The following is a 142,699-nucleotide window of genomic DNA, read 5'->3' as shown; positions in this document are numbered from 1 at the left end:
GGTGGTGCACGCCTTTAATCCCAGCACTCGGGAGGCAGAGGCAGGCGGATCCCTGTGAGTCTGAGGCCAGCCTGGTCTACAGAGTGAGTTCCAGGATAGCCCTTGCACCCCCCCCCCCCGTTTCTCCTAGCGCACTCCTGTTTCTCACAAATTCCATTCCTCATGTCTTCTGCTGCCCGCTCCGGATCCCAGGGTGGGACGCTGCAAAGACTCCTGGCCACCGCCTGCCGCGAGTACCGCCCTCCTTGCAGCCTCCATGTGAGGTTTTGACTTCTGTTTCTCAGAGGAGAAGGTGGCTCAGAGAATCAGGCCGTTTGTTCAGGTGAAGTCAGAATTCAAACCTAAGTATGGCCGACTGCAAAGTCAGGTGTTTTACAATGCTCTAGCCTGGTGCAGAAGAACGGATGGACACACACACACACACACACACACACACACTTAAGAAACCAAACCAACCTATACTTTGGCAGAAGGAAGCACTTGTTGCTCTGGGAGGGTCACTCTCATCACAGAAGCGGGCTTAGACAGGGGGTATGTGATCACAGCCTAGGTCACACAGCCTAGCATCCATTTTCACATGTCCATTGGTGTCTCTGAAGCCTTAGAGGAGACTGAGCAGAAAGAAACTGATAGGAAATGGGTTGGGCAGGAAGGAACGTCAAAGACCTATATCAGGCCCCATGCTTTCGGGAAGAAAACACCAACTCCCCACTCAAGTGGACAAGGGACTCTTCCGGGATCCTTGGGGCCAGCATCCTGCCTTGGGAGCCTTAGCAGGAGAGAAGGACTTGGTTGCCATGGTTTCCTGGTGACTGTCACTGGCTCACAGCGACGTTTGCTTGTTTCAGCTGTATATTCTGAGTCATGCCGGATCTAAGCTTTGGGCTTAGAGCTCTGCATTACTAAGGAAACTGTGAGGAGAATGGAGCCATGACCTGTCCTGTGAGGTGGTGGATTTCTAGCTTGTATGCCTGTATGCTTCTGCCTCCAGGGTTTGCCTGCGACACTGACTTATTCATCTATGCAATCCCTCCACTCGATCACTCACACACTCAACTCACGTGACCACAAAATATCCCTCATTCATTTGTTCACTCATTTGTTTATTGTGCTTTGAGTGCCTGCCAGAGACCGAGCGCCCCTGTTCTACGGAGCATAGCTGACCACAACCAGCTGAATGCCCATGAGTAGCGGGCAGGGCTAACAAACATTTACTTCCTGAGTGTTAACATGGCGGACATGAGAGGTGGCCCGGGAGTCTGGAGCAAGAGGGCCTTCTTGTGGCCTGAGGACCTGTAAGGGCTCCATCATTCTGAGTGGGAGAGCCGCCCTGCAGTGGAGGACAGCAGCTAAGAGTCGAGCATTGTTAAGGTGTTGAGAGGCCAAGGAGTGAGTGGTTAGCAATGTGGAGGCTGGAGGTGAGACTGTTAGTATTCAGGCATCTGTCCTGGCCTGTCCTTGGGGTTCTGACAGGGCTGTGTGGGTTCAAGGTTGGAACTGGAATAGCTCCCTTAGTTAGGATTTCTATCGCTGCAGAGACACACCATGGCCACGGCAACTCCGTATAACAGAAAGCATTGAATTGGGGCTGGCTTACAACTCAGAGGCTTAATCCATTGTCATCATAGTGGAAACCACCACTAGATCTTTTCAGTCAGGATGTGGGAGACACCTTTTGACCCAGAGGGTGACAGATATCCTTGAGAAGCACAGTTGCAACAACAGGGTATTAAAGGCGGGGTTCCCCCACACGGCTGTATGGTTCGTACAGGGATGGAAGACCCACACGCTAAGATCTGCGTCAGCCTGAACACAGATGAAGGGCCCTGGTTCTCTCCGTTTCCCAGAGGCAGCAGATGGAACATGGCAGGGAGAGGGCTTACTGTTAACTGGTGTGAGCTAGTGTGAGAATACAAGATCTTCTCGGAGAACTGTCTCTGAGAAAGTCCCCGAGGACTGTGAGACCCCCAGGCAGGTTCCTTTGACATGTGGACAGGTCGGCACATGGGTTGCATCCATGAGATGGAGTAAAAATGGGGCAAGCCAGAAAAGCATGATGCTAAGTGAAATCCAGACACCAAAGAGCACATACTGCAGAACTCCATTCATGTGCAGCTTCTGGAATGATTATGTCCATAGACTGGCTTACATTGGGTCTAGACTATCTCCAAGAGGCCCTGTGTTAAAGTGTCATCCCAGCTTGGAACCATGAGAATGTGGTGGAATCTCTAAGAAGTAGGGCCCCGTGGACCATCTTAGGTCACTGGGGATGATGGGACTCCAGCCGCTTCTTCCTCTCCTAGCAGGGAGATGAGTGTTTCTTCTGTCGTCATATGCCACCACAAATCTAAAAGCAACAGGGGCAATCCATCACAAGCTGATGATCTCAGAGGGTTGCCCTGGCAACCGAAAGCTGACCAACACACAGACAGAAAGCAGACTGGCAGTTGCGGGAGCATGGGTAGGTAGAACGGACAGTGCCTGCTCCATGGGAAGGCATTTCTTTGAGGATAACAAAAATGTCTTAGACACAGAGCCATGTGACACTGAGCAACACTCGGATGTGCTAAATGTCACTGCATTTACTTAAATGTGGCCACGGCTTGTTTTACACATTATGTGAATTGTATTACAATATTTGTAAAAAAAAAAAAAAAAAAAAAAAAGGTTCAGGATCTTTGCCCTGTCCTAGGGCAAAGAATATCCACTGGTGAGTGGCGGCTCACATACAAGTTGGTTTAGCAGAAAAACATTGGAGCATTGTTCATGTGTTTGTAAAGCAAGGCTCACCGTTCACAGAGGAAAACCTGGGTGAAGAGAGGTGGCAGGTTTATGGGGGGATAAGGGCACCCCATCGTGGACAGGGAATATGGGAGAGGCCCCAGAGGAGTCTTAGGAAACTGTAGTGAGTTCTGGTCATTTCCATATAAATGCTGAGGGGCCTAAACTGAGAAGAGAAGAATGGCCCCCATTCCTCCTCTCTACCTCTCCACATGGGCAGAGATGGACACACAGTGACTTGCTGTCAACCCTGGGCTTGGGAGTGACAAGAGTCTCACACTAGTAATAAGCCTTCCAGCCAGTGCCTGTTTCCTGGAGAGAGGACAGCAGGAACCTTGGCTAGTGCCTCCAGCACAGCATGGCAGCAAAACACAACATGTGCTGGCTAAAATCGTCAACTTGATCAGGTCTGGAAGCAACTAGAAGTCATACTCTGGGCAGCTCTGTTAGCTCACCTATCCTAGTGGTGCTGATGCTGCTGCATCCAAAGCATCTTCATCCTTGCAATACAAACTGAAGACCAATGGCTCTCCAGTGGTCCTCTAGGTATTCAGTACCAGATCAGGACAGAGGCATCCAACCTCGTGAACCAAACAGCTGTCACTTCTCAGTTGCTCCAGCGTGCAGAGGCTGTTGCTGGACCACCCAGCCCTATAGTGAAGTCAGTCTAATAAATCTCCTTGTAGTGTATAGTTATGTGGGGAGCAGGTGCGGTCCTGGGTGAATATGCATTGTTGGCATGAGCAAAGCCTCGTACTCACGGGAATGGCAAGACTACAGAGGCCCACCGCCAGGATCCAGGATTAGCTGACTTGCCTCCTAGGTCAGCTACATGATAAACCTACCTCTTCATTTCATTGTGCAAAATAAACACATTGAGTTTCCAGGTTGTTGACTTATCTCCATCAGAACACATGGCCCACATGGCCCAACATGGCCCAGTCTACACATGTCTGTCTTTCCTCCTGCCCCCACCCTTAGGTCATTCCCAAAGCTATCCAGGTCAAAGTAATTCATACTCTCTCTCTGTCTCTCTGATCTTCCAGGTCCAGATTTCACAAACCCACCATTGCAGAGCTGGAGAGAGTCTCAGTCAGCAGTGGTAGAGTGCTCAGGGTCTTTGAGGATGTCTTAAAGGAAGGGGAACAACCTCCCCTGCATGCAAGGCACTAGTCTGGCTTGGACAGAGGTGCAGCACAGCAGTCATGTCTCTGAGGTGAGAAGCAGCCTCTGCAGAGCCAGCTCCACAACATCTGAGAGAGACACAGACTGCTCTCCAGAGCCTTCCTGGGGCTCTGCCATCTCGAGGTGTTAGACAGCAGCAGATGTTCCCCCACTCAGAGCCTGACTCTTCATCTGCTGAAATGAGATGGCAGGCCTTGCTCCCAGGGCAGCTGCCCACTAGAGGCTTCCTGGATGTCATCAGGACAAGTAGCAGAATCCCTACACCCAGTACAGGGCAAGGCCTGGAATAGAGCAGCTGCCTAGTCAAGAATGAAACAAAGCCATAGCCTGAATGCTTGTGCCCAGAACTCACGTGGTATATAGAACCAGTCCCTAACCTATACATGAATTATATTGGGGAATGATTAGGATTAATTAAGATCCTACTGAGGCTCCCATGATGGCATAAGTGGTTTTAGAAGAAGAGGAAGAAAGGCCAAGCCAGTACACTCATCTGTGTCCCCTGCATGATGTCATCCACCACATGATGGAACAGGAAGCCCCTCGATTGAGGTGGAGTATATTCCACTGCCTCCCAGACTATGCCCTCTTGACCCTGGTTCTCTACAAAAAGGAATATGTAAAGAGAAAAGCAAAAGCCAGAAAAATGACAACCCTAACAGCCAGGCCTCCGTTAGGTCAGGACTGGAAGTTTGTTGGGTTTGGTTGCTTACCCTTTATTGGTCCAAACAGGCTGTGGGGGCATCCAGGAGATGTGCATCCTTTGTGACACAGCTATATTAAGATCAATCCATTGTGCAGCAAACATTTGAATCATTCACAGAGCCCTAAGTGCTTAGATTTGAATATTCATGAGAAGCTGCCCAGAAATGACTAAAATACATGCATACATGTGTATATATAGTCAGAAAGCAAGACAGCCCTGGGGTTGAAGGATAACAAAAGGCAATTTGCCACTCTGATGAGAGGGTGCAGCAAGTGTGGGGCTTTGTGCTGGATTCATTGAAGAAGACTCATTCATTCGCCACTCATGTACAAAGCCAGGGCTACCAGCATCTCCGCCCACACCATCCCCTAGTATACTAAAGCCAGAGTCACCAGGAGCTCCTCCCACGCTATCCTCTTAGTCATGCCAAAGCCAAAGCTGGATTTCTGTCCACACCATTCCCCTAGTCTACCAAAGTCAGTGTCACCTGGATCTCTGTCTACACCATCCCCTAGTCTACCAAAGCCGGCATCACCAGGAGCTCTGTCTACACCATCCCCTAGTCTACCAAAGCTGGCATCACCAGGAGCTCTGTCTATGTCATTCTCCATAGTCTACCAAAGTCACAGTTACCAGGATCTCTGTCCTCACAATTTACCAAAGTTAAAATCACCAGGAGCTCTGTCCACATTATTACCACAGTTTACCAAAGCCAGAGTCACCAGGATCTCTGTCTACACCAACCCTACAATTTACCAATGCCAGCATCACTAGGATCTCTGTCTACACCATCTCTATTAACTGCACCACAAACCCAAAAGGGTTTTTCCTCTTTTTTTCATATCACAGATAGAAAATCTGATGCTATTCAGTCAGTTCCATAGAGGAACTGGAGCTGTGAGGCCTCTGGGCCCCAAGTCCTGCCTTCTCCTCTCGGAACACATCTCAGATACTAGAAGGACTCACTCCATGCACTGATATTCCAGGTCCAGATTTCACAAACCCACCATTGCAGAGCTGGGGAGAGTCTCAGTCAGCAGTGGTAGAGTGCTCAGGGTCTTTGAGTCCCTGGCATCCATGTAAAAAGCTGGGCATGGAGAGGCATGTTTGTAATCCCAGCACCAGGGAGGCAGAGACAAAGGGAACTCTGGGGCTTGCTGGCTTGCCAGCCTAGCCAAATTGACAAACTCAAGGTACCAGCGAGAGACCCTGTGTCAAAACAAAACAGCAACAACAAAAAGCTGGATGGTGCCTGAAACAGGATGCTCAAAGTTACTTTGTGAGCTTCACACACACACACACGTGTATCTGGACACACACACACACACACACACACACACACACACACACACACACCGTTGCTTCTGCTCCCTGGAATTCTGCAGAAGGAAATGAGCCAGTGTGAATAGGAAACCATAAAAAAAACAAAGACTTCTTGGAAATTAAATACCATCATTCCAAAACAAATCAGACAATCAAAGAAAGGATAAAAATGGACAGAGTTGAACTCCAATAATAAAGATGAAAAGGGCAATGGCAATTTCAAACACAGAGCAGAAGGGAAAACCAAACACACACTAAAAAAAAAAGCCCAAAAAACTCAAAAGCATACAAGAAGTTAATTTACACGTACAATTGATCTTTGGTTTTTTTAGTAAGAATTCTTGAATTTAAAAAAGAACAGAAGGAAAAGAAAAATGAAGCAGTGATAGGAGCCCACTTCTCTGTGCTAAAGAAAGACTTACATGTTCAAAGTTCCTTCCAGAGAAAGGCAAAGGCTTACTCTCTAAATAAAATTTCATGTTTAGAAAGAATTGCCAAGTTCTAAAGATACAGAGAATCCTGAAAAGCCTCTGGAGGGAAACATCAAATGGTTTTGTGAAAGGTCCCCGTAAGCTCCTGTGTTTGAACCCTTGGTCTCCACCTGGTAGTGGTATTTTGGAAGCCTATGACCTAAATAGCGGAAGTGGGCCACTGAGGACTGGCCTTGAGGATGATATGAGCTTTGGGTCCAGGCTCTCTGCTTCCAGATCTGCCAAGATGTGGATGAGTTGTGTCACAAGCTCCTGCTGCTGTAGGACAAGCCACTTCTGCCACCATGACCACCCCTCAAACCACAGCCAAAATAAGTGTATCTTCTCTCAAGTTGCCTCTGAGTTGGCTACAGTATTGAGAAAAGTAACGAATATAGACTTGCAGAGAGACAAGACACAGATCAGTTAACCTCGTTGACTGTGGGTCCTATGTGAGAGCAAACCAAAGTCATAAACACGGGGACTGAATGTCTGCTGTGCGTAGACCTGTTCTGAGAGACACACTCAAAGATAGGTCCTCAGCAAAATGAATGATAATCCCAAAAGGAATCTAACAGACCAGCTGAGGAACTAAAAAGTCACCCATCACATCCCAGTGAAGGGTAAAAATGCTCTAGACCATGAGAACACGAGGTGCTAATCCAGTCAGGAGACTAGAAGATTCTGAAAAACATCTTCCTAGGGGAATGCTCAACATGTTTAATAATCACTATAATAAATGGTCAGCCCTGGTGGCAAGGAAAAGTCTTGCTTGCCAAAGCCCTAAATTTATAGCATATATACTGTCCCCTTTCCTATGTCTGAGATGAGGGATGGTTCTATAATCAAAATATTTCAAATGCTGATTACTCACTTAAATTTGTTTGGTCATGGTACAAATGCAACTATAGGCCCAGAGTTTTCTAACTTGGCATGGCTAGGAGGGGGCAGAGGGGCCTCTAATTTCACTTCCCAGCAGTGAAAGACAAGAGATAGTGATGAGAAGTAAGTGTGGGAAAACAGAAATTTAAGCATGCTATGTAAAGCAACCGAGGAATTGGAGAAGGAAAATGTTAAATGTGCTTGGCAGAGCCTGGGGCTGCAGGGAATCTTTATTAGCACACTGTGCTGTAGTGCCTCACTCTCCATATTCTTACAGAGCACCTACTATGTGACAGACATCGGGCAGTGTGCTGGGGGGATCCCACGGTAAACAAACCCTGATCCCTGTCGTCAAAGAGCTGGCAGTCTGCTCTGTGAGACAGATGCTCATGGCATTAATTAGAAACCATATCAATGAAAACCAAGCTGCAGGTTTGGTACATGTAAGTGGAGAGACCTGGGTTCAACAGAGGGCAGCTTCCAGAAGCCAACTTAGAGACCAGGAAAAGATTAAACTAGCTGGAATCAGATCAACAAGCAGAAAGAGGTGATTAAAACCTATCCACCAAGGAGGCAGCAGAAGCAAAACCTCTGTGGTAGAAAGAGACCAAGCAGAAGAAATTCCCAAGAGGATGTAGAAAGCCAAGGTCCTAGAAGATACAGCACAGGGGACCAAGCAGAAGAGATGGCTGAGAGGAAGAAGAAAGCCAAGGTCCTGGAAGATAGAGCAACAGGGAGCGAGCAGTGGAGATGGCAGCCTGGAAAGCAGACACTCACACTCACGAGGCCTTTTGTAATTAAGCCCCATTTTTGTCTCGTTATTGTGTGGGTAGGCACCTTGGATCTTCTGTGGTCCTCTGTAGCCTTTCCCTGGTGAAGGTGCTGATCTGTTGGTATAGAGCCATCATCAAATTAAGATCCTTCATTCTCTTTCTGGCTCCCTGGTAGTTACAAAAGCAAAATAAATTAGATAGATAGATAGATAGATAGATAGATAGATAGATAGATAGATAGATAGATAGATAGATAGATAGAGTGGCTGTTCTTTCTGAAATCACCAAGTCAAAGAAAATCAACTGCAAAACCGTCAGAGCTAAGATGAGTCCGGCACGGCACTAGTTCTCATGTGGGCCAACCACGGCAACTCAACACCACCAGAGCTTGTTACAAATGCAGAGTCTCAAGCTGTCCCTGCCCCCTTGTCTGGTGGTGAAACAGAATGGAGCACCGACTTGGAGTAATACTGTCAGCCTGACAAGGTCTACAATTGCTCAAGAGATGAACCTCTGGGCATGTCTGTGTTTCCAGGTTAGTTAACTGAGGTGAGAAGACCCACTCTGCAGGCAAGCAGTAACACCTTCATGGCCGAGCATCAGGCCTGCTTCCTGACTGTGGATGCAGTGTAGCCAGCTGCCTCATGCTCCTGCCACCACGCCTCCCTTAACAAGCTGTGAACCCACATAGACCCTTTCTCCATTAAGTCGCTTTCGTCCAGTGTTCTGTCACAACTGGGAAAGGGAGTCTTATTTCAGGGTTCCCAATGTAGCCATGGCCTGGCCAAGAGCAGAGGACAGTGCAGGGATGTCCTAAGGAAGGTGACACTGATGACTGAAGAAAGAGGCAGGGGAGAGAAGAAGGCAGAGGGCAAAAGTTCCAGGCAGAGACAGACGCCTATAGTGAAGCAGACAAAGAGTGTGTTGGTCAGTTCTTGATTTCTGTGACAGATATGACAAAGACCTGAGAGAAACAATTTAAAAGGAGGCAAGAGTTTTGCAGGTGAAGTAACAGTATTTACTTTGGGTAACAGTATTTTACTGTGACAGCAAAAGGACTTGAGTTCAAACCCCCAGCACCCATGTAGAAGCCAGTCATGGTCGAGCGTGCCTATAACCCCAGAGTCAGGGAGAGGAGACATGCCAGAAGGAGCATTGAATCTGAGTAGTTTTGCTTCTAAGGGATGTTTGTAGTGTCTAAGGACTCCCTAGAGAGGGAATGAGGAAGAATGTCAATGGCAGAGAGCAGTCAAAGACCAAGATGTTGCTAAACACCCAGCCGTTCATAGAGTGGCCCCATAATAAAGAACTATCGGGCCCAATGTGTCCACAGTGCTGATGCTAAAGACTCGAATTCCAAGAACCACTTGCTTGTAATCATGTAGCAGGGTAGTTCAGGCTGTGTAGACATATTCTAAAGAGCTGAGATGTTCCCTCAGAGCAATCAAGAGCCTAGGGAAGCTTTGAATTGTAGATAGAACTGCTAACCTCAGGTTTTGGGGTACCAGAGATCTCCACAAGAAGATCTATACCAAGTCCCCAAAAGACAGACAGGGCAAAGACAAAGCCTGAGACATACTCCTAGGAGCTTCTCAAGTCCCCTGATTGCACTGGTCATGCTGGAGGCAGCCTGGTATGTGGACCACACATCAACTGTCAGAGTTAATGGAATCCTATTTCCCCTCCTCCTCACCCTCAGAGCTGTTGGGCTAGGATGATTCAGAGATGGCTGCCTCCATGAAGCTCCTTCTGCTGGGCATCAGCTCTGGCAAAACACTGTCCCACTTACCAAACCTCAGCTCACCACAGGCTTGGTGTTTCATTCACTCAACAAGCATTCATCACCAGGCAAGGCTGGGTTTAGGGTTTCTTCCAGTCCATCCCATGGCAGAGGGTGTTAGATACTCTCCCTGCTCTATAGGTGGCTACTTGGTGTGGTGGTTTGAATGAGAATGACCCATATAGGCTCATAGATCTGAATGCTTAGTCATCAGTGAGTGGCACTATTTGAGAAGGATTAGGAGGTGTGGCCTTATGGATTAGGCGTGGCCTCGTTGGAGGAAGTGTGTCACTGGGGTGGGCTTTAAGGTTTTAAAAGCCCAGTGTCATTCTCTCTCCCTGGTGCCTGCAGATCCAGATGTAGGACTCTCAGCTAACTCTCCAACACCATGTCTGCCTGCCTGCCGCCGCGCTCCCCACAGTGATGATAATGGGCTAAAACTCTGAAACTGTGATCCAGCCCTGATGAAATGTTTTATTTTGTAACAGTTGCTGTGGTCATGGTGTTTCCTTACGGCGCTAGAACCCTGACTAAGACACTTGGTAAGGGGTAGAGGCAGGCATCAATAAATGAACGTAAAGGGTGTTAGGAGAACACACCTAGAATGAGAGCTCAGGATGAGGTGACCCAGCATCTGTTCATGCAAGCATAGCCAGGTGAGGGTAGAGCATGTGCCTGCTACCTACAGGTGGAGGACAACACCGAGCGGAAGGCAGCTGCCTCCTCCACAGCTCTCTGTGACACCAGTGTCCTCCTTGCTGTAACCCCTACTCCTGCAATGACTGCCCCAGAAGCCTGGGCCTGCTGCACATAGCACACAGCTCTCCCACACACAGGAATGAAGTGGCCATAGCCTGTAGAGGAAACGGGTATCTTCTTGACTGAAGTTGATGCTAGCAGTAGAAACCCAATAATATTTATTCGTATTTCCCCTCCCCCCATCCTCTTCTCCCACTCCCCCATCCTTCCTCCCCTTTCCTCTGGGCCACAAGGTAAGTGGGTTTGCTCTTCCTTGTATTTGTTATGTTCACAGATCAAAGCAATGAGTCCAATCAACCATGGACGTCTCTGAAACTGAGAGCCAAAAATAAACCCTTTTTCATTGTGAGTTGACTGGGGTCTGAGCCATGATGACACACAGCTGATGACAGTATCTGACAAAGGCTATGAAACCACTGGAAGCCTGCTGAGTAGTGAGGGAGAAGTGTCAGTCTCAGAAGCCGGTGACCCAGCCCCGCTGATGTGGATCTGACAACCTTGGGGGCACTACTCTCAAATGCAGATGTGGGAGGGACCCTTGCAACCATGTGGGAGGATAGCCACCAGGGAGGAGTCCCAGAGGACGGAGCAGGGTCAGCAGAGACATCAGGCTGGGAGTTTCCCTAACCGCCAGCAGTGAAGGCTACCTGGCCATTTTTTCAAATAGCCCTTCCTAATCAGAGAAGATAGGAAGTGCCCAGGCCAGGGACAACTTGATTGACTATTTTCCAAACATGAGCTCTTTACTGCTCTTTCTCTAAAGGGGCACATGGGGAGTGTGGGTTCGTGGCCCACCAATCTATGAGCTCCATGTTCAGACATGACAGCTCAGAGACCCTTCGTGGGGTCTGCCACTAAATTCAGTGTCTGACACACAGAAAAATAAAATAGATGCTGTGATGAACACACAAATTCCTACAGAATGAATGTGACAGTTCCTAGCGTTTACTGTTTCTTGCTAGACCTTTGAAATGTAAGTGTCAGACATGCACAGTCCCCTTGAGATTTTAACACTGCTCTCCAACAATAAAGTGAGAGGTTCTTTACAGTCATGATGGGATCTTGGCACCTGACAGTGTCCTCAGATAACCAGGCATGTCCTGAGACCTTCCCTACTCCTTCAGTGATCTAGGATGAGGGACAGCAGACACCCAATGGTCACGTCTGGCCATGATCTTGGTGGGTCCCAGGAGCTCCATGCCTTCTGGTCCCTCCATCTGCCATCATCTGGCCCTGTTGCTCCTTGAAGTTTGTGGGGAGGGATGCCGGCTGCCACCCCAGCACCGGCAGGTAGACTATGAGAATGTTCTCATGGCTTTTCTTGTAGAGTGGTCCACACCAGGCAGAGGAGGGGACCATGCCCCATAGTTACTGATTCTGTTTCTGCTTCTCCAGGGGCCTCACTTCAAAGTCAGGAGATTCACGCAGAGGAGGGAGCACAATGAGTGTGGTTACATCTGGGAGGTAGGAGGGGACATGACCTTTCCGAGTAGCCCCTTTCTCCCTTCCCTGTGAGTCCAATTCCAGTGCACAGTGGGGTGTGTGACAAACCACAGGCCTGCTGTAGTGGAGAGAGAGAGAGTAGGAGATGGGGTGAGCGATTCTTTGGGGCCATGCCAGGGAGAAATATGATGGGCTCAGCAGCCTCCTTTTCACCTTGCAGTTGGGGAGACACCAAAGAGCAGGAGAGGTGTCTGGCTTGCACCCCCATTCTCACACAAGAGCAGAGTTGGCAGCAGCAGGCACTCTCAAGGGTCCAGTTTATGTGAACCCTAACAGTCAGAGTCTCGGACTGGGCCTCCCCTGGGACCTAGACTCAAGGCCAGGGTTCACTCACATAAGCCAAGCCCAGGAAAGAGGAAGAAAGCTGGGGAGCAGGACTTGGAGAGTACTGCTCCTGATGGCTGAGCACCCAGCAGAAGCTGGGTGTGTGTGTGCAAACGTTTGTGCCTCCCTCAGTCTGGGCTGTCACTGTGGCAAGCCAGACTGCCTTTCCAGCCATGTTTCTGACAATGACAGTGATCCCGGCATGGTAGTGTGTGTGTGTGTGTGTGTGTGTGTGTGTGTGTGTGTGTGTGTGTGTGTGTGTGTGTAGAAATCCTGCCAGGGCATTGTCATCTACTATAGTCAAGCCCACACGGGGAAGGGACTGGAGGAGGTTCTGTGTGAGGTGTCACTGGTGGTGGCTGTAGGCTGTGGTTCCTGGGGAGGGATGGCTTCCAAGTCTATTCAGTTGTTTAGTCCACATGGTTGACTTCCCTGTGTGACCATAGACAATTTCTGGTCATTTCTGCCAGGAAGGGGTCACACCTCGCAGCTCTAGGCACAATACCTACTTTTGCCGTCAGTACCAGCCTGTGGCTTCTGCCCTTTGGAGTCCAGCTAAAGCTAAGTCACTCCTTGGAGGAGTTGCAGACAGTCCTGCCCCCAAGAGCCTGGGTGGCTGAGAGCCTCACAAAGATAAGCGGTCTCTCTGGTTCTTGGTGGGCTCTCCTTCCAGAAGTCCACATCAACCCTGCAGCTATACCTTGGACTGCTACAGGCACAGGAAAGAATCTGTATATGTTTGTGTTGGGGTGGAGAGTTCCATCTTGGATGTATGGGTGTCAGTGAAATCCTCACTCATGATAAAACGCGCCGCCCGGCACACCATGCACAGAGCTGTCTGCCTACAGGCGACAGGTGGGAGGCCTCTGGAAGCAGTTGTTTCTCATTTCCCCAGAGGAAACCTGTGACATCAAATCATGAGGAGGGGCAGCTTTTCTCACAGAGGGGAGCAAGAGCTGGGTCTTGCAAGCATCACCTCTCTAGCTAAAGCCTGAAGAGGTCTGGGAACGAGTGGTTGTCGCTGTAAGGCCATTGATCCTGTCATACCTGCCTCATCAGCTTTCCTCAGGGAACAAATCTTGTCATTATCTCAGATCACCCTATTTATCTTATGAGATACATCAGGACTGAGGCTCTAGCTCCTTGCTATGTGGCCAGGATGGAACCTGAGTGGCTTACCAGAGGAAATATATTGACCTCTTTTCTTACCTTACAAAACACCACCAGCAAAGCCAACAGAGGGATGCCTTCCAGAAACTAGATGTCAGCACCCTTCACCTTATTAGGAGCTGGGTCACCTCTGAGGTGGGGCCTTGGAATATGGTCACAGCTGCTGGGTTGGGGGTGGGGTGGCATTTGGGTTGCCCATCTTCAGACGAGCAAGTCAGCTAAGGTTCCATCTGGTTCCTGCCACCGCCACCATCATGAGCCTATGGCTTTAGTTGTCTGAGCCTCAGTTTCCCCATCTGTAAGATGGACTGACCAGTTTACTTCATGTAGTTCTTTAGAGACCAAAGGAAATAGCATGTGAATATGTCACCATGTGTCCTTTCCTTTTGGAGGTTAGGAATCAATTTACACACATGCACAACTTTACACTAAATGGCACAATGGTGGCCTCTCAGTGCTAACAGAATCAGAAAAAGGTATCCCTGGGACCCAAAGGTCTGTAATGAGTGGTTCAGGACCACACTTTCCCACCTATGTGAAGAGGGTGTTAAATTCAACAATACCTCATTTTTCCGTCAGCACAGGCCTCCCGCAATTCCAAAACACTGTCTCACTCTTAACAGATGTGAGCAGGCTATGGTATGTTGAGAGATGCCCACACAGGAGGAGAAGCAGGTGAGACAACATCCCTAAAAGAGAGATGCCAGGAAACAGGGTCTAGGAGACAGCAAATGCAAAGATCAGGCAAGCCTGCACCGCAGGGAGCAGGCAGAAAGGGAAGCCAGGCTGAGAACTTCCAGGAGTAAAGGAAGTGGGGAGCTGAGAGCCTGTGAAACAGTAAGGACAGAGAGGCCTCTGTCCTGGAGCTCCTACTCTACCCTGTGGTGTGAAGGCAGTTAGCTACATCCGTCTCCGGAGCCATCAGCACCCATGTGTCCCTCCCAAAATTCCTGACTCCTGGGAAATGCTTGGTTGTTCTTCTGGAAGGGTTCTTGGGCATCCCTGAGGCTATCTTGGTTGTCTTTTCCAGCCCAGAGTGAGCAAACTTCCTCTGTAAGGGCCATAGAATTAGTCATTCATGTTCTGGGAGCCATCTGGTCTACCTCAGCTCTGTCTTGTTCCATCTTAGCCATCACTAGCAATCCCAAAACACACAAACAGGCAGGCTAGTTCCAATAACACTTTATTTATGGACAACAAAATTTGAATTTAAAGTACTAATCACCGGTCACAAAAATTGTATTCCTTTGGGGATTTTTTTAAACATTTAAAAATATAAAACCTATTCTAAAGTCATGGGTTGTGCAAAAACAGGTGATCCACCAGATCTGGCCACAGGCTGCAGTTTACAGGCTTATTCTGATCATTCAGAACCAGTTTGTGGAGCAGCAGCCCCAGCCTCCAGCCTCCAGCTTGCATCTGGGAGCTTGCTGAAAAAGAATAGTTTTTTTTTCCCGAGCTCTACAAATCCAAATCCTGGCTTTAACACAATCACTGCAACTCATGTGCACTTTAAGTTATAAAAATACTGATGCTGGAGGGTCATTCAGACATCTTCATTTCATAGGAGTAGAGTGTAGCCTGGACACTGAGCTTTCAAAGCTATCCCTGGTTGGTATAGCTAAGTTCAAGTACTTGAAACCCAGAGATCTCCTCTATGACAAAGTGTATCACTGTGTAAGGATGCTGCCAGTCACTGAATTCCCCCTGGACTCAGTGTCCTCATGGATCCTAGGCTGGGGAGACCTCACAGATGGTCTCCCATGCCCAGTGAGCCAAAGATGCTCTGGAACTGGGCGTACTCTTCCCCTGTAATTCATTCTCTCCATCCTCATCTCCAGCATCACTGCCCCAGAAGTCAGAGAACACAGGAAGATGGCCTTCTGCCCACTCTCTCCTTAAATCCTGAGCACTTCCCTTGTCCTGGAGCTCTGAGTTCTCAGGATGGTGCCCAGGTGCTAAATCTTAAGAACTCTGGGGTAAAGGGTATAAACAAAGGCAAGCCAACTCTCAGCAAATCTGCTGAGCCCCAAGAACCCACTTACCCCAGTAGGCCCTGCCCTCCCCTGCTTTTTTCCTCAGACCCCAACTTCTTCCTCTGCCTCTGATGCTCATAGGACCTGATGCATCCTGGAGAAGCGTGAAGAGGGGCACACAACACAGTTCAGAGCAAACAGTGTCTTAGCCAGCCTGACCAGAGGTGTTAACGACCTTCAAAGTCCTAAGTGAGAGGGCTGGGGGGGCGGCAGGCATGGGGCAGTCTCTGTGTCCCCTTGGACAGCCATTAACATCCTGGCTACACGGGCATTTACTCCAGGTCTGATCTATCTCTACCTGAGCACCTTCTGCATTGAGAATGTACCCTGCAGATACAATCAAGACTTCCCCCTCCAAGTGACAACCTCCCACCTCCTGGAAACCCTACCACAGGAATCAGCAGCCCAAACCTTGGAAATTCTGGAAAGGCAGACCTAGGAGGCACCCTGAGAAATTAGCCCTCCTCTTACTTCTGGGAAAATCTGAGCCCAGGGAAGGGAAAGGAGCCGCCCAGGGTGGAGGCAGATGGAAGACAAGCCCTATCCCTCCACTTATAGCCTCTACCTCCTGCTCTAACACAGTGCTCCGTCCTTGGTGTCCTCTCAGCTGGGGTGGGGTGAAGGGCAGGGCTCTCTGACTCCTAGAATTGGAAACCAAGAAAAAGTCAGCTCTTAGGCTTTGGCCAAGAACAGTATTACAGTCCCCTGCTTTTGAGTGCCCTAATGCCCAGTCCAGACCAGTGGAGACCACGGTGGGCAGCTATGTAACTCACTCCCTTCCCAGCATAGAACAATAGAAACAGCTATGGTTGGCTGAGCACGCACTGACACCAGGATCTGAACTGACAACTGGGATTCTCTGAAGTCCCCACTCCCCCGACACAAACCGCAGAGAAACTCAGCCCCACCCTTATAAACCCTGCAAAAGGCCTCTGGCCCAATACTGCCTGGTGTTGGAGACACGACGTGAACTCAGGGACAATCAGAACCAGACCTGAATTCCTCTTCTGTGTGACCCTGAGCCTCGGTTTCTTTATCTGTAAAATGGGGATAACTGTCTATCAGGGTAGCTGGAAAGGAAAAAGGGGGGATGAAAAGGAGTAGTCCTACAGATGACAACTATGAGCCAGTTGCCCCACGAGCAGGGCCTGCAACCTCTCCTCCCTCTCCAAGCCTCAGGGAGCCAGCTTTTCCACAGAAGGAAGCAGGAGAGTGTCTCGTGGAATGTGGCAAGGCGCCTTGGAGCTGAACCCTGCCTTGCTGCTCTTCTTTAATTAGATCTCAGCTAAAAATAGCTACCCCCCCACTCCCTCTGGGGCTGCACACCTCCTTTCTGGCCTGGCACTAGGGTGTGTGGGAGCCACTCTTGGGGTAACAACCAGCCTGAGACAACCCATAACGTGGAGGGTATGCTGGATAGGAGGTTTTGTGGATGGAGACACAGCAGGTGTGGGCTCCTGCCAGGCCATTCCAGTAGCCCCAAGCTGTCCAGTGGCTCCTGCACTCCCCAAACCCCTTCTGCCTGGACAGCTGGCACCTAAAGATTCTTACCCAGCCTTGGCAGTGTCTGCTCAGGGGAGGGCTGGAAGACACAGGCAGCTCCCTTGAAGCCGCAGACATGACTACTGACATGCCTACCCAATGGTCCATCCATCTACAGCTCAGTCTGCCCCTGCCTGGGAGCCCAGCCATCACTTGCAGCTCTGGAGTCGGGTCCTATGGTGTTTCTCCGTCAGCAGGGGGATGAAGGTATCACTGTGTGAGAGCTTTAGCCGGCTGCCCCAGCTTGGCCCCTCCCTGGCGGCAGGCTCTGGGGGCAGGGTGTCCAGGTCGCTGCGGGAGCCCCCGGGTTTGCCTTCTGCGCTGCCGGAGTTGAGCTCCATCAGCTCCAGCTCATGTTTGGCTGCAGTCTCCAGAACACGCTGTTTGTTGTAGTACCTGACAAAGTTGTTGATGATGGGGTGAATGGGCAAGGCGATGGCAATTACCCCACACAAGAAACTGATGGCTGCGTTGAGCTTGCCCAGCGTGGTCTTGGGGTAGATGTCACCATAGCCCACTGTGGTCATGGTGATGATGGCCCACCAGAAGGACTGAGGAATGCTCTTGAACAGTGTTTCAGGGTGACTCTGCTCCATGGTGTAGCCTAGTGCGGAAAAGACGAAGATGCCCACAGCCAGGTACATAAGCAACAGCCCCAGTTCCTTGAAACTGCGTTTGAGGGCGTAGGTGAGGGTCTGCAGGCCCGAGGAGTGGCGGGCCAGCTTGAAGATGCGTGCGATGCGCATGATCCGCAGGGCCTGCACAGCCTGCTGCACGTTGGTCAGCTCCATCATTCGCGCGCCCAGGTGCGTGAGTGTGAGGCTCACATAGAAGGGGAGGATGGCCAGTACATCCACGATGTTCATAAAGGACAGGGCGAAGTGCAGCTTGTTGGGCGACGAGAAGAGGCGTAGCAGGTACTCCAGTGTAAACCAACCGATGCAAGCAGTCTCCACGTTCTCCAGCGTCGGGTGCTCCACGCGGTTGCCCTCAGCGTCCACCACCTGCAGCTCGGGTATAGTGCCCATGCACATGACCACGGAGGAGACAAGAATGAGCAGAAAGGATAGAACCGCCACCACCCGCGCCGGGCACGACGACTCCGGCTTCTCCAAGAACTTCCAGACGCACTTCTGGCAGCGGCGCCAGCGGCCCTCAGCGGCGTCCACACCCAGGTCGTCCAGGATGAGCTGCACCCTGCGTGCGATCTCCTCCAGCTCCTCGCGCTTCTCGCTCAGGTGGCTCTTGCAACAGTCATCCAGGAATTTGAGGTCCACCTTCCAGAAGTCCATCTCGTTCTTGAAGCAGATGGGGCAGATGCCCTTCTTCATGTGGACCTCTCCAAAATAGTACACCTCGATAACACACTTGAACGCATCCGGGTCCCGGTCAAAGTAGAATTCGCGCTTGCCTGGGTCGTAATCGTCGCACAGGGAGAAGATGGTGTCGTAGCCACCTGCTAAGCAGTCGATGAGCTCCGCCAGCCGGGTCTCGGGGTACTGGCTGAGCAGGTCTCCGTAGAGCACCTGCCGCACGCCCCCCACATTCACCACGATCTCAATATCGTCGCCTGCCACGGAGTCCTGACTGCCAGGCTCCGGGAGGCTTTGCTCTGGCTCCTCCGGGAGGCTTTGCTCTGGCTCCTCCGGGAGGCTTTGCTCTGCAGACGCGTCCATGCTCCCCGCGGGTGCGCTCGCAAGCCCGGGTTCCCTGCGCCCTGCCAATGCGCGGCCCTCGGGGACAGCAGCCACCTGCTGGGAAGGGCACTCACAGCGGGCGGTGGCAGGCTGGGGCGTACCGCGGGGGAGCCATGCACCCAGCGGAGGCAGTGGCGGGGCTGCGCACGGGCATCCAGGCACCTCGGCAGGGGACTCTGCTGCCGATGGCCTCCGGTGTTCGGGACACTCACCCACGGCTCCGGATATGTCGTTTCAGCTCCCTCCGGAATAGGACCAGACTCTCCTTGCGGGCAGCGACCTCCTTCCCGGGGCAAGCAGGCGGCGTCGGTGGGCCGGCCCAGGAGCTACACAATCGGGATGTGCAGAGAGCGAACTTGAACTGGCTTTGCCAGAGCCTTCCCGAAACACAATAGGAATTCCAGCCTGACGTCAAACGCATTGCTACTGTACCCTCTTCTGGTGAGATTTCGCACCACAAGCGCAGCAGCTGCCCAGGAACGAGTTAACCCTTGGGCAGACCTGCACAGCGGCTGCTATTGAGCGATCCGCTGCGCCTGCGGGCTTAGGGGTTATGGCCCAGAGCTTTAAGGCCACACCGACTCAGACTGCCTAGTCCCTTGGGCACCTCTGGGTGAGAGGGGAGAGAGGACCTCTGCCTGTTGCTCACCAAACTCCTCAAGAGGCAGTTGCACACTTCTTGGGCGCATCCTTTCTGTCCTAGGTGCAGGTAGACATAGAAGGGTTTCTAACACTCTGGAGCGCTGCCCTGTTGGCGGGGTGACCTTGTTCCCTACCCCTACAACTTGTCGCAGCTTCCACGGTGAAAAAGGAAATTGCTCCATGTTACAGGGTGAAAAGGGAGGCGAGCTTAGCTAACCCTTAACCCAAGGGTTTCCTGTGACTATCACCATTGCCTCCCAGAGCGCCTGTGCTCCCCATCCCCCACTCCTCTGAAGGGAGTCAGTTCTTCCAGTCCGATACCTCCCCCCCCCCCACACACACACACTCCCTCTCATCTTTCCTCAGGCTGGAAAATCTCTGGTTCCAGCCCGGCCCACAGTTCTTACTACCAGGATTATCGAGCCTGGATCCTTCTATGGCCTGGAAATGGGTTAAAAACCTAAACTGGGCCAAGATGTATCTCAGCGGGTAGAGGCCTTGCCTAGCACTGCCCAAGGCCCTGTGAATGCTCTCCCTGCCACACAGACTGGCCTGGGGATGCTCGTCTGTGATCCCAGCTTTCTTCACTTAGGAAACGGAGGCAGGAAGAGCAGAAGTTCAAGTAGAGTTGGAAGGGTGAATGGGCAGAGCCAGTAAGAGGCCGGATAGCACAGTGGAGCTATTGTTTGATCATGTGGTGGCAAACATGTCATTCTCTTTTGTCAAAACCCACAGAATGCACAACAGCGAGAGGGGGCCCTAATGGACACTGTGAGTCGAGTGGGTGATGATGGCAGTCTCTCCCCATAGTTTCCTCGGATGTGACAAGCATTCCACTCCCACAGGGATGTTCATAGTGGGGGGTGCTGTAGAGATAGGGTCTGGGAAATTGCTTTTTTTTTCTATGGGCCTAAGACTGCTGGTTGAAAAAGACTACTAAAATGTATTCTGTGAGCTGGATTTCTTAGTCGCTCAAGATCGTGCCCGTTCATGAATCATGGGACTGGTATACCAGGCCACTGGCAGTGTTGTTCTTTAATGGGACGATCTGCAACACGGATGCACTAAAACACAGCACGCGCGGTATTATTTGGGGGAATGTCTCACAATATTTATTGCATTTGCATTTCACCCCAGTCTATGATGTGCTACCCAGAAAAGGAAATCCATGATGAGAAAGGTTGGACGACAGTGACAGTTAACACTAACATTAAGATCACTGTGTACGCAGTATTCTGGGTGCTTAGGGCTGGGAAGCTGGAGTCCTGGCAGGCTCAGGATAAAGATGCTCTCTGTTGTTTTGGTACCCGACTCTGGGATGATTCATGGCAGGGGAATACTGGCACACTGTGAGGATTTGCTGAGGAATCGGGTGGCACAGGGCTTAAAACTGAATTGGTCACCTGCCCCAGAAAGAACACAAAAGTGTACTAACCCTGAAGGACATTCTCCTCTCGGATGCCAAAGCAGAGACCATGGAGGAACACTGCTCATTGGCTTGTTCTCCATGGTTTGCTCAGCTTGCTTTTCATGCAATCTAAGGCCACCTACTCAGGGGTGACACCACCCACGGTGGACAGGGGCCTTCCATGTCAATCATTAAGCCAATGATGGGGGAGACATTTTCTCCCTTGAGGTCACTTCTTCCCAAATGACCGTGGTATGTTGTTGACTCAACAATAAAGCTAGCCAGCATGATGGGTGAGGCTACTCAACTTGCAAAGCTCAAATGCCTGGGACATAGGATTCAGTCTTACCAATAATTGGAGAGGGTAGGTAGTGTCCCAGATCTGGTGGGGTCTGGAAACCGACAGCAGGAAGTCCAACTGCCTGGTCAACCTTGAGCAGCCCACTGAAACTCAGGTGGTATCTGGTCACTTTTACCTGCGATAACAATAGCCGTTGGCCAGCTGGCTTATGAGTATTTGAGATGTGACTAGTGCCAAGGAGAACTGAGTGCCTCAGCATTATTTGCTTTTAGCATCTTTACTAAGACATAACTCGCAATGCAAACAGCTGCCCCTGTGTGTGTGTGTGTGTGCGCGCGCGCGTGCGTGAGTGCCATAGCCCAGACCTGAACATCCAGGGGCTTAGGTAGGTTCAGCGAGGAAGACAGGAGAAGCCATTTTACTAAATACAGATTGTGCGGTCTGGAAGACCACAAGGGTGTGCATGCCTGTGAGGGGCTGCCATTTGCTCTGCAGCCCCTCAAAGTCGGCATCAGTGGTTTCTGAGGCATGCCCTCTGAACGTGCCATAGCACCGCGGTACGCCTTACTGAGAGGCGAGGGGCATCTGGGTGTTTCGTGCAGTGGAGACGCCTGGTGGAGAGGCTGCTGTAGGGTCACAGCTGGAGGAGGTTGGCCTTCCTTCTACAAACAGGACACAGGCATTTTCTTTCCAAAATCTACAAGAGGCCAGCAAGAAGCAAGCCTGCATGCACTTTGATCTTGGGCGGAAGCCCCAGAACTACAAACTGTGGATGGCTGCTGGTCCTCCTTCCCTGAAACTCCCTCCCTAGAGCCCTCAGGCCAAACCCTTCTCTTCTGACCACCAGCCAAATTGGCCAGGATTTGAGAAGACTTGAATGCAGCTCCATAAGTTTCAAAACTGCTCACATGTGGCCATCTCACTGAAGGTCACTTTTGCACAGAAAATCCAGAGCAGTCTGGATCCGTTTAGAATTTCCTGAAGGGTTAAGCAAGACAGAAAGGTCTGAGCTGTTGGCTAAAAATGGAAAGCCCCTTGCTGTGGTGTGTTTGGTCCTATATTTGACTTCTATGGGAAATGTACATTTTCATGGCACCATGCAGGAGGCTGGGGGTTGTGATGGAACAGCCCAAATCTTCTATTAGACACCAGCAGCAGTTTTGACTCATGGGTTTTCCGTTTAAGTAGGTATGAGAAAAACCCACCATCGAGGTGTGGGTTCTGGGAAATGTGTTTTGAGCCACTTCTCTCTATTAAATGTGTCTTTTTAAAAAAGTTTATTGAACAATAGCATTTGGGGCTACAGAGTGCTCCGTCTCTGTGGCATTAATTAAAACCAGTGCAGGTATACTTCGGCGATTGTCTACATGCGGGACGGTGTGAGCTCTAATCTGGTCCCCTTTCATGAGCTAGCTAATCGGTTCTGCTCAGTTAAGACTCCTTTGTGTCTTGCTGAATCTAATAGTACCTTCCATTAAGCTTCAGCTCTGGGCGACTGAAAACTTAACATTTCATTATTTGCTGGGCACTCCCTCAGTACTGGCATGAGCTAACCAAGTCCCAGGCTCCTGAGCCCAGAACTCCATACAAGAAGGCTCCGCCCATCTGCTGCTCTGGGGGGGGGGGGTCAAGAGCAGGAGGGAAGCTGGATGGTAGTTGATGCTGGATGGAAAGTGGGTAGAGAGAGCAAGCTAGGATCACAAGCAAACTCCAGTTTCCACTGAAAATACCCAAGCTGATGTTTTCTTTAATGTCTCAGTATTTCCAGCAGTGAACTGGAACTGGGCACCCTTTTCTATTTGACTGCAAGACTATACAGAAACAGCAGAGATATTGTGTGGGCTCCGTATATGGTCACATGCTAGGTACACAGGGGCAGGTGGAGCAGGAGGGCAGGAGTCAAGAGGGCCTCCTGGCTCCTGCCTCAGCTACCAGGCCAGGTCCACAGAAGCTCCACAGCTCCCTCCCCGTTCCCTGCCTCTGCTTAGCCTCAGGAATGACTCTTGGCTTTGGATGACTTGGGAGAGCTATGCTGATGATGGTGCTGGAGATCCAGAGGAAACGTTTGAGCCTTTTACTATGTGGTAGGGGCACTGGGGCAGGGGTGGGCTCTCTGGGCCCAAGTCTGGGCTGCTCTGACTCTCAAAGAGGAAGAGAACGAAGTTAGGGAACAGAAGCTAATCCCCCAGCTTCCAGCTGCAGTGTGGAGCAAAGGAGAGCTCCGGAGTAGAATGGAACTGGAGTGGGAGGGGCTGTGTGTGAGCAAGTTTACACGTGTGTGGATGCACATGGGTGCAGATGTGTGCGTGTGTGCATGTCTGTGAACCTGAGGTTGACAATGAGTGTGTCTCAGCATCTTTTCCTGCAGTTGTGGTAAGATATTATGACGAAAGCAACTTGAGTCAGAAAGGGTTTATTACGGCTTACAGCTCCAAGTTATAATCCATCATGGTGAGGATGTCGAAATGCCGGTCTCGTGAAGCATTTGGCCGTGTTACATCCAGCAGCTAGAAGAGAGCAGTGAATGCACCCACAATACTGCTCTCCTCCACTCTCTAACAGACCATAATCCCCTGCGTATGGACTGGTGCCGCCCACGGTACACAGGTTTTCCCAGCTTAACTAGTATAATCAAGTTGCAAACAGGTCAGGCTAATCTAAACAACCCCTCGTGGAGATTTCCTTCCAAGGTGATTCTAGATTCTTTCAAGTTGATTGACAATGAACACTAACCATCACAGGTGGTCTTCATCAATCCCTCTCTACTTTTGATGTTCAGTGTCTTACTGATCTTTCTTCACAGCCCTAGGCACAGCCCCTTAAACTGTGGGCTGTGAATGTCAGAATCCCACCCCCAACACACACACACACACACACACACACACACACACACACACACACACACACACAGGAAAGGCAATAGTAAAAGGTTTCCAAGCACACGTTACCAAAAAAAAATTCCAAAAATCACAGGTGTGCTGAATCAGTGGCATTCCTGGCAGCGGTTGTCCTGTCTGTCACGTGACCTCCCGCACCCATGGTTCTAAACATACACACTCACACTTGCACCAGGAAGCCACACGTGAACACAGCCTGAAACACCTCGTCTCAGATTCCAGGCTGTTACAAGCTACACAGTGCACTGTTTTCATTGTACATACAAAGCTTTCTACTCTTACAGAAACACGGTGGTTTAATTACAGAAAACAAAATGTTTCCCTGTTGTTTCTCAGCATGGATTGAATTGGTATATCTTTGGGCTATATCATGTCACGATGCTTGATTTTCAAAACTGTCGTTTGAGTAGCCGACAAATTTTATTTTTGAAGAAAATTGCTAAGTGAATTTTGGCTTGGGATTAGCTCAGAGTTTCCAGCAATTCTTGTTATGGCCCAAACATACTTCTACAGCTGTGTACACTGTATTTATGTGAAGTGTTGCTCTCAGAATTGACAGCTATAAAACCAAAATATTGATCACAGAAAAACACTGAAGGTGCTCAGCACCCCGCAGCATCAGATATCCAGCCAAGGCTTAATTCTTTATGTAAAACCAAACAAGCTCATCCACGCCATTAATATGCAAATTTGCTTTCTTCCTTAGTAAATGGTAAAACTGGATGTATACCGAGGAATTGTTTTAAAATAAAGTTCCTTGTGATTTATTACCAGTCAATGTTTAATCTGCATATCTATGTGTGTCTATCTGTATTCCTGGGATTGTGCAGTGATCTCTTTGGCGGAACTGGACTTAAACATCCCACATTAGTCTTGTCAGGGCTTCCAGGCTCAGAGGTACAGATGTGACACATCCAGGTTCCCGTGCTCCGGTTTTTCCAGCTGTTGAGTCATGGCTCAGTCTCTTCAGAGGCTCAGAGTCCTTGCGGGTGTTCATGAGGCAGAGTCCATTTCCTTACGGCTGCAAAACTTGCTGATTATTGTTTTGGGCCATCAAGGACATCTCTGATCTCAAGGAAGGTTCAAGATTTCTATTAAGTACACCTGACTGGGGCTGGCCCATACAAGAGATTAGCTCAGGCTCACACTGATAAAATCATAATTGTGTCCTCAAAATAGCTTCACCTGTGTCATATAAGCCAGTCAAAAGTCTCATGTCTGTCTTGTCCACTGTCCTACTGACACCAGGGAGGACAAGAGTCATAAGGCCACCTTGGAATTCTAGCTACTTCATAAATTTTCTTGTAGTTCTAGGCCTTTTTAATAGAAAGAGAATAGATTATAGATAAATAGATGGATAGATAGATAGATGATAGACAGAGGTGGGGAGGATGGCCAATATCTTATTAGTCATGTTTCACAAGCATGCCACATTAGCATTCATGAAATATTTTTATCTACTTCCCTGCGACTGGATATTAAATTTCCTTCCAATCCTCATGAAAACAATGATGTAAAAAATTTACCCGTTTGTTCCGTGTGCTCTTGGGTCTCTGCAGGGTGGATGCTACAAGAACTTGCTGTGCCAGAAAACAGACATTTTCAATTTGGACAAAATGACTTAAGTACCTAGAAAACAAAGACCCTCAGTGACAGTCCCTACTTCCTCAAAATATCATGATTTCCGAGTAAGATTTAAACTTCTTTTTAAAATTTGGTTTCCAGCAGAGTTAAAATTTGGTTTCCAGCAGAGTAAAAATGATACCTTGTTTAAATTCACATATGTAATTTGTCATTTGATTATCAATGGACACTCTCTTCATTTAATGATCTGTTTTATAGTCACTGTTCTTTCTCATTGAATTGGTCATTCACCTAAGATGCTCTCACAGGGACTCTGACCCTCAAAGCCAGCTACATGTGTCCCCTCTTTCAGACACAGCCCATGCCATCTCTCCTTCCCCATGCATGCTGGGAAACAAATATATGAAGATGGCATTGTTCTTGCCACCAAGATTGTCCACGCCAAAGGGCTTCATATGTATAGCAAAGCCTAGTTTAAGCCACATAAGTTACCCTAAACAGGACAGCTGGATCCCTAACCCTGCTATCACTACTAATGCTCAGGGAACGCTGTGGAAGAAGAGGCAGAACGAATGTAAGAGCGGAGGTGTGGGGAAGTGAGCATCCTGCAATGCTATCTTCTGACTTGACACACAGGAACTCCCAGCAACCGTGGCTGATCACACAAAATCAAACCAGCCAAAGACCCAGCTAGGTGGGGGAGGTCTCTGGCCCTGGCCCTGACTGAGAAGACAGGGACAGTTGATAGTTTCTGAGGAATCTTTGGGGGGCAGGATGTGGAAGCTGACGGGGTCTCCAGTGGATGCCCCACTATGGGCAGCACTAACTGAACTTAGTGGGTTACTTTAACAAAAAAGATGAAGTTAGGAGGACTGTTGAGAGGGTGTGGGGGAAGGAAATGCAGTTATTCGTCATTGTGTACATGTATCGAGTTTACATGTTGTAATGAGAAGCTTTTTCTTTGCTAGCCGCTTTGGTTTATCACCCGCCAGTCGCCTGGGCTCTGCCACATTGTAGTCCCCAAATAACACACAAGACACTGTATTAATTGGCCTTGCTTGTTTCTTACTGGCTAGCTCTGACTTAAGTATTTACCCCGTAATTGTTCATCTATGTATTTCTCTTACCGGAGACGTTCCGGGCTTCCTACCCCATGGCGGTTACATCTTGAATTCTCCTGTGTTTCTCCTTCCCAGAATCCTCCTGGACTCTAGCCCCACCTATCTAGATTCCTATTGGCCAGCAGCAATTTATTGGCATATACACAGGACTTCCCCAACAACATGTAGACACTGGTAATTCTCAAATTCCTTCCAAGACATAAACCACCAAACATGACTCAAAAAGAACACAGACCTCATGAGTAAACAGCCCTTTGTCTACTGATCAAATCGAGTTGTCACTATGGCCCTTCCCACAAGAGAACTCCAGGTCCAGGTGCTCCTTGGAGAAATTCTCCCACTGTTTAAAAAAGGCATAATACAAATTCTGGCAAAAATCCCTCTGTAAACAGAAGAGCAGACACTCCAACGCCAAGAGACAACATTGCCCTAATACCAAAACACAGTGCAAGAAATCTGTAGACTGACATCTGTCGCCAGCAGGGCCACAAAACCTGAGCAAAACTGCTAGCACAGCCTCAGGGCTTACTCCTGTGCAGGCCCATGGCATCCAAGACGGTGTGACACACACAGAGACCAGAGGAGCAGGGTGAGAGCCCAGGAATACATCCTCCAACTTATGGCCACCTGGCTTTCTCTACAGCACGGACTGCGAAGCCATTGAAACAAATGATGCATAATGCAAACAGTTCATGCAAGAGAATGAAATATTCGAAGTCTGGATTAGTTTCTACAGAAAGTATATTGCTTTAGCATTATAAACTTAAAAATTCTAAATGCAATTATTATAAATCAGGGCCATCAAAGTTTAGTACACAATCTACCATGCTACACTAGCCTCATGAATCTTATACTTACTGTGTCTTCTGGTTGCAATAAGAGGCCTTATGGAGAGACTGACCAGACCCACTGAGTGTATGCAATCACTCTACAATATTTTTATAGCAAAAAAATATTGTCTAACAAAGCATTCCTCAGTACGTCCCCATCAGGCCACTTGTGACTTATGGTCATTACAATGGAATATTATTTGGCCATTAAAAGAAACAAAGTCATATTCACATGCAAAAGAAGAAAATCAGACCTCTTCCACAATTAGGGACAGGAGAAAAGTCTCAAAATCAATTCAAGATTTGTGTATGACATGCAGCTGTAAACATCCTAAAAGAAAACATAAAAGAAAGCTGCCTGGCATTTTTTGTATTGGCAATTCTTTCAAGCATTTAAAGAACACAATGACAAAGCCACTGAGGATAGGCCACAGCTGACCCGACAAAGGACAGTTCATCTGATGTCAAAACTTACTACAAAGCTGCAACAACCGGGCCAGGATGGAACCATGAAACAAATCGACAAGTAGGTCAAGGTAACAGATGAGAAGGCCCAAAAATAGACTCGCCAAAATCCAGTCCACTAACTTTTGATGGGGAATCAAAGCAACACATCAGATCAAAGATCACCTTTCAACAAATGGTGTTGCAACAGCCGGGCCTCCACAGGTAAAAGAACTGAATCTAGAAAAAGTGTACACACTTAGTACAAACCCAAACTGGATCATAAAGGTGGGTGTAGCCACACATGCCTGCAATCCTAGCACTCAAGAGGCTGAGACAGGAGGGTCTTGAGTCTGAGGCCAGCCTGAGCTACATAGTGAGACCCTGTCTCAGAAAGAGAGAGAGAGACAGACAGAGAGAGAGGGAGGGAGGGAGGGAGGGAGGGAGGGAGGGAGGGAGGGAGGGAGGGAGGGACAGAGGCAGAGGCAGAGGCAGAGACAGAGACAGAGACAGAGACAGAGACAGAGACAGAGAGGAGGTTATAGACGACATAACCATGAACCTATAAAGCACCTTGAAAATGCCATGGTGGAGAATTTAGGTGACTTTGGATGACATCAGAGGTACAACCTACAAAAGAAAATGCTATCAGTTTCTATTAATCTTAAACTTTTGCTCTGAGGACAACGTCAAGAGAGTGAGAAGGGGCTGGAGAGTTGGCTCAGCAGTTAGGAGTACTTGCTTTTCTCGGAAAGGACCTGAGTTTGGTTCCCATCACCCACATCAGGCTCACAACCATCTGTAACCCCAGCTTCAGAGTATCCAGCTCCCTCCTCTGGCCTCCTCATGCATTGGATTCACATGTACATGCCCACCCCCCCCATACAGGCGCAAATACACATAATTAAAAGTAAAATAACATTGTTTAAAGGATATTGGGAAAGTAAGACATAAGTAAATTACGTAAAAATGCTTGCAAAAGATACATTTGACATTTACCAAAGTACAACAAGCACAACAATGACAGAACAAAAAACAGGGTTAAAAGATGGTTAGACACCCCATTTAAAGCCTGTATCCAAGTGACAGGTAAGCCTGTGAAAAGATGCCCAACTTTGTGTTTCAGCAGAGACATACAAATTAAAACAACATTGGATACCACCACCTACCTGTCAGCGTGTTCCAAAATTCACATCACTGACAACACCAAGTACTGGAGAGGACATGGAACACCAGGACTCTCACTCGCTGCTGGGAGTGAAGAATGAGGCCTCCGCTCCGGAGGTGGTTTGGTGGCTCCTCCCAACACCAGTGTCCTCTGACAATGTGACCCATACTCATGCTCTTTGTAATTGCATCAGCTGGTTGAAATACGCCCATAGAATGCCAGAACGCGGACGTCTACCACTGTCACTTAGAATTCAGCATCTTCTGACATGGCTTTCAGTAGGCAGGTGGACAAACCGCAGCACACCTGGGCAGCGGAATTTGTGCAGGTCACAAAGAAATGATCTTTCAAGACGTGGAAAGAGATAGAAAAGTCTTACGTGGATGCTGCCAAGCAAAAGAAGCCAGTCTGCAAGAGCTACGTCCTGTGCAGTCCACTTGTGACATTCTGGAAAAGGCAAAACTATGCAGAGCATAAAAGGATTAGTGACTTCTGAGATTAGGGTGGAGGGGTGGGACATGAGAGGTTTTCAGGCTGCTAAAACTATTGGTGGGGGCATGTGTATGGGTGTGTGTGTGTGTGCAGGTGTCTGTGGGTGTGTATGCAGGTGTGTGTGGGTATGTATGCAGGTGTGTGCAGGTGGGTGTGGGTGTGTATGCAGGTGTGTGCAGGTGGGTGTGGGCGTGTATGCAGGTGTGTGCAGGTGGGTGTGGGCGTGTATGCAGGTGTGTGCAGGTGGGTGTGGGTGTGTATGCAGGTGTGTGCAGGTGTGTGCAGGTGGGTGTGGGTATGTATGCAGGTGTGCTTATACCACGGCATTTGAGTGGAGGTCAGAGGAGAGCTTTTCATTAGCTCTTTCCTTCTGCCTTGCTTTGAGGCAGTTTGTGACTCCAAGTTAGCTTGCCCTCAGCTTCTGGCCAGTTCTCCAAGCTCTACTTCCCAACCTCTCAAAAGGAATGCAGGCATTACAGATGTACACCTCTGTGTCTGTCTGGGGACCCAATCAGGATTTCAGACTTGTGTGACTAGATCGTTCACCCATCGAGCTGTCCCCCCAGCCCCATGCAGTAAAGCTTTTGTGACTTACTATAGGCGTGATTACATTAATATTTGTCAGAGTATGATGTGAGTACCAAGCCTGTTACGGAGTCTGGGTGACAGTGTGACGATGGAGTTTTATCTGTTGTAATCAAGATGCTGGTACAGTAGGGAGCTGCACAGAAGTGGGAGGAGGCAGGAGTATGTGGGCATTCTGAGCACCTTCTGTGCAATGTGTCTGTAGAACTAAAAATGCTGTAAAAAAACAGCTTATTATGTTTTGTTTGATTTTTGTTTTAATTAGCAAAGAACCATACATACTTATTGGCTACAAAATGTTGTGTAGATCCCTTCATGCACTATGAAATGATCAAATTAGGCTAATTAACATATTCATCATCTTAAATATTTATCATTCTCTTGTGGTGGGAGCATTTAGCTTTAAATGTCAACTCAACACAGCCCAGTCACCTGAGAAGGAAGTCTTACTTTAGGAATTGCCCAGATCAGATTGGCCCATGAGCATGTCTGGTAGGTTACCTTGATTGTTCACCAATGAGGGAGGTGGCACCATTCCCCGGGCACATGGTCCTGGCCTGCAGAAGAAAGCAGAAGTCAGCTGGCAAGCACAATTCCTCCATCTGTAGGCCCTGGGCAACTTGGTATAAAGCTGTTGCTTGGCTACACTGCTGCCATGACAGGCTCAATAGAGATCAACTAGAAAGAAAACCTGAATTCCAGTTTACCTTAAGGTCCAGGAAAGACCACAGACTGGGACCACCCAGGCACCTTCCAGGAATGAACCAAACAGCATCCAAGGGGAAAATACTTAACCTAGCCAAAGGAAATTCCTAACATTTCAACCGTTGTAGATAGGACCACCAGAGGTCCCTAAGCCCAAATGCACATTCCCTTTCACCAAGACACCCCTAGACAAATGTCAGCCAATCAGGGGGTCTGAGCATTAGAAATCCTCTTCCCCCAAACTCTGCTATGATAAAAACCCCACCCAACTTCACTGGAGACTCCTCGATCATGCCAGTGCATAGGCGTAGGGAGGGTCCAAGTTCAAACTTAATTCATTTCCATAGTGGTCTTTGGGGGTCCCCACGATCTGGGCATAACAGATTCTGCTTCACATTCTTGCTGGAGTTCTTTGCCCTGACTTCTGTCAATGACAACCTGTTACCTGAAAGTTAAGTCAAATAAATCCTTTCTTCCCCTCAGAGTCTTTATCAGAGTGTTTTATCACAGAAAGGCTACTATAGCACCACTTTTTTAGTCATTTTGAAAGGCACATGACATTATTAGTCGTGGCCACTGGGCTAGGCAATAGAGCCCCAGGAACTATTTATTGCTCCTGCTCAACAGAAACTGTCCAGGGCCTGCACTCCTCATTCACTCCCCAAGGCCCCGGCTTCTAGACACTCCATTGTACTCTCTCTTCAGTGAGTTTGCCTTTTAGGACCCCGCAAGGAAGTGAGGTCATGGGCTGTGTCTTCACACCTGACTTACTTCTCTTGGCATGAGGTCCCCTAGTTTTTGACCAACCATGTTTTCATGAATGGCAGAATTTCCTGCCTGTTTAAGGCTGGTTACTGAAGGAACAAGAGGGCATGCCTGCTCCTGGGTGTGGTGGAGGAGTGGGGCTTTATTGTAGATGTGAGGAAGAGGAACCTGAGAGTCCAGACTGAACAGGAGGGATGGGGAGTGAGAGAGGAAGAAAAGAGACTGCATGGACCGAGACATCATGTAGCCAAAATGGCTGCGTTATACAGGGAAGAGAAGATGGGGGAAGGGAAGCCCAGCCCCTGGGAGGAAGAGGGTTAGGGTAGGGGATGCTGGGAGGAGCCATAGGTACCGAATGAGGCTTAGGTTTCTTTGAGGACTAACAGTTACCATATTGTGTATATATGCTACAACATTTTCACCCACTTACCAATCAGCGAGCACTTGGTTATGGTATTTTTCAAAGACATTAATATTTCTCTATCATCATTCCTCAGTATGCATCCAATTAGTTTCTCTGCTGATTGTATTGCTAGAAGGTTTGATTTTTTAAAAAATGTTGATTGAGTCACTGAGTTTCGTTTTTAAGCTTTACTTATTTATATTACATTTTTCTTGTTCACTTGGCTTACATTTTGGCTTATGTGCATGCGTATTTCTCCTGCATGTATGTCTGAAAGAACAGCCCGTGTTCCTAACCCCTGAGCCATCTCTCTAGCCCAGGTATGATTTTTTTTTAATAAACAAGTAAAGGTTTGGGTGAGAGATCTGGCCGTACAGGACCAAGCAGGCCCAGCACTTTACCTGAACAATAGCTGCCAAGCAGGAAACTTGGTCCCCAGCAGTCAATGCAGACAGGGAGTTTAAGACCCAGAGATAGCAATGGAATTCATGGAATTTGGGGAGCGCCTGGGATCAGGTTTGACTCCTGACACTGACCTGTTCTTAGGAGCCCCACCCCGGAAAGCACTGGACAAAGGTTGTCTCGTGGTGGGCGTCTCCAGCTCCATCTCTGCTCCCAGATGGAGAACAGAAGATGGTGACAGCAGAGGAGGGCGGGTCAAAAGGAAAGAAGGAAGGGGGGCTTAGGGAGGGGACACAGTGTGGGCTGGGAGGGAACCAGAGCAGAGTGGGAGGTGATGGAGACAGGCAGGAAGGTGGAAGGGAGAGGAGAGAGGGAACGCTGAAAGAACCTACAGCCTTTGGAAGAAAATGTCACACTGGGCAGGACTTGTTAATTACTGTCATCTGTGGGATGTTTCAGTCCCCAAGAACCAAATAATTATGATGTCATGAACCTCCTAGTGCAGTCCCCCGAGTCAGCATGCAGTCATCAAAGGTAGTGGTTTGCCTTAGTCATAGCACAGACTTCATGACAGAGCCCTTTGGGGAACAGAAAGAAAACATCTTGTGTGTGCACAGGCGGCCCTGTGGGGAGCTTGGTTCCCAGAGAGTCTGGATCACGGAAGTTGACCTTCCATTCAAAGCAGTCCCTTCCAGCAGACATCAGCATGGATGCCTCTGGTAACACAAAATCCCAATCCCGACAGCAGCGTGAGAGGAATGTCTGGGAGGAAGAACGGCCTCTCCCTGGTGGTCAAGCGATTCCAACCAGTCCCAGCTCGAGCTGTGAGGCTGCCTCATTCCAGGACACTGTCTACTCAGGGCACTCGCTGTGGAGGACAGCCTCTGCTGTGTGCCAGCTGTGTGACCTTAAATGAGTCATTTGGTCTCTCCACGTCTCTGTTACACTCTGTTCTGACTTGATTTATATTGTTGTCATAAAACACTGACCAAAGGCAACTTAGGGGAGAAAAGATTTTATTTCACCTTGCAAGTGATAACTCATCAGTGAGGAGTCAGGGCAGGAGTTCAAAGAGGAACTTGAAGGAACACCATGTAGAAGTATGACTTCCTGGCTTGCTCACACACTAATGCTCATCTAGATTTCTTATAGAGCCCAGGACTACCTGTCCAGGGAATGGTGTCCTCCTCCACCAGTCAACAGTCAGGACAATCCCACACAGATGCCCACAGGCCAATCTGATGTAGGGAATTCCTCATGGGGGCTCCCCTGCCAGGAGGTTCTAGTCTAGTTCAAGGTAACAGAATACAGATAATTGTCACTAGACCGGATTACAAGGTCCCCTTGAGTGCCTGAAAAGGTGCCCTGTGAGTGACAATGTGAAGATCTGTCATTACACAAATTTGTCATAACATTGGGATGGGAAGGGACCTAAAAAGTCAGAAATAAACTTCTTTGTATTCCAGTCAACAATACTTACAGGAGTTTTAACATCCTTGTCTATAAAACTATGCCAATGGACAGAAAAAAACAGATAGACAGGTTACGTCTGGAGAGACCAGTGTCTGTGTTTCTTCACATAGTAGTATACATATGTACTAACTCTGCTTGGTTCACTGCACCAGCCTTCCCAACCTCCATTTGCCTCCTCCCAACCCCAAAAGGTAGTAAGCATTGTCCACATTTCCTACTGCAGAAGGGTTCCTGATCAGCCTAAGCCACTCCCATCATCCTCCTGACACACCCATCTCCCTTATCCTTTTATAGGAAGGTAATCGGCCCCTCCCAAACCACTCAGATTGGCCATGGCAATGAGGAATGGCAAGAACTCAAGCTGTTTCAGCAACCAACATAGCAATAGATTTTGTTACAGTGAGAAAAACTCCCTTCCCTTCTTCAAATGGACTAAGAAACTCGTATCCCTGGAAGTAGTTAGCATTCACCAAGAGGAGAGACAGATTTCAAATGAAGTATACATACTGAGAGGCAGTGTGGAGGGTCTCCCACAGATACTGTCCTTTTTTTTCTTATAAAGGAAAACATTTAATTGGGGCTGGCTCTCAGTTAAGAGGTTTAGCTCACTATCATCATGGCGGCATGCAGGCAGACATGGTGCTGGAGAGGCAGCTGAGAGTTCTACATCATGATTCACAGGCAACAGGAAGTGAACTGTCACACTGGGTGTGGCTTAAGCATATAAGCTCTCAAAGTCGGCCTCCATAGTGACACTTTTCCTCCAACAAGTGTTGTTGTGGAAATATTATTTTAACCAGGCAAAGATGTGTTACATTTGTTTATGCTGCAGAATATTTTTTATTAATTTATTTTTTATATGTCAATCCCAGTTCCCCCTCCTTCCCTCCCTCCCACTCCCTCCATTCCTCCTCCTCCCATCTGCTCCACAGAGAGGGTAAGGACTCCCCTAGGAAGTCTACTAAGTCTGTCCCATCATCTAGTTGAGGCAGGACCAAGGCACCTCTCCACCCCCAAGATGCTGTCCTTTTGTAGCTGAGACACCAGGACAAGCCAATGCTGAAGCCGGAGCTACCATCTCTCTATTGAGAGAAGCAGCCTACCTACTCAAACTGTTGCTTAAACCACTCTGGCCACAGCCATCAACACCCCCACTTTAAGCTGTGTCCAAGGAGACGGGGCGTGGAAGTGGAACTGAAAACTTGGGATTGGCAAAATGGCAAGTAGCCAAAATGCCAGCTTGGTGTGTCCACACTCCTTTTGCAGCCACAAAACAGGTGTGTAATGGCCACCTGTGGCTCCTTGGGAGAACAAACAGATGTACTTGAACATGAGAGAACATCAGAGTACTGGAATGGGGTGGTTGCAGCCTTTGGCGTGGTCCTACAAAGGAAGGGTAGAGCAATGAGAAACCATTTGGAAGCAGAAAGCAAGAAAGAAGGTCTGCTTGGGCAAGGAACTCTGCTCCCAGCAAAAGTAGACTTCGCCCAAAGAGCCCAGGAGGCCAAGCTTTCCCCCACCATGTTCTCCTGATTAGGTACTAGACGAGGTGCGTGTTTCTTTTCTTGGATGTGTTGGCAGTAGCCGAGGACAAAGGGAGTATCTAAACATGGCCAATAGGCATCTGGGGTCGAGGTGCCTGCTGGGTCTCCTGAATGCGCTCTTGGTTCTTTCCCCTACTGACTATGGAGCAGTGTGGCCGGAAGTGAAGGAGGGGGCTGGGGGCTGGGATAGGGAAGAATAGAAAGAGAAAGCCGGCCTGAAGGACAGGGGCATAAGAAAGGCTCCAAAGCACTGAAACCCAGAGTAGGGAATGGAACGGCCTTGACCCTTGACCCGTTTGCCCCACAATGCTTGGGCTATCTTAGAACTATTGTCCTTTCTCATCAGGAGGACGTCTGGGTGGGGACTCTGCTCACTGGAGCCTCAGCCCCAGGTGGGTCCTTCATGTGGGTGGCCAGTGGGGAAGTGAAAAGGACAAGGGGAGGAAATAAAGGTTAGCAAAGGTCAGGTAAAAACCATACCCAGCAGAAGGATGCTACTTCTTTGGCACCAAGCCAGGACAGCCCCAACACTTTCCTCTGGGGTTTGCAGAATGCCAGATCTGTGCTGTGACAAAGACTTGGGCAGATTTGGCAGGCATTACCTAAGCCAAACAGGCATTAGGCCTCAGGAGTGGCTCCCACCTCTGAGTTGCTCTTCCCGGAGCTCAGCAGAAGGTACCCCCCTGGTCAGAGAATGTACATGACAGCTCAGCTGTTTCATAAAACTGCAATCAGCATCACTCATTCACGGGAACGTCAGGGAGGAGTTGACCTCTCTGGTTGAGGGTGGAATGGTGTCAGAGACCTTCAGAGACAGCCAATCCCAGGCAGCCCCTCCTGGCTTGCCCGTCCCCAGTTCTAGCTGTTTGTAGAGCTGCAGCCAGAACATGAACCTGCTTCTGGGTTCCCCACCCCAGGCTCCCACCCCCCCAGAAGCAACCCAGATGGCCACCTGCAATGCTCAGCTTGCCAAGCCTGCAGCTGAGTAGCTCTCACAGACTGCTGTCTGAACCATGCTCTTCTGCCTGAGCCCATGCCAAGTATGGCTTGCTCTTCCTAACTTTGTGGGCTGTGATGGGGTATAGTGCATGCGTGGGTCTCCTAGTGGCTGCCCAGGGTGACTCAATGACATAACCCAGGCCGATGGAGGCATTCACAACCCTAAGCTTCATGGGTGAGCTTTAATCGGATAGAAACTGGAGAGCAGAAGAGAAGGCTGATGATTCTTTGCTTTCCCAAACATTCCTCCACGCAGATGTGACTGGAACCAGCTGCCGTGTTCTTAGGTTGCAGTAACCTACCTATGTCTGTCTCTATTTCCTTCTCTTCTCTTCTGGCCCCACTGCCTTTGGGCTTTACCCTTGCTTCTCTGGAATTTCAACTCCCCCTTCCTTCCCCAATAGTTCCCTGGGCTCAGTTTTCTAGCGCATAAGCCAAGGGAGAGCTGGTCCCAGAGAAAACTACTCCCATCAACAGAAGCCCAATCACCAATGACGTCTTTACAGCTTCCTGTCTTTTATGATACAGCCTGAGACAGCACAGGCTTCCGCATCCTCAGGTTGCGTTGTAATTAGTGATGGCAGTAGTTATGCCTGACAGCTTGACAGCTTCCAGGACCATGGTGGCATCACCTACCTCATTAGTCAAGAGTCAGCGGTTGCATCGTAGGGCCCCCAACTCGAAAACACGCTGAAGTCTTACCCTATTTGGACAGAGCCTCCATATTCTAGTTTCATTTCTGTTGCTCTGTTAAAATATCCTGAACCTCACCCCCCAAAACATACTTATGGGAGAAAGGAATATATTTCATTATAATTTCAGGTTACAGACCATCATTCTAGGAAGGGCAGGGCAGAAACTTCAGACAGCTAGCCACATGATGTGCAGTCAAGGACAGAGAGAATGACGCATGAAGGCTCACTTGTGTGCTTGTGCTCAGCGACACTTGTCCACTCTTCCAGCATAGGGGACCCTCCCCCAAGGGGATGGTTCTACCCACAGGGAGCTGGGTCTTCCCACACTGACTTAAAAGCCTTCGCAGGGTTAGAGAGATGGCTTAGTGGTTAAGAGTCTTCACTGCTCTTCCAGAGGACCTGGAATTGGTTTCTAGCACCCATTTGGCAGCTCACAAACATCTGTTAACTCTAGTTCCAGGGATCCAATGCCCCCCTTCTAGCCTCTTCAGGGACTGCAGACATGTGATGCACTTGCATAGAGGCAAGCAAAGCACCAATACACACTGATAGAAATCTTACAAAACACTCACACACACACAAAGAGAGGGGAGAGGGAGGGAGAGAGAGAGAGAGGGAGAGGGAGAGGGAGAGGGAGAGGGAGAGAGAGAGAGAGAGAGAGAGAGAGAGAGAGCAGCACAAGATCAACCTAGACTGTCTGTAACCTTGTGTCAAGATTCGAAAATTCCGAACAGAAATCGCTGTCTGGGAAGTTGGCTGAGTGGGAAAGCATTTGCCTGGCACACACGATGCCAAGGATCAATCCCCAGTGTGTGCACCCCAGCCCCCTAAAAAAGACCAGTTTTCCCAGAAAGTCATTAACCCGGGCATTTAACAGATGGCAGAGTGCCCAAAGATGTCATCAAGAGGCTATGAAGGGCTCTTGCCCTTGTTTGACTCTGTATGAGATAACCGGAGACCAGAGCAGCTGTGAGCTGTGAGCAACCTATCCCCTTTCACCCACGGATGGGGAGTGTCCTTTAGCTGTCAACTTGACACAGCCTAATGTCACCTGAGAAGGAATCTCAGTTGAGGAACTGCCCAAATGAGACTGGGCCATTCGTGAAGAATTGCCCACTGTGGGTGGTCCCACCCCTAGGCCGGTGCTCCTGAGCTGTCTAAGACAGCAAGCTGAGCAAGCCAATCAGCAAGCAGCATCCTTAGAGGTTTCTGCTGCGTTTCCTTGGTTGAGTGAGTTCCTTGGCCAGAGGCAGTGCTGCATGGAATAGCAAGCAGGCCTGGCTTAAGGTTCCTGCTAAAGCCTGTCCTGACTTCCCTCCAGCCTGCTGGAGAGGAAAGCAAGAACAGTGGGTGAGGGTAGGCAGGGACAGTGACACAGAGGGCACCTCCCATTGTGCGTCATCCTGAACCCTAGGCCTTGAGCCTTTGGATCTCCCTGAAATTAAGAAATAGGTTCTCGGCTAACTCAACAATGACAGAAAATGATGGGTCCATCGACTTCACGGCGTCCGAGGGCAGACTGATGTGAGCAGTGAGCCTGAATTTGCATCCCCCACTGCTGGCCTCATAAACTTTTCTCTCCGTCGCATGTCACCCATAGGTTGATCTCTGTAGAAGCCTAGTCTTTTTCCGCCCTTGAGTCTGTACGGGAGCAACCCTCCTCCCACACAGTGAGGCACCTGCGTCCCTCAGGGCAGACACAGGCAGAATCTGGAATTGAGGGGTGAGAAGAAAATGCCATCCGAGCCAGTCCCCCCAAAGATTCCCCATCACAAGAGTCCTTCCAGTGATAATTGCTGACTTTGTCCTGTTATCAGCCGCCCCCACCGCCCCCTCCTCAAGCAGCTGGGCTCCCAAACTGTCTGCTGCCTCCCTGCCTGGGGTTCATTCCTTAACTCTTCTGTCGCCTAATACATTGTACATGTGTGAATATGAATGCTCAAAATGCACCCTAAAACCACGGACATTTTGAACTCGGTATGCAAGACACTGAGTGGGGAGGACTTCTAGAATCCTAAGTTATTGGGGGGATTCCTATCCCCAAGCAGGGAAGTCCTGATGGAAGGAGAATGTGTTAGAAATAGAAGAAATGAGTTGGCAAGGTGAGTTGCATCTTAGCAAGGACATTGCAATATGTTTGCTCAGAGGCAGCTTAATCTGCAAGGGTTCCCCTCAGGCCTGTGGGGGCTTGAGGTAGCTCCCTGGAGACATAAGCAAAGGCTGTGCAATCCAGGGCAGAGAGGGCAAAGCCACAGAAGACTCCTCAAAACCATTTGCCAAACACAGCAAACCAAGCTCTGGCTTCGGCTCATTTGTAGTCTATGGCAGTTGCCTATACCAAATAAACTGCTGAACAAAGAGACTTTGATCTTGATGGTTTCAAAAAAGGAGCAGGCTGATTTCACAAGGCATTTATTTGACTTCTGGAAAAAAAAACCATGCCATTTGGGCTCTCAAGTACTCTGTCCCCATCTCCTGGGGTGAATTGGCTTTTAAGTGGACAGAACTACATCCCGAGCCAGGACAAGAGCTGAAGTGCACTCCTCCTCCTCCCGCCCAGGCCCTGCCACCATCTGAAAGAGACTTTTTGTGAATCCCAGTGCATAGGTCTGAGCTTATCCAAACTAACATGCAAGGATAGCTCATGGGAGCAGTATCCCGTGAGAGCAGGACCCAGGGTGGCTTCTGACCACAAGAGAGAAGAGTCACACCGGAAGACCTCATGCTGTCCCTCTGTCCTCCTCCTCCTCCTCTCTGTATACTAGATGGAGGGAGAATATGAGGTACTAAGAACACTGGTTTCCATCTGGGGACTCACAGGAGGTTCTGGAGCCATCAGAGCAGGCTGTTGGCAGGATCTCACCTGAGGATCATCCATGGTTTGTTCTCTCATTCACCCATCCACCCCTCCGTCATCACCAGGAATTGGATCTCCCCCACCCCTGCCAAGCATACATGCCTGATGCTGCTGAAGGGATACAGCTTGACATGGATAAAGTCATCATGGTCACCACTAGCACTCTGCCTGCAGGTGACCACCAACACATCCTCAATCCTATGAAGACAGCCCTTAAGAGTCCTCTGCATAGATCACGACCACAGTGTTTCCCAGCTGAGGGTGGATATGGTGGGTATCTATTAGTGATCTTCAGGAAAGGCTGGGTGCCTCTGTTTGGCTCTGGTGTTAAGGTTAGCATGTAAACCTCTTTGTGCTTTGGGTACAGAGACGCACCTGTCTTTGCTGCTGTAAGCCATTCTTGGGTTTGTGCAATGCAGGAGCTGTCTGACCCTTTGGTCTTCTGGCACCTCTGCCTCTGGGCAGCTGTTTCTCATACAGCAGGATGTGGTTTGTCTGAACTAACTACTTAAATCTGAATTAATCTGATAAGGTTCCCACCATTGAGTCCCATCCCCATGTTTATATCCGCATATATGTATAGAGAAATAAACTGTAGAGCCCCAAAGAATGGCCTAGAGAAAGCCTGTGGCAACCCGCTGGTTTCATGCACTATCACAAAAGGGAGACCCAGGTTCACATTTCCCCTGAACCATCAGTGGCCTCTTGGCTGTCTCTCCAGCCCTCCTGAGTCATGTGAATCAAAGGAACACGTGTGTGAAGTCTCCAAGTCCTGCTGAGAGACCCCAGTCTCAAAAAACAAAGTAAATGGGAGCCTGAAAGTCACCAGAGGTTCACCTCTGGCCTACACACACACACACACACACACACACACACACACACACACACACAACACACACTCACGCACGTGTGCACGCATGCATGCACACACTCATACACACACGCCTGAGCACACACATACACTCAGATGCACACATATATATGCATACAAAGTAAAAATTTGTACCACATGACCTAGTTGTCTCACTCTCAGAGATATGAAAACATATGCCCATATTAAGAGTTGTGTATGAATTCATAAAACTGCATTTATAGTAGCTCCAAACTGGAAATAAGTCATGTGTTGTTCAGCAAGGGAATGAATGAACACCTGGTGCTTATGCCTCAGGATGTCGTGCAACAATAACCTGTGACGCTATGGATACATTTCCAAATTAGGATGCCAAGTCAGAGAAGTCAGATCATCTTAAAGGCTACTAGATTTTTTAAAAAGATTTATCTTTGTTTTTTAATATATGTGTTGGGGTTGGGGGCATCTCATATGGGGCAGGTGCCCTTGGAGATCAGAAGAATGAACCGGTTAGAGGCAGTCGTGACCTACATGATGTGGTTACTGGGAATTGAACTCCAGTCCTCAATAAGAGCAGTATATGTGTTTAACCACTGAGCCAGCCCCCAAGAGTGGGTTTTTAAAAATATTTACTTTGTTTTTATGAGAGAGAGAGAGAGAGAGAGAGAGAGAGAGAGAGAGAGAGAGAGAGAGAGAGAGAGAGAGAGAGAGGGCACAGGTACAATTGGAAGCCAAAAGAAGGTGTAAGACACCCCCCCCGAAACTAGAGCTATTAGTGATTGTAAGTCACCCACCCCACATAAATCCTAGGAACTGCCTTGGGTCCCCCACAAGAACAGTACATTCTTAACTATTGAACCATCTCTCTAACCCCTGAATGTTGTTTTAATATGTCATTCAGAAAAGACAAAACCACCAGGACAGACATGCAATTGATGGTTGCTGGGTGGGATAGGAGAGTCTGCCTTCAAGAGGGAACTGTAGAGTTTTGGGGGGGTTTGTTTTCTTTTGTTTTTTCTGTGGAAAGAAAAAGTTGTAAGCTCTTGAGAAGGGGAATGAATTTGGATGGGCTTTAAAATAAAATAAAATAAAAAAGAACCACAGAGAGGATGTGGTAAAAAGCTGGGGGCGGGCGTTGATTGCTTGCAAAGGCCAGGGGGCTGAGGGAGGAGTTGTGAGGATCAGATAATCAGGTAACAGAGGGCATGGAATTCTTGAGGTCATAGGCTTGGGGGAGACGAGCATGCAGAGATTATAAATAGGTAGGCCGGACTTCTGGCTGTGAGCCATGCTGTGATATGGTCCTCAAGCTCTCTGAGTGTTGCTGAGGACCTGGAGAGAAGTTGCTACCGAGGATACTGGCTGGGAAAGGTGTCCCTGGAACCTACCTCTAGATCATCCTTAAGGCTTGAGAAGTAGGTTAGGACCATGGGGACAGCGAAGGTGACCCCATCTCTGGTGTTCACCATTACTGTTGCCATGATCAGCTCTTTCCAGGCTGGCTACAACACTGGAGTCATCAATGACCCACCAAGTAAGGAGCTGCTGACCACCCTCTGGTCCTTGTGTGTTGCCATCTTCTCCCTTGGTGGCATAACTGGCTCTTTTTTATGTTGGGCTCTTTGTCAACCACCTTGGCAGGTGCAATTCAATGCTTCTACTCAACCTATTGGCTGCCACTGGTGGCTGCCTTATGGTCTTTGCCAAGACAGCCAAGTCTGCTGAAATGCTGACACTGGGTCGCTTGATTATTGGCATCTTCTGTGGAATGTACAGTCTTTGTGCCCATGTACAATGGAGGGGCATCTCCCACTGCCCTACGGGGTGCCTTTGGCACACTAAACCAGCTGGGCATCGTTGTTGGGATCCTGGTGGCTCAGATCTTTGGTTTGGACTCCATCCTGGGCTCTGAAGAACCATGGCCTGGGCTGTTGGGCTTATCCGTCGTTCCAGCCATCCTACAAAGTGCGGCCCTTCTGTTTTGCCCGGAAAGTCCAGGATTCTTTAACAGAAAGGAGGAAGACTGTGTGAGGGAGATCCTCCAGGGGTTGTGGGGCACCCAGGACGTGGCCCAGGAGATCCAGGAGATGAAAGATGAGACTGCCAGGATGTCCCAGGAGAAGCGGGTCACCATGCTGGAGCTCTTCAGGTCGTCCAACTACCGCCAGTCACTCCTCATCTCCGTCAATCTCCAGCTGTCTCGGCAGCTCTCTGGGATCAATGCTGTGTTCTACTACTCAACAGGAATCTTCAAGGATGCAGGCGTCCAGGAGCCAGTCTGTGCTACGACTGGAGCGGGTGTGGCTAACACCGTCTTCACTGTAGTCTCTCTGTTCCTGGTGGAGAGGGCAGGGAGGTGACCCTGCACGTGGCAGGCCTGGGAGGCATGGCTGTTTGTTCCATCTTCACGACGATCTCTTGTCACTGAAGGGTGAGTGTGAAGCCGTGAGCTTTCTCTGTGTTGTGACTATCATGGTCCATGTGGCCTTCTTTGAGACTGGACCCGGCTCCATTCCCTGGTTTATTGTGGCCGAACTCTTTAGCCAGGACCCCCACCCAGCTGCCATGGCAATAGCAGCTGCCTGCCTAACTGGACATCCATATTCTTGGTTAGGATCTTCTTCCCCTTGGCTGCAGACTACTTGGGAGCCTATGTTTTATCATCTTTGCTGCTTTCCTCATTATCTTCTATTTTTTTCTTTTTGGTTTTACGAGACAGGGTTTCTCTGTATTGTTTTGGAGGCTTTCGGTCCAGCCTGGCCTCGAACTCACAGAGATCCGCCTGCCTCTGCCTCCCGAGTGCTGGGATTAAAGGCGTGTGCCACCACGGCCTGGCTCCTCATTATCTTCTTAATCTTCACCGTTTTCAAAGTCCCTGAGACCAAAGGCAGGACTTTCGAAGACATTGCCCAGGCCTACAAGGGGCAGGTGCAGGCTGGGAAAGTCTCTGGTGTAGAGATAAGCACCATGCAGCCCGTCAAGGGGACCCCTGGCAATGCCTGAGGCAGACCTCCTTCAGCTCCCTCCAACATGGACAGCAACCTCCCCAAAGCGGGGAGACCTCATCAGGATGAACCAGGACCGCTTCTGGACGCTGCTGTTGATCCTCTGTCACCCCACATACTCCATGAACACTCTGCTGCACCCAACGCTGGGGCTAGCTGGATCACCAATGGCTTGTTAACTGTTTCATTTCTTGGGGATATTTCTCGAGTGAACCTACCTTCATGTCAGGGGGTAGTAGCCGCAGTTCCTCTTAGTTCTAGGATCCCCTTGCCTAGGGAGTAGGAATGCAGTGCAGCCCCCGCCCCCAAACTCGGCTTGCCAGAAACAGACCTTCACACCCAGTGTCAGGGGGCCATTGGGGGTTCAATGAGAGTCCTCCTCACTTGATAAAGCTCTGCACAGCTGAAGTTGCCTGAGTTTTAGTTATTTTACCTTCAGGTTTTCTTGCATAAACATTTATTGTTTTAAGTGTAATTTAGCGAATAATGAAAGAGTAATGAAATTAGGTCGGAGGGAGGTATTTAAAGAGAGCTTCTTGAGGGAAGTTGGTGCTGGAGGGGGGAAGGTGCAGCGTGAACAGAGAACAGCCATCGTGGTGGGCATGTGAGCTGCCTCCGTTCTAGACAAAGACTTCCGGGTTCTTTCTCAGAAGAGCGGGTGCCTCTACAGCTTTCTGTGGGCCTTTTAAGATTACAGGTTTTATGTAATGCTAACTTGAAATCTGTGCTTGTTACAAAGGTAGCCTTTGTAGTTAGGGGCGTTGGTGGCCTTTTATTTTGCATGGAGTCTGGAGAGGGGAGAAAGGCTTGCAGAATGCCTTCTCTCCTTCCCCTGGGCCAAACACCCCCTAATTGTCTTGATGAACTCACCAGTTTCTTTTCCTTCGGTCACCCTCACTACCCACCTGGTGAGCGAGCCGTACAAATGAGAAACTTAACCGCAGTAGCTCTCGATGGGCATTTCTTATTTCAGTTTTGTTTCTTAAGAGATTTTTTTACGTGTTGATTTTGTTTTATTTTGATTTAAAGGAGTTCATCGCTAACTTGGACTTTGTCACCTCAGCTCTGGGAGAGGGTTTTTTCCTGAATGATTATTAATTACCTTGTTTGAGTACCTTGTTGCTCTGCGGTCACGGCATGCTCGTCTGTGTCTGTGACGCTCTCAGACTACCGGATCACCATGTTCCTGTGAGACTGTGCTAAGTGCCCGAGGAGCCTGGACTCCGGAGACGCCTTAGGGGCAGCGTGCGGGGTTGTGCGGTGTGGCCCACGCCTGAGGACATGAGTGTGTGTGCACTGGCACTTTGCTCTGGCTGGTAATAGCTTGTCTCCTTTGTTTCTATGGAAACTCATCCCTGCGTCCATGAGCAGCAGTGCCTCTTCCGGGTGGGGCTTGCACCGACTGGGTTCCGCTCATCTGGCTCCCTGTCCTCGTTGGAGAGGGGTGCTTCCTTGAGGTTGGGGACAGAAGAAGGCTCAGCCTCACTCCAGCTGGAGGGACGATGAGAACAGGAAACGTGTAGGTCATGGCTCCTGACGATCCTGCTGTGGAAGAGGGAGGATTGCTTGGACGGGATAGAATGTTGTAGGATGTTGGGAGGGATGCCAGGATTCGCACCTGCCATAGGTCATGGATCCCTCCACAATCCATCCCCTCATTCTCCACTCGGTTCATAAACAGAGATGGCCCTTATAGTTCCCCCCTTTTTCATCGGTCCCTGGATCCCTCTGTCCTCTTGGTGGTTATACATTCCAGACCCTTTTAGGCAAACCCTTGCATATGTAACAGTATTTCAATACTCAGTTTCAGTACCCGTTCATTACTCCCTGTGGTCATTGAGACTTGGGATAAAAACTCCCAAAGCTATGAAGAGGGCCGTTGCTCTGACTTACCTCTTCTGCTCCTCAGTGAGTTGGCAGTAATGCCGGGTGGAATCTTTCCATTGCCAATGGCCAGGTGGTGAATATTTCCATATTCTGTTAATGTTACTATAGTTTCTGTTTTGAAATAAAGATTCTGAATGAAAAAACAAAAGAGGGAACTATAGGACATTCCATGTGCACGCAGGCAATAAGGGCACATCCAATGACATATGGCCAATCTCAATAAACTATGCCTGAATTTTTCAGTGTAGGAATTGCACTTCGATAACCCTAATTTTAAGACTCTATATGACCGTCATCTTAAATTGCTTCTTCTTCTTTTTCTAGCAGACGTTTATCGTTAGATGAAAAGAAAGCAGGGTGATTATTTATTCCACTCTACTCTAATTAATACATGACTAAATACCATATTTTGTATAGTGGGAGCTATAAATACTGAGACTCTCACAGCCACATAGAGCACAGTACACACTGTACATGACAAGAGCTTTTAGAATCTCCGCTTCTATAATAATCCCCGGGACAGAACAAAGGTGAGAAAAGTGGCAGTTATGGTTATTATTCTGTTCCTCAGATACATCTCTACTCTAGCCACAGCCACAGGAGGAGACAGGGCCAGAATTATGACTTCTTCTGATATATGTATGAGATATATGCATATGCATGTGTGTGTTTGTATGTATGTGTATATACATCAGAATATATGTGAAGCCCTGTATATGTTTGAGACTGAAGAACAAGCTACAGGAGCTGGAGGTGTCTCAGGGGTTAAGAGCACTGTCTGTGCTTGCAGAGGACTCAGCTTCTGTTCCCAGCACCCACATGGCTGCTGGTGACCAACCGTAACTCCGTTTCTAGGGACCCAGCACTCCCATCTGGCCTCCATGAGTACCGTACACCCACAGTGCACTTACATACATGCAGACAGAGCACTCACAGACACAGAATAAATACATCTTAAAAATAACAAATAACTTTAAAGGAAAAGAAAAGAAACTTGCACAGGTGCTAATGAGACAGCCCAGCAGGTAGAGGTGCCTGCAGCCAAGCATGATGACTTGAGTTCAATCCCCAAGAGAACATGGCGGAAGGAGAGAAGTAACTCTAAACTGACCTCTGGCCTCTATACCTGTACCATCACACACACACACACACATACACACGCACACGCACGCACGCACACGCACACACACGTGCACACGCACGCACACGTGCACAAATGAATTTTAAGGTAATTAAGGATCCCACTACATCTCCTGCAGTTGAAACCATGCCTCTTTACCATAGAAAACATTTAAGTTTTCTTTAGTTTTTCTCTCCAAAGGCACAAAGATGGGAAGCAGAACCTAAGCAAAGCCCAGCTGAGAAAACTGATGGGCAGGAGGAAAGCTTGTTTTCAGACCTGTGATTTTTTTTTTTTTTTTTGCTCCCAGTGTTTTCTAAAAACTTTAAAAGGCCTGAAAATCAATCTGAAAGGGCTGTCTATGCCTTGGTGCTGGGAGCTTGAGAGGGTGGGTTAGGTTCAGATGTGACTGGAGCTAGGACATGACCTCCATGTGCCCATGAGGTGGACCGAGACCTTTGAAGCCACAAGTCCAGAACTCAAATCCAGCCGCATCTCCCCCCACTCATTGCTCCTGTCAGCAGAAGCCCAGAGCCCAGGACAACAGGGAAGAGAGGGTCCCTCGGGCAGGCAAACAGACCTTTCGCTACAGAGTGCAGAAGCCAACGTCCTATGGAGATACTGCCTTCCCCAGGACACAGGGGTACAGATTCCTCTTTCTCCCCTCAACCCTTGAGGCTCCCTCTGTGGCCACCTCCCCTGTGGCTGACTCCAACTTGATCATTCCCGATGGGTCCCCTTGAGGTCCAGCATGCTGCAGGGTGTGTGGTCAGCCCTTCCTAGTGGCTCCAGAGTAATTCACCACTCCGACAATGCTCTGCCATCCCCCGGATTGTCAGGACTGTCATCATCTCTCACAGCCTGCAAGCTGAGGGACCCAAGATGCTGAGTCTGGGAGGTAAGCATACAGAGGCCTGTATTAGAACAGAGAGCACCGCCCATTTCAAGTTTCCTGCTGAAACAACTAGGATGACCAGGAACCAGACCCCACTGAGAAGTGCCTAGGAATCCAGTGTGTTGAAAAGCTGCACTGACCACTCCAGGATGCTTGTTGCTGGCGAAAAGATCCTCCCCCAGTATGCTGTGACTGCTAGAAGCCACCCATGGAAATATGCATGCACTCTGAACGGAACAGACTTGGGGCAGCTCCATCACAGGCTCTGCAGCCGGTGAGACAGAAATAAAACCAGGAAGGCCCTACAGCACCAAGCATGGTGGCAGACACCCATAATCCCAGCACTAAGGAGACTGGAGTAAGAATGTCCCTGACAGGTCAGCCTGGGTTAGAGGGAGACCCCGTCTCAAGAGAACCCCAAAACACTGCCCCCCAAAAAGCCTTACAGTTAAGATCTTTAGATCAGTGGAGAGTCTCTCAGTGGGGAGAATGACGCCTTCTTTTAAAATACCACACAAGGGTTGGTGAGATGGTTCAGGGGGTGATGGCGTGCATGCATCACCAATCCTGACAACCTGAGTTCAACCCCATGTCCCACGTGATGGGAGTTCTGCAAGTTGTCCTCTAAACTACACACACAAAGTAAATAAAATATTTTTAATGTCATACAAGTCTAACGTCCTCATACTTCCTGGAAATCTACATGGAATCCTCAGCTCCTTAAACACCAAAAAGTCATTGAAAAAACGACTTGCATCTATGTCTGTGTATCATATATATATATATATATGCACATATATGACTCATATCACATCTATATATAGAATACTTAAGCTATTGGCATACGCAGTAACATCTTCAAGTTCTGTAGCTGAAGGATACATAGACTTTAATTAAAGCTGCAAATAAAAATTTCTAAAAGAATGTTCTGCTCTGAGTGTGGCCATACAAGGAGAGGGGACCTGCTTCCCTGTGACACTGGTGAAAATTAGTTTTTTAAAAAGAGTGTATATACCAGCACTCAGGAAGGTGAAGCAGGAGAATAGAGTTTGATGTCAGCCTGGGCTATATAACTAATGAGAGACCATCTTTAAAAAATGCAAAAGTTTAGATTCTCTGGAAGTGGTCATAAAGACACAGAGAAAATAAAGAGGTGTTTTAAAAATCTATAGAATCTTCAATGTCTGAAGCCCAAGTCCCATGCCCTCATCCCATCTCAACTCAAAGTCATTGTGACTTTACTGCAAATGAAGACAGACTCAGCACTCTGGTCTCTCTCTCTGCTTCTCTCCTTTCCCCTATTTCTTCCCCTCTCTCTGTCTCTCTCTATGTCTTTCTCTGTGTCTCTCTGAGTCTCTGTCTATCTCTATCTCTGTCTCTCTGTGTCTCTGTATATCTCTCTGTCTCTGTCTCTCTGTGTGTCTCTGTCTCTCTGTGTCTTTCTCTGTGTCTCTTTCTGTCTTTCTGTCTGTCTCTGCCTCTGTCTGTCTGCCTCTCTCTGTCTTCCTCTCTGTATCTCTGTCTCTGTCTCTTCTTCAGTGGACAGCCCCGGGCTATGGTATCTTTCTGCCTGCCTAGAAGGGGCAGGATGCCAGCAGCTCTCATTCTGCCCAGTCCCCTGTTGCAGAGATAAGTATTACAGAGAGCTGGGGCTCCCTTCCAGAACACCGGATGTTCTTGAAGACCATGGGTGCTGCAGTGAGTACAACGCAATGCAGAGAAGACCAGGAGATTTAGGAAATCCTAGTAACTCTGGGCTGGTCAGAATCCTCAGGGAGCCAGGTCAATACAGGGGTAAGGAGTGAGAACAAATCTTAAGTGTGGGTCTCAGAAACTATCCCCAAAAGCACTTAATGAAATCCATCAATAGATGAGCCCATCGCTATTTCTACTCAGGCTGTGATGAAAAGCCAACAGAAAAGCCAGTGATTTGTGGAACTTAACATGTGGCTATGGTTGAGGAAAGAGATAGTTAAAGGGCCCTGCCGACCCTGCAGCTGTCCCAGGCACCCCATATACAGGTCTTGTGCTTAGCAACAAGGCAAGGAGAGTGGTGGGAGAGACCCATCAACAGTACCGCCAGCTTCCACATAAACACATCATCGAGGATCCCTCCCCTGGGACCTCGAATATCCAGTTACCAGATCTGACCTGGAAGCCTTCTCCCTGAGGACAAACTTTCATGATACCAAGAGGTGCTATGCAACCAGCCAAAGGGGGACTGTCCATGAAGAGATGGAAATTGCAAAACTATTCCAAGAGGGGTATCTGGGTTGTAAAGTTTAGGCTCGACAGCAGGTTTTGCTTGGCAAAAGAAATGCCAAACGTGGGGACTGTGAAGATAGAGGCTTTGCTTGCAGGTCAAGGCCCCAAGTTCAGTTCCCAGTGCTGCAACACAAGCAAAGTCACATTGAAGTTACGTGTTAGAGATTATGCAAGTTGAAGAGAGAAAAAGAAGTAAGATGAATTGTCTCCCTTTGAAAAGTGGGTTCCAATTAATTATACCAGCCAACATATACATAAAAGAATTACCACAGAGAGAAGAAGGAGAAAAAAATACTCCAGGAAATAATGCCAGACTGGAATGATGGCTCAGAGGCGATAAAGGCATCTGACATCAATCCTGACAACTTAGTTCCATCTCTGAGACCCACATGATGGAAGGAGAAAACTGACTCCCCCAAGTTGTCCTTTGACCTTCACACATATGCTGTGGCACAAACATGCCTATACACAGAGAGAGAGAGACAGAGAGAGAGAGAGAGAAATGTAAAAAAACATGTTAAAGAAATAGCATCTCTAGATTGTCCAAACATCAGTGGACATATCCAAGGAAGTCAGTGAACGCTACTGTAGGACACACAAAAGACTGACAAAAGCCCACTGGAGTAGATGATGTCACAGACTGGAAACAAGTGGAACAACTCTAAAATCAGCAGCGGAAGGGAGGGAACGTCAGGGGGACCTCCGTGTGACAGTGGGGATTAGGGCACAATGGGACGATATTGAGAGCACTCAAACAACTGCCCCCACCCTCCCTACACCCACAAATCCTCCAGTCAGCAGCGTTATCTTCCAAAGACACCACCACATAAAACAGGATATGTGGTCAACAGGTTCGATTTACAAGAATGCCCAATGTAACTCCTTCAGACTGCAAGCCAGTAACCCAAGAAGGTGGCTCAGAGCCCCACAAGAAACTAAGGACGAGCCGGGCATTGGTGACACACGCCTTTAGTCCCAGCACTCGGGAGGCAGAGGCACGCGAATCTCTGTGAGTTCGAGGCCAGCCTGGTCTACAGAGCGAGTTCCAGGACAGTCTCCAAAACAATACAGAGAAACTCTGTCTTGAAAAATCAAAAAAAAAAAAAAAGAAAGAAAGAAAGAAAGAAAAAAAAAACTAAGGATGCAGACAGAGATAATCAGGTTAGCATAAAAGACAGTATCAAGATGTTTTGTCTTTGTTCCACTCACTGCTTTTAAATCAAGCGAAAGCCCATCTTCACTAGCTTGCATTTTTATAGATATAACACAGAGAAATGAAACACAGCCGTCAGTAACAAGGGAGGTAGTGCAAACAAAGCTGCACTGAGCTGGGACAGTAACTCCAGGAGGCAAAACAGCCTACAGGAACTAGTGAAAAGAACCGGAAAAGAGATACGGAATTTAATATAATGAAGGCTATAAACAGATACTTGCTTTCCTTTTTTCTCCAAGACCCTTTACAAGATAGGAAATTATGTAACCTAATAATACAACAACATATTATTGGGTTTGTAACACATGAAGGTGTGGTGTGTAATACCACAGTATGTCACAGAAATACCACAGAAAGATGAGAAATAGAATTACAGAAAAGGAAATTCTAAATCTCACTGTAACTGCAGTTGTCAGTATAAGTCTATACACAGACAAACATAGATAGATAGATAGATAGCATTTGGATAGATAGATAAATTAGATAGATGATAGATAGAGTAGATAGATAGGTTAGATAGATAGATGATAGATAATAGATATATAGAGTAGGTAGATTAGATAGATAGATAGATAGATAGATAGATAGATAGATAATAGACAGATGACAGACAGAAACAGAACAAACCCTGAATAACTACTGAGGAAATGACTTCACAGGAATATATTGGAGAGAATCATAAATTAGTGCTGTTCTCACCTTACTCGTAGAACTTTCTTTTGCAGAGGGCATCAGTGAATGCAGAGACTCACAACTGGTCAAAGCACTGAGGACTAGTGGCTATTGAGTTCTCAGTCTCAAATGGACCGTCTCTCTTCCCACCGGGAAGAAAGTGTAAAAAGAATGTCAGATATGGAGGACAGCTGTGAGATGGTGTCTTCTGGACATGACATGACTGCTGCATGTGTGAACTCCAGGTAGCCCCAGTCACCTGTGCACAGGTGAAGCCAGCCAGTAGTTCCAGGATGGGTGAGGGAGGGTCTCATGAGGCTCTAACCGGAGCTGGAGAATCATTGGCAAATGCGGTTGCTGGGGGAAAGGGTGGGTCATTTTTCTTCAGGGGTGTGGCCATTGGCTGTTTGGGCATGTTCATGTAGGCAGCACTAATTAGATTCAGTGGGTTATAAAATGTAAATTTTAAAAAGAGAGCATGGAGGTGGAAGTCATGTGTTTGGGGAGGACCAAGAGAGTGGAAGGAGAGAACTGGGGTGGATGTGATCAGGATATATTGTATATATGTTCAAATCTGCATGAAATCGTTCATGGATAAATTGAAATCTTTTACATTATAGGGGCAAGTAATCAAACTTCCAGATTGGAAAATATTCACTGAGTAATTGGACAGCAACAACTTGAGGCAAACAGAAAGTCTAAAGTACAATCACAGGAGTGAGGCTCACGACGGTCACGTGGCCAAGAACAGATCAAACACACCACTATGGTCCTATCAGATCACAGTGGCTCTGACAAACGTCCTGCTTCATGGTGATGTCACAGCCACTGTTCCACCGTAAAACAACACATTCTCCTCACGCAATGCTAGTGTAATGCTAGTGGGGCAATGCTAGTGGGGCAATGCTAGTGTAAACAGATCTACTGCACTTCATGTTCTAGAAACCCACAGTGCATTCAATAGCATATGTATACAACACTTGCTAATATATAGCCATGTTTCTGGTTGTGCGGTTACTATGCTATACTTTGTATGGAAGGTGGGTATTGTATGAGTGTTCTCTCTCTCTCCTTCCTTCCCTCCCTCCCTCCCTCCCTCCTTCTCTGTCTCTCACACGTGTGTGTGTGTGTGTGTGTGTGTGTGTGTGTGTGTGTGTACAGGTACATGTTGTAGATTGTCCAACTTTTAACAGTGTCAAGAAAGGTCAGTCACTTGCCCCCAGCAAAGCTAGGACCACCAGGAGACACCTCTCCCAACCCCCAGTGCAGAGCACCTTCAGCCAAGACACAAGATGTATCGACAGAGGAGACGCCTTAATCCCTGTGCGAGTGTTTGTTATAAATGGAATGCTGCAGTCTGGGCTGAGGCTTAGGAGTGGCTCTGTGACTCATGGAGACCTGGACAGGCTGCCTCGAGGACACCAAAACAGGAGATGCTCTGGGAGGCGCATAGCTGGAAGTTGAGCTGGCATTTGAGGAGATGCCAGGGACTTAGGCAGGAATCCTGCACCCCCGAGTTGGGGCACCTCTCCCAGAGGGATGGACTGGCCGGCGCCAGCAGGGCCCGATGATGGGCACCTCTGAGCAACCACAAAGCTACCCTCAGCAGTGAGCCCAGTGTCCCGGCGCAAGCCCCTTCCTCAGGCGGAGGTCAGGCTCTCTGCCTGACTGAGCATATTCTGCTAATCAGGCTCCTGCCCAGGCTTTTGGAGATGAACAAAATAAAATCCCAAGTAAAATGATGGCACAGCTGGCTATTTCAGGGCCTTCAGGCACCCAACAGCCACCAGACCCAAAGGCAGGCACTAACTAAGGTCCATCCAAGACCACGGCTCCCATGGCTGCCTGAGGGAAAGCCAAAGACAGACCCACAACAGGTCCACTGTCCAGCCTCACACAACTTTTGCTTTCCTGAAGTAAGGCTTTCCTAGATCAGGGGCAAAACAGTCTGTTCCGGGCCTGTGAGGCTGGGAAACCCTTCTTTTCTCTCGTGAACACAGCCGTGGCGCAGGTCCCACCACGTGTCGTGTTTTCTGGCTCTTCCGTGCAGTTTTATCTTACTTTAAAAACACTCACTCGTTATTTTTCATAATTACCGTTAATGCCTCCTTCTTCTCCATGACTCGCAGACCCTTAAAAGAGACTGTGGAGCTAAAGGGTTAAGAATCAGGATTGCTCTTGCAGAATACCCGGATGCGGTTCTGAGCACCCACACGGCAGCTCACAACCATCTATAACTCCAGTCCCTGGTAATCCAGTGCCCAATGCTGGCCTCCACGGGCAGCATGCACACACACGGTAACATCCACATATGCAGACAAACATTCACACACATAGAATCTTTCTATCAAAGTAGGCGCGATGCCTGTCTAGTCCTGGTTGTAGCCTCAATGCCCCGCACACGGCAGGGGTTCGGTGACTCATTGCTGTCCCACATCTTCCCCTGTTTCCTCCTCCGTAGCTGGGGTCATAGCACAAGAACCTGGGCTGTGCACTACATCCCAGAAGGGAATTGGTTCTTCTGCATAGGGTGTTTTTCTCAGTCTTAAGGATCTTTAAAGCTGGGGACACTTATCCTCACCAGGGACAGGAACCACTATGATGCAGCCTTACAAATACGGAGTCCCGACCTGGAGGAGCAGGAACTGAGACAGTGCCCCTTTCAGCTTGTCAAGGGCAAGCACCAGCTTCCGCCACAGAGAGACGGAGAAAACAGTGCTGCCCCCTGTAGGTCACTGGGTGCAGTGCCTGCTACTTCATCACCTGGTGTTAATTCTTATACACTAAAGGGTGACCCTCTTAGGATCAGAAAAAAACAAACTTGTTGTTGCAAGCATGCCCTCAACCACAGGCAGCGGGGGAGACCTTGAACCTACGGCACTTGAATTCTAGACTCTAGTTCCGTCCACCTTTGCAGACCTGCCGCTACATCTGCTCTGGGAGGGGCAGCACACTCAAATTCTGAAGCTGGAGCGTCTTCCACCTTAGGATTGTAATGGGCATGAAGCTTTTTGAGGAGCAGATTAATGTGCAAGACGTCATGGGGTGGAGCCCCCACCTAGTAGAATCGTGGTGCCGAGGGCTGGGGAGACGACCGAGCAGATAAAGTGCTTGCATGAGGACCTGGGGTTGGAGTCTGGCCACCCATATAAAAAGGCAGGTGTAGTGTCATGGACCTGTAATCCAGCAGAGACAGGAGGATCCTGGGAATTGTTGGCCAGTCAGTGTAGACAAGGAGTGAACGAAAGATTCAGGGAGAAGCCCTGACTCAAAACATAAGATGGAGAGTCAACAGAGGAAGATGCTCAGTGTTGACTTCCAGCTTCTATACACGTGCACATGTACATGTGTACACATGTACACACACACACACACACACACACACGCACGCATGCATGCACGCACGCACGCACAGACAATGTAGCTTTCTCTGTCCATAGTATGAGCACATGTTAAGAGGTCAGCATGTGGGAACCAGGAAGACCCCTCATCACAGCTCAGATACTCTGTCTGGTACACTAGCCTCAGACTTCCAACCTCTCAAGTTATAAAGTAAATGTCTACCATTTAAGTGTCCCATATCATTATGGCAGCCCGGGCTGACTACCACAAGATTTCCAAACATCAAATAGCTCCAAGTTGTATGAAGAAGCTCTCCACTCAAAGGGGAACTCCTTTCCCACTGCTCAGTCTCTTAGAAAAAAAAAGCTTTACTATCTCCCAAGGACATGGTAGAGTTTTATAGAGGAACTGGGAACTGAGGCCCATTGGTTTAACTGCCTCATAAAGAATTAATGGGGTACTAGTGCTCCCAAGAGCTTCCAGAAACCCTGACAGCGTTCTTCCCAGTCTGATGGCTGCCTTACCAATACCTAAGCCCTCATCGGCGCTGTCCCCAAATGCTACTGCCAAGTCTTCTCCTGGTGCACTCGCTCTGGGAGGATTCCCATGTTGTGTAGAGTGACCCCACTGTGGTCTACCATCACACTGGGGGGTCATCCTCCCCTTTCTCATAGTGCGGAAGCTGTGGGGGGTCACCGGGGGAGGGGTCACCCAGCTTGTTGGTCTACAGCTGTGTTTGACCTCCATCCCTGTCCCCAGCTGCCATATCAGCCCAACAGAGAACATCCTTGTGCAAGGTAAACATGTACATTTGAATAAATTTTGTTAAATAAGCGAATCCAATTATGGGCAAACAATTAAATGCAAAATGACAACTAAATAATTAGAGCTATTTGAGCAGCAGCCAGAGACAGAAATAACACTAAAATAAGGAGGAAGAGTGGAAGAGGAAGCAAGAGGCTGGAAATAAAGGGGGAGAGTTCCTGCTCTCTCCTATTCACCTGGGGGCTCCTGGGACCAACAATCAATTCTATTCTACTTGCAGTCACTAGCAGGGGACTGATGGGCATGCACTGGGCTACTGCTGAGCCTCAGAAATGACTCAGCACAAGTCCCCTCGAGCCTTGCTACACTTTATGGCAACTCCACTAACTTGTGTTACCTATCTAGGCAGAACCTGTGAATGGGAAGGTGCAGTTGTGTGTATGGGGGGGGGGGACAATGACTCTGTCACCACCAGCATATAACGTGAATACAGAGCCCCCAAGCATTCTCATCCTAATGTCCTCAGGGCACACGAAGAGTCTGGGGAGTGTGTACAGCATGCTCCAGCATGCGGGGGTCAGTGTTAATTGTCAACTTAACAGAACCTAGAAGCACTTGGGGGATGGGATCATGGGCAGGCGGACCGCTTCCATTGATGTGAGGTCACACTCATCTTGATCATGGGTAGGACCTGGGCTGGCTGCAGCCATCGCTGTCCCTTGCTTCTGATTATAGATTTGGTGTAGCCTGCTTCCTTCAGTTCCTGCCTCTGTGACCTCCCTAGCAGGCTGGACCATAGCCGGGAGCTGCGAACTGAGATAGACCTTTTGTCCCTTGGTGCTATTCCCAGTGTTCTGTCACAGCACAGGACAAGACAGTAAGACACATGGTGACCCGCTCTGCTGTACAGAGGGGTGCCATGATGCCTAATCTCCACGGTCCACTTGACTGGATTTAGACCACCCAAGACATGGCCATCCGTTTCTAGACAATATTAGTTGAGCGGTAAATACGTTGAGTGCGGGTGACATCATCCCCGGGCTGGTGGTCCCTACTCTGCCTCCTCTCTACCATGATGTAGATCACCCTGCTCCACCATGCTGTGTCCCTGCTAGGATAGTCTGAACCCCTGAGCAAGATGAGCAAATTAATTCTTTCTCCTTTTACTTGTTTCTGTCAGGCGTCTTGACCACAGCGATTAAGAACTAACTAGCAGGGACATTATGTCTCTCAGATATCAAGGAAATTGTCCAAAGTTGCATAGCTACTGAGTTACCCAGCGAAGGTCTGAGTTCCCATCTTTCTGACTGCAAGCCTTGTGCTCTTTCCAAGTGGCTACCGCGTTCCCTGCCAGAAACTTCATCTATCAACATGTACATATGTCCGGCTTGGCACATCATCTGGGCAAATTTGGATCTGGATTCCGTTCCCAGTCACCCCGGAACTGTGAGCAGTTTGTGCCCTTGGATGAAGGAAACTATTTGCACCTGTCCCTGCAGGCCATCTGAAGCTGGCAAATGCCTGAGATGGACCCTGCAATCTGCTGAGCCGTGCAAATGCAGGCCAGTGCCAAGGGCAAGTTCACTGTGTGCCTGCTGACCAGCAGGAAATCTGTGAGGAGAGTCCTGGAGCTAGGCCTGTGGCGGGGGGCAGTCCTCTCTAAATGCTATCCCACTGAGTCCCCATCCCATCCTTTCCATGGCTTCACCGTATCCCGAAGTCTCTGGTTCTTCCTCGGTGTAGCTATAACTTATCCGACGCTTTGTGCAGAGAGCAGAGTGGTGCCCCGGCCCCTTGCCAGGTGTCAAGTCTACCAAACCAGGCCCTCCCAGCTCTCAGCAGAAATGCTTTTAACCCCTCCATAGACGTGAAAGCATTCATGGAGTTGCAGATCAGCACAAACTCTGGGGTGTTTCTGAAGGCAGCCTGATGGAAACAGAAACACTCTTGCTGCTCCCCAAAGTGCACAAACAGCCTCCTCTTAAACTCTGAGGGGGCTCAGGTTTGGGGGGACTTGGTGCTGAGGGGCAGTGTTGAGATTTACATGGGACCCGCTTGCAATTTGTTTCTTCCCCGATACCTAATTATCCCATTCAAACCCCGGTACATTGTCTTCTAAATTTCTAAGTGGTTTAATAATAGAATTGCTTCATTAACTCTGATGTGTGCTTGGGAATCAGGCAAAGAAATTTAAAAACAACTAGAAAAGCAAGCAACCAGAGGCACATGCATTTGTGAGTTCCAAACTCTTAAGAACTGGGCAGCAGAGGTTGTTCTATGAAGAACAAGCTAGGGCTTTGGCTGGGGGAGTCACACAGGGTGCTCCCCAACTTCTCTGCTCCCCTAAACTGGATACTGCTTCATCAGAAAGATGAGTGGCAGGGAGGAGGCTGTAAAGGGTGCCCAACTCCCCTAGGAGCCTCTTATGGAGTGGGAAGAAAGGAGACAGGAAATAAGGTTTCTAGTCCCTGGTTAGCCCTCCTGTGGATGTTAGTGGTCACAACTTCTGGTCCCTGGTTAGCCCTCCAGTGGATGTTAGTGGTCACAACTTCTGGTCCCTGGTTAGCCCTCCAGTGGATGTTAGTGGTCACAACTTCTGGTCCCTGGTTAGCCCTCCAGTGGAGTACCAGGGACCCAACATGATGCTGCTCGCAGAAGGAGACCTGACCTCTCTACTCAGCACCACTGTGGGGACACCAGACCTTGAACAGAGACCCACTTCCCCTTTGGCCTGGGAGCAGGCAGCTGTGAGATAATGTTTACTGAAAACAATTCAGTGCTATAAAGCTCTTGATAGGGCTCAGATAAGGGCTCACTGAAACACCCTGACTTTGACACCCCCTATGGCTAGATGCTTCTTCCTGTTCCCCCTGCTGTTTCTCCCCGATTCTGGGGCCGGAGATTAAACCACCAGCCAGGAGGATGAGAAGTCTGGGAGAGTTGTTGGAGAATTGTATGTAGATGGATGACAGAAGTCCTTAAAAAGGGAAGCGTTTTTTCTTGGAGAGTTCTCCTAAGCCAACTTGAGGAGCATAAAGTTTTCTTAAAAGCAACCCACCGGTCTCTGTGTCATCTATCCTGACCACCTCACTACATTCTCGGATGCAGGCTGCACAGCAGGTGCGACACACCACCAGGAGTGTTCCTCCTCATAACCACCAAGTAGGTGGCATCACTCACCAAAGAACTCTAGCCAGGGAAGGAAACTGTTCCGGGTGATGCCTTTTGAAAGAGAAACACCAGTTCTGCTGAAGACTGACTCCCACCTCCTTTGGCTGGGGCCAGTCACAGTGTCCTAGCCAAAGGAGTAGAGTTGTTATAGCTAGTCCATCTTCACCCCTGAGGTAAGGGAAGGTCTGAAGAAACAGCCCTCCCTCCACACCTGTAAAAAATCTCCATTTGGTGACAAGGAGAGTCTGGAGAAGGGGTGGCATCCATTGACAAGGGTCTGGAGAACAAGATGGCATCCACTGGCAAGCAAAACCTCATGACAGCCCACTCCAGCCACAAGGCTGACTAGACTCAACACTTCCTCTTGTGATAGACTGTTGTTTTAGGAAACCCAGGCAAAATTGGGAGAAGGAAGCCTTATGTCCAATCACAGAGGGTCCGATGGGTTTTGTTGTTGTTGTTATGTTTGGTTTTTTCCATTCTGAGACCTGCTAATCACCTGAGCAAGCCCCTTCTCACTCTCTCTGAGAGTATGTTCTCATCTGTGAGGTGGAGACTGTAACCCATTCCATGCTATGATCAAACTCATGGGAGGAAGGGCAACATCTATACTGTAAAACCTTAAGAGGTGTAACCCCCCCACACGCACACTTCTCTTCTTCTCAAAACATGTAAAAGTGATTGTGCAATGGATGCTGTTCTCTGGCTGGCACCAATGGAGGCTATTTTGGGAGGCGTGGTTACTAAGAAACAGTAGGCTCTGGTTGCCTTGGCAACCCTGGGTAAGATGGAAGCATGGTGCACCAGCTTTCTGTATTCTATCCTTGTCTCCTCACAGAGCTTGATATCTGGTGATTTGCTTATGAGCAAAGGTTTTCCCCCAATGGAGAATTAGCCCGGCTAAGCTGCTCCTGGCCAAAGGGTCCAGAGGGGCTCTAGAAGAAAACAGCTCCTCCATCTTAGGTCACTTTGAGAATCCCAAGAAAGCCTCCCAGAGACCTGCTTTCTGCTCCCCTCCTTGGGCTGGCTCTGATAATAATGGTGCAAATTCCATATGCAGAAATAAGGGTTCCATGACATAGATGACCAGTTACAAGACATGGCCCGGTCCACCCAAGGACCTCCAATGGCATTGTGCCCTTCCAAATTCAAGTGCTTGAACCACCGTTTGCATTGAGTAGATGGAAGTGATATTAATGGATGTACATAGTAGGGCGTGTCAAGTAAGGGTATTGAATATGAGGATGCCACCACCCCAATACCCAAAACTCACAACCAGCCTGTGGGCCCTCTGCACAGTAGAGTTGTTATAGCTAGTCCATCTTCACCCCTGAGGTAAGGGAAGGTCTGAAGAAACAGCCCTCCCTCCACACCTGTAAAAAATCTCCATTTGGTGACAAGGAGAGTCTGGAGAAGGGGTGGCATCCATTGACAAGGGTCTGGAGAACAAGATAGCATCCACTGGCAAGCAAAACCTCATGATAGCCCACTCCAGTCCCCTGGGTGCCATAGCCATGAATGCACCTCAGTCCCTTGCTGTGTTTTGTAGCCTACCATGCCTGTGTCCCTGAAGATGAACTGTTTTTGCAATTTTGAACTTTACATAAATGGAAAAATAAAAGCTCACTTTGCTAATTTTTTAATTCAACTGTTTGCTATTTATTTAATGTGACACATGAAAATGTACATAGTCTCTTTCCAGTCAGCTTGGATGGGTGGACTTCTCCCAGAACAAGTGGAGCCAAGTGCTCAAGACCAGGGGCCAGAGAAAGCCTTACCTTAAGAATTGGAATGCCTGCTGCCAAGAATCCCATTGTCCCCTGCCACGCCCACAGTTGAAGGATTGCCTCCTGCCACAGACCCACGGCTGAGGAGGGGACATAAAGCACCACGCCTGAGACCAGATGTGGGGATTGCCCCCACCCCCCCCCCGTTCTGAGTGTGGCATGCACAAGACAAGGATCATCAGTGCTGTCTACAGAGCATCCAATACTGAGCTGCTCTGCAACCAGCCTTTAGTGAGAAATTACATCATGCTTGTTGACAACACCCTACCGACAGTGGATGGGTCTTACTGTCCCTGGGACACGAGAAGAAGCTAAGAACTCCTGAGGGGGAGGAGATTTTTCAAAAGGAAAGGAAAGAAGGCAGAGGAAGGGAGGGAGGGAGGGAGGGAGGGAGGGAGGGAGGGAGGGAGGGAGGGAGGGAGGGAGGGAGGGAGGGAGACCGGGGGCGGGGGCAGTCTCTGCAAGGCAGTTTCACCAGGGCCATCTTCTGACTGGCATTGCATCAAGCCCTGGCAGAGAGCGACATGTCCGAGGGTGTGGAGCTGGAGTTCCCTCCGCGAAGAGCAAAGAGCAGGACAGACACAGAAGTCACTATCTGCAGCTCATGGCATAGATGCGCTTATGATTCTAAGTTTGAAAAGAAAGGAAAGGAAAATACCCGTATTGGGGGGCTGAGACAGCTGTGTGTGCAGTATTTCTCTTTCTTAATTAACTTTTCATTTCTCTCATTAGCCATGTGTCCCTAGTCTAGAGTTTTGTTCTGGGACACAAGAACCCGGACATCTCAGTGGGTGTCCTATGGACTCTGATTCATGTCTATAACTTTCCTTCTTTCCCCTTCCCTCCTGTCCCCCTCCTTCACCCCTTCCTCTATTCCTCTCCTCCATCCTTTCCTTTTAAATATTTATTTTCCTTTATGTGTATGTGTGCGTGCATGTGTGTGCATGTGCGTGTACATGTGTCTGTGTGCATGGTGTGTGTGTGTGTGTGTGTGTGTGTGTGTGTGTGTGTGTGTAGGGAGAAGAGGAAGAGGGTCTTAGTTTGAATTATAATTCCTTTAAAAGCATCTGTCAGCCGGGCGTTGGTGGCACACGCCTTTAATCCCAGCACTCGGGAGGCAGAGGCAGGCGAATCTCTGTGAGTTCGAGACCAGCCTGGACTACCAAGCGAGTTCCAGGACAGCCTCCAAAGCCACAGAGAAACCCTGTCTCGAAAAACCAAAAAAAAAAAAAAAAAAAAAAAAAAGCATCTGTCTCCTCCTTGTTTGGGGGTGACAGGGTATAATCTCTCACTTGCCTTTACAGCAGGAACATGAGACAGACATAGTCAGGTGCAGCGGCTCACTACTGAAATCCCAGCACTTGGGAAGATGAGATGAGATTTGTGAGTTTGAGACCAGCTTGGGGAAGACCCTGTCCCCCCAAAAAGGGGGAGGGGCTAGACAAGCAGACTCCAGCACAAATGGTGGTTCTATTATTTGTCTCTGATGAGTCATCTTGTGCCCTCCCACTCAGGAGGCTGCATCCTGACTGCACTGCAAGCCCCTTTGTCCTACACTCCCCAGACAGGATATGAGGCAGGCTGAGTGAGCCTGGAGCCCAGCATGGAGAAGAGGCAGCGATGGGGACCAGTTACCCGGCCCATCTCGCCATGCTGCTGAGGAAAACCCTGGCCAGAGCCCTGTCCCCCAGTCAAGGCCGCGTAGGCATGCTGTTAGAAGCTTCCTGTCGCTTTCCTTTTACTAGAGCCACATAAACGTGTCCCTTGTGAAGACTCAACCACGGTCAGGCAGGTCCTTCGTGCTGAGCAAGCCCCATAGTCTCTCTTTTTAGGGACAACTGAGTTCCTCCGTAGTCCCATCTCAATCTATCTCCATGTGGAAATCCGTGTATTAGAAATATCCCTGCTTCTGTTTTGAAACAGCATTCTGTATTCTATAGTATGCGATAAACTAGGTGAGAAAAGACATCCCAAGTTATTGATGGTGTTAAATTTAACACAGCGACTTTGCTGACCTAAACTGGTATCTACTTCAGTCAAGCAAACAGCAGCAACACACGTCATGTTGGTGATCCTACAAGATAGAATCCCAGCACTTGAGGAACCAAGACAGGAGGACACTACAAGTTGGAGGCCAGCCTGGACTATAGAATAAGACCTCATTTTAAAAGGGAGGGGTTGAAAACATGGTTTGATGGGTAAGAGAATTTACTGTTCTCCCAGAGGACCATAGTTTGATACACAGAATCTACATTAGACTTCTATGGGTGTTCACACACATACATACACACGCAGCATATACACACACATACACACATACATACACACACATACACACACCACATACACACACAGCATACACACAACACACACGGCAAACTTACACAAAACATACACAGCATACACACATACACAAATACATACCATACACACACAAAACACATACATATACACACACATACACACATACATACATACACAGCACGCACACAGCATACATACACACAGCATATATACAAACAGCACACACAGTGTACATACATATAGCATACACAGACAGTATACACACACAGCATGCATACATAATAGCATATACACACAGTACATACACACAGCATATACACACAAATAAATAAATAGATACATAAAAATAAACATTTAAAAGGCAGGGATGGAGGAAGGGGGAAGGATGCAAGGAACAAATAAACTATTACAGGCATACCCAGGTTCTTTTGTCCCAGAACAAAACACTAGATTAGGAACATGGATAATGATGGGAAACTGAAAGTTAATTGATAAAGAGAAATACTGCTCACACATGTATATGTGTGCATGCTCGCCCACACATACACAAGTAAAGAAAATATTTTTGATGGAGAAAGAGAAACACTACTGCAGAGGGCTGGGGAAGCTCTGAGGCTCGCAGACTGGGCCGTGGTCTCTACCCTTCTAGGTCATTTACAGCAGTGCAAGGTTTGCGGATAGAACTCTCTTCATGTGCTGTTTGATTACATGTAGCCCATGGTCAGGAGGGTTCCCAACCCTCCAACACTAGCTTTTTCCCCATAGGTTACTCTTGATGCCCCTCTCCGACATCAGAAAGAGAGGGAGGAGGAGGAGAGGGGAGAGGTGAAGGAAAGGAAGATTTACTCAGATTTCTACCTGAGGAAAGTAGGCACCAGAAAGTCACCAGCCTTGGTTGGCAAGACCTAGGGTAATGGACATGGTCAGGACATGAACTGAGCTCTTTAGCCACAGGTCCTAACTGCTCTCTCCCCTGCTGGCTCTGCCCCAGGGTCAGGGCAACTGCAGTGTCTCAGACTTTAGCAGAAGGGATATTGCTGGTGCTATCATAGCCAGTGATTACAAGCTGGAACAGCTATGACTTCAATACCATATTTAATTTTTTGAAAATGCTTCACTTTTTTCCATTGCATCTGAATAAAAATGCCCATTACCCTAACCAGATACCTAGAATTAGAAAATAAGACATTTTTATAGGCTTGAAACATCTACCGGTGTATAATTACTCACTGCCTACAGACTATACTTTTAAAAATAGCCGCAAGGAGAATGAATAATTAAGCTAGCACAACTGCTCCTACATTAGACCAGCATTGTGCCTCAGTCCCACAATTAACAAATCCCCTTCTTGATCGAAGCTGGGATGCCCATCGGGAGCAGCTGGATCTCAGGGTCGATCATGGGAAAAGGTAAAGCAGGGGGTTTTATTAAGTAACCTCAGGAACGGGCAGTGTGAAGACACTGTCCTGGACCATCCACAAGGGAATTGTGGGAATTCCAAGGGAAAGCACCTTGAGGGATGCTGGTGGTCGCCACCTGGCATACCTTCCCCTCGAAGCAGTAGGAGAAATTTTAAAGAAAGAACAACTCCCACCGCTGGACAGGGTCTCAGAGACAGACGGTGTGGCCGGAAGGATGGAACTGGGAATGTGGCTCAGTTCATAAACTGCTCGCTACACAGGCCTGAGGAGTCAAGTTTGATCCCCAGAGTCCACATCAGAAAGAAAGGAAGAGAGAGGTGGGGAGGGGAGGGGAGGGGAGGGAGGGGAGGGGAGGGGAGGGGAGGGAAGGGAAAACTGGTATGGTGGCACACACTTATAACCAGTCCTGGGGAGGCAGAGACAGGTAGATCCCTGGGGTTTGCTTGCCAAGCAGTCTAACTTAACTGATGAGTCACAGGCCAATGAGAAACTATGATATCCTGAGGATCTCTGGGCACAAATGCACACAGGTGCACATGCACCCACACATGCATACACATGAGCAAGCACACACACACGCGCGCACACACACACACGCACGCACGCACACACGCGTGCGCGCGCACACACACACACGCACACACAATCAAGACTGACTTAAGATGGATGATTCCCATATGAGAAACCCCAAACAGCGTTAAACAACATCCACAACACAACAGCCAAGGCTGATAGAAACAGGGAAATGGGGTTTCTGAGAGCTGAAAATTAAAATACCACCTACTGGTATTTTCCACTGAACAGTCTACAGATCTTTCTGGAAATCTTAGGAGAACCATAACCCTTGCTGGAGAGTCTGAAAAATAAAGCTGTGTATATGACCAGAGACCAGCACAGAGATGTGTTGCCACAGAGACTGGTTGTGGTAGCAGCTCCGATGCTGGGGTGGCCTCGGATGCTGCAGCCCACAGGATAATCAGTGAGAAACAGCAATGAGGGGATAAGAAGCGGTTCTATGTTAAAGACTTATGTCTTTTCATTGTGTGTGTGTGTGTGTGTGTGTGTGTGTGTGTGTGTGTGGGTGGGTGGGTGGGTGGGTGGGTGGGTGTGTGTGTGGTGTTTGCCTGCATTTATGTCTAAGCACGCTGTGCATGCAGTGTCCACAGAGGCCAGCAGAGGGCATTAGATCCTTTAGAACTGCAGCTAACGACATTTGGTAGCCACTGTGGGGGTGGAGCAGGAAGTGCTTCGAACCAGCCAGCCACCTCTCCAGCCCAGGAAAGTTTGGGGTCTCAGTTCTGATCTGGCGATTGCTTCTCTGAGCCTTTGTTCAGTCATAGCCTGTCTTTCCTGGGAGATTGCTGCTTCCAGAACCTGAGGTGATTATCAGATAAAAGCAGGGCACTGCTGAGATGTGACAAAAACAGGTGGGGACAGAGCCCCCACTGGCAGGTGCTCCCAGGTACACGCACACACCCCAGCATCTGAATAGACTGTCCCAGGACTGCTCTTCCCTGCAGGGCGGAGATCAGAGGTACAGCCCTTCTCAGAGCAGGAAGATGAGCCACGGGAGAAGCCCTCCGGGGTCTCTCTATATTACTCTCAGACCAGCAGTGGCCCCAGATGGACACTTCCTGTCCTGTCTGCACGTAGAGTAGCAGACATCTCTACAGAGTCCCGAGCTCGCAGGTCTAAGAAGCCAGAGTACCAAAGAATAGCCTCATGAAACCAAGACAGGTTGGTGGACGTCACTCACTGCTGAAGCACATGTACGGGAAGGAGAGGACACATTCAAAGGAGCATGATACTGAAGATAAAGCCAGGTGTGGGGCCATTCATTTGCAAGCCCAGCCTTGCAAATGAGTCTGAGGCAGGAGGATAGTGAGGGGCAATCCAACCTGGGATTCCAGTATGAGGCTCTATCTCAAAACTGAAAACAGGTCGATGAATGCTAAAGCTATCAGCTCTGAAAACATACTAGTAACATGGCACAGGATGAACAAGTTCTATTCAGGAATATACATGTATATACATATATATGCAAAAAAATGAAGGGAAAAAGAGACCATGAGTCCCCTGGAGAAGGGGAAAGAGTCAAGATCTCCTGAGCTAATTGGAAGCATGGTGGGAGGGAAGAGGGAGTTAGGAGAAAGAGGAGGGGAGAGGAGGACATGAGGGAGCAGGAAGATCGAGTCAGGGGAAGACTAGAGGAGAGCAAGAAAAGAGACACCATAATAGAGGGAGCCATTATAGGTTTAAAGAGAGATCTGGCACTACGGAAATGTCCAGAGATCTACAAGGATGACACCAACTACAATCTAAGCAATAGTGGAGAGTCAACCTTAAATGCCCTTCCCCGATAAAGAGATTGATGACTACCTATATGCCATCCTAGAGCCTTCATCCAGTAGCTGATGGAAGCAGAAGCAGACACCCACAGCTAAACACTGAGGTGAACTCCTGGAGTCCAGTTGCAGAGAGGGAAGAGTGATGAGCAAAGGGGTCAAGACCAGACTGGTGAAACCCACAGAAACAGCTGACCTGAGCAAGGAGGAGCTCATGGACCCCAGACTGATAGCTGGGAAACCATCATAGGACTGTTGCAGACCCCCTAAACGTGGGTGTCAGTTAGGAGGCCTGGGCAATCTATGGGGCCCCTGGTAGTAGATCAGTATTTATCCCTAGTATATGAATGGACTTTGGGAGCCCACTCCACATAGAAGGATACTCTCTCAACCTAGACCCTGCTCAAAATGATATGACAGACTTTGAAGATCCCCCATAGAAGGCCTTACCCTCCCTGGGGAGCAGAAAGGGGATGGAATAGGGGGCCAGTGGGGGGTAGGGGAGGAGGGGAGGCAGAGGGAACTGGAATTGACATGTAAAACAAGCCTGTTTCTAATTTAAATTAAAAAAAAAGAGAGAGAGACCATGAATTTGATGGAGAGCAGGCAAGGTTATGTGGGAGAGTTTGAAGGGAGGAAAGGGGAGGGAGAAATGCTGCAATCATATTATTAATATAATAATGTAATTATTAATTAGAATCCATCTTTGAACACTAATCATTAATTATAATTATAAAAAATATTCAGAAATAATGATAAGGGGCTGGAGAGACGGCTCAGTGGTTAGGAGCACAGGCGGCTCTTCCATCTGAGTTCAATTCCCAGCAACCACGTGGTGGCTCACAACCATCTGTAGTGACATCTGGTGCCCTCTGCTGGCCTGCAGGCAGACATGCAGACACAACACTGTACACATAATAAATAGATAAATCTTAAAAAAAATAAATAAAGATAAAACTAAAAACAGCAATAATAATGAATCATATCAAGGAAGAATTAAGAATTATGTAAGAGTATGGAAATTATTATTATTATTAGTGTGTGTGTGTGTGTGTGTACACTCCCGGGTGTGCATCTGGATGTCAGAGGACAACTTTAGGTACTCTGTTCCTTATTTCACCATGGGTCCCAGGGGTGAAACCCACGCTGTCAGCCTTGCTCAGCTTTTACTACTGAGCCATCTCACCAGTACGTGTTTGTTTTGTTTAAATGGGGGGGGGTATCAAGAGAATTTGCATGCTAAGCACTTGCCATGCAAGCCTGATGATGAAAATTCAGTTCCCAGAACCTCCATGAAGGTAGAAAGAGGACCATTTCCATAAAGTTGCCCCCTGGCCTCCAATGCACAGGCCCGCACTCCCACCCTGTGCCAATAGACACAATAAAATTAAACATAGGTGAATATTTAAAATTAACAAAGACACTTCTAATTTAAATAAGCAAGTGAAGGACCAAGGATCTGATCTGATATTTCTCCCAAGCAGGTGCATGACGATGACCAGTGGGCACAAGAAAAGATGCTCGCCATTAGCGGTCATCAGAGGAAGACCAGTCAAAGCCACAGCTAGAGGACTATAGAGACAGATGCCTCAGCAGTGCAGACCACCGGCTGTTCTTGCAGACGACCTGAGTTTGGTTCTCGACACCCACTTGGTGACTCAGAGCTGCCTATCGTTCCAGTTCCAAAGAATCTGACCCCTCTTATTGCCTCTGGAGGCCCTAGGCATACCTGTGGTACATATACAAGATGCAGACCCGCAGGCATCATGGACTTTTTGAAAACTGGATGTCACTGCGTACCTAATCGGTTGGTTATTATTTTAAGCTATCAAAACAGCAAGTATTGATGAAAATGTAGAGATGTTAGAAACCTTTGTCCTTTGCTGGAAGGAGTTATATGCAATGGAAAACAGTCCTTCAGATCTTCAAAGAGGTTTAATATAAAATTCCCGTGTGATCCAACAATCCCATATGTGAGCAGACAACCAAAAGAAATGGAAGCCAGGATTTAAACTGCTATTTATACATCTATCTTTGCATCAGCATTCACAGCCACCAAATGTGGAAACAACCTGGGCCCATCAGCAGATGAGTCAAGAAACACAATGTGGTGTGTGTGAACTCTGACTCCCAGTCAACCTCACACTAGGGTCTCTCTTTACACAAAATACTTCTGATACCAAAAGCGTGTGGGGGTCTTCAATAGTCCCGCATCAACAACCAATTCTCCAACTCTCTAGACACCAGCTGGGTGTGCCACTGTTTGATTCCATTTAGACGCTCGCTATATTTTAGGCAAGCTCTTAAAAGCCACTTTTGCAAGAAGCCTTGATTCCTCACTTGAACCACAAGGTAATTAAAGAAGGATGAAGGCTGCCCATCTCTGCCTTCGCTTTGTGTCTGCACTTCAGCAGAAGGCTAAGAAATAAGTGGTTGTCCTTAGTCTTCTCTTGAGTCACTTTGAATCACAGCAGGAACAAACTCTCCAGAGCAAGAGCACGCTTGCGCACACACACACACACACACACACACACACACACACACACACACACACACCTCGCATCTGTGTAGGAGGAGTTAAGCCCAGTCTCTCTCCTCTACTGTAATGGGATTGACCTCTATTGCAATAGTCTTCAATAAATGCTTCCAGGATGTATGTTCCTTTGAGACAGCGTCTGACTATGTAGCCCTAGCTGGTCTTGAACTAACAGAGATGCACCAGCCTTTACCATTATGTTGCTGAGACCACTAGGCCTAGCTTCCCCTCCTGTTTTAGCAAGCATGTACTCATTGAACTGGATATAGTAAGTAGCACATGCCTTTAGTCCCAGCACTCAAGAGGCAAAGCTGGTTGCACTCAGAATTCAAAGTCAGCCTGGTCTACAGAATGAGAACCCTATCTTTAAAATACCCCTCATTTGGATACTGTTGTGGTTTGAGTAGAAATGGCCCCCACAGACTCATATGTTTGAATGCTAGGCCCATAGGGAGTGGCACTATTAGGAGGTGTGGCTTTGTTGGAGTACACGTGGCCTTATTGGAGGAAGTGTGTCACTATGGAGGCAGGCTTTGAAGTCTCATATGCTCAAGCTACCCCCCCCCACACACACAGTTCACTTCCTGTGGCCTGCAGATGAAGAGTTGGACTCTCAGAGGAGCCGTTGGTATTTACCAACTATTTACATGTCTACATGTACACTGCCATGCTTCCTACCACAATAATGATCTAAACCTCTGTCACTGTAAGACAGCCCTTAAATGTTTTCCTTCCTTTATAAGACTTGTCGTAGTCAGGGTTTTTCTTCACAGCATTAAAACCCTAACTGAGACAGATATATTGTATATAAATTATACCTCTCAAAGGAAGTTGTATACCTAAAGGTGAATCAGCAAAACAAAATTGGTCAAATATTAATCATTAATATTGGTTAACATGCACACAGATAATTATGACTCAACTTTGCCTCCATTTATTTGTATCTAAAAATTATCCTCATAAAGTTTTTTTTAATAATTTATTTTTTACTTTGTGTACATTGGTGTTTTGCCTGCATATTAGTCTTTGTGAGGATGCCAGATCCCTTGGAACTGGAGTTACAGACAGTTGTGAGCTGCCATGTGGGTGCTGTGAATTGAACTTGGGTTCTTTGTAAGAGCAATCTCTCCTGTTCTACCCTAATAAAGTTTTCTAAATCCAAAATTATTATTCAATTCCCTCAATATCTCCCTTAGGAAGACCCTTTGGGAACTAAAAATTAGGGAAAGGGTCCCTTGGTATTTTTAACATTTTTTATTGAATCTTTGGAAATTTCACATCATGTACCCTAATTCCACTCACCTCCCAGCCCCCCACATCCTCCCCTCACCCCTGCAGTGCTCTCCCCCAAAAGAAAATTTTAAAAAGTCAAACCAAAACAAAACAGAGCAAGCAAACAAATAAAAATCAAGAATAAAATAAACCTCTTTGCTTCGCCATTTTTCCTGCCTCTCCAACACCTCTTCATTCATCCTGGTGACATTGGGAGCAGTGTGTCACACGGCATACCCTTTTGTCCAATCAGCTTTACTGGCAAATGTTCACTACAATGAGTCACTGGTCTGGTCAAGGCCTCTGGTTTCCGGCATCACTGGGTCCTCATGGGAACTCCCCTGGGATAGCCAGCGGCTGCCCTGAGTCTTGGAGATGCTGTGGGTATTGTTCCACGGGACCAGTCACTTCACAAGCTCCAGCATGTCCTAGACGGCGGTGGATGATAGAGTGGGCCAACCCAAGGCCCGGCTGTGGGCCTGGGTGGCAACTGAGTCATCGGGGCCACCCACCTTAGGCCATGGGGCAGAGCCAGCTACCCTAAGCCCATGCCATCAGGATCAGTTCTCCCTCACCTGTGGGGAGGGGGTGGGAGGAGCCGTTGGTATTTACCAACTATTTACAAACAGCATTGCTGGAGATGCTTCTGGAGAAATGTATCCTTTTGCTTGTAAGAGAATACTTCCACTAACCTACATGGACGGCATTTCATGCATCAGCTACACGGCAGCACTGTCCCTCCAAGGTAGAAGCTGTGCAGGATTGGCACTGCACTGGATTCCTCGGCAACTGTCAACGCATGGCATGGATGTACATCAGTCTACACGTGGAAAAGGCACAGTAAGAATGCCAGGGGAGGGTCTGGGAATGCCACTCCATTGGTAGCATGCTGGTATAGCATACATGAAGTCCTGGGATTGATGGCCAACACCACACAAACCAAGTATGGTGTTGCACATGGGCATAGATAGCCCCAGTGCTGGGAGGAGATGTAGAAGGATCAGAAGTTCAAAGCCATCTTCAGCCACAGGGGGTTTGAGGCCAGCCTGGGCCTTGTGGTACACTGTCTCAAGTTTATAAAACATGGAAATACTAGCCAGGTGTAATAGCACACCACACACCTTTAATCCCAGAACTCAGGAGGCAGAGGCAGGCAGATCTCTGAGTTTGAGGCCAGCCTGGTTTACACAGTGAGTTCTAGGACAGCCAGGGCTACATAGTGAGACCTTGTTTAGGAGGGAGGGAGGGAGGGAGGGAGGGAGGGAGGGAGGGAGGGAGGGAGGGAGGGAGGGAGGGAGGGAGAGAGGGAGGGAGGGAGGGAGGGAGGATCGCTCAGTCAGGCATGGTGGTAAATGCCTTAATCTCAGCACTAGGAAGCAGAAGCAGATAGATCTCTATTAGTTTGAGGCCAACCTAGTCTACATAGAGAGTTCTAAGCCAGCCGGGGCTGCATAGTGAGATTGTCTCAAAATAATTAGTAATTAATTAATTGAGATAATCTTTTTAAGAAGAATACTAAGTGGTAGGAAATTTATGGTTCATCACTGATGGAAACATGTTATCCGTGACTATGTATTTGGTAACTTCTAACAGCACCCTCGTGAGAAATCAGGCCAGCCCTAACCACTTTCACACAGGGACCATGAGGAGGTACAGAATTTGCTCAGAATCACACAGGCTGGGCAGTTGGGCCAGGACCTGAGCCCAGGCTCCTCACCTGCCACCAGCCATCATGATTCTAGGACAATGCAAACACCCTCCCCAACAGTGGGACTTCTGTGAGCCACTTCTCATGAAGTTCACACACACACACACTTCCTGAGAGAAAATTCTAACTCAGTGATTAGCAGCCCTGATTGGCATTAATTGCCCATTGGTTACCATGGTTATGTCTAACTTTGTTCCCCTTTGAGGCCTAAACAGAACAAACCCCAGCTATTCACCTGCTGGCTCAGCGGGAGGAAAACAGCCCCGCAGACACCTTCCCTGAGCTGCTGTTTGTAGAACTGTCCAATGTCTACATTTCTGAGAGGGTAATTGTTGAAGGGAGGGGTCAGCAGCAGGCTACTTCACTCTCCAATGAGGGAGTGGACGCCCATAAAGCTGGACATGCTTCCTTATGTTGAATGCTATTGTCTCAAATGTCTTCACAGAACTTAATTTAAACAGGGTTTTAATTTCTGTTCAAAGCAGGTTGGCTGAGCCTGGTGGTGCACACCTCTAGTCCCAGCTCCTCGGGAGGGAGGCTGAGGCAGGAGGATGGAGAGTTCCAGGTCAGCCTGGACTACATAGTTTCAGGCCATCTCTCAAACAAACAAACAAAAACAAAACAACAACAACAAAAAAAACCCAGAACACTGACCATCACTTAACTCATCTGAGGTTTCCTTCTGTCTTGGTCATCCAGAGCACAGAGCCTTCCCCAAGACTGCCATGAAGTCACCCTCAGATGCAGATCCTCACACTTCCCTTGGATTCAAAAGCCCCGAGTTTAGACCCCAGGGCTAGTGTCTGACCTTGTGCCAAATCGGTGAGTCTCCTGGTATTTCAGCTTGTGCGTAGGGAAAGGTAAGCTGCACTGAGAAACAGTACTGAGTGCAATGGGTGCATGCAAGTGTGTGTGCACTGTATGTGTTCACTGTTGTCATTGTGTGTTTGCGCATGTGTGTGTGCATGTGTGTATTCGCATGTATGTGTTTGTGCGTATGTGTGCACACGCGTGTGCATGCTATGTTCACCAGAACGGCTTCAGAGAAAGAGCTCAAATAGAGCCCCTCTGACTTGTTTGCACCTCAGAAAATGAACTTGAGTTAAATCTACCACGGGTGGGGAGGACTCAGAGGTAGAGGAGGGCAGGCACTGTCAACAGACAGCCCTCTGAGGTTCAGTGGGTGTCCCAGTGGGCCTCAAAGGGGAACAAAGTTAGACAGTGGGTGACACTTTGTATGAAAGATGGTGACACTGTGCTAGGTTCCTTTGGTCTCAGCCTGTCCACCCAGGTTGACTCTGATAATGGGAGGTGACTGCGAAGCCCTCAAACCTATGACCACAATGTGTGCCTGCCACCAGCTACCTGGAAATGGAAGAGAGGGGGTAATTTCACTTAATCTCCCAAGTAAGAGGTGACCAGCCGACTCACACAGGCGTTCTTGAATACCGTGTTCCTGTGTAATTTGGTGCCACATCCAGAATGCTTATCCTGTTGTCAACACACTGTTGCTAGGAGACAGCCAATGAGCAAACACCCCGACATTCTGTTATTGTTTCAGCATCTTGTAGACCATCCGCGTCTTGGTGGCTTTATTATACCAGAGGTCCCCAGGTGCCAGCTAATGGTCACTATTTCCTTCAACTAGAAGTTCCTGGTTTATACTGACCACAGGATCCCCCATCCCCCACCACTACCCCCATTTCTTCCTTCTTTCTGAGATCATCCTCTCGGCCTGTTTCCCAAACTCAGGGCTGAGCCCCAGCACCCACCATGCCCAAAGCCAGCACGGGGTGAGGCCTCAGACTAAGTATTGAAGCACAGGGACAGCACCGGACCTCCTCATGCCCCACACCCAAGGCCCCTGGCTTGTCCCAGCCTACTTCAAGCCCTGCCCTCCACCTAACCACCTGTCCTAGGCTACCCCGCAGAGTTCAAGGCTGTGCCCACACACACACACACACCCCTACAGGGCTTTACTGGCTTGTGTCTCCAGGCCACCTGCTCCCCAGTAGTCAGCCCCATGAGCCCCAACTTTTGGATGTCTCCACCCCGTCACCTCTTCAGTCCTACCCACCTGCAGCCCGCTCTCCCAAGCTCCCTCACCCCTGATGTATTTCTCTGCACTTTGTCCAACGTCCCCTCAACACTAGTGGCCTCTTCCGTCATCAGCCGGATATCCCTGGGACATGACAAAGTACGCAGAATGAACTCCCTGACTGTGGAAAGTGAGTTGACAATATTTACTGAAACCCTAGGTGAGTCAAACATGGCGGCACACCATCGATGTAATCCCAGCAGCATCTGGAAGTGGGAGGTAGGAGGATCAGGAGTTCAAGGCCATCCTCAACTATATAGCAAGGTTGAGGTCAGCCTGGGCTATGTGCGACCCTGTCTCAAAGCAAATCATAAATGTAGAGGCCAAACCATCTCAGGGGGTCCGTTCTATGCTGGCATCCCTATGCTAATAAGTATCAGCTGTGGCAATGTTACCTTAGGGAGAGACTAAAAACAACCTCAATAACAGGTGTGACTGTACACATCTTTAATCCCAGCACTTGGGAGGTAGAAGCAGGCAGAGTTTTGTGAGTTCAAGGCCATCCTGGTCTACAAAGTGAGTTCTAGGACATCCAGGGCCACACAGAGAAACTTTGTCTCAAAAAACAAAAAACAAACAAAAAAACTCAGTGACTATAGGTAAAGGAGATGATGCAATATGTTGGATTATGGAGCATATTCTGAACAATAAAAAGATTGAGGCCGATCTGGAGCTTACCAGTATAGATGACTTACAGGGCCCACAAATAAAGATCAAGGTACAGAGAAGGGGAGAGACAAATAATCAGAGAGGAGATATTTGTGAGCTCTTGTGTTCAGGCTGTCTCTGGATTAAAACTGGTGACAGTGATTGCCTCTAAGAAGGTGGTCCTGGCTTCCTCCAGCAGAAGGGAGAACTGGCTGGCCTGTGTGTGCTTTTGTACCAACTCAGTTCTCTGTATGGAGCATGCATTACCTTTCCATGTAAAAACGCATTTGAGGGGCTCGTCTTAGTCAGGGTTTCTATTGCTGTGATGAGAAACCATGACGGAAAAGAGAGGTTGGGATGAAGGGGCTCACACTTCCACATCACTGTTCATCATCAAAGGAAGTCAGGACCAGAGCCCAAGCAGGGCGGGAACCTACAGGCAGGAGCTGATGCAGAGGCCATGGAGGGTGCTGCTTACTGGCTTGCTCCCCATGGCTTGCTCAGCCTGCTTTCTTACAGAACCCAGGACCAGCAGCCCAGGGATGGCTCCACCCACCATGGGCTGGGCCCTCCCCCGTCAATCACTAAGACAATGCCCCACAGGCTTGCCTACAGCCTGAGCTTATGAAGGGTTTTCTTGAGGTTCCCTCCTCTCAGATGAGCTTTGCTTGTGTCAAGTTGACATCAAACTGCCCAGCACAGGGCTGGGGGGAAAAAAAAGCCTAGCAGGTAAAAGCATTCCCCTCCAACCCCATGACCGGAGTTAGGTCCCTAGCATGCACATGCAGGAAAGAGGAGATGACTTTGGCAAGTTGTCTTCTGGCTTCCACACGTGTGCCCCATGGAGCACGCGTGTGCAAGCACGGGCTCACACACAGATGAGTGGGAGAGAAAATAAACAAATGTAAATGTACTGTTCACTCCTCTGTCTTGATGATGCAAACAGCAACATTGCCAGGAAGCGAATTCCCTCACGTGGCTCCTCTGCTCGACCTCCCCAGGGGCTCTACATAGGATGTCTCGGGAGGGTCACAGTTTATGTGGCTGCCAGAACAATTAATACCTGTTAATTATTTTCAGCACCTTTTTACTTCCAACAGTACCCTGGTGAGGACGACAAATTACGTACAGCCAGCGTGTCTCCCACAGAGGAGTCACACACCCATCTCTTCTCCCGCGCTTGCTTGCAATGGAAGGAAGCGATGAGCACTGAGTTAGGCCCAGCCTGGAGCTCAGGGCCCAGGCTTCAGATCCAGGACCCTCCACTCGCTCAGTCATGCAAACTCAAGCCAGTGCCTTAGTCTCTCTGATGTGTCCTTTCCGCTCGTCTTGGTTGTTTGTCTGCCACTGCGATCACACACACACACACACACACACACATGCACGCACGCACGCACGCACGCACGCATGCACGCACACACCCTGCCGTAATCAGCTTAAGCGAGGAAGGTTCCGTTTAGCTCACAGTTCAAGGGTAGAGCCCATTGTGGCAGGGAAGTCACAGTGGCAGCAAGAGCAAGAGGCAGTGGGTGGGTCGCGGGGCGTCTGCAACCCGGAAGCAGACCTCCATGAGTGCTTGGCTTGCCTTCAGTCTGGGACTCCAGAGCATGGGACGACGTCACCACATTTAGGACGGCTCCTCCCACTTTGATGAAGCTAATCAAGGCAACCCTTCACAGGCACACCCAGAGACGCCCCCCCACACGGGCCTCGGTCCTGCCAGGTTGGCAGCACAGACCAAGCCACGGCAACTCTAATTTCATGTTATGATTGCGGTGGTTGTGGTTGTTTTGGCCTATGAGTGCGCATGCGCACAGGAGCGGTTGGTTTACTCCGTGAGAAGTGACACGTGTGACTGGCCAGGATTCTGGCTGTTTTCCCTCTCAGGGATCCACACCCTGACTTGGTCACTGTACATCCACGTCTCACCCTTCCTGCGGGCGCCCTCACCTGACTGGATGGTGGTGGCGCCCACCTTTAATCCCAGCTCTCGGGAGGCAGAGGCAGGTGAATCTCTGTGAGTTCGAGGCCAGCCTAGTCTACAGAGCGAGCTCCAGGGCTGGCTTCATAGGTACTGAGAAACCCTGTCTCAAAAAAAAAAAAAAAAAAAAAAAAAAAAAAGGGCTGGAGAGATGGCTCAGAGGTTAAGAGCACTGGCTGCTCTTCCAGAGGTCCTGAGTGCAATTCCAGCAACCACATCTGTAATGAGATCTGGCGCCCTCTTCTGGCCTGCAGGGATACATGCAGACAGAGCACTGTACAATAATAAATAAATAAATCTTTAAAAAGAAAAAAGAAAAGAAAGATATAAAAACAAACAAACAAAGGACAACCTTAGCCCATGGGAGCACTGTCTGTCATCCAGGGAGCAAGTATTTGCAGAGACCCTGTGGGTCCAGGACCAGCATTCGGGAACCGGGGAAGACTTCACCTCTCAGAGTCCCAGTCTGAAGGAATGAGAGACGAGGTCATAGGATCGATGTCTACCAGTAGTCTGTACAGAAGGACAGGAACACAAAGGAGGGAAAGCTGTTCAGAGGAAGGGACCCAGAAATCTAGAAGGTTCCAGAATGTTCCCTGTCTACTACTAAAGCACAGTGCTGTGGAGGCTTGCTCCTTTCTGAAACTAACATTCTTTTCTTTTTCTTCTTCTTTTTTGTTTTTCTGAGGCAGTGTTTCTCTGTGTGATAACCCTGGCTGTCCTGGAATTCACTCTGTGGACCAAGCTGGCCTCTAACAGAGATTCACCTGCCTCTGCCTCTCGAGTAGTGACTAAAAGTGCATGCCAGGCTCTGCTGGGTAGTTTGACTATATTCACTGTCTGTATGCTACCTGCTAGTTATTCCTTTCCCCAGGGGCTTGCTACATACTTAGTAAACTTAACTCGTTCAAAATCGGAAGCATGGCGATCCTAAATCATTCTCAGGATTACACAGAACACCCTACCCCCAAGTGTCCTGGAGGAGGTTCCTGTGCAGGAAGGAAGTCCTCTCATGGGAAGGGACCAGAGACTATATAGGGACCGGAAGAGAAGCCCCGGGACCGGAAGAGAAGCCCCATTAAGAGCTCTGAGTGGCGCCACGGCCAGGGGAGGCCACAGTTTCCCATCTGCCCTTGCACATTCGGCCAGCCAAGGGTACACAGAGAGGCCTAGCTCTAGCGCATCCGGAGCAGGGGTGCGTTTGTGGCCAGGTGCATGGGCACACAGTCTCAGCTGCTGGCTGCAGCCGGGGTGCTTAGAGACCGTGTAAAATCAGGAAGGGCACTGGCCTCTCCCGAGGCTGCCTTCCAGAGAGTCACTCAAGCTAATTTCTTCCCCTTACCGAACCAAGATGACTCTCATAAAAACCACTGTGCTTCCACGGGCTGGATTTGGGATTTGGGTTTTTAGGGAAACCTCTAGAAAGCCGTCTAGAAAAATCATTTGGTGAGGCTGATGAGCTGGTTCCATCAGGACAGAGCTTAGTCTGCAAGCATGAGGACCTGAATTACATCTCCAGAACCCACATAAAAATGCCAGTCATGGCGCTACATGCTTTCAAATCCAACTCTGAGGAGACGGGGACAGGTGAATCCCTGGGGCTTGCTCGCCAGACAGTCTAGATTAACTGATGAGCTCCAGGCCACAGGAGGCCTGGCCTCAAAGGAAGGTAGATAGCATTTCTGAGGGCGACAGTGGATTACACACACACACACACACACACACACACACACACGCCTGCATTGAGAAGGAGGAGGGGCAATGAGATGCCCAATGGGTGATGTGTTTGCTACCAAGACTGATGACCTAAGTTCAATCCCCAAAACCCACATGGGAGGAGAGAATCAACTCACAAAAGTTATGCTTCGACCTCCACACACGTTCTCTGGTACATATGTATCCACAAACGTACATGCAAATAAATAGTGTTTTTAAAGGAAAGGGAAGAAAAATCAAGCGTTCTTCTGGAAGATGCTCCCAGGGCTTTCTCTGCAAAGGGGACACAGAGCTAAACTTTTCTAGCGAAGGGCACTTGGCGCCACCTGGTGGCCTTCATGATTATACCACCTGTGAGATAAGTACAACCCCATCCGCAATCCACCAGGGAGGTCATAGGCAAAGAAAGACCTTGCAAGTTCGCTGGTTCAAATAATACAGCCCAAGCGAATGAAAAGGGGGCACAGACTTCTGTGTCATCTCGTCCTTTGTACATTTATTCTTCAGGCATTCATTCGTCTCTCTGCTTGGTGCTTGGAGCAGGGGATCTCCACTAGGCGAAGGAACGTGACGGTATGGCTGGCTATTGTCTTTATCTTGTGTACTGAGCACAGCGGGACACGGAGGGAGGGAGGGGGCCTCTACGAAGTGTAAGAAATCCTTAGAAAGGTGGAGATGGATGGGATGGGAGCAGGAAGGTGGCAGGTAATATCAAGGTTTAGACTTAAAGGATTAATGGGAGCCATCCACGGGCAAGGAAGGGTCAGCCAGCTAGGCCTGGGCAGGGAGGGAGAGCTTCCTATGAGACCACAGAGGGACCCTTCACTGAGACTGGTAGCCTTCACAGTGAAGCCACCAAGCCACAGAAGGTAACATGTGCCCTTGCAGATGGCCAGGAGGCCCACCTAGCCAGGGCTCTCATCCACAAAAGACCCCAGGATTCATCTGCTCCGAGTGACAGTCGGCAAGGACAGGACAAGTAGGTAGAGGGGAAAGAAGGCCACTTGACTGTGCTTCTTAGGATTGGTGTCCTGTTCCAGGTCACCTGGTTTGTGCTCCGCAACTGTCTTGGGACTAGATGTCTAGATATCACTTTCACTTAAAGAACATATTCTACTCTAAATAAACACATCTGTCATAGGGCTGTGTGTAGCGCAGGGACAGTTCTGGCCCCGAATGTACAAGGCCCCGAGTGTAGTCCAGAGGCCACAAAAATAACAGCTGTAACTTAGCAAACTTTGGCATATCTTTATTTGTTAGTATGTTTAAAAAGAGAGAGAGAGAGAGAGAATAGAAGAAGGGTTTGCCAGAATCTCTCTCAGTCTCCAGAAAGCTCTGGGGAAGGTAGAAATGGAAAGAAGCAAAAATGGAGGAAGATGGGGTTGTTACACTAGCAAGGCCAGAAATGTTGGGGCTTGATGCAGTATGTAAGGGTTTTGTTGTTGTTATTTAGAAGTCCTTTTTAACTATGTGTGCATGCATGTGCATGAGTGAATGTGTGCATGTTTGTGTATATATGTGCCTGTGCATGTGTGTATGTATGTGTGTGTATATATATGGGTGTGGTTGTATGTGTGTGTTTGTGTATATGTGTGTATGTATGTGTGTTTGTGTGCACAGGTGTGAGTGTGTGTGTGTGTGTGTGTGTGTGACAGCATTCTTGTGGAGGCCTGAAGGTAACTTTCTTTTTTTTTTTCTGAGACAGGGTTTCTCTGAATTGTTTTGGAGCCTGTCCTGGAACTCGCTCTGTAGACTAGGCTTGGTCTCGAACTCACAGAGATCCACCTGCCTCTGCCTCTCCAGTGCTGGGATTAAAGGTGTGCGCCCGGCTGAAGATAGCTTTCAAGAGTTGATTCTCTCTTTCCTTCCTGAAGTCCCAGGAGCTGAACTCAAGTCACCAGCCTTTCAGTAAATGTTTTTAGCAGTTGAAAAGTCCTGTTGGTCCCTGTTGTTTTTGTTTCTTTGCTATTTTGGTTTTTTTTTTTTTTGAGATAAGGACTACCTATGTAGCCATAGCTGTCTAGGAACTCGATATATAGAGCAGGTTGGCCTCTGCCTCTACCTACCAAGTGCTGGGATTAAAGGTGTACACTAGTATGCCTAGCCTGGTTTCTGTTTTGATTTTTTTGTTTTGTTTTGTTTTGTTTTTGTTTTTATGAGACAGGGTTTCTCTGTATTGTTTTGGAGGCTGTCGGTCCAGCCTGGCCTCAAACTCACAGAGATCAGCCTGCCTCTGCCTTCCGAGTGCTGGGATTAATTGCGTGGGCCACCACCGCCCGGCGCCTGGTTTCTGTTTTGTTTTGACAGGATCTCATGTGACCAGGCTAGCCTCCAACATACTATGTAGCCAAGGATAACCTTGGATTACTGCTCCTCCTGCCTCCACCTCCTGAGTGCTAGGATTATAGAAATGTGTCACCACAACACCTGGTTTTGTGTGGTGCTGGAGGTCTAACCCAGGCCTTCCTGCACGCCAGGCAAGCACTCTGGCAACTGAAGCAGAATCTGCATGCCCACCCAGGAAAGAGAAAGTGCAGCTAATGTTTCAGATCTGCGAGTGAGGAAGAAAATTGTGTGGAATGTCCCTGTGCCTCTGACAGGAGCAGATCCTGATAGGGCAGGATCTTTTGTTTGAAAAGCCCAAAGTCAACATCCTTGTTGTTGTGGCTCTTGGCAAAGGCCCAGGCCAGAGCAAAGGAGGCAGGTGTATGTGTGTCTGAGAGCTTAGGGGAACTGAGAGCCAAGGGGTGCTGGCCAGGAGGAGCTGTGGAGGAACCACTGTCCTTGGTGCCCCTCCAGAAGAGAGTGTGATGCTTATTTTACTTGGTGCCTTGACAAAAACAACTGGATGAAGGGTTTGTTTTGGCTCGGTTTGAGGGCACAGTCCATGGCGGCGGGGACGGTGGCATCGCGGGAGTGTGGGGTAGCTGGTTGCTCTGCATCCGCAGTCAGGGACATGAGAGAATGGATGCAGTGCTCAGCTCCATTCCTCGAGTTTATCCCAAGCCTGCACATGGAGATGCCCACATCCAGGGCGGATCATCCCCTCTCAACCTACCCAGTGGAGAAACTCCCTCACACGCATGCCCAGAGGTTTGTGTCCTAGTTGATCCTAGATCCTGTCAACTGACAACATTAAGCAGTACACATGGGAAAAGAGTTTCTAAAGAGAAATAATGTGCAAATACAATCTAAAAAAAACTTGTAATCTCAGTGCTAGAGGGGGTAAGGCAGAGAGATCACCAGCTTGGGGCTAGCCTCAGCTTCTTAGCAAGAACCTGTCTCAAAATACTGAAAGGAAGAAGGAGAAGGATAGAGGGAGGAAGTATAAAAATTCCATTATAAACAAAATCTTTATTTAAAAGCATATTTTTCCCCATAAAAAGCCAGGCCAAGGGGCTGGGGAGATGGTTTAGTGGGTAAGAGAATTCCCTGCAAAAACTCAAGGATCTGCGTTTTGCTCCCTAGCACTCTTGTGAAAAGCTGAGCATGGCTGGGTGCACTTTAACACTAGTTATGGGGAAGGGAAGTGGTCAGAGGACAGCAGGACCATGGACAGATAGTGCTGTGTGGCCAGCCAGCATGGGGCTGGGGAAGCTGTGGGCTCCAGGTCCATTGTCGTCATGGTGGGAAGCACAGAGGCACGCAGGCAGACTTGGAGCTGGAGAAGGAGCTGAGAGGTTGCTTCTGGATCCACAGGCAGCAGGAAGAGAGAGACTCTGTGCTCGGAATGGGCTTTTTGAAACCTCAAAGCCCACCCCCAGTGACACACTTCCTCTTTATCTGTTCAAATAGTGCCACTCCCTGGTGACCAAGTATTCGAATCCATGAGCCTCTGGTGGCCATTTTTTATTCAAACCGCCACACTTGGTCAGCAAACTCAGCAACTCCAAAGTTCACACCCTATGTGTCCTCTCTTGATGGGCACTTGGGTGGCTCACCTGGCCCATCAGCGGGCTGGCACAGTGTAGTGGCAAAAGGCCCAGACACACAGCCTTCCTGCCCATCCACAGGCCATTGGCAAGGGGATGTCTCATACATGACAGACTGCTTGCATTCCTGCTTAAGAGACCCAATTCTGGCAACACCTCACAACATTGGCAGTGAAGGAAAACAGGAGTAAATCCCCAGCCCGGGGCCATTGGCAAGTGACTATCAGAGCAGAGGGCTCACATTAAATTATGAACAGAGTGAGACACATTGGCTATTCCACATCAGTGATAGATCTAGTCACTGGTTCTCAACCTGTGGGTCACGACCCCTTTGGGGTTGAACCCTTTCACAGGGGTGGTATATCAGATATCCTGCATAGCAGATATTTACATTATGATTCATAACAGTAGCAAAATACAGTTACAAAGTTGCAACAAATATATTTTTATGACTGAGGGTCATCACAACATGAGGGACTGTATTAAAGGGTCACGGCATTAGAAAGGTTGAGAACCACTGTTCTAGATGCTCCTGGGAGCTGGAAAAATGGCTCAGAGGTTAGGGGCATTGGATGCTCCTCTAAGGATCCTGAGTTCAATTCCCAACACCCACATGGTGGCTCACAACCATCATAGTGGGATTGATGCCCTCTTCTGATATAAAGTCACTCATATATATAAAATAACTAAATAAATCTTTAAAAAAACTAGAATGACCTTCTTAAACAAAGTCCTTGAAGCTAAAAGCTGAAGTATAAAAGAGGTTTTGACTGAAGATACAAAATAAACTCCTCACCCATGAATTGTTTCTCATCTCCTTCTGTGATGGGTAAATTATCAAATTGAGACAATGTAAAAATACCTGGGCAGGGAGGTATTGTCTGGATCAAGGTGGTCTGTGGACATGTCTGGTGGAATTACCTTGACTGCGTTCTTTGAGGTAGGAAGAAATGACCACTGTGGGTGACACCATTCCCTATGCAGGGGATCCTGAAATGTCTATAAGTAGAGAAAATAAGTTGAGTGCATTCACTCTCTGTGTCTGTATTAAACAGCACAGAAAGCATCACATGAGGGAGGACCGGGATCCTCACAGAAATCTTTAACAGAGTGTTACAAGGTATTACATCACTGACTCCACCTGACCCAGACAACAAGCAGTACTATAAACATCATCCAATATCCATAAATGAATATGCACTTTAGAAAATGGCTTTCCATATGCTTCATGACTATTTACGTGGTGCTGGAGACCAAACCTAGGTCCTCCTTGCACATGAGGCAAGCACTCCACCAACTGAGCCACACAGCTCCATGTGTCTCATTTGTGAGGTCCCTGAGGTCAAGCCATGGGCACAGTTGTATGTATAGTAGGCACTCAGGAAATCTGTGCTGAGTGAAAGAACCAGTTCTAGTGGGAAGGAATCATCACTTTTTTTTAAAAATATTTGTTTATTATGTGTACAGCATTCTGCCTGCATGTATCCCTGCAAGCTAGAAGAGGGCACCAGGTCTCATTATAGATGGTTGTGAGCCACCATGTGGTTACTGGGAATTGAACTCAGGACCTCTGAAAGAGCAGCCAGTGCTCTTAACCACTGAGCCATCTCTCCAGCCCGAATCATCACTTTTATACTTAAGAAAACAATAGAAAAAAGCACACCCAGTATCCCAGAGCCACAGGGCTCAGATGCAACAATAGTCAGGATGGACCGGGGTTTGCAGCAATAAGTATGGAGCTGAACTTTGGTGGCTTACTCGGCTGCTTCTCTCCCAGGTCCTGTGTCTCTTACAGCCAAGCTCCCATTCTGTTCCACAGGACATCACAGGCCTCACGGCAGCGGGGAAGGGCACCCACAGCCCAGCCACACACTGGCTCTCAATCAGCTTGGAGGCCTCACACCTGACTTCTACTCAGATTGATGGAAACTGGCAGGATACAAATTATACATTATGAGCAGGAGTGTCAGATGGAGCGGCTCCTGTGAGAAACATTGTAATAATTTCTCTAATGTAAATCACAAGAATTACAACCGGAGCCTGCAATTGTACTCCTGCTATATTCCCTAAGACTTGAAGCTACCTGAACATCAATGCTCAGAGCGGTATTAACAGTGAAAAGCAAAAGGCCCCCAGACGCCTATCAGCAGAGGGATGGGTAAGGAATACATGGTCCATCTCTGCAATGGAAAATCCATCAGCCCTAGGAAGAAATGAAAATCTAACACATGCTTTGAACACATGTACAGCAGCATACACACACAATGTTGTATGTAGTAAATAGAATACGAAAGAACAGAAATGATCCAGTTTGTACACAGCACTTGGTCAAGTTTATGAGCAGGAAAGTATGGTGACCAGGGATGAGGGGGAGGGAGGAATGTGACGCTCTTATGGGCAGAACAAGGAAAAACCTGGGTGTGGATACTGGTGACGACTGCAGAACATTGTGAGTGAGGAGCTGGGACCATAGCTAACTCAGCAGCAGAATGCTCCATAGCACGTGTGAGCTTTGGGCCTGATACCCAGCACCGAGAGAAAACGCAAAGCAGTCAATTGTGGGAACGTTTTACCACACCGAAGAAGCAGGCAAACAGAAAAGAGATTAATTCTGGGTTCCGTGGTACCAGGGTCTTCATCAGAACTCAGGAACACAGCAGTATAATGTGCCTTTGTCTCCCCGGCCTCTGTGTAGGCTGTGCGCTCCCTGGCCGGTGGCTGTTGACTCCCAAAGTACCTGGCACAGTTAGGCTGTCTTAGTTTGTTTTCTGTTGTGATTAAAAACACTGGCCACAAGCGGCTTGGGAAGGAAAGGGTTAATTTGGGTTAGACTCTATCACCAAGAGGCATGGAGGCAGGAACTTCATGAAGTGGAGACCACACAGGAACCCTGTCTCCTGGCTTGGTTGGCCTGGCCTATTACCTTTCTTAGACAGCCTAGGACCATCTGTCCAGGGGAGGCATTTCCTCCAGTGGGCTGGGCCCTCCTCCATGGATTATCAAGCAAACAATTTTTAAAAAAAAGCCTGCACAGACATACCCATACTGATGGAAGCAATTCCTTAACTGAAGTCCCCTCTTCCCTGGTGACTCTAGTTTGTATCTAGTAGACAGAGGCCACAGAGGCGTGCTGCTTAGTGTCTTGTTCCTCATGGCTTGTTTAGCCTGCTTTCTTACAGAACTCAGGACCACCACAACCCGTGGACGGACCCCCATCAATCACTAATTAAGAAGATGCCCTACAGCTGGGTCTTATGGCCACATTTCCTCAATTGAGGTTCCCTCTGACTCTAGCTTGAGTCAAGCTGCTATAAAACTAGCCAGCACAGTTACCACGGTGTGTTTCGGCGGCGCCTAAAGTCCCCTCCAAGGCTTCAGGCATGCTAGGCAAGCACTCTACCGACAGAACTGCATCCCCAGCCATTATTTTTAGTTGCATCTTAGTGTGTTGGCCTTAAGACACCTTTGTAAATATTGCAAAGCTCCCTCGGCCGGGTGATACATTTTAGCTGCCACCTCCCACAGCTGTTTGAGCTCTGAGGGTCGGGGGGGGGGGGGGTCACGTGAGTGAACAAGGCTTTGCGGTCGACTTAACAAAATAAAGAAGTGTGGAAAGGTGCTTTATAAAGAACAAGCTCGGCAAAGGGTTCCCTCCGAATACTCAGCCCGCGTACAAAGGAATAAATACGTCCTTTAATAAGCACACTGAGGACCCGGGGCTAGTCTCCCAACATAAAGAGACAGGTCAAGGAACGGGCCACGAGAGAGTCAAAGAGGAAAGAGAATGAGGGACTGAGAGAAATGAAGAAAGACTCAGCCCTGGACTCTTCAGTTAGCCCAAGAAAAACTAAGGGGACAAGGGGGGGACCCGCAGGGACAGCGCGGAATATCCTCTGGTCCTGCCCCTTCATTCCCCGCCCATGCCCGCCCCGCCCAACTCCGCTCCACCGCTGGTCCCTGGCCCCACGAAGAAAAAAAAAAAACCAAACCGGTAACCTCTACCCGGCCGCTTCCCATTGGCCATGCACGCGAGCGAAGTCCACAGAGACCAATGAGCGGCGGCCACGGCGCGGCGAGCCCTTCCGGCCCGCCCCCGCGCGCCGGCGCACCGCCCGCTAGAAACCGAGGGCGGGACGTGGGCGCGGCAGAGCCAGAGCGGCGGCGGCGGCGCGGGCAGAATGCGGCTTCTCGGCATGGCTCGCCTGGGGTTCGGTAAGCGCGGGCCTGCGGTGGATGACCGGGCCGGGAGCGGTTTGGAGGACCCGGGGCCGCGGAGCAGGCCCGAGCGGAGGGGCCGCGGTGCCGGACCGGCCTGGGGACTTCTCAGCTGGCGGGATGGGAGAGGCCCGGCGGGGCCCTCTGCAGGAGGCCCCGGGGAGCCGGGTACTCGCTGCCTCTGCTCACCCCGAGTGCGAGCCGCCACCGGTCCAGCTCCGCCTTCACTAACAGACGCGGGGAGCAGAGGCCGGTTCTGAGATGCAAACCGGAGGTGGCTAGTGCCCTCCGAGGAAGGCCTCACCGCACCCGAGTTCTCTTAGAGCCTTGGAGAGTCCACCCAGGTGCCCCGGAATGATGTTTAGCGACCCAGAGGGTGAATTTGGGGGTCTCCTCCCTTCCCGGCTGGCTTTGTTCACGGCATTAAACTCTGAGGTGTTATTTAACGCAGCCTAGATCCTGGCTGGAAAGTAGGGGAGCTGGGTCCCTGCACTCGCTCGCCCTTCATTTACTGTCTGTGACCGGGAGCATGTTTTCTCACCTCGCTGCCAGTTTTTTTTTGTTTTTTTTTTTTTAACGGTGCTCACCCCGTGAGCGCTAGGTAGTGCGTGTTTAAGAAGTACTTTCTGGGTTACTGTGGAGAGCAGATGAGAGGGAAAGTTTAATCTCTAGTTTTCCCGTGCCTGTGAAAGTGAGCCTATCAATTATATCATTATTTTAATCAGGTAGTCAGCCGTTTTGTTTTTGGGTTTTTTTTTTTTTTTTTGGACATCCTGCTGCAGGCGGGTGCCAGGCAGAAATGTTATAACACCCTTAACGGCTACGGAGATTGAATGGGAAGCCACAGATGGCAAAACCATCTGCACGCATGGAGTGTGGACCCCGAGAGTTCTGTTTCCTGGTGGTGCTCATTGTCCCTGTGGCCCTGTGAAGCAGAACTTGATGGGTCAACATTGACCTACTCTGCATAGTAAATCAGCCCTCCCTCCTCTCCGAGGAGGGGGGGTTGTTGGTTGGAGAGCCAAGGGTAGAGTGATCCTCCCTGACCCTGGTAGATCATCTTGGAGCCATAAGACTGAGGCAGGATTGGATGGTTCTGCTTCTCTTGGCCATTTAGGCATCAGGGGAGAATGTGTATATCCTCTGTGGGCATCCACAGGGATGGACAGTGACTCCATGCCTCAGAAGGCATTATCTTTTGCACGGACAATTTGTTTTCCTAGACATTGTGGTAAGACTTTTTTTGCCTTTACATTTCGTCCAGTTCTCTCAAGAGCTTCTTTTAACAGGTGGCTACCCAATAGAGACAACTTATCAAAGTTCTAAGACCTAAACACCTTAAAACTTTGGGTGACCATCAGTCAGAAGTAGACTGCAACAAGTATCTAGTGTTGCCTTGGAGGTAATAGCCCATATGACTTTGTGTACAAAGTGTCCGTAACTTCTGATTTTTTTCTATCTCTGAAATTCTCACAAGACATAGTGTATCAAGCGAATAGGGATTTGTAACAATTTTATAAACAAGATATAAACAGTCTTGTAAAGTAGTAGAACTCACTGGACCTGGTAGCACATGTCCTTAATCCCAGCACTTGGAGGCAAGCTCTGCAATTCCCTTTGCAGAACAGCACCATCCAATAGAAATGCAATGATGCAACTTTGTATATAATGAAATCCTAAATTTTCTAGGAGCCACAATGAAGCAGAAGAGATAACATTGCACAATGACCACATTTATGGTGGCAGCCCCATTGGATTCTACACCCTAATGATTTGATGTCCTAGCTGACCCTATTGGTGCCTTTGTCACATGGTGACATAGTCTACATGCGTGCCTCTCAGCACGTATGCTGTCACTAAGCCCCGATCATTTGTACTTTACCCATCATGATTTCAGCACATACTCAATCAGTATGAAAATCTTAGTAAAATTTGTTTCTATTTTTTTCTCCAAGTCTTTGGAACCCAGTGTGCTTTTCTAGCCCTTGGAGGACCTCTGAGTTTGGGGTAACCAAATGTGGCTAATGGCTTCCATAGTGGACAGTCGTTTGAGGGAACAGCCCCACTGGCTGAGCCACCATCCTGTCCCACTTTGTGAATTCGATGGAGCCTTCCATAGCTCCTGTCTGACTCTGGGTTCCCATCCTGACTTGGGGCTTTTGGCTGAGACCGTCAGTGTCCTTTACCTCTCCTGCTATGCGTACATACCCCCACAGATGACTCCATCTCGTCCCGAAGCTTCACCCTACCCCACACTCTTTCCAGTTCCAGCCTGCAGAACTGTCTGTGTTCTCTGGACTTCCTGCCTCCTCTTCTCCAGTCCTCTGCCCACTGGCTGCTGGCTGTTTTCACTGATACAGTTGCTCAGCTGTGAGCAGACAACATTGTCCTTAAATGCAGTAGCCAGCTGCAGCCTTCCTTATTGCCCCCTGGTAGTGTGTTAACTGTCTCTCATTCCATATTTCTTGGTGTGTGTGTGGCATCACTCTTAGAAAAGACCACTTTTATTTCATAAGTTCCTACGATATTGACCCTCTATTCAGATGTATTATACTTCTTAGGCATTGATATTTGAATGTATTAACTGCACAGAATAGTAGGTTTCCTTGGGACATTTTCATACACGTACATATTGTACTTTGACCATATTCACACACATACCCCATTACCTTTTCTTGTTCCTCTCCCTCTGGTCCATTCCTTTCTCCATAGTTCCCTTCTGGTGTGTCTTTGTGTGTGTGTGTGTGTGTGTGTGTGTGTGTGTGTGTGTGTGTGGTGCATTCTTTTGAGTGTAGAGGTGTACACACCTGTGTCCACACACGCAGAGGCTAAAGTTGCATGTTGAGTGTCTTCCTCTAATCACTATCTCTTATTCCCTTGAGAGAGGGCCACTAACTAACCCAGAAGCTCACTTTTCAGCTAGGCTGGCCAGCAAACTTCCAGGATCCTTCTGCCCCTCCTCTCCCCCACAATGGTGTTGCAGGCATATAAAGTCATGGTCAGCTCTTTATGTAGACACTGAGGATACAAACTTGAATCTTTATGCTCGCATAGCAAATGTTCTTAATTCATTGAGCCATCTTCCCTACTTTTTTCACATCTTAAAAAAAATCCATCGGATGCAGCGTTCTTGCATAATGTATCAGTTTCTTCATGCCAAGGCATGCTTAACCAGCAATTTGGAGACTTTAGAGAACCACTCTGCCACTTGGTGTGTTTGCCTCAACTATATGTGGGCCTTCTGCTTGCTTATTTACAAAATGAGTTCCTGGGTTCTGGCTGTGAAGAATCGCATGCCTCACTTGAAAGTAGCAGCTGTCATGATTTTGAGTGATCCATGCCCTTCATGCCCAGCACGGCAACAGGAAGTACCCAAGGGCAATGGCAGGCCCAGAACATCCTTTTCTGCAAGGGCCTTGGGTTGGGGAAGAGCCTGTGCTGTCATTACTGTGTTTTGTCGTTTGTCCAGGTCTGGTGAGCTGTACCTTCTTTCTGGCTGTCAACGGTCTGTATTCCTCTAGTGATGATGTCATTGAATTAACGCCATCAAATTTCAACAGAGAAGTTATTCAGAGCAATAGTCTATGGCTTGTAGAGTTTTATGCTCCATGGTACGTATTATAAAATAGTTATGCTTTTTAAAGATTGATTGATTTTGCTTTTTTGAGACAGAGTCACTTGCTCTGGCTGTCCTGGAACTAGATAGAACAGGCTGGCCTTGAACTTGCTAAGATCCATCTGCATCTGCTTCCCAGGTGCTGGGATTAAAGGTGTGCACCACCATGCCCAGCTGTTTTTAAATGTGTGTGTACACATGAGTGCAGGTGTCCTGTATGGTCTAGGTTGGTCTGGAACCCTGAAGTTATGTAGTCCAGGCTGGCCTAGAACTTAAATGCTCTTGCCTCAGCTTCCTGAGAACTACGATTACAGATCTGTGCCACCATGTCCAAATAGTTATAGACTAGGAGAACACACTGCACATGTTGGGTCTCTTGAAAGCCATGGAGATTGAGTCAGTTGTGGGGTGGTCTGGCAAGGTGTCTCTTAGAAAAAGGTGCTTGCTGCCAAGCATGGTGACCTGAGTTCAACCCTCGGGACCCACGTGGTGGAAGGAGACTGGGCTTTTGTACATCCACAGAATGCAGTGTTGCACGGACTACTAGTTAAAGCGTGTGATGAAAGGGGAAGTGAAGACACATTGGGGAACTGGGTAAAACGTGTACAGGAGTGTGATGGCTGCAAAGCAGAGTGTAAGACCCCTGAGAGAAGCTAACATCAGTTGCACATCTGACCATGAGCTGGCCAGGGCTGAACACTCACAAGCGAACAGCGTCTCGTGAGCTTCAGGAAAATATCCTTAGTCACTTTCTATTGCTGTGTGAAACACCACAACCAAGGCAACTTACGGAAGAAAGAGTTCATTTTATTTGGGCTTACGGTTCCAGAAGGAGAGGCTGGGGTGGTGAGGCAGAGACCGCAGGCCAAAGGCATGGTACCGAAGCGGCAGAGAGCCAACCGGAAGTGGTATGAGTCTAAGCTGTCAAAGCCCTCCCCGGTGACACATGTCCTCAGCCTGCCCAAGCAGCGCCACCAACCGGGCACTGAGTATTACACTGCCTGAGACTGGGAGGAGCATCTCATTTGAACACCACAGGGTGTGACCTGAACTTGATGTATTTTTAAGGTAGATTCTGGTCAAGTTGCCCAGACTGGCCTTGAACTCATTTCAAATCTCAGGGAAGTCTTTCTTGAACTTGTTCCTTTGCCTCCGTCTCCACAGACCTGGGCTCTTACGGGATTCTTACCATCGGTTCTGAAGTCCTGAGTTGTCTGCTGAAAGTTCTTTTGTGGATTCTGAGAGTTTTAGAAACTTAGCACTGCTTCTCTGCAGATTTCTTAGGTCACCGTAGCAAGTGAAGAGCAGTGCTAAACGTTCATGCCAGCACCTTGTGAACCTGGCTCTTTTTAATGCTTTGACTATTTATAAAGGTTTTACATCCAAGTGCTGGTTTCTGTGGTCAGCCCATTTAAACTAGCCTGGGCAAATAGTACCTGTCCAGGCTGCCAAGTAGTTAAATGGCTCTATGAGGTGTTTTTGCGCATTCTGCTTCTTACCGCTTATATCGTGGGTAGTGGATGTGTTTCTGAGAGCTGCAGTGCAAGAAAACTTCCTCGTGAAACTCTAGCAGATGGTGTGACTTCGAAGGCAGGCTCCCGGTATGGTAGGTAACGATTGTGCTGGCAGTTTTATGCATAGTGTGCTGAGAAAAAGTCTAATTAGAACAGTCACTTTGAGCCTTTTTATGCTTGGATTCTTCCATCCAGGGCCAACCTTGGATTCCTTCATAGGCTTTGGATGTTGACTAGAGCTGGTAGTCGAGCAAGTGGCACACGCCTCTAGTTCTAGCACTCCAGAAGCAGAGGCAGGAGGATTGTGAGGAGTTCCAGGGCCACATAGCAAAACCTTTTCTTAAAAAAGAAGAAAAACCCTTGCGAGGATCAGAAGTTCAACGTCAACCTTTACACAGATTCGTTGATGTCCTTAGAGACCCAGATAGAAGAGACGAGTAAAGCCTTTTTAAAACACGTACCACATTACCTGTGGGTAAACCACACAGTCTGCCCACCATGGGTGTCCCACCGTGGTGAGAACGGATGGTGCAGTGGCCCAAGACCGCAGTGGACAGTGGGAGTGGGCTTGAGTCTCGTCACGCAGTGTGCTGCAATGTTGTTGTTTCGCAGAACTTTTTGCTTGTTTGGGCTTTGGGAGAGGGATCTCACTGTGTTGTTTTTGCTGTGCTGAAGCTCACTGTGCAGATGGCTGGCCTCGAACTTGTGGTCCTGCCCCTGCCACCCAAGTGCCAGCATGACAGGTGTGTGCTGCCCCGCCTGACTTACAGAAAGTTCTGGTTGCTTTTATGGAATTAGTGCCTAAAAACAAAGATTTTCCCTGTGTTCTAACAGGCCTGTTCAATAGTCAGCAAGTGATGGAGTTTGTGTAATTATCATGGTTTGCTGAAGTTTTTATTCGGATGATGAAAGTAGTCATTGGGCCTCTTGGTCCTTGTTCTTGCAAGCTCCCTGCCCTGTGGGGACCCCACTGGTGGCTGCTTTAGGAACTGAAGGTCAGAGGGTTTAACTGTCACCATATTTGTGTTTTGTCTCTTGGCAGGTGTGGTCATTGCCAGAGGTTAACACCAGAATGGAAGAAAGCAGCCACCGCATTGAAAGTGAGTATCTGAGACGGCCTCCTCCACTGTGTGTTTAAATCTGCAGATGGGTGAGTGTACACTGGGAAGTTAATTTGCATGCTTAAGTCCTAAGTGCTGGTTGTGCTGCCAAACACCCTGTGAGAGACTGGTGTGGGACAGATGTTACTTCTCATGTCGTCTGGTTTTATTCCATCCATTTCCAAGCTAAATTATATAATTTTGTAGCCACACTGGTTCTGAAGGTTTTCGTGTCCAGTCTTCCAAAGACTCCCTGCTGGCTGGACTTGCCCTTTGCCCATTGTACAACTTAAATTCTCTTGGGGTTTGTTTTCAAGCCTAAAATCCTCGGTGGTCCTTGTAACTTCACCGAGCCCTTTACCTTGTGTACTTGAGTCAGATGCGGCTGGAGGACTAAGGGAAAGGGGTAATGTGTCTGTATCTCCTCAGGATGTTGTCAAAGTCGGTGCAGTTGATGCAGATAAGCATCAGTCCCTGGGAGGTCAGTATGGTGTCCAGGGATTTCCTACCATCAAGATATTCGGAGCTAACAAAAACAAACCGGAAGATTATCAGGGTAAGGACTCTTTCACTCTGCTCCCCTGTAGGTGACGCCTTCTGTAACCAGTTAGCCTTGCTTTCTGTGACAGCACTTCGTGCCTCCTCCAGGTTTTGAGCTGGAGTGGGGGCTGCAAGTGTGTACACACGTGCCTGCGTGTGTGCATGTGAATTATTAGAGTGGTCATAGACCCGCACCTTTTTACCTCCATGCCTTTCTCGCTGCAGCTGTTAATGTTTGATGAAGATCTGTTGTCCTCCCCTTACTGTAGCACTAGAGCCTGGCAAAGCATACGTGGTATTTGCCTATGATCTTCATCTCTTAATGCATATGCCGTTGACTATGACATTGTTATTAGTGTCAAACTATTGATAACAGGAACTCCAAATTCCCTGATCTAGAGATAAGAAAATTGTGCGTGTCTGTTGGGAGTCACTGAGGCAACTAGAGAGTTCTGACTCTAAACTCCCAGGAATAAATGTTATCTTAGTCACACTGCTCTTAAAGCACCACAGAGGGTGGGGAGTGGGGTGGCTGGGTGGGGAGTTTGTGTTCAGTCCAAGCAAGGTCTTCAGTTGATCATTAGCTACACACTTACACACACAATATCTAATCGGAATTGATGAGTTGGGACAGATCTTGGTCCTTATGAAAATGTTGAGCATAACTTTTACATTATGGTGAATTTGGCTAAAAGTTTTTAAAAATTTGCTAAATATGGCATAAAGAACTGGTCTTTGTATGTGAACAGAGTTACCTGTGGGCTGAATAGGAAAATCCCAACCAGACATGACCTGGGGAGGTCCTAGGGCTGTGGAGTCTGTAAATTCAAAGCATAACCTGCCACAACTGTCCTGCCCCTCCATGCTTGGGTCTTGCTGCTTTTCTGTAAGGGGGAGGGAAACCTGCCCAGGCTACCAGAATGAAATTAAATCAGCACGTGCAAAGGATGGGAGATGCATACTAGGTATGGTCGTCTTGGTAAAGCTCCAGACTTGGGGGTCAGAATCCTTGGAGACAACGACTTGGATGCATTGTTTCCCTTGATGATAAGTTTCGTTTTGTGGAGTAAATGTTTCTTTTTGCTTTGAAATGATAATTGGTTATAATTTTGCTGTTGATAAAGACAATACTTAGAGCATTCTCTGAGGCTGTCTCTATTGTAAATAAGGTTTTATTAGTACACTTGCTTATTGATGGCATGTGCACTTGAGTGTTCATATGAACGAACTCCTAAGGCCATTTTCAGGGGTTCTTGCCTTCTGCCATGTGCATCTCAGAAACTGAATTCAGGTTGCCTGGCCTGGTGCCAAGCACTTTTACCTGCTGAGCCATCTTACCTGCCCTAAATAAGGTGTTTGGGACACAGCCAGACCTGTGGCTTTATGCATTGGCAAGGCTGCGTTTGCACCAGAGCAGCAGAGCTGAGTAGCCTCAAAGATAGATAGTACTCAATGCATGTGACCCGTTATGGAAAGAGTGGGCCAGCACCGGTGCACAGTGGGAAAATCTTTCCCTAGATGAATGCTGCTTGAGTGTGTTCTGTACAAAGGGTGGGACAAGAACACTGACTCGGACATAGAACTCTCTGCAGTAGTAGTGCAAGGCTGCTCTCATGTTGAGTCTGGTGCTTCAGTTACCCGAACACTTCCTGAGGGTTCCCTCCATACAGTTGTTCTAAGGCTCCTAGTAGGTGCCTGACCATAAAAAGACTTTCCCTATCCACATACACTTTATAAAGTAGGCAATCAGAAACTAGTAACAGTCACTGGTAGTAAAGTAGAACTGTAGAAGTTAGTGACTGAGGTCTCACTTGAAAGAACTAAGACAAACCATATTCTTGGACTGTGGTTAAGTTGACCATAGAAATTGGGAACCCTGCAGTCAAGTCAAATTCAGTTCCCGTCTTCTCATGATGGAAACTGGCCCAGATGGCTGCCACAGCAAGCTCTGCTGCTCATGGGCCCTGTGTCCCCTGCCCTGGGACCTAGGGATAAATTTGGCTGCAGACATTGTACATACAAGAAAAAAGAAGGCTGGTCGTTGGTGGCGCATGCCTTTAATCCCAGCACTTGGGAGGCAGAGGCAGCAGATCTCTGTAAGTTCGAGGCCAGCCTGGTCTACAGAGTGAGTGCCAGGATAGGCTCCAAAGCTACACAGAGAAACCCTGTCTCGAAAAACCACAAAAAAAAAAAAAAAAGATGATGATGATGATGGGAACCATAAGTCAAGTGGTTCCTGTAGTGTTTTCCTTCTAATGTGATATTGGCCTTTGAACTCTGAAGGGGGCTTCAAAGTATGTTGTCCCTGCTCTTCTGGAACAGTTAGTTTTGGGGTTTTGAGTCTCTAGTTTTGGGTAAACTTCCACACTTACTGTCCTTCTGTCTGGTTAAGATTTGTTTGTTTCTTGCGCTGTAGGGTCTCATGCAGCCCTGACTACTCCCTGAGTTTTATTAAGCTGAGGTGGTTGCTTAGGATTGAATTGATCCTAACTGAACTTTAAACACAATAGAAGAGATGCCTCGATTGCTTTCTGCTCACTTGGCTTCAGAGTGAAGTGTTCTACTCTTCCCGCACACAGTCTACTCTCCATGTGTCATGTTCTACTCTTCACACACACAGTCTACTCTCCATGTCTCATGTTCTACTCTTCACACACACAGTCTACTCTCCATGTGCCATGTTCTACTCTTCCCACACAGTCTACTCTCCATGTCCCATGTTCTACTCTTCCCACACAGTCTACTCTCCATGTCCCATGTTCTACTCTTCACACACACAGTCTACTCTCCATGTGTCATGTTCTACTCTTCCCGCACACACAGTCTACTCTCCATGTGTCATGTTCTACTCTTCCCGCACACACAGTCTACTCTCCATGTCTCATGTTCTACTCTTCCCGCACACACGGTCTACTCTCCATGTCTCATGTTCCACTCGTCACACACACAGTCTACTCTCCATGTGTTATGTTCTACTCTTCACACACAGTCTACTCTCCATGTGTCATGTTCTACTCTTCCCGCACACACAGTCTACTCTCCATGTGTTATGTTCTACTCTTCACACACAGTCTACTCTCCATGTGTCATGTTCTACTCTTCCCGCACACACAGTCTACTCTCCATGTCCCATGTTCTACTCTTCACACACACAGTCTACTCTCCATGTGTCATGTTCTACTCTTCCCGCACACACAGTCTACTCTCCATGTCTCATGTTCTACTCTTCACACACACAGTCTACTCTCCATGTGCCATGTTCTACTCTTCCCACACAGTCTACTCTCCATGTCCCATGTTCTACTCTTCCCACACAGTCTACTCTCCATGTCCCATGTTCTACTCGTCACACACACAGTCTACTCTCCATGTGCCATGTTCTACTCGTCACACACACAGTCTACTCTCCATGTGTCATGTTCTACTCGTCACACACACAGTCTACTCTCCATGTGTCATGTTCTACTCGTCACACACACAGTCTACTCTCCATGTGTCATGTTCTACTCTTCACACACAGTCTACTCTCCATGTGTCATGTTCTACTCTTCACACACAGTCTACTCTCCATGTGTCATGTTCTACTCTTCCCGCACACACAGTCTACTCTCCATGTGTTATGTTCTACTCTTCACACACACAGTCTACTCTCCATGTGTCATGTTCTACTCTTCACACACAGTCTACTCTCCATGTCTCATGTTCTACTCTTCCCACAAACTTCTGTCTACTTCTCTGTGTCTTAGAAAAGGTATTGTTGGCTTTCTCCCCGTACTTGGGAAATTTCCTGTCTTCCTGACTAGATGTGAAGCTTCTCTTCCATGTCCATGTTATACATTCTGTAGCCATGAGATTTTTCTCATGAGAAGATGTGGTTTTCCAGACAGTGAACAGAGAGCTTTTGTTCACATAGTAACTAGGAACTGAAGAAACTGGCGTTAGGGTGGGGCATCTAGGGCAGAGTGCATCCTGGGAGAGTGCTGCAGCAAGTCCACGTGAGGCCTGATTACCATCAGTTGCCAGACAGATAGGAGTTACGCGTCTTCATAGGCGCCAGAGAGGCCTTGTGCAGAACGTCAGCCTGAGGTTGCCTACCTTCACCTGGCTGTCCTTTGCTGTCCCACAGGCGGCAGAACTGGGGAGGCCATCGTAGATGCTGCCCTCAGTGCTTTGCGCCAGCTCGTGAAGGATCGCCTTAGTGGGCGGAGTGGTGGGTACAGTTCTGGGAAACAGGTAAGGCTGTACGGTGTCTGTTTTAGTGCATCTAAGTTTTCTGCCTGAATGTGTGTCCCTTACAAAGGGTGTCGTGTAACTTGGGCTAGCCTTGGATTCTCTCTGTAGCCAAGGATGACTTAAACTCTTATACTTCTGCCTCCCAAGTTCTGGAATTATAGGAGTGTATGATCTCTACTCAGCCTGTTCTTTCCTTAGAGTTACATGGCAGGATCGACTTAGTCCCAGAACATCCTGGCAGTCTGAGAATGAGGTTCCCAGATAGGTGTTTTGGGCCCTAGACTGGGATGAGGAGTTGGAACTACAGAGTGAAGAAGCTCTGTGCCAAGGGCAGGCGGCAAGCTCTAGTGTCTCGTGACCTTCCCGGTTCCGAGAGGAGAAAAGAATCTTAGACTCACTTTCCAGCCTTTCTTTGTGAGAGCTCTTGACCTGTGTCTGTGGCAGTGAGTCTGGAATGCATGAGAAGTCCTGCAGGATAAACAGGGAGAGGAAGAGAGACAAGTTCCTACTCTAGGATTTTTTTTTAAAGATTTATTTATTTATCATGTACACAATGTTCTGCCTGCATTCCTGCATGCTAGAAGGCACAAGATCTCATTACAGATGGTTGTGAGCCACCATGTGGTTGCTGGGAATTGAACTCAGGACCTTTGGAAGAGCAGGCAGTGCTCTTAACTGCTGAGCCATCTCTCCAGCCCTAGGATTGATATTTTACATGCTTTTGTATGAAATGTAAAGTGTGAAGCTTCACTGTAATGCCCATGGATCCTTAGAAGTGAAGTTATTTATAAAATGGCTCTCTACCCCCTCAGGGGGCCTGTAAAACTAGCTGTAGATAGTCCAGAGGTGGCACCATCGCCTTGCCTCTGCCATGGCAATTAGCCTGATGACAGACAGAAGCACAGCAAAGTGAGCAGCACTGCCTTAGGCCGAGTACTTGCCTGTTGTGTGCAAGGCCTGGGGAAGATGAAACACTAGTGTCAGCTATCTTGAATGATCTGGACTTCAAATATGAAGAAGTAGAAGCAGTTGTGTCTACACAGAATAGTCTGCCGGAGTCCGCATTCAACCATGCTGTGGGGCACTTGAGCTCTGCATACAAGAAGTCAAGGCAGATCCTATGTTGTACTGAATGTAGCAGGCTTGTCTAAAAGTAAGACTTACCAAACAAAAGTCATATTAAGGAATGCTTCCAATTAATCATATTGGTAATGATTTTCATTTACTTGCTAATGAACAAATGAAAAACTTAATTACCTTGTAAAATGATTGTTTTGTGTATACTTGCAGAGAGGGATGTTCATTTTTGGCTGGGCAGTAGTTTAACATTGATGTCACTGTGACAGGGCAGAGGTGATAGTTCCAGTAAGAAGGATGTGATAGAGCTGACGGATGACACCTTTGATAAGAATGTCCTGGATAGTGACGATGTCTGGATGGTTGAGTTCTATGCTCCGTGGTGTGGACACTGCAAAAAGTAAGTGCCTTGGACCTCATAGTGTTCTCAGTCGTGATGCTCCCAGGATAGTCACCCAGCTGTGGACTGTGCTATTCCCAGATCTACCGGGAACTGGTGCATCATCCCTGTGGTGAAGACACCAAGATGTGTTTGAAGTGTGGCATAAAACGGATTAGACCAGGATGGACAGCTCAGTGTAAGGACCTGTGCTGTGAGCTCATGTACTTTTCAAATGTGTTTCTGCAGCCTGGAGCCAGAATGGGCTGCTGCGGCCACAGAGGTAAAGGAGCAAACGAAGGGAAAAGTGAAGCTGGCAGCCGTGGATGCCACCGTGAACCAGGTCCTAGCCAGCCGGTACGGGGTGAGTATGCTTAAGGCCCATTTACTTTGAGAGATGCTCAAGACTTCCAACAGGTGTTTTATTCCTGCCTCCCTTGGAAGTAGGCAGGGAGATGTTTAACCATTTTAGATGAAGACATGGTGGACCTCACTGTCGAGTCTTGCGGGTCTATGCACCATCACTCCAATTGCTCTTGCTTGCCCTGGGTTTTATTGATTTATTCATCTTGCTTTTGGAAGTTGATCCTCTGGCTCTGGAGTATACACACTGTATTCAATACCCAGAACTTGGGCAGGGTTTCACTGAACTCCACAATTAATGAACCTCTTGACTAGGCTTCCTGCTGGGAAGCCCCCGGCCCCCAGTTTTGTTGATTTAAGCCATGACTGATGTATGCTAGGCAAATGCTCCACCACTGAGCCACGTTCCCAGCACTTAAGTTTATTTTTGAGGCAGTGTCTCAGTAAGTGGCCCAGATTGGCTTCCATCTTGTGGTCCTTGCTTCAGCCTCTCAAACAACTGGAATTAGCGGTGTGTGCCCATGCTTGGTTGGAGTATACTTTGGTGATAGTGAAATGTCTATGGTTTTAGAAACCATAAAGATTGTGGGCTTATCAGTCAATCAACATTTTATATATTATAGTTGCTATTATACTTTAATAGATTAGAGGATTCCCTACAATCAAGATATTTCAGAAAGGCGAGTCTCCTGTGGACTATGATGGTGGACGGACAAGATCAGACATAGTGTCGAGGGCCTTGGATCTGTTCTCGGATAATGCCCCACCTCCAGAGCTGCTTGAGGTAAGCACTTCCCTGCTGGTGAAGAAGCTGCCTTTACTCAGATGAGCTCTTTGCCTTTCTGAGTTTTGTACAGTTTGACCATGTGGCCCAGGCTAGCCTTGAATTCACAGTATTCTTCCTGTTTCAGCCCCACAAGTGCTGAGGTTATAGGCACATGCCCCAGCGATTGACCCCCCCTTGATTTGCTACTTTTCCAGACTTTCTGGGATTAAGATACTTACACTGTGAATTCAGTCTCACTTGAGCTGTAAGCTCTACCCAGTAGTGCAGACTCTTTCCATGCTCACAGCCACCAAGAGCCTCACCCTGTGTAGACACCTTGTACACAGACGTGACCTGTTGGTACGGCTGTGCCAGGACATTGCACTTTCAGAGACTGCTTAGGTGGCTTAGGAATGAATGCTGGCATGCACTTGTAGAGGGTTCTAGATGGCGTGTCTGTGCGAGGAAGCATCGTGTGGATGAGTCTCTGAGTGTCGTCTTGCACAACTGCCCTGTGTTCTGTGCAGATAATCAATGAAGATGTGGCCAAGAAGACGTGTGAGGAGCACCAGCTCTGTGTCGTGGCCGTGCTGCCCCACATCCTGGACACTGGTGAGCACAGACTGTTTCTCGCTGCTGGCTCCTCAGAGTGCTTCCTGAGTGAAGTGATTTTATTTCACCTCCAATATCTTTTGTTTGTAAACCAGGGGCTGCAGGCAGGAACTCTTACTTGGAAGTTCTTCTGAAGCTGGCTGACAAATACAAGAAAAAGATGTGGGGGTGAGTTCTGAAGCTGAGTCTCCCCTGAGAACGGGGTGCAGGCCTCCTGCCTCTCCCCTCGTGTTCGCTACAGTGTGCACTGTGTTTGCCTGCTTGTGCTTGTCACCAGCCTGTTGCTTACCAGCCGAGACCTAAGTTCAGGTGACACAGGAAATCCATGTGACTTAGTGGACAGCCTTGTAGGATCTGAACACAGGCCCATCCTATGCTCCTTTCTAAGATTTGAATGTAACTCTAGATTCTAATCCAGAAGGCACCCTTGCCCTAAAGCCAGTCTGCTTTCCCAGGTGGCTGTGGACAGAAGCTGGAGCTCAGTCTGAGTTGGAGACCGCACTGGGGATCGGAGGGTTTGGGTACCCTGCCATGGCAGCCATCAATGCTCGCAAAATGAAATTTGCTCTTCTCAAAGGGTCTTTCAGTGAACAAGGCATTAATGAGTTTCTCAGGTAATTTTCAGCTGTTTATTGTCTTACCTGTTGGGTCTTGTTGGTTTATATGCATAACCCAGGCAGTAAGTGGAACTCGTTTGCAGTTAGAACTTAGGAGTAATTGGGTGTTTATAAAATTGAGCTTTTACATCGTTACTCTCTCCTGTGGCAGCACTGTCTCCCTGCCTTACTTGTCATATTGCACGCCGTTCAGGCCTCTGCTAACAACGAGGTCTTACGAGGTCTTGTACACGATGGAGGATGCCTCGTGGCGTGTCTCACCATTCCCACCCTTCCTGTGTACTTGGTCTTACTGACCTCGGGGCAAAGCCCTTGAAGGCTTTGGAATGTATGTGAAAATGAGGATCCTCCTGTTATAGGCAAGCATGATGGGCTCTTAACTCAAAAGCCAGTTTGCAGAGCTCTCCATCCTGCCCTGCTATTCACCTCGTCCTGAAGCGCCACCTACCACTTCTTGGGCAAATACAAGGCATTGACCTAGAGAGGTCAATTGTGTTTCCTGTTCCTGCTTTCTTCCTTATTCATTTCTCAGCTGCCCGTGAAATGAGGTTTTTAACTTCCTGCTTGGTACAAAAGCTGGGGACTGGCCCTGTGTGGAGAGCATCCTGTAAGTGCCTGGACCAAGGGCCACACTGAGGCTGCTGTTTTTAAGACCATGTGCTGTGTTTAATAACATTGAGGGGATGCTGCCTTAAAAGCCTTCCTTTAAGTCCTCTAATAGCAGTAAAAGTAAGTTCTCTAGGATCAGTAAAACATAAAGTGAAAAGGGTACATTTTCCCCAAGCATGGTAATAAATGGAACCCAGAATAATGAATTTTTGTTGTTGTTTCTCAAGACAGTTATTTCTGTATAACTCTGGCTATCCTGGGACTTACTCTGTAGACCAGGCTGGCCTCAAACTCACAGAAATCCACCTGCCTCTGCCTCCAAAGTGCTGGGATAAAAGGTGTGCGCCACCACCGCCTGGCCTAGTAATAAATTTGTTTGTTTAATGGTTTTCTTCTTTAATGTATTCTACAAAAAATAGCATAAAACTAAAGAACCCAAAATAAAAGACAGGTTTTAGCCTGGCACAGTGGTGCATGCCTGTTGTCTGTATACTCAGGAGGTGGAGACAGCAGGATCAGAAGTTCAAGACCTGACCAGCCTGGGCTACAGTAGCCTCAAAACGCTTGGCATAGTGATGCCTGTAGTCTGGCAGCTGGTAGAGACCAGAGGATCAGGACCTCACTGACGTATTTTTAGTAGCCAGATTATATAAGTACTTTTCAAGTGTGGATGTTTATGTCTTACTGGTAAGCGCTTTGTGTATCTATTCTCCCAGCACCAGGCTGGGCTGGTGAAACCGTTCACCTCACTAGTAATGTGCTTTGCAAGCTTGTGGGCTTAGCAGGCAAGGGTCACGGGCAGCCTTTCATGTTTTATTCTTTAAAAACGAGAGGACTTAGAAGTAGCACTTGACTTGATGGGTGCAAGGCACATTGCATTTTGACTGTTAATTCATTGGAAATACATATAAATGTGTTCGGTATTTTTTCCCCCAAGGGAACTGTCTTTTGGGCGTGGCTCCACAGCACCCGTGGGAGGTGGTTCCTTTCCTGCCATCACTGCCAGGGAGCCCTGGGATGGTAGAGATGGAGAGGTGAGTGGCAGCAAGGGGCTTCTCTCCCCAGCTCCTGTCTCTGTACCTGGAAACCAAGTCCACTATCAGACCAAGGACTGTTGTCCTGCCTGGGGCATAACCAGCATGCACCTCGTCTGGCTATCTTCAGTGTTAGAGAAACCATGACTTAGAGCTGGAGAGGTGGCTCAGCAGTTAAGAGCGAGTTCAATGCCCAGCACACACATGGTGGTTCACATCAGTGTACAACCTCGGTGCCCTCTTGTAGCCTCTCTGGGCATTCCATGCACATAGTGCACAGACATACATGCAGGTTACATTCATACACATAAGTAAAGATTTTAAGAAATCACAGTTTAAAAGTCAGGTCAGCTTGGCTTCATGCCTAGAAATTCATACTACACTATTTGAAAGGCTAAGGCAGAAGGATTGCCACGAGTTTGAGGCCAGACTGAGCTAAAGAATGGAGCTATTTCAAAAACAGAAAGGCCAGGTGAGGTGCATGTCTGCAGTCAGCTGTGGGAACCCGAGGAGGAAGAACTGCAGAGCCAGCCTAGGCTACACACCTGCCCCCACCCCCATAGCTTAGCTCAAGTGCTCTGGTTTCCCATCAGAGCCAGGCTGGAATCCTGAATCTGCTTTCTATTGAAACTGTTAGTCATTGGAGGCTCTAACCTACCTTTCTGTCCCAGCTTCCTGTGGAGGATGACATTGACCTCAGCGATGTGGAACTTGATGACCTGGAGAAGGACGAGTTGTGAGGCCACAGCCCAGCCTTCCAATGTCTCTTCTTGGGAGCGGGCAGTTTTCCGGCAGTGAAGGCTCTGGTTAGCTGTCTGCCCTTGGCCTTTCCGGGTAGCACTTGCCAGCCGGCTGGCCACTGAAAACACTGCAGCAGTAAACCTCGGCGTCTCAAGAAAACACTGAAGAATTCTATGAATTGTAGCAGTGAATCGGATTGCATTTTTTGGTATATTTTGAAGCAAGGTGGGTTGTTGAAACATTTCCCTCCTGCTGACTGCTGCTTGAGTGTTCTTGGAGGCTGTTTCTTATGTATAGGGTTTTTAAAATGTGATTCCTTTGTTTGAATATTAATGGCTTTTTCCATTAAAGAATAAAATGATATTTTGGACACTGCTGATAAATGTATGAAGTTAGTGGCACATCATAAAATAGGAGTCTGGTGTTCAGCCTGAAAACTGACCCTGTGCGCTGGTGTCACCTCATCAACGCTTCCTGTGAAAGTGTTTCTAAATGAAGACGAGACCAGGCTGGAGAGAGGACTCAGCCATTAAAGGCTAGGCTCACAACCACAAATGAAGACAAAACCTTTTGGCAAGGGTTTGGTTCTGTGGTAAACTTGGTACCAAGTGAGAGCCACACTCAAGCCCCAAAGTCTTGTCTTCCGGCTTCACCAGTGACACAATGAGGCTCAGGCTTTCAACATTCTCACTGATCTCCCATTAAACACCTCATGAAGACAAGAGACCAGTGGGTTACCAAGCTATTTTCACTTTGTGTAAAACGCTCAGGAGACAGTTTGGAGTTGTGTTAGAACACCAGAAAAGCCTCAGAACTGAGCATTTTATTGTAACTTAAAAAAATAAATACACTCTAACTAACGTCTTTGAGTTTCTCGTGAGTCAGGATCCTGTAGGACTTGGTCGTCTGGCTGTGAGCAAGGTAGGCTGCAGTGACACAGGCTGGCCACCTAGTCCAGGAGGCTGAGGTCGATGTGGAAGTACACGTACGGGAAATAGTCCTGGTTACTGAGCTGCAGTCCAGGGATTTCCACAGAGGCCTATGGAGGGAGCAACGGCAAACACGCGTCTCGTTTCTAAGGGAGCTCTCTTGGGCTCCGGCCACACTTTCTCCTGGGCAGTTGTCCCACCACCATACAGCCCTTGAAAGTGCGTGACACTCGTCACACAGCCTTACTGTGGTGAGTCCCCGAGATACCTACGTCCAGTATGCTTGCTGCAGCGACCTCATCCAAGTGCCGGAAGACTGAATTGAGCACCTCTCTCAGGCGTTTGGTGGCTGACTTTTTCTGGGGCTGCAGAAGCACAGCCTGGAAGTTTACTGGAAGTCCATACCTGCTCGGACAAGACGGACCAAGTGGGTGCTTTGGCCAAGACAGCCTGGCCAGAGCAGAGGAGCAACTCGGGACAGACAAGCGCTTCAGGATGGAGATGGCTCAGTGCTCAAAAGAACCTGTTCTTCCAGAGGGTTCCCGCTTGGTTCCCAGTACCCATGCCAGGGGGCTCACAGCTGCCTGTAGCTCCAGCACAGGAGGTCCCACAGCCTCTGGCCTCTTTGGCCACATGTGATGCCTTAAAAAGTGAATGAATGGCTGTAACCAGCACAGCTTAGGAAAACAGCTATAAAAAGGCACCTGGGCCAGGTCACCAAAGGCTAGAAATGAGACGACTGACTAGATCCCGTCACTGTGCTATTTCTGAAAGTCACAGCTTATGACAAACAGGAGCTCGTGGCCCTGGCCACCTGTGCTGGGCCCTTGCATACTTCGATGGGCAAGCAGCGGATCTGGACTTTACAGGTCACCACTTAGCTGTTGTGTGTCCACTAAGGGACAACAGAAGTCCTGTCAAGGCATATTCCTCTTGCTCAGTTTTGGGGTGTATAGAAAAGATTTTAAGTCTGCCCAGTCATTTCCTCAACAGTCACTGCCTGGGGTGTCCGCTATTCCAGAACAGTGTTCAAGTGCATCACTGAGCCAAGGTTCAGTGTCTGCCCTCGGGTGCCTTGCTCTCACCAGGCAGCAGGGTTTCCCGCCTGAGTCTGCAGGGGAAATGAGTCAGCTGGGATCTGCTTCAGGACTGACTCCCAAGCCTTCCCGGCTTTACTCTGGGCAATGTAACCCTGGAACAAGCCCCTTCCCCTTCTGTCTGCAGAGGGAGGCAGACCTCTGGCGCCTCTGCCTTGGTTGGCCAGAGCGGCCCCTGTCCTGCCTGCCTTCCCTCAAGAAAAGTCCATACTGGCCGGTGGGATGATCATAACATGCAGGTAACCCCGGGTGAGCAGACAGCCCAGCTGCTTGTTTAGAGACGGATGTTTGCTCTTCTGTCCCAAGCTGACAGAAACTTAAGTGATCCTCCTGCCTCAGTGCCCCACCCCACCCCCACCCAGTGCGAGGATTATAGGCATGAGCCACCACACTTCAGGGCCCTGTCAACCTCCTACACATCTTTAGCTTCTCTTTCAGTGACACCCATCCTGCCGACCCTCCTGTGACATTTCAAACGAACATCCTATGCCAGGACACCAGCAGGGCTGGCCAGTTCTACGCCTGTCCTCAAGGTGACACCCCAGGATGCCCCTGCCCCAGACTTCTCGGAGAGAAACAGCCTCTGTGATGAGGTCAGCTGCTAGCTACTGGGCCCAGTTTCTCCACTGCCTCGCCCCACTAAGAATACTGTGATTCAGCATGAACTTGCTCAATCGCTATCCCCTGAGAGCCAAATCTGCACACCCAGTGTCCTGGACCATTTATTCTCCAACCACTGCTCTCCTTTGAAAAGCACTTGCTGTCTGATTGCCTTTCCATGAAAACATTGGGAGTGATATGTATCTGAACAGTAAAACCTTGTGCTGGGGTTAAACAAAAAACAACCCTAAAAACCTACATGGCGCGTGCCTTTAACCCCAGCGCTCAGGAGGACCTGTGTGGGAGTACACAGGTGATACAGGCAGAGCACACGTGCCTGGCAGGAAAGAGCGAGCCCTGGCGAGCAGGACGCATGGCCAACTGGGATTCCTTTGATGAAAAAGACTGGTGATTGCCAAGACACGGCCACAGAAAGCCAAGGGCAGGGGGGTAGGAAGAGGTGGGAGCAGAGCACCAAAACGTCCCCTCCAGGCCCTGCCACTCCCCTGTCCAGCCCAGCATCCCCACCACGCACCTGAGCACAGACTCCACAAACACCCGCAGGGCCTTTATGTGGATCCAGGCAATGAAGGCCTCGCTGAAGTTCACCTTGAGCCAGCGCAGCAGAGGTCCCTGCAGAGATGGGAGAACTCCATGAGCCTTGGGGCAAAGGCCGAGAAAGGACTCACAGTATACAGAGCAAGCCCTGCGGCCAGAAGACAGACCCGGGAGCCAGCAGAAGCAGAGAAGAGCCCGGGGAGGCTCAGGACCACAGCATGCAGGTACCTGGTTCTGGGGAAGCTCTGGGGGCAGCCACCTGCACATGCGAGGGGCCACCTCAGACCAGGGGTGAGAAGCTAGGCAGCTCTTGGCCTCAAGACTGTCACATGAGCAGATAAGACTTGTCTGGCACTACACAGCCGAGACACTGCCCACCTCATCGGAAGGCACTGCCTGCAGGGTCCAGCTCACCCATCTACCAGCTACACCTGCCAGGGGCTCGGCAAGCCTCATCGAGGCCATAGCTGCTGCTGCTGTGCCTGATGTGGTTGTTCCTTAGGGACAGCCGCCATCTGACACTTGTAACTGCTCAACAAGGCCAGAGGTGATCCAGCCAGGGCAGTCAGGGAGGACTGCTGAGCGACCGAACAACCCGCCCTCCAGCCAGAGCCCTGCCCATCACCAGACACCAGCTCCAGCCACCGTCAGCCAGAGCACAGGCATTCCAGCCAGCCGACAAGCCCCATTCCCTGCCTAGAGAGCCAGCTCCAGGAAGACCATAAAGGCTAGGACAGCAGGATTCCGGGCTACTCCAATTTCAGACGTCACAAGCCATAGGAAACAGCACCAAATGCAAAGATTTGTTTCTCAGCTGGGGAGAGAGTTGAGCCGGGTACCCCCAGGGTTCCCAGGGGTGCTTACCTCGCCCTCTCCCTCACTCTCTCTGTCTCTGTCGGTCTGCCCCGCAGCGGGCCTAGCAGGGTTACCTAGCGGGGTTACCTTAACCTTGTGGTCCCGGTAGGTGGCTGATCCCTTTTTAAGAGCAACACAGGATGTTTGCTAAGGGCACAGAAATTACTTATTAATCTTTCAGAAAGCATGTATCATGAGCACAAATAATTCTCATGGCCTGGAGGGCGTGTGCAAGCAAGCTCTGGAGTCCAGGCTCAGAGAGGGGTGTGGCAGGGGTCCAAGGCCTGTGATTTCAGGCAGTAGGGACGGAGAAACCTATGTATTTTCCTGGGTCAGGACCCCAACAGCAGCAGACAAAACAGCTCCCAGAAGTATTACTGAACTGTCCTGACCTAGGAATCTCATCTATCTGGACCCTGACACTCAGGAACAGCCTCATCTGTGGTGTTTGTGGAACACTCACTTCAGCATGTCACCTATAGGACCTTAGTCAGGCATGCAGCCAGGCCATTTGACCCCTTATCACCCTGTCTGCAAATGGGTAGAAAACACGGGTTAACTCAACTGTGTGTTCCCAGAGCAATCCAGTCCTAGCCTCCAGGGGACCAGTAACTACAGGATATGGGATGCTTGACTGTATCCACTCCTAAACACATCAAACAGGAGAGATTCTCAGGGTGCTTGGGTGGAGGGGGTCCTCCGTTCGCCAGCAGTTTCTGAGTATCCCCCAGGATACATACACAAGGAGACTCTAGCAAGTTTTCTGGGGCAGTTGGGGCTGCAGAAATCTATGCCATGTAATGACACCACCAGCTGGCAATCTGAGCCCCAAGGAGAAGGTGGCAGGCTTACTTGTGTCATCCTAATACACAGGGTGGGTACCAAACGTCTTACTTCACCTATAGGCTGGGGCCTCATAATCTGACCCCATCCAGAGATACTGCAGGGACCCAGTCAGGGAAGCAACAATCCAGGAAAAGCCCCACCTAAGGGCAAGGCTGGGCATTTGTGATGGGCAGGGTCCCAGGAAGCCAAGGTCAGGCAATGGCACCTGGGCTTCTGTTCTTGCTGGTGACAGCCACTCCTGCCAGAACGTGCCGTGTCTATGCCATTGCACTAAGGAGCTGAACACCCTCAGAGGCTCAGGGCCCAGGCCTCCAGCTAGGCCTTTCATCTTCAGAAGCCTCAGCTAGTGTCCAATTGACAATTGGGTCTGGGCAATACGCATGCGCATGTATGTGTGTGTGAGTGTGTGTGTGTGTGCGCGCGCATGTGCGTATGCATGCACATGTGCGTGCGTGTGTGCATGTGTGCACATGTGTGTGTCCCTTTGTGTCTATGCTCCAGGGAGGAGGCTTAAAAACTCTCGAACACGGGGCTGAAGTTGAAGGTGTCCCTCGGTTGGCAGAGTACTTGCCTACCATGTACTACTACCCTAGGTTCCATCCCCGGAACATAAACTGAGTGTCGTATCATACACCTATAATCCCGGCACTCTGTAGATGTCATTCTCAGTTACATATCAAGTTAGAGGCCAGCCTGGGATACAGGAGACACATGTACAACATAGAAAGACCGGCGCCGTGAACCATCACCGGCCGGGCTTTCCCTCTGAGAAGGAACAGCAGGCAGGTGTGGCTCCAAGATCTACTTCAGGGAACTCAGTGGCTCGTGCTCACTCCCAAAAGAGTGGGTGAGAAAAGCCACTCAGTGGGCAAGAGCAGTCATCAGCCTAGTGTGGGAGGAGGCCTGGGGCAAGCGCTGGGACACAGGTGAAGCTGGGCCAGCCCAGCGGCCCTGTCCTCCCCGGCACACACTTCCAGCTCTAAGAGCACTTCCTCCGACGACTCGAGGACACTCTGCTAACCCCACCTGTCACTGAAGTGACACTAGAAGGTGCTCTCAGGACGCCTCCCTCTGAAGCTGGGGAGGAAGGAGCTGGAAGACACATCCCCCACAAGTGCCCTGAGAGTGCAGCACTGTTCCAGGACACCAGAGTCTGGAAGACACTTGCAGAACCCGAGGTGATGTTCCCAGAGCTCCAGGCTTCCAGCTCACCACCACACTCTCCCTTTTGCCCCAGGCGTGGAGGCTGACTTCTGCACAACGTTTCTAAGTGTCTGTGTCTCAGACAAGCACCCACTCTGCTCTTGCTCAGGAGAGGTAAACACAGGTGCTGGTGACACCCCGAAATCTACACGGTCACAGACGACAGGAAATCAGTGGTGACACCAGCCACTCTAGGCACAGATGCTTCACCCTGTGCCCCTGCCCCGGCTGACCGGGTACACGTGGGCATCTCACTCGCTGTGCAGCAGATAAGCCCTGATAGAGGACGGTGACCCAGGTAGTTGTGAGCTGTGTCAGAGAGTGAGGCTCAGCACATACTCCATGTGGACTCACGTGTGCCTTGACAGTGTGAGCCCAGGAGATGGGAACAGTTGACACTGGCCCCCAGAACACTGGAAGCGTACCTCAGCTGTCTAGAGAGCCCCTCCCGCACCCTGGTACTCACATACTGTTGTTTCTTATCAGACAGCAACCTGGTCATCTCCTCCCTTTCTCTTTTAATTTCTTTTTCATCATAGTAAAATTCCCGGACAATGAACCTTCAAAAAAGCAGCCATAGCTGTCACTGAGAACCTGGCCAAGGCAGATTCTCCCCAGAGACTCACACCAAACCCAAGGAGCCCGTGGACCACGCCCTTACTTGTTTTCTTTCGCTTTAACTTTGAAATCTTCAGTCACTTTTCGGAAGAGTGTCACTGTGAAGAGGCCAGCCTCATTGTCCTCGGCGATCAGTCTAAACAGAGAAGTGTTTATTGGCTGGATGACCTAGGGTCGCTCCACTCCAGGCTCTGAGCTCAAGCTAGGCTAAGAGGAGCTCTCCCTCTACCTCAGGAGGCCATTCCCCACTGGCAGAGTCACGGGCTGGGGACCAAGGGTGATCTGACAGTTTCCTAGGACTGGCCCTCACCCCCCTGCCAGACTCAGCCTTGAAAGCCCCAGCAGAGTCTCTGGTTGGGAGTGACAGGGTGACAGGAGTGCCGTGTCGCTCTGTCTCACGCTCCTCGAATGGCTGAGTGATCCAGCCGCCACAGGGCCTGACACCGCTGCTGGCTACGTAGGTTCCAGTGAAGTCAAGTGGCCAGGGCCACTCCACTTCCAATGTCATGGCCCTAAGTGGACATGTCACTGCCAGCATGTGGCACAGGCTGCTGGAGTCACTGTTCCCAGCAGCACGGGACAGTGGCCTGAGCAAGAAGTCTTGGAGACCTAAGCATGTCTGGTTGGAGACACACCTCTCCCATGTCTCAGAGCTCACACCCATAGGAACTGGCCCTGAGCTCCAGACCTTCCCAGAATCCTTGGTGAAGGCTCTCAAGCACTCTGAATCATGAGTGGGTTTCTGCTCTGTGGCCCTAAGTCCTGCCATACTGAATGTGGGGGTTTAGTAGAAATGGCCCCCATAGACTCGTGTGTTTGAATGCTTGTCCCATAGAGAGCAGCACTATTACAAAGTGTGGCCTTGTTGGAGTAGGTGTGGCCTTGTTGGAGGAAGATATCACTGGAGACCGGCTTTGAGGTCTCATATGCTCAAGCCAGATCTAGTGTGGGTAGTCTCCTGTTACCTTGGATTAAGATGTACAATTCTCACTGCCTCTCCAGGACCATGTCTGCCACCATGTTTCCTGCCATGACAATAATGGACCAAACCTCTGAACTGTAATCCAGCACCATTTAAGGGTTTTCCTTTACAAGAGTGGAGCGGGGGCGGGGAATTGGAGAGATGGCTCAGTGGTTAAGAGCACTGACTGTTCTTTCAGAAGACCTGGGTTCAATTCCCAGCAACCACATGGCAGATCACAACTGTCTGTAATTCCAGTTCCAGGGGACCTGACATCCATGGCAAAGCACCAATACATATAAAATAAAAAATAATAAATTAAAAAAAGAGTGGAGTGGTCAAGACACAGCAATAAAACTCCAAGACACTGATTGTCATACAAGGATCCCAGAGGCAATCCTTAAGAACAGAAGAAACCTGTTTACCAGGCAGCTCCTGGCTGTTGCTACCTGCCCACGGAAGATGAACCTCCTCTTCAAGCTCTTGCTCCCCCAAACCTGAGGCTGTGACTAACCTGTTCCTTGCAGCCCCTCAATTTAGCTCCTGGTGGCTATCTCCTGGGAGTTGGTGGCATGTTCCTCAGGGCCAGGATGGGATGGGATAGGGTGGATGAGGGTGAGGTGGGAGAGAGTAAGATGGGTGGGATGGGGTAGTGGGAAGAGGGATTGGATGGGGAGGGATGGGGGTAGAGAGGGATGAAGGGCTAGGGGGGAGTGAGGTGGGGTGGGGTGAAGCAGATGGAGTAGGTAGCGTTGGACTGGATGGGGTGGACTGGGGGTGGATGAAATGAGATGGGGATGAGGTGGGGTGGGGTGGGGTGGGCCGCTCTGGGTGCACTGCGGTGGGGCAGATAATTGAGCTCATGTTACTTGTGGCTCACAAGTAAATTTCTTATATGGAATACTTAGGACCACAAACAAGTCCCACACAGTTAGGAGTCCCCTAGGCCCTGCCCCACTGAACTAGAAACATGTCTTCTTATTACTATGACCCTGCTGGTGGCTTTTCTCATTCCCTGCGACTCTGCTATGAACCGTACCATGGCCCAGGCACCAAGATATTCCTGTCACACTTTTTTTTTTCTTCTAGGTAAATGTCATGGTTCTCTGTATACCTGCTGTGGTAATATGAATGGCCCCCAGAGACTCAGATTTCTTGACTGCTTAGTCATCAGGAAGTGGCATTCTTTGAGAAGGATTAGGAGGTGTGGCCTTGTTGAAGGAAGTGTGTCTCTGTGGATAGGCTTTGAAGTTTCAGAAGCCCACATCAGGTCTAGGTGTACATTCATTCTCTCTCTCTCTCTCTCTCTCTCTCTATCCCTCCCTCCCTCCCTCCCTGCCTCCCTCCCTCCCTCCCTCCCTCCCTCCCTCCCTCCCTCCCTCTCTCTCTCTCTCTCTCTCTCTCTCTCTCTCTCTCTCTCTCTGTGTGTGTGTTTCTGTCTTTGTCTCTCTGTCTCTGGGCCTGTGTATCAGGGCATAGCTCTGAGCTGTTATTCCAGCACCGTGTGTGACACCATGCTCCCTGCCGTGATGAAAATGGACTGAACCTCTGAAACAGTAAGCCAGCTCCAAGTAATGCTTCCTTTTATAAGATTTACCTTGGTCATGGTCTCCTCACTACAGTAAAAGTGACTAAAACGCCTGTCAACAGCTAACGTTTGCTCCTTCTCCAAGCGATCTGTGATGTGTGTGGTTACGCTGCTCTTTTTCCATGGCAGACACAAATTCAACCCAGTCCTACCCATCGTGTTTACAGTGCTTGTTCCTGGTCTGACCCCAACTGGCCACACAGACTCTGGGACCAGCCCTAGGCTGTCACTCTGTTCAGGCATTTGCTCAATAGCCTCCACACAGCTCCCTGTTAGGTGAGGCAGGCAGATGTTTAGTAAAGAATACAGAACAGGCAGGCAGAGAACACAGAGGCTGGGCCGGAAGCAGCCAGAGCAGCCTTCCCAGAGGGGGGACGGGGGACTAGAGCTTTGAAGGACAATGGCAGACAGGAATGTCCCAAGTTGCCAGGAGGGAATTCCAGACCTCAGGTAAGGTGCTGTGAGGTGCCCCGTCCTCGGCACATGTCTGGTGTTCCCCTCTGGGGATAGATGTAGACTAAGCTGAGGTCTCACTTACTTGGTTGACCGAGGGACGACCATGTCCGATAGGGACTCATATGTCTTCTGCCATTGTGCATAGCTTGACCTGTGAAGGCAGACACAGAACTGTTGAGGGATTTGGGAAGAGAGGGCTTCTGTTGTCTCAGGAAACTGCACCTTCTCCTGAAGACTGACCGTCAGGAAGTGTAACCAGGGAATGTCGCTGGCATCCCCGAAGCTCCTGCCATTCATTGCCCAGTGCCATACTGAGCCCCGTCTGCATGCCAAGTCCCAGGTCTTCCCAGTGATTGTTTGATCCTGGTCCAGGTGACCTGGGACCAAGGGAATGGCCTTCCTAGCCTCAGGTCAAAGGGAGTAGTACCCTCAGGCTTCTTGTGGACACAACATAGGCACCCAATAAATGCTCTGTCACTGCTAGCATCTCCCTGGTTCTGTGCCTGTGGAGACAGTGGTCCTCCATGGGCCCTGAGCAGCAATGTCCGCTGACCTGGGGTCAGCAAACACAGGGGCCCACCTCCCTTTCCACTGAGCAGCAACCCTACCATCCTTCTACACACATACTTAGGGACGATGACCAGAAGGGTTATGAGATATTCCGAATCAAGTACGAAGTCTTCTTTGCTGACGATATCGCTTAGCGTTCGAGTGAAGAGGTTCCCCCTGGAAGGCAGAGGGACATCGTGTAAGCCCAGCAGAGAGGCTCACTGACCCCGCATGCCTATAGAGTCTAGACAAGCAGCAGGAAATGGAGCAGGCTCAGGGGAGTCTGCAAGCTGTGTGCCAGAGCCAGGTACAGCCAAATTGTAAGTGAGTACCTCCTCTTCCCTCAGGGCCAGGGAAACTGGCAGAGCCTCTGCAACTATCTCCTGTCACTCAAGGGCCCCTGAATCTAACACCTCAGTGACCTGCACTGTCCTCAAAAGCCAACTCAGGTGCTGGGAAGGGACCTCAGGTGTCAGGCAGCTAAAGTTATTCAAGTATCAGGACAGCAAGGTCTCCAAGTTGCATGGGACAGATAGGCCTAGATAGAGCTAGCTCTGTGTCACTTTACAGGCCACTCACCTGAAATAGCTTTGTCTACGCCACCAGCTCTGACTCAGGTGAAGAGCGTGGTGTGGTTACCATGCTGTCACACGGACAGACGCAGCTACTGAGACAGGCGGTTCCCCACACTGCAGAGTCCTAGCCAGACAGTCCCCAGAGCGTGGAGGCTGCAATGTGAACCCCCTGCTTCCCACGTCCCAAGCACAGAACCAAAGGCAAAGCCTCAAAGGCAAGAGAAAAATCCCATCCTTCAAGGGGGTCTGCTCTGCTGCATGTACCACCACCACACAGCTGCGAGGTCATGGGCACAGGCCAGTGGGTCCCCTCCAGAGGCACCCTAGGCACAGCCACCCTGTCACCACAGCAAGCACATTATCCTGCTAGGAGGCCTATCGCTGGTTCATAATGCACCCAGCCCAAAGCAGCAAGCCCACAGGTTTGCTGAACGAGTAACTGTGACTTTGCAAGTGTGGAGACGGTTTCGCTTTGCTTTATGTCTGTAGGGCCTGAGGACATTGTGAGCGCTTTAAATGTACACCAAAAGAATAAACAGAAGAGAGAGTCGGCATCTGATTGGTGAAGGAGGGGGAATCAGGGACTGTATGGGAGAAGAGGTTAGATCAGTCACCGCTAAAGTCCCAATTCCCTAACTACACTTTTTATTCATTTACTGTGTGTGTGTGTGTGTGACAGAACATTTGTGGAGGTTAGAAGACAACTTGCAGAAGTTAATTATTTCTTTCTGCCAGATGCGACCCATGGATTGAACATGTGGTAGGTACCTTTACCCACTGATCCATCCTGCCAGCCACCAAACTGTCTATGATGTGGTGGTTAAGTGAGTGGGTGAACCACCATGGTCTGGACCCCAGGCTCAGGCAACTAGTGCCCACCTGACTCATACCCACCACTGCTCATGCCCAGTCACCTAGAGACGGAGCCAGACAACTGAAACGGACTTTCTAAGCTGTGCATCTGTGTCCCCATCCCCCCCATCCCCCCAAGCCCACCTCATCCCACCCCATCCCCACTGATGGACGTCAGCCTCCACATCCCCTCTCTGCTTGGATTTGGGGTTGTTTTGCTCATTTGAATGTTTTCTTGGATAATGAGCTTTCCTGGAGGTAGGACGCAGGTCAAAGCAGAAACCCCTTGGCCTCATACGGGACTCATACAGTAGCCTGCACGGAAGCTTACATGGCAGTTTTAGTGTTTGTGGTCATGGCCGTGGCAGAGCCACTGGGTCAGGTATGGGACCTTCCACTTAAGGACTCACGTTGATGCTTAAAACTTCTCTGAGTTTGGAGCATTTCTCATTTTGCATTTTCAGGTTGGGAATGGTCAATCTGACTAGAAAAACTGGCCCAGGGAAGATTTAAGAGGGAAGCTTAAATAAGAGGTACCAAACAGAGGGAGAGCAGCTGGCTCCGAGCTCCTGGGTCACTTGGCTTTTCTGGACTCAGATTCAGGATCTAGAGGTGAGTGCTCCCCCTCTCACTTGGGAGCCTGCCTGGCTCCTTCCTCGCTACCATCCCCCAAACAGTCCTTGGTGCTCCTGAGCTTACTTTTCTATTGATTCCACCTCCGTGGAGCCTGCTCTGAGGGGGCCTGAACAACCCCTTCTCTCCATAAAGCCAGCAGACAGTCAGGGCACCTGAGGTCTTGCAGCTGTCCATCAGGGGCTATCTATGATCCAGCCTGGGCTGTGGCCCATGATTCTATCTACCTTGTGTAAGGAGGTCTGGGCTCTAACTGCAACCTCCCTCCCCCCCCACCCCCACATTGACAGGCCTGAGCAGGCTCCCTAGAGCCTCCTGCTGGGTAAGGATGGGGACAGAAGGAAAGAAGGAATGAGCAGGAAGCAACCTCGCACCCCTCCGTGTTCACAGGCAGTGGTGGCCACCCTGCCTGGCTCTGTCCTCTTCATCTGCCCCAGGTTCCTAGCACACAGCTCCAACTGTCTGAAGCCAAGGGAAGGTAAGAGAAGAGGACACCACCACCACCCCCCCCGCCAGCCCCCATCAATGCATGCACAGAGAATGCAATGGGTGTGGTACTCACTTGGACTTCTTCTCCAAGTTCTCCAAGTTGGCCTTCAGAACGCTGTATGCAGCCGTGCGGGACTTCAGGTCTGTCTCGATTTGTGCCAGTTGCTGGGAGGGAGGGGGGGAGAGACGCTCCTGGTGACCTTGAGGAGTTAGTGAAACTCTTCAAAACCTGGCCAAGCATCCATGGGACACTTAACAACAGTGACCAAGGCAGCCACTGGGGCTCATTCCTGTAATTCCAGCACGTTGGGAGGCAGAGGCAGGCAGACCAGTTCGAGACCATCCTCAGCTACACAGCCAATTGGAGACCTAGGCTATGAGAAACCCTATCTCGGGATAAAGGAGGAAACAGAAACGGAAGAAAAACAGCAACCTGCCTGCTCACCAGGGTGGCCCCATCTGTCTCCCTCCCGACTCTCCCAAACCCCCAGCAGCTGGGCCTCATAGTCAGTCCCCACGTGGGAAAGTAGGTAGAGACAACCTTCCAGGTACTGAGGTGCCAGCCTCACAGTGTGCAAGGGATGCTGACTTCCAGGCCTTGGGTACCTCTGCCAGCAGGGTAGCCCGTGACCTATCCTGCCTTCCACGCTTACCACCCGTGCTCAGCCTCCCAGGGTTGACTGAGCCTCCTCCCCTGTAGGGGCACAGTAACTGAGCACCTCTGTTCCCTGCCTCAAGCTCCCCATCTACTCAACAGGGGAGAAATGCCATCTTTAGGAAGGCCCCAAGGACCGTAGGTCACAGTGAAGAGTAGCTCAAGACTGTGCTAAGTAAGCTTTCTGAGGCCGGAGGGCAGCAAGTGATTGAGAGCCTCAGTGAGTCCCTCCCAAGGGCTGAGCTCTGTGGGAATTTACGGATAGTTCTGGCCTCCAAGGGCTCACAGCAGACCTGGCCCTGCAAAGACACAGCTTGACAGTGAGCACCGCCCTGCAGCCATAACCACAAACAGGTGACTGTGTATTTGATCATGCATGGCCGTGTGCCAGCTGACAGAAGCCGTGGGTACTTTAGAGCCTGTAAGACCAAAACACAAGGCGTCTGGCCATCCCTTGGTCACCAGTTTGGCAACGGGATGCGATGAGGGTATCTCTGCCCGACAATGTGTGCCCATGCTGTAGGGCAGAGCACGCTTCTGCTGGGGGGGGGTATTGAGAATCATGGGATGAAACCAACTATACCATGGAAGTTCCGAGTTAAATGCTCAGAATAGACATCCAAAAAGGAGCACATTCCTAAGACGTTAAAAAAAAAAAGCTCCACAGAGATCCACGTGCTTTGTGGGGTTTCCTTCGCTGATGGCATCCCCCTGCATAAGTAGGGCTGCACAGCTATGCCGTACGCTTGGACCATACCACATGCCACACTCAAGGTGCAGCCATGCCATATGACTACAGGACAATGTGCTATACAAACTGTACAGAGCCCTAAGCCACCTCAGAAGAACAAGGCAAGGATGGGCTGATACACAAGCTCTTAAGGCAGCGTGGACCAAAGATCCAGTCTCCCCCAACCTCTGTTGCTAGCCTGCAGGAGCTGGTTCCCTGTGGATGAAGAGTGGAGGAGTCAATGCACACTACACCCCTTGTGGGATCTGATCTCCTGACCCACGTCCCCTCCCAGTCTGCTGCTGCTTTCAAAGCTGTACACTTGGGTACCCTGGACTAGAGGGAAGCCAGCTCTCCTCTGACTCCACTGCTCTCTGACTTCCCTGAGCCAGGTCCAGTGTCCCTGGGACTCAGAATCCCAAGTTGGCATGCCAACCTCACAACAATCTGCATCCTCTGGCTCAGTGGTGGACATGTATGATGCTCTTCCAAAAGCCGTCCTAGCACAATGCCCTGGGCTGCCCCTGCTACAAGCACCTTTGAGAACCTCTGCCTGATTGTCTTGGGAGGAGATGTAACCCCAAGGAGCCACACCCAGATTCCCAAAAGACCTGAAGTAGAAAAGGACTCAAAGCCACCCTTCCTGCCCTGACCTGCCGACTGCCCTCAGGGAAGCTCGGCTACTTAGAGAACAGGGCAGCTTTGTTCGGCGTAGAGCTGGGATCTCCCCAGCCACTGGGCCAGCCAGAGACATGACATACAAGGGGTTGTGACTGTATCAGCAATAAGGAAGACAGTCAACCCTCACCATGGTGAAGGCGCATAGAAGTCACCTTGGCTATGGGATGCCCACAATGTCCCTGCAGAGCCCTGTGCTGTGGGAATTGTACTCAGTGCGAGCTGGAGACCATGGCTGAATAGACGGCACTGTGCCATGGGACTGTTTGTTGTTACAAGACACTTAGGGGATGAGCTGGCACAGTGCGACTGAGGGGTGGGGTTTCTAAGCCACACTGTCCTCTAAAGCAGTGAGGTTCTGCAAACCATTTCCCAAGAGAGCCAGGCCTGGTGCCCAAACCCTGTGATTCCAGCTACTAAGGAGACTGAGGCAGACGGATAAAAAGTTGAAGTCTAGCTTGAGTGACTGGACTAATTCAAGGCCAGCCTGAGAAACTTAGTGAGACCCTATCGCAAACTAAAAATTAAAAGGGGTCTGTGGTAGAATGCTTAAGTGAAAGACTCTGGGCTCCACATCCAGCACCACACAATCCATCAATCATCAAAGGGGCCTGGGGCCTCCATGTGCACGGTGAGGGAGGCGAGACTAAGCCTTCCCATCACAGTTTCTGAATCACAGTAGGGGAGTGAAATGAATTATGGTTTGGGGTCAGAACACGAGGGCTTCAGGCCCATCTGGTGGACTCTCCTGTAATGTGACAGCCAGTTCTCTGGGTGACAGGGACAGGAAACAAGTACACTAAATCTCTCCTGAGTTCTAACCTTAACCCAGGGCATGGTAAGAGGGACCTACTCTGGGTCACTTCTACCTTGCCGGAGTCCCAGCTCCATGTATGTCACCTCGGGTGGTCAGATGTCTCCAAGCAGACTCTCCTCACCTTGGCCAGTGTGTCCACCACGCTCACCAGTGGCTGCTTGGCAGGATATTTGGCCATGTCCCACTCGAAGTGCGTCACAAAGGATGTCAAGTCAACTGGAAGAGCAAAGACTAACTTGAAGCCAGAACCAAGTTCAAGGGAGACAAGGAAGCTTGTTGTTCACACCACGGAAGCAGTCAGGGAGAAGCTGAAGAGCAGGCGCGGGCTCTGGAGGAGCATATGTTCCACGCGGGAGCAGTTCAGAGTCAGTGGGGGCATCAGCTCGCCATCACACAGCCCAAAGCGGAGGTGCAGCATGAGCCCCGAGCTCTCCTTCTACAGTTTCCACCTGGGGCTTGCTATGAAACCTGTGGCCACTGGGAACTTCTCCACCTTCAACAGTTGCGGGGCCTACCCTCCCCGGCTGGGTCACCAGTCTGTTTTGAGTCATCCAAAAGGCACACCAGAAAGCATCAAACCAGGCCCCCAGCCACCCAGCCACGGCCTGTCACAGGCGCCACCTGCTGGGTGAGAGGCCCCTGCTTCTTGAGCCCCAACAAGAGCAAGGCAACGTTAACCCACACCGCCCACTTTAAGGAGGGCATGTCACTGTGCAGCCACACCCTGGGACTGGCTTGTCACTGGCTTTCCCACCTGGAGCCATGGGCGTCATTCCGCATGTGCCTGTTGGAGTCTAGAGTGAACAGAATGTACCAGTGTTTTCACTAAAACCAAACAAATTCCACGGCAAAGGAGGGTGTTCCTGCCCACCCTAGCCAGCTGTGCAGTAGAGGATGGGGGGAGCTGAAGGTGGTTCAATTGGTCTGGCACATTTTTAGTCCAAGGAGACTGGATGATTGTGATATTCAGTGTGGGCTTTTCTGTGTGTGTGTGTGTGTGTGTGTGTGTGTGTGTTTCTTTGACACAGGGTCTCACTGTGTAGCTCTGGCTGTCCTGGAACTCGATATGTAGATCAGGCTGGCCTCGAACTCGCAGTGATCTACCTGCCTCTGCTTCCCAGCAGAATTACAGGTGCGTGCCACCAACTCGGCTGTGATACTTAGTCTTCATTGTCCGCTGACACAATCTAGAGTCACCTGGGAGGGAGGGGTCAGTGAAGGACTGTCTGCATCAGGCTGGCCTGTGGGCTTGTCTGTGGGAAGCCCCGCCCACTGTGGGTGGCACCACTCCCTTGGCTGGGGTCCTGGGCTGTGTAAGTGTGGAGAGGAAATTGAGCAGTTGAGCAAGAGACGCACACTCGCGTTCCTCTCCGCTCTCGACTGCGGGTATGACTGGCTGCTTCACGTTCCTGCCTTGACTTAACCTCAGGGTTGCACCGTGACATTCAATTGTCAGTAAAACAAACCCCTTTTTCTCTAAAAGTTGCTTCTGTCATTTTCTTTTTATTATCCCAAATGAAACCAGGACATTGGCTTAAGTCCCAGATCCCAAGAAAGAGAGGAACTGAGTCAGTTTCCTACCTGAGAAAGTGGTCAGACCACTCACCCCGAGGGCTTGCTTGTTTTGTTTTGAGACTGTCCCACTATGTAGTACCAGCTAGCCTGGGACTCAGTATGTAGATCAGTCTATACTCAAACTGACAGAGCTTCACCTGCCCCTGCTCCCAAATGGTGACATTACAGGGTTAATTACTCTTATACTCCACATATCCAGAGAGCACCACAGGAGCATGTTATTTCTTCTTCGCCCTTTTTCTTTTTTCTCCTTATTCTTTTTTGTTCATTTTTTGTTTTGTTACTTGAGACAGGGTTTCTCTGGGCGACAGCCTCAGGTGTCCTAGAACTTGCTTTGTAGACCTCTGCTCCTGAGTGCTGGGATAAAAGTTGTGGGCCACCACCACCCAGCTTTTACTCCTTTGGAGATGGGGATTTCTTTTTGTGGCCCAGGCTGGCCTTGAACTCCTGGGTCCAAGTCATCCTCCTGCCCCAGTCTCCCAAGTAACTGGAATGACAGACAGTCCCACACTTTCCAAGGCGGGACTTCCCACCACAGGTTCTGAACATGCCAGCCCTTCCCTGTGTATGCTTGTCCTCTCTGAAACAACTTCCCAACAGTCACCTTCACCTGGGTATAGAGTCTGGCTCCCTGCTGTTGGGAATCCAGGACAAACACCCTTCCTACCCAGCCTCAAGTGTTCATATGCGTGCCAGGAACAGTTAAGTAAACAATGGAAAGAGATATACCAGGCTCCTAGGGAAGCCACCATGGTTACAATTGGACAGGGACTATCAAGAAGCTGACAGACAGGGGCTGCCTATGTGGCTGTGAGAGTGTCAAGTGTCAGAAGGATTGGTGGTCACATTGAGGGAAGGTGTTAGGAGTCTAGATGAAGCTGATGGAGCAGGGAGGTGGGCAGGAGCTAGGAGACCAGGTGTGAGGTCACATCTGGACCTCCTTGCTTGGAACTGGCCATAGAGAAAGAGGACAGGATTACACAGTGGAAGATTCCATGTTGGGAGTGGACAGGAGCTAGCGAGAATGTGGGAGACAGGAAAGCTGAGATGGACAAGAAGCTCTGGGGACAGAGAGGAGGGGACCCACTCAGCAGGATGCAGGGACAGTGACACACAGGGCATGAAGTAAAGTGACACCCAAATTCCTAGGCTGGGTGGCTAGGTGGAGGGAAGGGCAGTCATTAACCTAAGGACCATGGAGCAGTGGAAGGGACAGGACAGAGGATGGGTTCAGTTTGAGGCAAGCCCAACTTTGATGCACAGATGCATTAATCCCCAAGAAGATGGGAATCAAAGGGGACTCAAGAGGGAAGTGGCCCTACTACTTAACCGGCAGGAATGCCTTAAGATAACAGTGACGATGTGCCAACAGTGAGGAGCTGTGGACTTGCGGCTTACCTTGGGCCGGGATACATGAATCATCTCATCTGATTGACTCTTCAGCCCTATTAAGGGATGTCATTATCTCCATGAGGCAACTCCAGCACAGATTAAGTTATGTAAGCTGCATTACAGCAGGAAAAAATGACACAGAGCACCCAACACCCTGCCCATCACAAAGGAAGGGTCCTTGGTCCCTCTCCCCATTGTGTCCAACTATCAGGGTCCAGCTATATTGCAGGAAGAAGGAGGATCACTACTGGGCTTTTTCCAGAGTGGATGTACTTGGAAGGGGTTTGCAAGAGAACCTCTGTTGGACGTTTAGCCATACTGGTGTTAGAAATTTACACAGCATCTTGGCCTGTGACAAAAGAATTTCTAAGATGCTGGGGGGTGGGACACCAGGTGGGATTTGTGCTCTTGAAAAGGGACATCAGAGAGCTCTGCCCATGGTCACTGCCTCCCGACATGTAGCCAAGGAAAGACTGATGACACAGGCTGTGGCTGCCCATAACCAGGTGGAGTCCTCATTAGAACCTGAAACACCTGGCCAGGTGTGGTGGTGCGCAGCCATAATCTCAACTCCCAGGAGGTTAAAGCAGAAAGTTCGCTTTGAATTCAAGCCTAGCCTGAACCACATAGTGAGTTCTAAGCCAGCCTGGGCCACAGAGTGAGGCAGTGCTGTGGAAGCCTCCATGTGTGTGGAAGCCTCCATGTGTGTGGAACTGTGATAGTGGTCCAAATGGACTGATAAATACTAGTGTAGGCTTTGTCATTCCCATGCCCCAAAAGTTAAACAAGGTCACATGAAGCCTCTTAAGAGACAGCAATGCTTACTGTTGGGAGAGCTTTGGGCAACAGAAAGAACTCCCACTGGTGACCTCAAGCCTTTCCTGAAGGAGGGGAACTAGCAGCCAGGACAGATGTCAGGATGACGTGTTTTCAGGGGCACTCCCTCTCCACCCTTCCTGTCACCTGCAGCATCCTGGAGCCATTTCACCCAGGCCAAGTAGTGCCCAACCTCTCAACTGCTCTCCCAGCTACTCTGAAGGGTCAATGCTGCTCTGAGCTCCGCCGCCCCCCCCGTGTCTCCAGAGCCCATCACAGGACCCCACAGAACCAAGCTCAAGACACTAGCAGCCACGCTCATCCTACCCAAGATGGCCATGGGAATTTACACTCTATAGGCTGACAAACAGAGACACACTTCATAAAAACTCTGCTCTTTATGCCTTGTCACCAGACCCAAGGCATGGGCCTTTCACTCTTAGGACAGCATGTTCCACTGCAGGGTGCAGGACACTGTGTGTCTCTCTCCCACCAGCCTATGACCTCCAGGGGCACTCGGAGGATGACAATGGTTTCCTGCAGGAGCTCGGTCAGTAGGCCTCTGGCTTGGTGGCTATGCCCTCTTCCTCCTCATTCCTTTCTCATGTCTCCCACTTCAAAGCTAGTTCTGGACACTAACATTTGCTCCAGATCTCAAGTCCTTCCCTGTCTATATGTTAGGCAGGCGTATTCCTCCAGAGTGGCCTCCGTCACCCCTGCCATCTCAAAACACACTCCCTACAGGTGGCTGTCTCTTGAGCAACATCAGAAAAACCAAGCCAAAGCCTGGCCAGCATACAGGATTATGAGTGCATGGGCGGCAGCCCCATGCCTGCCTAGCCAGACAGGTCTTCCACGGCCCAAACCGGACACATGTGTGTCTACTCTGCTTCTACTAGATTCCCATGGGTCTAGGATTTACCATGCTCCACCCACCTAGTGGCAAAGACAAACAAAAGCAAAAGGCACCAAGCAAAGCTAAGAGCCTAGACTGTTGCTAAATTCTTTTGCAAGCGGGAAAAGCAAGGCTCAGAGAGTCAGCTGGGCAATAGGGACAGTGCATGGCAAGACCAGGACTGACCCCTTCAAGTCTTTATGACGTCAATGCCCTACATTCTCTCTCGGGATTAAAGCCCCATGTACAGAACAACAGGGAGCTCTAGGAAATGATGTCCCCAGTCTGAGAGTACCCCGCAGAAGAGCATCTTCTGGGAAAGACTGAGTTGAATGAAGTTTTAAAAGGTCTCTTGACCCTTGCTGGACTTCCTGGGGGGTGTCAATGCAAAGGTGTAGCCTTAAGGTTGGCCTGCTACTGTAGGCAGTGCCTCATGGTGCTAGCAGGCCTTTGGCAGGGTCGGTTCACAGGACATGCTCAGAAATAGCCTTGGAGTGATTGGTACTAACCCACAGATATCTTGCAGGGGCCTCAAGATAACAACACATGCTAACAAGCAACAAAAACCAAGTTTCCTCATCCTTTAGTGTGTTCTGACTTAGAAACAGTATATCCCACATAGAACGACACCTACATTTAAGTGGCATCAATTTTGAGTTGAAAGCTAAGTGGATGGGTTTGTTTGCTTTTCAGGGTTGGTTTGGTGCAGTGCTGGGGTGGAGCTCAGGGTCCAGTGCTTTGATAGGTAAACACCGCCCATGAGCCATATTCCCAGCCCTGGGATATAGTAAGCATTTTGGTCAGCATTTTAGTGTAGGCTTAAATAAAACATAAACCAGGTGTGGTAGTACACACCTGTCATCCCAGCACTTGGGAAGTGGAAACAAGATGGTCAGAAGTTCAAAGTCACCCTCAGCTATACAGTGAGCCTTAGGCTAGCCTTGACCACATGATACGTTCTCAAAAAATAACATGAACTAATATTACTTGTTTTTGTTTTCATTCTGCCTGTTACAGCAGATAAAACACTAAGCCAACAGTTCTTTCTTACAACTACACCAGGAGTGGCCTGTTCTAGAAGACTCGTAATCCATGTGAACCTCGTGAACCCCATGAAACAAGGCCTGGCTGAGTTGGCATCCTTACAGAGAAGGTGGGTCACCGGAGACAGGCCTCAAGGTCAGGCAGAGAACAAGCAAAAAGAGGCCAGAGTTCACCCCAAACCCTCTTTCCAGGTAGCATGCAGGTTGCTCAGGAGACGCAGGGAGGACGGGAGGGAAACAGGAATGAAACATCTGTGAACTGCATGGCCTGGGTATGGTGACCAAGCTCAAAAGTGACTGCTTGAGAAACTGTTGAAGCCTGATCACTGTACCCCTCCGACCAGCCTGAGGCCCCACCCTCCTGGGGACATGCAGCGACACACTAGGCATGTGCACAGCAAACAAGACACAACCTACTCTTTAAACATCTCATCTTTTCCTTCAGACCTGGAACATAATACAAGATAGGATCGTTAAGCTGCAAAGACCTGGAACATTATAAGATGGGGTCATTAAACCACAAAGACCGGCAGCTCGAGGTTCAGAATGGCCGATTTAAACCAGTAAAAGACTTCAGACGTTTCCAGATGACACGCCTGTGTGTTCATATATGCTACTTATATCCCGATGATGTAACTGTGAATATGTATGCTCTCATTTTCAACAAATATGTACAGAGTCAAGGTTAATTCTCTCTACAGATATGTAAATATTTAATTTTAGAGTTATCAAAGTGTCTCAAGTTTTTATTTCAAGTGTGTGTTTTTTGGGGGGGTTGCTTTTATAAATATTTTGAGACAAAATCTTAGATAGCCCAGGCTGGCCTTGAGCTTAGTAAGTATCTCAGGATGTCCTTGAACACCTGATCTTCCTGCCTCTACTTCTCCAGTGGTAGGATTGCAGGTGTGTGCCACCATGCCTGGGCTTCAAAGTCTCCACGTTTTTGCTACACATTTAGAATACAGCCCAAGTGGCATATGCACACTTAACAGCCAAAGCAGCACTGGGGTATCTGAATGTGTATCCATCAGCATGGGTAAGCCAAAACTTTGGAACGGGAACATTCCACATGAAGTGTTCTTGACACGACCCTGCTGCCTGTGGTTGGAGGCATTCCTCAGTGCATGCAGCCACATTCCATACCTTGCTTGGTAATAAATAATGATAAGTGGGTGGAGATGTGTGAGATTTCCCACAGACGGGGTGGTAAGGCTTAACAGACCTGGATATTCAGAGCTCCCATTGTGGCCACCATGAGGGACACGGTTCCAGGGGAGGAGAGACCTTGGGGGACCTACCTCCGTTAGCCAGGAGGTTCTCGTGGACTTTGCCCTTGGAGTCTTCCATGACCTCCACCACGCTCTGAGCCATTCTCTTTATGAGGCTAGGGCAGACAAGAGAGAGTTAGTGAGGGTGAGGAGCTCCCTGCAGGACCACTCCGCCCAGCCTCCTGGCAGGGAAAGGAGCCCTTGAAGCCACCGGGGGTAAGAGTTTGGCAATCTTAAGGAGAGACTTAAAACATTAAGAACCTTCGAACCAGTCATTCCACTTCTGGGAAACCATCTTGAGGAAACAGGAAAGAACCCAGAAAAGCTCTCTGAATAAAAAGATGTTCTTTGCAGCAGGGCTGCTGACAATAAGAAGCTGGAAGCAGCCCGCAGGTTCAACAATAGAGGATTGTTTGAGGGATGGTCTATCCAGCTCAGGGATTATTAGGCAGCCATTGAAAATGAGGTTTACAAAGAATTTCAAATACCGTGGAACAAGGCACACATTATAATGTCAGATAGAAAAAAACAAACAAGACAGAAACTTAGTAAGACAATCGCTGGCTGTGCTATGGGCAAATATTTCTACTTGATATTTTTCTAGAATAATCTGGTATTGATTTTATAGAAAACTCAAACCTTGGGCCTCCAGTAAACATACTAAAAGGATTCAAGCCATATACCAGATCACAGATGGAAGATGGAATATGTTCCCTTTCACTTCCATTCTCTCTCTCTCTGTCTCTCTCTCTCTCTCTCTCTGTCTCTCTCTGTCTCTCTCTCTCTCTGTCTCTCTCTCTCTCTGTCTCTCTCTCTCCTTCCCTCCCTCTCCCACTTATCCTCCAACCGATACAAGGTCTCCTGTACCCCAGGAGGTCCCCAAACTCACTATGTAGCTAATGATGCCCTGAAATTTCTGATCCTCTTGTCTTTGCCTGCCCAGGACTAGGAATACAGTCACGCACCCTATGTCCGGTTTTTGTGGTGCTGGGGACTGAACCCAGGGCCTTGTGCATGCTAGATAAACGTTCTACCAGCTGAGCTATGTCCCCAGGTCCAAGGCCTCAGTTATTGCAGGTCCCATTGACCATGCGTCGTATGGTACCTTGGGCCTGCTGTAGGAACTGAGGCAGATGAACCATTGAAAGACCCTGTTGTTGAAAGCAAGAAAGGGAAAGGGAGTAGACATGCTTTCTTGATCATCGAAGTAATCTGATGCAGGGATGAAGTAGTTTTAACTGAACAACCAGAGCACTTGCCTAGCATGTGTGAGGCCCTAGTTTTGATCCCCAGCACTGCTTAAAAAGATATAAATAAATAATTGAATGAACCAGGCTAGAGATACAGCTCAAATGCTTGCCTAGTAGGTAAAGCTCTGGTTCAATCCCCAGCACCACAAAGAATACAAAGTGCCAACTCTCGGTTAGTGGAAGCAGGAGGTTCAGAAGTTCAAAGTCATCCCTGGCTACTTAACAAGTTTGAGGCCAGCCTGAGATACACAAAACCCTGTCTCAAAAAATAAGTAGTAAGGTCAGGCGTAGTAGCATTTGTGAGGGAAAGGCAGGTCAATCTTCAGTTTGAGGCCAGTCTAGTCTACACAGCAAGTTCCAGGCCTGCCAGTGAGACCTAGCTTTAAAAAAAAGTATAGGGGTTGGAGAAATGGCACTGATTGTTCTTCCAGAGGACCTGAGTTCAAGTCCCAGCACATACACAACAGCTCATAATATCTATCACTCCACCTCCAGGGGATCTAACATCTTCACACAGACATACATGCAAGCAAAACACGAATGCACAAAAATAAAAATCACTAAAAAGAATTTTTTAAGTATAAAATAAATTTTGTTTTTGTTTTTCAAGACAGGGTTTCCCTGTATTGCTTTGGAGCCCTGTCCTGGAACTAGATGTATAGACCAGGCTGGCTTTGAACTCACAGATATCTGGCTGCCTCTGCCTCCTGAGTGCTGGAATTAAAGGCGTGCACCACCAACACCCAGCAAATAAAATGTTTTAAAAGAACGACTATTGTCGTCCAAGTACAGGAAACACATCAAGTAGGCATTCTTCCAGAGTATACCTCCCACTTGGGTCAAGTGTGCCTAGGGCTTCTTTGATAACCAGTAGGAGTCTAGGTGTCAATTGCTTTGTAATCATTGTCTTAGCCTCACAAGGATTCTAGAAAGTTGAGTATTATCCCACCTCTTATATGGGAAAACCGGAACAATGTGTTCCTATCAAGTGGCTGCAAGTGGGCTTCAAAGCCAAGGCTCTTGGCCAGGAGGTCACGCTGCATTCTCAACTGTCACTGTGACCTGCCTTGTGTTTAAATGCCTCCCAGCATAGAGTGCTTGCCTCTCTTTGATTGGCAGTAAACAGGATCACTGCAGAGAGCCCTGGCCACAAACCTAACTGAGCTGTTCTCTAGGCCTTAGGCTGGGGTGGTACCGACAGTGGCCCAGTCTTCTTTATGGAGGGAAGGATGCATTCCCAGGCGTTTGCCATGGGAGACTGTGCTTTGGGTGTCTGGCTGACTGCTCTGGGCTCTCTGCCCTCTGGCTCCCAGGTGGATTCAGCAGATCAAAGGGAAACCAAACGTCCAGTCTGCTTCCCTCCGGCAGAGATCTCAGCTCCTGCGGCCTCAGGCTTGTGTCTCAGCCCAGGCCCTGTCACTGTCCCTTCAACTCTGCTACATTCCCACGCTACTCTGGGCCTCTTCAGCACAAGACCTCCTCCAATCACCCTAAGATGAGTGTGCCTCCCTCCTGCCTGACTCGCTAAGGAAATTTTATACACCGACTAAGCAACTACTGTGTACCAGGCAATGCTGCAGACTAAGCAAGGTCCCTGCTGTCACAGAGCTTCAGTTTCAGCGCTGTAGAAAGTTCCTTTTCTTACACAAACCACCGTAGTAACACAAGGGATTGGACCTATTACTGCGCCCATCGCAACCCAGCTAATAATTCCCTACTTAGGTGAAGGAGGTGAGACCCCGGCCGCTACCACATTACCCGGCTCAGCAAAGCCTGCTGAATGAAGACAGAAAAGCGGCACCTCCCAGCCCCTCGCCCCTCTGTGGTTGCTGCTCTCCACCTGAGCCCCTCCTTTCAGAGCGTCACGGCAGCGCTCGTGGCCCCTCGGCACGTACATGGCTTCTGGGGCTTCTCAGAATAGCATGCTCCGATGAAGCTCGATGGCTAGAAAAATCACTTGCTCCACAGAACAAAAGCAACTTGTGGTGATCAGTAACCGGGCTCACCAGAAAATTGCCATGTCATTGAACCAGAACACTTTTTCTCGCCGAAAGGAACTTAAGGGTCTCATGCCACTTTCAAATTTCCCTGTCTCCCTTTACGTCACAAGTGTGCCTCTTTCTTGTCAGAAGCGAGAAGTTTCCTCATGCATTTCATCTATAGTGCAGTATCCCAGCACGCTGCCCTACCACAGGGGATTCCATACCACTAGTTAGCTTCCCATTTGAATTGATGTTGCAGTGGTCCACACATTTTGCCCTCTTGTACAGGTGTGTAGAGAGACTATTGGAATAAAAGGAACGATCATTTATAATAACAGGTAAGGCCGAAGCCCCCTCTACTTACAACAAGCCAATGTCCGCTTCCCCGAGAATGCAGAAGCCTACTTGTTTCCCAATACGCTGGCCAACACCAGCCACAGGAGTCCTTTTAGTCTCTGCCAGTCTTTTAGCTGGAAACCTACATCTCCTTGCCATCCCGATTTGCATATCTGTGATTCCCTCAGGGAGGCTGTTTATCCCTCCTCAGGTCTCCTGACGACAGAAGGCCACTTTCTTCTGTGAGTTACAAGTTCAAATCCATGCCCTGTTTAGTTCTGTTTTCCTCTGTTGCTTCCTCCACGTTTTGGAGACCCGACTCTGGTGACAGTGTATCCAGCTAGCTGACGCCATCTTAACAATGACTTTGTGAGCAAGCGTCACAGAGGAACTGGTGGAAAACTGCAGGGTCAGTGGCAGAGAGAGGAGAGATGAGCAAAGGGGTCAAGACAGGCTGGTGAAACCCACAGAGACAGCTGACCTGAACAAGGGGGGAGCTCTTGGACCCCAGACTGATGACTGGGAGGACAGCATAGGACTGATCCAGACCCCCCTGAACGTGGGTGTCAGCGAGGAGGCCTAGGCAATCTATGGGGCCTTGGGTAGTAGATCAGTATTTATCCCTGGCATACAAATGGACTTTGGGAGCCCATCCCACAATGAGAGATGCTCTCTCAGCCTGGACTCATGGAAGAGGCCTAGGCCCTGCCCTGGATTAAATGACAGACTCTGGAGATCCCCCCAAGGAGGGCCCCACCCTCCCTGGGGAGCGGAGTGGGGGTTGAGGGGCTGGGGAGGGCAGGGGAGGAGGGGAGGGAGAGGGAACTGGGATTGACATGTGAAGCAAACTTGTTCCTAATTTAAATAAAAAAAAACAAAAAACAAAAAACTGCAGGGCCTCTAGAAGTCATACGAGTCTAAAATATCTGGCCAAAGTGAATAGTGAGGACGGGACACATGACTCAGAGACCAAAGCACCTGCTTCCAACCCTAGAGTTTGATCTCTGAGACTCACATGGTAGAGGGAGAGAATAACTCCCTCAGGTTGTCCTCTGACTTCCACACATGAACTATGGCACCTGCTCACGAACACACGCGCGCGCGCGCGCGCACACACACACACACATGTAATTTTCTTAAAATTTAAATTTAAATTTTCCACATGGGAAAATGTATAGATCATATGTAATAAATGTGTAAAAAACTCACATGGCCACATGAATATACGTATTTTTCAAAACAAACCAATTTGTTTACTAAAAATGTACACATTTCACTATATATATTCGCGTGCACGCACATGCACACATGTGTGTGTGTGTTTCTGCATGTACATATGTGAGCAGACACACATGAGTGTCTAGACACATGTGTGAAGGTCAGAGGTCAACCTTGGGTATCTTCCTCAAACACTCCACGCTTTTTTTTTAAGACAGTGTTTCTCATTAATCCTGGAGCTCAAATCCTCAGCAAGCCTGCTTGGCCAGCAAGCCCAGAGCCCTCCAGTGTTTGGCCCATCCCTGGAAATGCGATTACAGACTTCAACTACCTTGTCCAGTCTGTGTCAACAACCAAAAGCACTGGGAGAAGGTGGACCCGCAGGCCCCACAGGCACAGACACAAAGACACGTGAACCTGCACACACACACACATGCAAACCCAGAAACATGCACAGACACAAAGACACGTGAACCTGCACACACATGTGCACCCACAGAACGTGCAGACTCACAAAACTGCAAACATTTTTTAAGACACAAATAGGTTGGAAAGAAAAATAGTTAACTTTGTTTTTAAAACATAAAATAAGTTTAAAAACTGTGTAATAATGCAGTTTCCTATAATTTTATTTCCAATACTTATTTTATCTTTAAGTGTCTGTGTCTGTATGGGTGTATGAGCCTGTCAGGGTGGGGGGTACCCACAAACTATAGAAGAGGAGGCCAGATCCCCGAAGGTGAAATTAAAGGCAGTTGTGGTTGTGAACTTGAACTCAGGTCCTCTGGAGGAGCAGAAAGTACTCTTAACCACTGAGCCATCTCAGTGTTTTGATTGTTTGTTGTGTTTTATTTTATTTTATTTTTGAGACAGGGTTTCTGTGTGGCCCTGGGTGTCCTGGAACTCACTCTGTAGAGTTCCCTGTAACTCAGATCTGTCTGCATCTGACTTCCGAATGCTGGGATTAAAGCTGTGTGTCACCACCTCAGACCCTGGTTTATTTTAAATAGTCTCATTTGTATCTTACTGTGTCTTACATACTCACCGATTTGTAGCAGGGTGTTTATTTTAATGAGAATTGGAAACCTTAAAAAAGAGTATGTGAACATACATGGTAAAGGAAAGCCAACATTAAAGTACTAAGATGGTTCCAAAGTGGTACAGAGCCTGACTCTCTACCCCTCTTCAAAACACATATGACATTGTCCCTTATTTGCTTGTTGTAGCCGTCACTAGACCTGCAATTTAGAACTGCCCAAAGCCTGTCAGAGAGTTAATTCCATTTCCAGGCTAAAACTGCCTTTATTAACACAGTGGAGTGATTTATAAGCCTACCAGCTAGTGTTAGCTCATTAGTTTTCTATGCACCATGAAGACAGCATGCAGACTTAACTTTTTTTCAGTTCTGTCTACTTGAAAATTGCAGTGTGCTCTCTCTGATGGTTAACTGCGTTAGTACCATATATAACAAATAAAGACTTATTGAAATAAAAATGAAGTATGTGAAAACAAGATCTCGGCCCCAAAAGTAGCTCCCCCAAGGCCCAAGCACAGAACTGCAGCTCCCCGCCCTAGGGTGCAGATGGAAGAGGTCTCAGATCCCCAGCTCTCTAACCACAAGCCAGGAAATGGCTGCTGCGCAGGGCCTGAGGTCCTTGAAGGCCCCGTCTGAAGGTAGGAGGGTAGAAGCTGCAGGTACTGGATGAATCTGGAAGGGAAGGCTCACTCCTCAGTCACCTGAGTCCCAGTTCCCAGGGTCCAAGCAAAGAGCAGATTCTTCCTAACTGGCCTTAAGACACAGTGACCCAAGGTCGAGTCCCAGTGCCTGAGCAGCGCTGCCAGACAAGGTGTCATCCGGGGCCCTGCCCAGGCCTCCAGCCTTCTGGTAGGAAGTGCTAGTCTGCCCCATCTCCCTGGATGGCAGGTGCAAGGTTCCAAGCTCCTGAAGGTCAAATCAATGGGTACTTTTGGGACGTGGCTCAGCTGGTCAAGTGTTGGCCTTAGGGACATAAAGGCCTACGTGCGATCCCAGAACCCATGTTAAAAATAAAATAAACTAGTGTGATGGTGCGAGGCTCCAGGACACACAAGGTGACAGGCAGGCACCTGGGGAGGTGTCCAGGGACTGCCTGAACAAACCAGGGAAACAGGCGAAGCACGAAAGCGGAAATACGGGTGGTTAACAGGCACTTGAAGGTGTTTAGTCTGGCCGTGAGTCCCAGAAATACTCGTGAAAAACAATCACACAGCCTCCTCCTTCTGCCGGGTGAATGGGCAAGTCTCTCAAGGGCACTTAGCCAATGGGGATGAAGAAAGGGCCTCTTGACACCCCACAGGGACAGTTTGGCAATGTGTACAAACAGCTTAAATATGCCATGCCATTTGCCCATGTAATTCTGTGTGTGTGTGTGTGTGTGTGTGTGTGTGTGTGTGTGTGTGTGTGTGTGAGTGTGTGTGTTACTGGGAATAAAACCCAAAGAGAACTAATAATTGCAATCTGGGGGCATAATTTTAGGATAATCAAAAACAAAGGGTTACATTAACGACAAAAGTAATACCTAAAAGAACAAAGATGGTTAACTTACCCAGTGTGTTAATTATAATAAATGAAATGTATAGTCCATCACCATAGGAAAGAAACAAGGGACATGCCTAGTGGCACAAACAGATATAATTCTAGCACTCAGAAAGGCTAAGGCAGTAAGACTAGAGGCGCTCAAGGCTGGCCTGAGCTATGTAAGGAGGCTGTCTCATAAAACGTGAGGGAGGGGAGAGATAGCTCGGCACTTAAGAGAGCTTACTGTTCTCACAGAAGACTCCTTTGCTTCCCAGCAACACTGTAGGATGTGTCACAACTGCCTGTAACTCCAGCTCCTAGAAATCTGACACCCTCTTCTGGCCTTCACAGGCATTGCATGCACATGTGCACACACACACACACACACACACACACACACACACACGATTAATAAAACAAATCTTTTTAAAAGAATCAATGGTAGGTCAAGTCACAAAGAAAATTTCAAATTCTCAAAGGTAGAAATAGTTCCTGATTCAGTCTTTTTTTTTAAATGGTTTTTCAAGACAGGGTTTCTCTTTGTAACAGTCCTGGCTGTCCTGGAACTCGTTCTGTAGATCAGGCTGGCCTGGAACTCACAGAGATCCTCCTGCCTCTGCCTCCCAAGTAATGGGATTAAAGGCATGTACCACCACCACTCATATCCTGATTCTGTATTTAACCACACAACAACAGAATAAAAAAATTGAAAAAATTAGAAATAACAATTTAAAAATTAATCTTTCAAACATATAAGTATTAAAAACTACAGAATATCTAAATTAAAAACAAACCACACACATTAAAATTGAAAACATAGTATACAGAGGAAAAGTTCATTGCTTTTGACGTTTCAAAAGGACAAAATAAACAAAGGCTACTAAGATGGCTCAGTGGTTAAACCAGACTAACTGAGTTCCATCTCTGGGGACATGGTGGAAAGAAAAAAATGGCTCCCACAAGTTGCCCTTTGACCTATGTGTGCACATGCAAGAAATAGTAAATAAATAAATAAATAAATAAATAAATAAATAAATAAATAAATGTAATAGAAAATTTTGAACTAAGCAAGCAATTCAATATGCTTTCTTGGAAAAAGCAAAAAAAAAAAAAAAAAAAAAAGAGCACCCAAACGAAGCAAGAAGGGAACAAGGTTATATGTAAAAGTTTAAAAGGTTAGAAGTCATAGGTCACACAGCCAGAGAGATGGGAAGCCCGGAGACCTCTTTAGGATTCTAGCCCGCATCCATTCACAGTGTCCTCACGAGAACTCTAGCATTGCTGCGCAGACAGTCACCCCCATGTGTGTAATCCCCACACGGGAAAGACGAAGGCATCCAAGGGCAAGTGTCGGCCAACAATGTATCGGAGAAGCCCACCAGGGGCAGCCGAGTGGCCATGTGGGAGACGCAGTACACCAAGTGGCGCCACGGAACAGGCTGAGGACTGTGAAGGACGCGTCTATTTAAAGGGAAGAGGGCTTTTAAAAGTAAGTTCACCGGGTTCCTTAGATTTTTTTTCTAATGATTTACAGAGTGAACTAACACAGGCAGCGTGAAGGAGTAAACTTTTCAAAAAACAGAGCTCTCCTAAGCAGGAGCTTTGCAGCTACATGGAAAAACACTCTGGTGCCCAAGTAAATAAATAATAAAAGGGTATGGAAACAATACACCTTGAAAACTGTCCCTTCTCTGTTCCCCTGGCCAGAGGCAGTGCTGACAGGTTCGCGCTGCATGGCTTACAGGTCCAGCTAGCGTGTATTTATCTAGTAACACTTGAGTACTATTCAAGGAACTGGGGAGGCCCTTCCACAGGACTGGAGGATTTATGACTAGAGTCCAGTACTGACAGACAGACTCCTAAGGCAAGACACCTGCCTTGAATGAGATGGCATTTGAGCGTGCTCACAGCACACAACTGTCCTTATTCCCCTGTAGGAAAGTGTCTGGGAATGCATGCAGACCAGGAAGCCGGTGCTAATAAACTGTCATCCTCCACCACACCTGGCCTCTGCTTTGAACAACAGTTCTATGGCATCTGTGTTGGCCCTCACCGTATTAGCACGTGTATTCTTGTATTTCTTAAGTCCACGATGCATTACCATCAGGGGAGAGTTGTGCAATCCAAATGCACAGGACAAAATATGAATGAGTGCCTATCAGGAGGAAATAGTACGCAAACAAAAACAACCCAAAAGCTAGAATCATCCCGCATCAGTGCTGTCTGGGCGGGCTTCCGTGAGCGAGGAAGGAGTCACAGTGTGTGCAGACAGAGGGGCAACTGATGGCATCAAGGTCTAGAAAAAGGAACCGCTGAAGAGCTGCCGTGTCCGTAGCCAGGCGGGAAACAGCCCATGCCCCCTAAGCCAGACGCACAGGGCTGCACAGCCTTGTACTGCAGCCTTCCTGGAGAGGGGAAGCTGGAAGCTTGAGGCAGTCTCCGGCAGGGGGCTGCTCTCGGGGTCTTTGCTTCTGCTTAGATCCATCTTATCTGACTGTGGGGCTTGAGTTACCTAAAGCTGTCAGGCTTCTGTGTGGTGCAGAGCAGCCTCAAAAGGAAGTGGACACAGGTGGACTCTGCTCCTTTTTCTGGGGTGGCATTACATCCCTTCCCTTCTCTCATCCACGAGAACAGAGCAGTAGCCTCTGTTATCTTCATGACCAATTTCTTCTCATAGCTTTGCAAATGACAGTGACAAGGGTTGCTTCCACCTATATTAAGCCAACCTGCCTCGCAGAGCAAAAGACTGGTGAAGGATGAGAATCCAGTTCTGAAGCCATTTTGGTGAGGTATGAATGGGATCAACACTTTTTCTAGGGGTAATAGGGGCCCTGCCTACAATTGTATGCCCATAGCTCCACTTTCATCACTCCTACAAGTACCTCAAGAAGACAGTCATCTGTGCGCTGTTGGCAACAGCCAAAGACCAGAAGATGTAAACTTCCAACAGTAAAGAGAGAGTACGCTGGGGCGGTGGTGGCGCACGCTTTTAATCCCAGCACTCGGGAGGCAGAGGCAGGTGGATCTCTGTGAGTTCAAGGCCAGCTTGGTCTACAGAGTGAGTTCCAGGACAGCCTCCAAAACAATAGAGAGAAACCCTGTCTCGAAAAACCAAAAAAAAAAAAAAAAAAAAAAAAAAAAGAGTACAACAATTCAAGGTAACACATCCACAGAAAAACCAAACAAAACCGCAGTCATGAGCTACATGGAACTTGTGCTGAGGTATATTATTACACAAAAGGGGGGGGGGAACGGGATACAATGCATGTTATTATATATAGAATAGAATATACTATTTATATAAAATTATTCTAAGACTATGCAGTTCTATTTGTGAGACAGTCTCAAGTAGCCCAGGCTGACGTCAAACTTGCTATGCAGAGGGTGACTTTGAGTTCTGGATTATCTTGCCTCTGCCTCCCAAGTGCTGAGATTACAGGCAAGTGCCACCTCATCCAGCTTTTACTATGTTGTTATTGAAATCATGCTCTGTTGAGCGGGGCATTGTGCCTCACACACCTTTAATCCCAACTCTAGGAAGCCAGAGGCAGGTCAGTCTCGGAGTTCAAAGCCAGCCTGGTCTACAAAGCAAATCCCAGGCAGCCAGAGCTGGTACAGAGAAACCCTGACTGGAAAAACAAAACAAACAAAAAAGAAAAAAATCTTGACCTGGTGGTAGTGGCATAAGCCTTTATTCCCAGCCCTCGAGAGGCAGAGGCAGGTAGGTCTCTGTGAGTTTGAGGCCAGCCTGGTCTACAGAGTGAGTTTGAGGATAGGCTCCAAAGCTACACAGAGAAGCCCTGTCTTGGAAAAAAAATCTTGCTAAAATTTAGTAGGCTGGTTTTGAACTCATAGACTCAAGCAGTCCTCTGACCTCAGACACCAGAGTGCTGGGCTTCAGACAGGTGTCCCTGCATCTAGCAAGACTATACACACATTACTTGTTCTTTCATAGGCTGTCTCTGGAAGCCTCGCCTACTAACTTACGATAACGAAGCTTCAAGAGAGAGAAATCAAGGTGAGGGAACAGGGAGGAGGCACACATGCGAAGATAACTTAATTTTCTCTCTGTAGTCTTATTTTTGTTTTGAATTTTTTCTTATATGCATACGTTACTAAAAAACAAACTGAAGGTGGACATGGTACCTTGACCAGCACTGAGCACACTGAAGAAGTTTAAAGGCAGCCAGGGCTGCCACACAGTTAGTTCAAGGCCAACCTAGGCAACTTACTGAGACTCAGAACAAAAGGAGGGGAGAAGAGGAAAGAAGGAGAGAGGGAGGGGGAAGGAAGGAAGAGGGGGAGGAACGGAAGGAGGAGCTGTCTTAAAAACTCAATAAGGGACCCAAAGGACTTAGCACTATTGACACAACACCCCAGGTGAACCCACTGGTTCTTTGCTCCGGCTTCCGAGACCAGGTTGAGACAAGTCATACTCTGGTTTTTCCAAAGCAAAAATGCTGTGTGCTCTGACAACAATGTCAAATTCTTACTTGTGTGTAGTAAATAAGAAATGTTTTACCTTTCAGCAAAGGTATCGAGTTTCCCCAACTCATCAGAGAGGCCAACAAGGGAATCCAAGGTCCCCACCTAGAAAAGACCATACAGGAGGTCAGCTCATGTGCTCTCTGGCCAACAAGTCAGTGTAAGGTGTAACCTTTTAACAGCTGTGCAGGGTGGATGTCTTTAGCCAACAGCCAGACTGAAAGGTGGAAAAACACTTTGGGGAAACACTTAGATTAAGAGCTATCTTTTTAGCTGGGTGGTGGTGGTGCACACCTTTAATCACAGTACTTGGGAGGCAGAGGCAGGCAGATATCTGTGAGTTCGAGGCCAGCCTGGTCTACAGAGTGACTTCCAGGACAGCCAGGGCTATTACATAGAGAAACCCTATCTCAAAAAGCAACATCAACAAAAGCCTATCCTTTTAATTTTATTATTATTATCTGTGTGTTATGTACATGTCAGTGTGTATCGTATATATACACATGTGTACAGATACTTGTACATTTAGAGGTTAGAGGTCAACATAGGTATCTTCTTCAATTTCTTCCTATCTTGTTTTTTGAGACAGAGTCACTGAAACATGGAGTTTACCAGTTCAGCTAGCCTGGATGTCCAGGGACCCCTGTCTCTGTTTGTCCCATGTTGGGATTACAGGTGCATGCCAGTGAAATCTGATATAGATTCTAGAGATCAAAACTTGCTTCCCTTTTTTTAAAATTGTGTTTTCTGGAACAAGATGGCCACAGGACAAGCAGACACAGCTCTTTTCCAAGAAGGACTATTGGTAGCCTGACCTCAGCTCAGTTTATAGGGGTCCTTTTCAGATTACTCAGGGTCTGTTTCTTAGTATAGACGTGAACAAAGTGTCCAAGGACCCACTGAAAAGTCTTTCCAGAGACAAAGGAAGGAAGGGTCTGCTCCTCAGTGCAGGGTTACATGGTGTCATACTCAGATTTTTACAGGGCTGTAGGGACTGACTATAGCCCAAGTCTCTTCCCTCTGTCTCCTCCCAGCCCCTCTCTCTGGGGGAAGGGTCTCACAATTTAGCCATGGACTCCTTTTGTGGAGCAGCCTGGCCTAGAATTTATAGCAATCATCTAGCTTGCCTCTAGAGTGCAGGGGTTATGGGTGTGAGCCACCACGCCTGACCTATTTTTTTGAAAAAGATCATTCCTGGGGGCCGGAGAGATGGCTCAAGAGTTAAGAGTGCTGGCTGTTCTTCCAGAGGACCCGGGTTCTACACCCAGCACAGTTACAAAGTCTCTGATGGTCTCCTCTGTCCTCCACAGGGTGGTGCACAAACATGCATGCCAACAAAAGCACTCACAAACAAAATAATTAAAAAAAGATCGTTCCTACCTTGCTCATATTTTACATTTGTTTCATCCTAATCTCCCCATCCACTACAAGAGCCCTCTCAGACCCCCCCACTTGACCCCCACTGCAGCCCCTTCCTCCCCTCCAACAGAATCAGAATGGTCCTGGACTTCCTGGACTGCCTCTAGGTCAAGAAAACCATCAAAGCTGAAGGCCTCCCAAATCATGCATTCAGCTATGCACTGGGTCTGTTTAGATGCTGCCTACAAAACAGAAGACCCTGAGCTCCACTCCCAAGGATCTCTTCCACTTTCCATGCACAGTCTACCCACCGTGGCCTGCCCCATTCCTGCTTACCTCTGGCTTCGAGTCCAGAGGGCCACAATTAATCTGGGGCTATGGCACAAAGTCCCAGTGACACCCCCATCCACCCTCTAGCCCAGGGTTATTTCTCTTCACCATTCCTGCATTTGCCCTACGTCCTTGTCTTTGGCTTCAGAGAAACTACCTCCTTGCTCAGAAATCCCTGCCCTCCTCCCATCCATAACCTCCTCCCTCCTCTCTGGGGCTCTTACCTTGAAGTCAGGGATGGCGAACTTGGTGTTGTGGGACAGGTTGGACTTTGAAGTCACATTGTTCATCTTCTCCAGAGCTTGTAAGTTTTCCTTATCGCCAGGGGCCGAAATAAGCCAAAACTCGGACATGTTTCTAAGTCTTCCGGTTATCCGGTTACCAGGTTACCAACGGGCACCAAGATAAATGCGCACAAACAGAAACAGGAGTGGAGATGTGTCGGGTGTCCACCTCACCCTTCCTTACCTCAGAATTAATCCTCTACGGGCCCTGACACCTTTCTATTTGTCATGCCCGGCTTTGACCCTCCTTGTGCATTTTCAGCAGCGTTAAGGACACTCATCTGTCCCCGAAGCGATCTGTCTGTCCCCGCCAGGGAAGCCCCAGGTCACAGGGAAGCTTCATGGCCCACCCTCCCTAGTGCTCTGATTGGTCCGGGACTGCGCTCCTTGCACTCTCTGGACTCCAGGGCACAGCAGCTCTAAGATGGGCAGACAGTCAGCTAGGCATGGAGCTTTCTGGGAGGATACTCACCATCTTTGCGTATTGTATTTTATGGCATCCAGGAAGGGAGGATGGAGATGGGAGACAAGGGATTTTTTCACACTATTATAACACAGGTCAAGCCCCAGATTTAGCGTTAGAAACAAACTTCAAAGGAGCTTTTCAAAGGGTTACTAGTCTTTTTTTTTTTTTTTTTTTTTTTTTTTCCTGCTGAGGGAGATGGCTCTTTGTGGGGCCAGGTAGCTTGCTGGGCCGGCACAACCAGCACTTTCAACGTTGCATAGGGGTGTAGGGGCCTCGGTTTGTACTGCTCATTCAAACGTGGGTACATCCATACACCTTCCCAGGCGGGTTCTCCGTGCCTGTCACCTCCCTAGTGCATCCCGTCCTGGGACATCTGCAGCAACTTGAGTGACCACGGGGTAGCGTGAGCCCTCCCAATGCCCCTTTTTCCCTACCTCCATCTCGCACCCAGCTGAGACCCTGCCTGTCCCTGCTAACCGTGCACAAACTAAATGCTGTTCTTTCCGACCTGACTGCATATTGCCTGGGGACAAACTGGCTAGTGCGCAGCTCCTGGGGAGATGCCACCTGCTAAGCCGGGGAGAGTGTGGCGTGGGCACCGGCTTCCCACCTTCCCGTTGGGAAAGTGTACACCCGGGCCGCGGGGGCAAAAGGAGATGCAGACCCGACGGGGTTGGGGGTCACGCGTGACGTCCCTGGCTGCCTCAGCAGCTCGCTCCCCACCCCAGACTCTTGTTGCCACTCGGCCACGAATCCTTACCAGGAGCGGCGGGAGATCGTCTGGGCTGTAGACTACACGCGGGGACGGACGCGGGGCGGGAGGATCGGCCGGAGCGCAGAGCCGGCTCCCGGGAGGCAGCGGCTTCTATGGTCCGGTGCACGCCCCGCCCCGTCTTTTATCCCAGCGGGAGGGGCAACCCAACCGTGAGCCCCTCGAACATTTGCATACGGGCTGCCCGCCTCCTTAGGTGTCCTTGTCGGTGTGGCGCTGCTGGGGACCCGGGACTCGCAGAGCGTGCTCCGGCCAGGCACTATACAGGCAAGGTACAGAAGGGACTCTATTCCGCGCGGGTCTCCAACGTCCCTTCCGCACGTGGGCTCAGCCCGGAGTTGGGAAGTAGCTGGGAGCCTGACCCGATAGCACTAGCAGAGACACTTC

General features: G+C 48.9%; 3 protein-coding genes, 1 long non-coding RNA gene, 1 other non-coding gene and 1 pseudogene across 7 annotated transcripts; 4 read left to right on the top strand and 2 right to left on the bottom strand.

The window, feature by feature from the left end:
• Positions 1-14,823: 14,823 nt before the first annotated feature.
• Positions 14,824-19,763, bottom strand: Kcnf1 (potassium voltage-gated channel modifier subfamily F member 1). The gene has a single exon (XM_013124374.3). It carries the CDS (start codon positions 18,908-18,910, stop codon positions 17,384-17,386), a length of 1,527 nt encoding a protein of 508 aa, XP_012979828.1. The 5' UTR covers positions 18,911-19,763; the 3' UTR covers positions 14,824-17,383.
• Positions 19,764-42,416: 22,653 nt separating this feature from the next.
• Positions 42,417-44,099, top strand: LOC101839808 (annotated as a pseudogene).
• Positions 44,100-74,386: 30,287 nt separating this feature from the next.
• On the top strand, positions 74,387-80,339 carry LOC121133766. Its single transcript, XR_005870742.1, has 3 exons — positions 74,387-75,062; positions 79,755-79,820; positions 80,136-80,339. It is a non-coding gene; the product is annotated as an uncharacterized LOC121133766 (long non-coding RNA).
• Positions 80,340-87,281: 6,942 nt separating this feature from the next.
• Positions 87,282-104,965, top strand: Pdia6 (protein disulfide isomerase family A member 6). The gene is made up of 13 exons (XM_005084943.4): positions 87,282-87,391; positions 90,864-91,005; positions 93,567-93,624; positions 94,054-94,180; positions 98,291-98,397; positions 99,744-99,874; positions 100,103-100,217; positions 100,860-101,000; positions 101,510-101,594; positions 101,690-101,762; positions 102,050-102,208; positions 103,758-103,854; positions 104,526-104,965. Exons 1-13 carry the CDS (start codon positions 87,358-87,360, stop codon positions 104,592-104,594), a joined length of 1,338 nt encoding a protein of 445 aa, XP_005085000.1. The 5' UTR covers positions 87,282-87,357; the 3' UTR covers positions 104,595-104,965.
• Positions 96,042-96,177, top strand: LOC121133888. The gene has a single exon (XR_005870900.1). It is a non-coding gene; the product is annotated as a small nucleolar RNA SNORA5 (small nucleolar RNA).
• Positions 104,966-105,403: 438 nt separating the features above from the next.
• On the bottom strand, positions 105,404-142,421 carry Atp6v1c2 (ATPase H+ transporting V1 subunit C2). 3 transcript variants are annotated; one of them, XM_021235867.2, is made up of 14 exons: positions 142,301-142,420; positions 141,015-141,153; positions 139,139-139,206; positions 127,304-127,389; positions 120,406-120,500; positions 117,478-117,569; positions 114,934-115,032; positions 114,389-114,457; positions 111,345-111,437; positions 111,150-111,243; positions 108,644-108,781; positions 107,757-107,854; positions 105,797-105,929; positions 105,404-105,634 (listed from the first exon to the last, which is right to left on the bottom strand). In XM_021235867.2, exons 2-14 carry the CDS (start codon positions 141,141-141,143, stop codon positions 105,545-105,547), a joined length of 1,284 nt encoding a protein of 427 aa, XP_021091526.1. In that variant the 5' UTR covers positions 141,144-141,153; positions 142,301-142,420; the 3' UTR covers positions 105,404-105,544. The 3 variants fall into 3 exon arrangements, with proteins under 3 accessions (XP_021091526.1, XP_005084999.1, XP_040586871.1); XM_005084942.4 differs by lacking the exon at positions 108,644-108,781 and having other exon boundaries at positions 142,301-142,421; XM_040730937.1 differs by lacking the exons at positions 141,015-141,153; positions 142,301-142,420 and adding an exon at positions 130,870-131,243 and having other exon boundaries at positions 139,139-139,193.
• Between the last annotated feature and the right edge of the window lie 278 nt (positions 142,422-142,699).

The sequence above is a fragment of the Mesocricetus auratus genome, unplaced genomic scaffold (genome assembly GCF_017639785.1).
Source record: "Mesocricetus auratus isolate SY011 unplaced genomic scaffold, BCM_Maur_2.0 Super-Scaffold_100024, whole genome shotgun sequence".
Taxonomy (NCBI): Eukaryota; Metazoa; Chordata; class Mammalia; order Rodentia; family Cricetidae; genus Mesocricetus; species Mesocricetus auratus.
This window is presented reverse-complemented; position numbering and strand designations above follow the sequence as displayed.

Excerpts from the sequence above, each read along its gene's own strand:
- Kcnf1 (XM_013124374.3), bottom strand. The coding sequence starts at position 18,910 with ATGGACGCGTCTGCAGAGCAAAGCCTCCCGGAGGAGCCAGAGCAAAGC.
- Pdia6 (XM_005084943.4), top strand. The coding sequence starts at position 87,358 with ATGCGGCTTCTCGGCATGGCTCGCCTGGGGTTCG. Across the intron at positions 87,392-90,863 it reads CATGGCTCGCCTGGGGTTCG|GTCTGGTGAGCTGTACCTTC; the intron begins GTAAGCGCGGGC and ends TCGTTTGTCCAG. Across the intron at positions 91,006-93,566 it reads GTAGAGTTTTATGCTCCATG|GTGTGGTCATTGCCAGAGGT; the intron begins GTACGTATTATA and ends GTCTCTTGGCAG.
- Atp6v1c2 (XM_021235867.2), bottom strand. The coding sequence starts at position 141,143 with ATGTCCGAGTTTTGGCTTATTTCGGCCCCTGGCGATAAGGAAAACTTA. Across the intron at positions 127,390-139,138 it reads CTCGATACCTTTGCTGAAAG|CCTCATAAAGAGAATGGCTC; the intron begins GTAAAACATTTC and ends TGTCTGCCCTAG. Across the intron at positions 107,855-108,643 it reads AGAGTGAGGGAGAGGGCGAG|GGACCTCTGCTGCGCTGGCT; the intron begins GTAAGCACCCCT and ends CCATCTCTGCAG.